Consider the following 122,207-nt stretch of genomic DNA (forward strand, 5'->3'; position numbering starts at 1 on the left):
GTGTTACACTAATCTCTTTAACTGTACATTTTGTAATCAAAAGTTGTAGTTTTAGTCTGAATAAACAGCATATTTTATGTGGACCTCCCTGTGTCTGAATATTACTGTATTTGCAAACACAACAGAATGCAGTTGCACAAAACAAAACAAATAGCAAACTGCAATTTTTAACTGTGGTATATCGGTGGTAAGCACTAGTTTCCCACCGAAGTCAAAAAAAATTATATACACAAAATAGCTTTGAATAATTGTGGTTGGTACTAGTGAACTTCTTCTATTCATCATGGACTTATGATAATGGAATCATTATTATAAGTAATTTATGGGAAAATATCACTGTTCAAAGTTCCATTTTAAATTAGTGATTTTCTTAGATCATAATCAGGTTTCTTTTGAATCCACTTATATAAAATCTTTTTGGGGGAATAATAAGTAATAATTCATCACTACTAACTAAAAACATAATAGTGACCCTGCTTTCATACTTTAATTTCCATCTCATATTCTAATTAACGGCTTTCACGCAAATTAATCCTGTTCTTTTGATTCAATCAAGACACACTGTTTAGTCTCATGCTCCACTTTTCAGTTCATCTACGCTTTTTTAAACTCAGCTGCTGACAAGGTACAAACACAAAGACTGAAGCTTCAGAGGAAATACAATATGAACAATGCCTATGTGTCTTGAGATATTTTGATGGTCTTACGGAAAGTACAGTAAAGGTTTGATGCTACACTTTTCTCAGGGTAAATTTCTCAGGGAAAATATGTTTCAGGAAAGTGGCGCCGAGTTCAGCAATACCTAGATGCCACGAGTCTGCTTTAAAATAGCCAGTTTATTTTTTTATTTTTAATTTTAAGCAGCCTGATTCCACCCAAGCCAGCGTCAAGATCAGGGACAAAGAGCGAGTCTCCTTGTGTTTTATCGACAGTCCTCAGGAAAGACGGTGTTCAGGTCCGATTTGAAACTGTCTTTTGAGTCAACCCAGCTGCTCCATTCAGTCCTTTAATCTCGACGCAGACAAAGAACATAACAATGCCCTACGGGGAACGCAGCTTTATCGAGTGCTCACATTGTGGCGGATGAGGGAGGAAAAGATGGCTCTGACACAGCAGCCACACCCAGTGGAGCACAACACACCTCTGGAAACGCGCTCTCGTGGATCTTCACGTAAATACGGCCCCGCACTCAAGTGAAGTGTATCATCAAGACGCTGCCTCCGTCCTGAGACTACTTGTAAGAGAGATGTTTTCAGGCCTTATATAAGTACATTTAATAATGCAACAGTCCCAGTACTCAGACCCCCCCCCCCCCCTTTCTCCTCTGAAGTCGGTTGCTGTCTGGCATTGCCCTTACTAAGCACTCAATTAAAGCCATTCCCAAGGAGAGGCAGTGTGTAGCAGGGTTTGAATCAGGGAAATGTTGCGGGCGCAGACAGTCTGTGAGGTCCAGCCCCAAAGGACAGCGGAAAACCAAAGGCCTGACAGAGCATTGTATAAAGGGTGGATATTATTCTATTATTCGAATACAATTGGATTACAAATAGGGCATTTATGGAACCAGCGAGACTAGATAAATAGAGCAGGAAATGGAGCTGTCTTATTGGATCTTTTCCTTTTTATTCTTCACATTAAAAGATGAACAGAGGGTTTGGAGGAGGTGAGGAACAGTGAGCAGCTCTGCTATATGATCGTCAAGTGCACTCCTTCCTGACAGTTGTGTAACCCCAATTCACACAAGTGTGCACACAACCACTTCATCTATTGTGAATAAGGGACATCTTTTTTGTGCAAATTACTCTCAGACGTGGCCGCTTTGACAGGAGTAATAGTGTGGCGGTAGGGGGGAGATTTTATACATATGTAAGCCGATGGATTAAACCCATTCTTTGCCGTGCAGAAAGAAGAAGTTTTTTTTGGGGGGGAAATTCTTTTTTTCAACGAAAAGTACCTCCGAAAAAGAAGATACAAAAAAACTAGATAAATGAGTGGATACAGTGACTTCTTTTCATTTCCTTCCACGCCGACTCAAAAGGCTACAGTCACTTTCATATAGTGAAAACCCAATTAATCTTTTCTGTGCCTGCTCGATGGCATGTGCTGGAGCGCAGCCTAATCACAAGTGTAACACCTTTTTTTCCAAGTTTGGCGAAGGAAGAAATGTCTAATTTCCCAGCACTGTGCTTGACGGGCAAGATTTCCCTCACGACTCGTATCTCAGCTCGTCAAACAACCCTCTAATGCCAGATTAATGCACGGAATGCGCTGCGTACATAAAAACCACACCACACGAGAAGCATCAGGGGCCCACAGCCTCCTTATCCTTTATGGTGCCTTCGAAAATCTCACTGCACTCCTCCCTTTCAAAATCTAGGCGGGTGAGGGGAGAGAAAAGATGCAGCAGCAGCAGCAGCAGCAGAGCCAAGTGCCTGACACCATTTGTTTTTATTTGCTGCTGGTTACTGCGTTACCAATCACTCAGGGGGGTCCTAAAAATATACACCTGTCAGATATTACATTTTCTTCTAAAGTGTTTGTATGAAAGCGATATGAGGTCAGACGTGGAGGATTGGACACTAAACATTAGTGGTTCCCAACCTGGGGTCTGGGACTTGTTTATTCTTTTACTTTTATCCATTTTTCATCATTTCCCTTATCTAAGATTATTCAAATGTTGTTTATACACTGTCCAAAACAAATACTGCCTCAAACATTCTCTGTGGGAGATTCAAATTAGATCTTCAAAGATTTGTTGATTAAACAAATGGTTGATTGACACCCAATTGAAATTAAGTTGTTTTTTTAAACATTTATTCATTATTTATATCATCTTTGAATATTTAGAAAGTTCCAGGGTCTCAAATGTGAGTATATGTTTCCTTTATTTGTCTTATACATTGAATATATTTGGGACTTTTCCGAGACATTTGAAGACCAGGCAATAAAACAGACCGGTTGATTAAATGGTTGGTTTTCTATTTATATTTATTTCATCCATTACTTTCTCCTGACATAATTTTGTCCATCTGTATTCGTAAAGTGTATGCTGGTTGTGTGTAGGAGCCTATTACTATATAGCTAATGTGCTATTAAAATAGTACGACATTAACCTCAAACAAGGTTGTTGAACTTGCTTTCTGATGCCTCGAGATAACAATGCACCTGACCACACATCATTTCAAGACCAACACACACCCCGTGGGTGAAGATGCATTTGCTGTTCAAACAAAGGGCGCTGGATTGGAAATTGATGGTTCTAAAACTAGCAAAAAATACACCATTTGTGTTTGGTGTAAGATACGGCCCAAAGAGATTCAATTCGAGCCAAGAGGAAAATACCACTTCACAATCAGAAAAGATTTGTGAAATATAGAGAAAGAACCACATTTTGTTTCAATGAAAGTTGATTTCATTAGCAAACAGGCCAAGATGGAGACAAAGGTGTGAAACAGGGGAAAGCATTCAGGGCGGAAGGCGAAGCAACAGGTTTCACGACTCCCAGCCGGCCTCTGTGCAGCTTAAGCCGCTGACAGCCTGATGACACTATCACGATTAATATAAAGAGCCCGTGCGGCTGTAACGGCAGCACTCATAGGATATCATGTTACACAACAAGTCAATGGGATTAGAGGAAGTGCAGCTATACTATGACAAGGAGGAGACGTGCAGCCCCACGCTGAAGGTTCTCCATCACATCACAACACTTTGCACAGAGCCCACACATTCTACATTTCTCCTGCTCCTTCGGCTAGTTGTCCTGGAGAGACATTAAATAAAAATGACCTCCATGACATTTCTTCAATACTTCCTGTGGGAAGCGTGCGATGGCATTTTTATGCCGCGCCTCTAAATGCACCTATCCCAGGGTATTTTTAATGTCACTTCGGAGCTCCGTCACTTCTGACAGGGTTGCTGGCTACCAGGACGCAGAGTGCCATTAAAGAACGCTGGTTTTCCTGTGAGGATGCAATCACACAGCCACGGGACACCATTGACAAAAAAAATCTACAAACAAAACAGACGCCTTCAGTAATCATCGCTGACATTTATGTGGCATGGATCTTGCAGTTAATTAAGCTTCTGTGGGTCTGCGGCATCTTGATTGGACATCTTAGCTGGAGAATAATCTGAACCCATCTGAGGTGAAGCCTGGTCTGGTATCCCCCTCGCTAAGGACAAGTCCAGCTCCTGTCAGTGTCAGATGAGGAGTGTATGAAAGAGATCACACACATACACACACACACACACACACACACAGTCACAGAGGCTGCTCCTCAGACTTAATGCTGAATGAACAATATATCATCAGACGGGTACACTGCTGCACATGGTCTGCTCTGACTGGTCTCATCATCCCGCTGACACATCCTCATCCGGCCGTACACGCCATGCAGGATTTTCAGAGCTTCACAATTCCACAGGCTTTACTTTTCAGACGTGTTGTGAGTGAGCAGGTTTAGCAGGAGTCGGCACATTAGACGTGCAGAGGCTGCACAGATGCTCATATCTATTAAACACGTAAAAAATGGGCTTATATGGCGCTTGCTGACCATCCGACCCCAGGCCTGATACAGGCTATACCACTGATAGATTACACAGTGACTGGCAGATGCACTGATTAACACCATTAGAGCAGTGATACAGTGACACACATACTGATTCATCCTGAGCTCCACTTATGGGCATCACAAGGCATCATAACTCCAATTCTACACCGGTTTGGCACTAACTTTTAAGCCCTAGATCGAGGTTGGTTCACTCTCCATCAGATTGAGGCGTGTGCACATTTGTTGTAGCGTTGGAGCTGTATTTATCCTGGACAAGACGAATCCCCGTGGCCGCGGGTGGTGGTCAGCGGCATAATCAACCAAATCCGCAGGGATTATTCAAGGGAGGGTCACTACACATCTGTCTTGATACAGGCACACACACACACACACACACACACACACACACACACACACATTCTCGGATTACTTTGCTTCCACCACGATCGTCCCACAACAAAGTAGACAAAAGCAAATGAGATCAGCAGAGGGTGAAATTCAGAGAAGGCAATCCTGGATGCAAACTTCCCCCCTGCAGCCCACAGCGTCGGGGTTCTAATGTCGTCCGCGGAAAGTTGGGACGCAAAGTGCGCTTTTCATTGTGTGTCTGCGCCGCGCTGACCGCCGCTGAAGTTATTATACGGGAAATAATTGAACACTGGTAATTACGATCTAATAGCAGTATTAACGTCTGTCTCACCTGTCCTGGCAGCGGGGACGTCTCCGAGGGGATTCGCAGCCTCAGATTAATCCGTGTCCTGTCACTGAATCTAATTGTGCACGCGCACACGCACCAGCACCACTGTGGAGCCGCCGCGACGCTCCGGGACCAAACAACAATATCCGTCTCACTTGTGCGTAAAGATGCTGCTGCTCGCTCTTTTGTGTGGCGCTACATTCAGGCATGGGCTGTGCTGTGCCGAGCTGTGCTGCACCGCCACTATTGCCTCTCCATCCCTGTCTCTCTCTCTCTTTACTCTGTCTTCACTCTCTCTCTCTTTCTCTCGCTCTCTCTCTCTCTCTGACTCCCTCTGTGTGTGAGTGTGTGTGTGTGTTAGTAGCTGACGGCGGTGCGCCTCGCAGGTTGCATATTGGAAAGCGAAGCCTCCGTGTGCTCCTCTCACTCGCTCGGATGCGTCAAGCCTCTCTCTCCCGCCTTGTCCCCCCCCCCCACCCCTCTTTCTGTTTCTCTCTCTCTCTCTCTCTCTCTCCCTTCTCGAGCCGTACAGGAGCTGAGCGGGACGCACACGCGGCCGGCGGAGGAAAGACAGGGAGATACACCGACCCACCCCTCCCTCAACAGTGCATCCTTCCTCACCGCTGGGTCCATCCAAGCGGAACAGACTCCCTCCTCCTCCTCCAAAGACTCCTTCCTCATCTCTTCCCCTTCCTGCTGGTACGGGGATCTCCAAGATTCTTAGAGGTTGATGGAACAAATATCTTTCAGCTCAGTTGGAGTAGAGAAGTGCTTTTTGTATTAGTGTTAATATAAAAACTTCAAATAGTTGATGTAAGAATAGATTTGTTTCAAACCTAAACTACAATTTGGATTACACCTCTTTTTCAACTCAAGAACATACTGGACCAAATGTACCAGTTTTCTGATGAAATAAAGAGATTAGAGGTATCTTGATTAGAGCAATCAGGCGGTGGGATATGAGCTGTGAATTCCGCTGTGGAAATCATATGTCACCAAAGAATATTTCCCAATTGACATCTTTGTCTGTGTCTTCTTCCTGTATGGCTCCTCTTTTTCCTCCTGAGATTTGTGTATTCTTTTTGTTCTTTTCAGTTGTGTGTCTGTCACATGTTTGAAATGTCATCAACATGCCAACTTGCTCGCTGTGAATTTTCTTGACATCTGCCTGGGGTTGTCTCACATTGACTCACATTTTTGGGACATTTTACTTGGCAGGAAAAAGTTCAGGAAAACAGTTCAGTGTCTGACAGCAGCTCTAAGACAGCTTTACATCGTGGTGGTAATGCTATAGCCAACTGGATCTTACACGCAGTTGCACCTTCACAGATATGAGGCCCTGTATGTGGGAGACACGGTGCCAATGAAGAAGGAGGTCTGGTCTAGAAAGGATTTCTTGTCCTTGTGGCGCCACTGTGACACAATCGGTCTTAAAATGCATCATCCAAAGGACGTGGCCCCTGAATTGAGACAGAGCTATGGTTTGTTCAGGTTTAGACACAACAACTTGATTAGGTTTAGAAAAGGTAGAGGTCTTGGATAAAAAATCTGCTTCCTTAAGGTTAAGACCTTTGGCATGATTACAATAAAAACAGGCCATAAGGTCAAAGATTAAGTAATATTATGTGTCTTACTAAGCAGCTTGGACTCCTTTTTTCTCCCCTGTAATAACTCTACAAAGCCGTATGCTGCCCAGTGTTCCCATTACAGCTAATGAAGAACCAGCTAATCAACTGTTTCTCTTCTCATGTGGATAAAGTCCGAATCACCATCATCATTCATCACCATCTCTAACTATTCACTGAGAAAAAAAGGGGCTTCCTCCAGCTCAATTAAGTCAGATTTGCCTGGAAGAATCTTTATTTCCCACTGATATTGAGCGAGGATGCTGGGGCAGGAGGTCAAACTGGTCCATCACCTCCCCGGGTCTCCACCTTAATCAATAAACTGATTTCGTTTAACACCTGTGAATCTGCCAGTCTTCACAGATTCCAGTCCACACTACATGGGCGGTCACAAATGTGTGTTTGTGAAAGCCGAACCACGGATATTTACATAATCACACAGGCTGTCAGAGCTGAGAGTGCAGCTTTACAGCACGATATGCAAGCATCGGCAAAGAGTTGCCTCAGTGAGGTTTGGTTAAAAATGTCTGAAAAGCTTTAAGGGATGATGCTCAGCACCTTTGACAGGTCGTTCTTACACTGCGTCCTTCTCTCCACAACAGTTCATATTGAACCTCTGACCACTATTCAGCATTTCTCTTTCACCATTATCAATTTGGTTCAACGATTTCATGCTGAATCAGAGCTCCCCAAGGAGAGCAGCGTGTTTCAAAACACAACTTCAGATGTCACGAAATCTATTTCTAAGAAGAGTCTTGTATTTCACAAGTAAGTTTACACACACAGGAAAGTTGACCTGTGCATTTAACAGAAGCACTCTGGGCAGTGTGAGGGGATCAGGGATTCAAACTGGCAACGTTCTTGTACCAAGCCTGCTCATTACTCTAGCTTCTTGAACATGGTAATGGTAAATGGTTTTATATTTATATAGTGTTTTTCTAGTCTTGATGACCACTCAAAGCGCTTTACAGTACAGTTTTACATTCACCCATTCACACACACATTCATACAGTGCATCTATACGCAGCACTTTGTCATTCTATGGGGGATAATTCAGGGTTCAGCATCTTGCCCAAGGACACTTCGGCTTGCAGATGGGTCAGACTGGGGATCGAACTGCCGACCTTCAGGTTTCGAGGACGACCACTCTACCCCTCAGCCACAGCCGCCCTCTAAGATAACTTCATATCTTATGAGCAAACACATGCACACACGCAGACACACACACACACACACACACACACACACACACAGATAAAACATTGTTTTGTTCATATCAGTAGAGGGTAACGCTTCATTGATTTAAAAATTAATTCCCTAAAGACTTTCCTTAACCATAATGAAGATCCAAACTTTTTAAGCCAAAGCTAAATGCAGTTGCAGAAAAAAATAATGCAGACACTTATTATGTTTCCATAGTGAGGTTATTTACAACTTTGCACTGGTTTAAAGTCCATAACTAGTCCAAAAATGTGACAAAGAACACCACATGCAAATATAAACCACACATACACACACACACACTGCCTGAACCCCATTTAGCAATGTTATCCTTATTTCAGAGGTGTGACTGTGTAGGGAAGTTGTCTCAGTCTGCCATAATTTATTCCCTAAGGAAACTGTATTTATAATGATTTCAACCCCCTCATCTGCTTGTAATAAATATATTTATGAGTCCCTGTTTTTTTGGGGGGGAGCCACATAGCACCAGCACATCTTTATAGATGTGCAGATTTTCAACAAGCAGGGAGATTATGTGTTTACATCAGATGGTTTGTACAGTTGTAAATAAATTCATTAAACACAGCTGTAAGGTGACCGGCCGTGGCAGCCTAAACCACAGGTAGGCTAACTGAGGAAAATATCCGATAAAATTTTTCATTGTTTGGCAATACCAGCAGCATTTGTACAATTAATAATATTAATTGCAAAGGAACACAATATTATCTTATTGGCTTTCTTGCAGATTTTTAGATGGTTTGATTGTGTGCAGTTAATATGTAAAGCGCTACAGCCAGCAGCTGATTAGCTTAGCTTAGCATACACACCAGAAACAAGTAAACTCCTTTCATCATTAAAACTTTCCATTAGGAAACTAATTGAAAGGTTATCCCCAGTTTAGCGTAAGTAGTCAAACACATCCTACATTCATGCTAGCTGATCTTTGAGGCTTTACTCTGCACAGTGGTGCTCTGAGCTAAATGCTATCATCATCATGCTATGTATTATCCAGATGACGTCACTAACATGATGATGTTTAGCAAACACATTTTCTGCAATGTTCACCAGCATCTTAGTCGAAGAAAATTGATTAGTTTGCAGGTATTTGGTCATAACACAAACTACTGGATGACTAAATGATAATTTTGATATCTTACAAACGAACAGCGTTCCATCCATTTCAAACCCAGTGCAGAGTCAAGAGTTTCCAACAACAAACATGGCGACAGTGAAAGACATGGCGATAATTTACCTTGTAAGAAAGTCATTCTCCCTGTGCCCAGATGAAACAAGATCACGCAGATGCCTGTGGTTTCCTACCAACTCGAATTATGCCCATGAATTCCTGTAGTAAGGCTGCAATTTATCTGCTTTGTCACTATCCATAAGCTCTCAGAAGAAACTCACAAATATGGACAAAATAAACCCAGGGATTTATACTTTACATGTTACACATGTCTGCTCAAATCTTCTGGTAGTCTATCCAGTAGTTATTAACATATTTCAGTATGGACCAGAGAGGTGCATATCAGTATTATTATTAACTTGGATAAAACATATTTTCTGCATATGTTTGTTTGTATCATGAATCCTGGGAGAGACACTCACTCTGTGGCAATGGTCCCAAGAGAGTTGCCTCTTTAACAACATACTGAGGATAAGAAAGATTAGCTAAACATTTGAATGGGTTTATTCTTGTCAGACATCTCGTGTGTAACTCATGGTTTCTTTCCTTAAGACGAGTCTTCACTCTCAGTACCTGAATTACAAGCTCGAGCCTGCAATTAATTCAACCTTTGATCCACCATTTTCCCATTATCCCAATTTAAGCCTTAATTATAGTGAGAGGGATTTAAGAAGATCTACTCCATAAAAAAATCAGTTTATATGCTAAACAAGTGGTAATTAGAGAGAATGTATGGAGGATATTCCTAGCTGACCCACAAAAGAGGAAAAAAAGAGGGCCGATGGAGATGCCGGCGTATTAACGAGGGAAATCTCCCCACATGCTGGACTTAATAACCGAACGATACTCACCGACGCTCTGGTTGGTCAGCCGGCTCAAAACTCACCTCCCACTGTGCACAGGGAGCACAACAGACCTGAAACTGACTCTCGATGTTTGCTCCATCATCTCCACTCTCATCTTTCCTGTGCGCACCATCCCTCGAAGCAGAAGAGCCATTAAGAACGCGTTTCATGACACTTCCTTGCAAGGCAGAGAGTGCATTGTGGCTCTATTGTGTCCACTTAGATCCTTAGCTGGCTAATGAGTGCTTTGCTAACCTCCACTAGATCTGTCATCTCTCTAAAGGACAGTAAAGCCTCTGAACCATGAAACAGAGCCAGATTATTTCTCAACAATTAATTTAATTTTTCTCTCGCAACGTAAAGCACCGAGAACAAAAATCAACTAATGGATTGATCAATTACAGCGTTAATTAGCGAAGCGGGTGGGATGAGCTGAATTTGAAACGCTCATGATTTTATTTTGATTTTGATTTGTATGCTTAGGGCCAATGTGAACCTCCCTCAAAAATGTATCCCAGTTCATTGCATGTGTAAAATGAATACTCCTGCAGTTCCCTTAAGAGTGCACGAGAAAGAACCAGAGGAGTGAAAATTGAATTTCTCATTACTGTCTCTGTGATATCCCAGGTTATTTTCAGTTTTTTTTCACAACCACTGTGTCTGAAAGGCAACTCACGCTGAGGTTTCATAGCCCCCACCACCACCTCTCAAACTGCCACCCCAGAACCACAGAGCAGCATATGATATAGAGCAGAGCTGTCATCCTCTGCAGCCTGTGTCTCATTACTCAGGCCGTATTTATCCCTCCATGCTCAGGAAGTCTGCGTTTATCAGGCCTTTTTATCGATGGCCGTCGGGGTCATTACTAGGGATGAACAGTATTTCCTGTGCAGTCATAATTAAGTCATAGTGCTGCAGTCATTCATCAGTAAGTTTACAGTTTGACTTAAAGCTGTAAACGCCCTTATGGCCAGCTCTTCTGAACAGTGCTATGAAGAAATTCAAAATCACAGATGCATCTTCATCTTTTTTACGAGGCCTTGTCATGGGACATTGTGTTAATTGAGTGGTCAGCCCGCACATACAGAAACACACACGTGCACACAAGTCTGCATGATTTGTGGAACCCTGGTGTGTGTGTTTAACAAAAAACCTCATCCTTCCACATATATTAACATCACGTTGTCATCTGGTAGACCTACGTCATCATGTATCCGACCCCTGAGGTTAGGATCTGAGTCACAGCAGTGCTAGCAGGTGGGAGAATTACAGCGCATGGACTCACTCGAATAATGGTGAGAGCTCAGCATTTTAAAGCTAATTTCAGCATTACTGTCAGATGGATTACTGCTGCTACGATCCGGTGTTTGGACTATTCGGGAAGAAGATGCAGAATACGCAGGACCTGGGAGGTGAAACGGTTGGAGACACAGGTTCTTGTTAAACATGACATAAATACATGAGATTGCTGTCAACGTGCAGAATGCATCGGTGCTGCACCTAATGGGTAAAAAAACACAGCAAACAAGTGACAAAGTCAACAAAGACCCTCTTCGAGCAAAGTGTAAATGTTGCTAGACGATAAACAGAAAAGACAGTTAAATCTCTATCTATCCCTTGATAAAGGAGTATAACCTTGTTTTATGGGCTGTGCCACAAAGCAGAAAATTAGTTCCTGAAAAAGTCATTAGCAACTTGGTTGTTTTATGGGGTGACATGCCCTCTTGTGACCGACACTGTGCATTTTTCCTCTCTAGAAGCCTTTCTCTGTCAGATTCTTAAACACAGGAAAGAGCTCTGAGTGGAAAATACTTACAGACACGTCCAAAGAGTAAATTAGTTTGGCACTGGTCTGTGAAAGTATTTACTGTAAACATTTGGTTGGACATAATATGCTGTTATTTGCACATAAAAGCAGGATATAGTTACTTGAAATTAATAGGCTAGATAATGATAGCCATAAATAAAGACAGTATACTATATTATATATATAGATATACATGACCAATTACACTTTTCTACTTTTTTTTACTTTTTACATTGTGTCAGTATATTAATTCATGTCTACATTTGATTGTTGAGTTGCTTCTGATATGATGTATGTTGCATTATATTCTTTCAGCCATTCTGCAGTACACGGGATGACAAAGTCAAAGTTAATCAAGGTACAAAATAATTGGAGCAATCAAATCTTCTGGCCTGTGAAAATAGGTTTGAATAAAACACTGACATATAATGAACAGTTATATTTTGACATATCCTGGAACATTAGGATTTATTTGTCGTTGTTTTACTGACCACGTCATGAGTGGGTGACTGTACATCTGTAAAGATTTAGGCTGAAGCTAACTGTAAAGTTCAGTAGAGCTGGGGCAAGAGTGGAGCTGAGCTTCCACATAGTTTACACATTTAATAAGATAATTAAATAAATGTTGTTCAGAGTGGCTTTAGATGATGGTCTGTAGACGTTTTAACTAAGGTGAGAAAATTAAAATCCAAGCACCTCTCCAACCTCCCTCCCTACCATGTGACATGTTGCTTGTTTGTATAGAGGATTTGTATAAAAGCAAATATTTGATTTTATCCAAGTATTTGTTTGTACAAATAACACTAGCTTACAAATTGAGCCTCCACTTGGAATGCATATCCTTAAGTGCAATGCCAGATTTGGTTAAATTCAGACAAACAATACATTCAGTATTAAGAAACTATGAATTAACAGGCCAGTGCTACAGGTGCTGATGTACGGTTCTGCGTACTGAGCTTGAATAAACAGATGAACAGCTCTATGTGCAGCAGCCGTGGTGCAGCTTCAGGGTTCTGTGGACTGAACCTTGCAGCTGGTCTTTCCTTCCAGTGGCTCAGGTCTCTTCTACAGTTTCAGAAAAAAAATTTCAACCAGCATCACTACAGGTGAGGCAGACAGCCCAAACAAGAACCTTTGTGGAATCTGCACTAATCTCAATTCTCAACAACAGGCAGGAGCAAGAAAAAAATATCAAAAATGACCCACCCTGAATTTACTCATTCATTTCCATCTGCCCCTTAAATCAGATGCTTTTAAGTTTCTATGTAATAGCAGGGACATTTTATCAAACTGACATGACTACTACTTGAAATATACCGAATGTCAGGATCTCTCTTCAAGATCCAGGCAGGGAGATATTTTGTCAAAATAGGAAAAACTGAATTCATTGAAGAGAATTACACATTCAGAAGTCTTGAAGCCTCTGCTTAAAGCCCATCCTGCAGTATACTGCTCAAAAACAAGCATGAAAAGTTTGTTTAATGTTTGCTGCATAAACCAAAAACTAAGAAAACTGATATTTTTCATTTCTCAGACTTTTCTGTACAATCCTTATCCACCTTCAGATACAAACTTAAACTCACATGGGAAAAACAGCACCGGTGGAATAATATGTGAATGGCCATGTCCTCATGTGTTTTTCAATTTGAAAAAGCATTTCCTTAAAAATTAGCTTTTTCCCAGTGCAAACACGTTTGAGTGGATATGACTACTTGTTAAGCTCTCACGCTATCCCGGATCATTGTTCATTAACTGTTAATGAACAGTGGCGGAATGAGCAGGGATATTACAGAAACAATTAGACAGGCACTCAATCGGAGCCTGCAGGGTCAAAGTGCAGGAGATTAATCGCCTCTGTCACGTACAAAGGAAAATTAAAATTGCAGGAGAAAGCACACTGGCAAAGCTGTCGAGTTTTATCCCAAGCCATTTGCAGGCGAAACAAGTACATGATCAAAAGATGAATGCCTCTGATGGTAGAGCAGGTGAGAACGACTGCAACACACAATACATCCTGGAAATACAATGTAGCTGCAGTAAAAGAAGACTTTTTTTATCTTTACTCCCAGACTGGAAAAAAGATCATAAACAGAGGAAGAGAGTGTAAGGAGGCAGAGGGAGAAGTGTAGTGTTTTAAGGCGTGCCACCCCATCACCCACGAGTGACGCAGTGATCTTCATTTCCCTGCTCAGTGTAGCACATCTCATCTTATCACGCCTTTCCAGGTGCCGCCTTTTGAGCAGTTCCCTGGTGTCACAGGCCCTGGAGGACATGCTAACAAGGATACGTGGAGGTTACTCTGTGCTCACGGTGCACAGCGGGGACTTGCGATAATGTGGAACATAGTTAGACTCAAGAGCAAGTTAAGCTCAGTCACATACATTCCAAGTGTTCACCCATACAGGGTTACATGACAAGATTACATGATGTGTAAAGTGTTGTTTCAGCAGGAATTGCTCTTTCAATAATCTCCCCAACGTGCAGACTCTTGGCTCTTTCTGTATTCAGGGGAGGTGTTGCATGAACATATCATATTTGCAGACCACCATTAAATTCTAGTATAAGTGTATTGTCAGAGTGTTATCGTTTTAAAGACCATGGGCAGGGCCCACCTTTTTGCCTGTTCATAAAAGGACAGAGACAAATAGCAGGGAAAAGATAATTCTGTAGTCACAAAAAAAACCATGAAGGAAAAATTATATTATTCACAAAGCTATTTAAAGTTACATCACATCCCTACAAATGTCACACGGCTCACGAAAAAGTCAACAAGAAATCTGGTTCATCCCCGGAGAAAGAAATGTCTCAATGACTGCTGCAGCGCCTCTGCTTTCATTCCTTTCATTCAGATTACAAGGTAGGTATGCATGTGTTTGAATGTTCCATGATGACGTTAAACAGAAACTTTTCCCCTTAAACCTCAAACTTCACAAACAAGCAAAAATAAATACTAAAGAAAATCAGATGGCCTTTTAAAGCTGATTAGCTTGTAGTCATCTAGTAGGTATGGACCAAAATTACCATTCATTTAAAACCTTTCTAAAGTTAAATATCCACTCTTCCTTGGCTCTGTTTTGGTCCGAAACCCGGACATATCAAGCTACTGGACAAAAAGCACCACTATGTTCACCAGCTAGCCACAAAGTTCCTGTGAGTTAAACAGTGAAGTTCCTGGCCAACATACCAAACCAATGAGCTGAAAGGTGCTAACCCTATATCATGATTCATCCCCTCTGAGGCTAAAATCATTAAGACTCCCGGGGCCGCATTGAGTGTGTGACTCATGAAATTAACACAGGTCTCAATCTCAGACCACACCGGCACGCTTTCATGTTAATTGATGTTTTTATGTAAAAAGATAGATTTTTAAATCAACGGAAAGCAGGTTGTGCCCCAACAAATGATTGTGATGTGCAATATAATGGAGCATCGAATCACTGAACACGAGTGGAGCAAGGCTGGACAAAACCAGACTCATTTAACTGAATGATGATATGCTGTGTCATAGTAAGGTTGGGAACAAATGCGCAATGACGGGTGTTGGACGTGCCCGTGTTAAGTTGAGGAGCTGTGGTAAATAGAAGTTTGTTAACATTCCAGCATTTATTTACATCACTACGCTAAAAACAATGACAAAACATAAAGCAAACGTGATTTCCTTGTTCTTCTTCTCTCTATTTTGAAGGCTCCGTCTAAAAGTTTTAAAGCCCTAAAAAAAAACCTCTCTAAATGCCTCGTCAGTTGTCAGGCAAATACGTCTCCATCATTGAGATGTTCTGTGACATGCATCACATCTGTGAATACCTAGCATATCTGCTGCGCCCCCTAAAGCAAAGTAAAGCGAAAGTTACGGCCTTAATTTTCTACCTGGGATGGAATAGCTTGAAAAATCACAACAAGGCGGGCCAACTGGCCAATCAGAGCCAACTAGGCTATATATATCGGAAGGGCGGCCCAAAAGAAACAAGCTAATATCGAGACAGAGGCTGAAATGAAGAGCTGTAGCAGTGGACCAGAAAGTGATGAGTTTTCTAAGATTAAAGCATGCAAACCTTTTCAAGTATTAACAAATTAAAGTACGAGTTTAAGTTTTCTTTATCGTCAAACACCTGCAAATGCTTATATATGTTAATATGCTAAGTGTTTTTTTTCTAAGGAAACAGATTACAGAAACAGTTTAGCTCAATAAATACATTCTTATTCATATTTGTTTCCATCAGGCATTCAATATTTCCCCTTTTTTCTCAACTACAGACCAACATGATATATAATTATGTCTATGGTGTCATGCATATTATTATTATTATTTTATAAAAAAAACTCTTACATTGACCGCAAACAGGTGACGGAGATGTCTTATTTGTTTTCAAACGATATCATGCCAACCGTGATAGCCACTTGACAAGGAAATGTCCCTCTATAATCAACTCTCATAACTTATGTGTTTTGTTTTCAGAAGTTATTTTGTTCTTATCTATATTTGAGGCTTCTCATCAGTTTTTTGGGGGGGACAAAGTTAAACAGAAGATATGAGTTCCCTTAAACATGATCTGCATGAAGAGCCAAACACAATCATTCTTTCAGCAAGAAAACATTTCACCTCATTTGTTCGATAAACCTATAAATCAGGTTTTCACAGGTGCATTATTCAGGAAACTTCTTGAGAAAGGTCAAAAGTATTTGCATGATACTGCACTGCTGTAACACAAGCAGAGTGAAGCAGGGGAAACCAGAGGGACTTAGTCTATTTGATAGGCCAACTGTATCCTACAACTTGACTTTTCTCACACCTTTCATGGTTTCCTGCTTCCTTAGTCAGCTCAGTGGCAGAGATAAGAGGCGAAAAGCCCGTTTTGAACCTCAGCACAAAAAAACCCTAATGGTCTTAGATCATGTTCCCCGTCTGACACACCATTAAGTGCTAAATGTTAGGAATTGCATTACTGCAGCTCCTAAGATTAAGAGTGATAAGGAAAAGCTGTTATTCCTATCCTCTGTACTCGCCAGCACAGGCCATAGCTTTCTGCAATGAATAATTCACACAGGCAAATCACTGGCCACAAAAGATAAAGGCCCTCCAGCCACTCCTCGAGTGTATTGATTTTTGTTCTCTTTGTATGTTGGACTGAAGAGTGTCAACTGGATAATGGAAGCACAAACTGTACAAGAAAACAATTATTTCATAAGCACTTTCAATAACTAGGGTTTTCTTTCTGACACGCCAAGGACAAAAAAAGTCGAGAGAGGTTAATTGAATGTCTAAAAGTTGTGTCTGATAAAAGCGCACCATGTCTGTACAGTTTGTTTATAGTGCAATGCTGTAATATCATATTTATAGTGTTATACACAACATTTAGGTAAAGACACATTTAGTCTCTGATCTTTTCTCATTATGAATTCTTAAAAGACAGTCTAAGTCGGATTCAAACATATCTATGACAACGTTCTGCAGGGTTTCTTTTAAAGTTAATTTAACTTAATTCCACTAAAATGAGTCTTCTCTGCAGTGGAAGGCGGCCTGACGGTGCCAGTTCACTCCCTCACAGCTGCCTAGCCCCACCAACCACCACCACCACACCATTTTGATGATCGATGGGGCAGCATTTGTTGGAACATTTCTGTAACTTTCTGACATTTACACCCTCTTTACCCACTGATTGGCTCACTGAACCGAGAGAAACCAAGCCACAACATTATGCAGCTATTTGGGGTATTTTTTGGGTTATATAACTGAGAGCCATACAATTATTTTCCTCTAGAGTCTTAAAATGATTTGAAATTGAAATGAATGCACTTGATGACAAATGATAACATGTCAGCTTCCCATCCCACATTCAAGAGTGGACGTTTGGACAGCCGGTTGATCACACAATTCTTTGTTTCTCTGTCCCCTCATTGGATTGAATTTGTGTTGTCGCTCCAGATCTCCAAAGGTCCTTGCAGCTACCTGTATGGAAGTGTGCATGTAGGACCACTTTTGTCGAAATGTATTTGTGATCAACTATTGCAGTAAGTTATGTTTGGCCGTTTGGTTCTGTTGTGGGACCTCAGGTAGGGAGAGCACAGCCCTCTTCTCTTCCATGAGTCTTCATGGAGACTGAGGCATGGAGACTGAGGCAGGGAGAGCAGCAGGTAAAAGACCCTCGCACAGAACAGAGCAGCATCAACAACAACACATGTCAGATTCAGGGTGAAATGCGGGAGCCGGGTTGGGAGCAGGGAGACGGGGCAGCCAAAGCAGCTTAGAGTGTGCTATATGAACTTTGCTAATTGAATGCATTGGAGGGGATCAGCTGAGCGATCAGCTGATGTGGGCTGACATTGATCTGCAGCTGATTTACTAGGTTTGTGGCTGAGCTTGACTTCGTAACTTGCCCGAACTAAGCTATGCTCAATGATGTTTTGGAGCACTGTGTGTGTGTCTGTGTGTGTGTGTGTGTGTGTGTGTGTGTGTGTTTGTGTGTGTGTACCTTCTTCTTTCTCTTTGGTCCTATTCTTGATTAGTGGTTGGACACTCTAAAGATAGATGAGATCTTTTATCTGTCAGAGGGTTGAAATCACGCTTTTGTAGAGCCTGTGTGTGTTTGTGTTGGTGTGTGTGTGTGTGTGTGTGTGCGTGCGTGCTTGCGTGAGAATGTGCACACATTCGTTGTCGGGTATGATTTCATTTGATAACCAATTAATTTTGTTCATCAGGAAGAGACAGGTTTGGAGATGTAGTAGCGATGTAAAAAGTTGGTTGCTGTACTAATTATCTAAAATACAAAAAGCACAGAAGGTCAATCACCACACGTGTGTCAGGAGAATGTTTTTTTTACCATCACTCTCTTCCAGCTGCGGTGCAACCTTTCAACAAAACTATCTCCTGTATCATTTGCCTATGCTGCCTGTTCCAGCAGCCGGCACTTGTCTGTAGATAAGGGAACATTAGCTTAAAAAAATAAATAAATAACCGATACAGTTCACAGCCTGTGGCTCTGTTGAGTCTGTGGTGGAGACTGCTGCCTGGCAGTCACTGTGATGATATACCAGTAGCAGAATGGAGACAGACGTCGCTTTACAAAGTTCAGTTTTAAATTAAAGGTTTTGATTAGCTATTTGCACGGAGGCTGTCTGATACATTGACAAGTAAAAAACTTTGGTAAATTTCCTAAAATCTATTTATTAGTAATATTTGGCTCAGAAAGCTGTCTGAAGGCTCAACACTATTTTAAAGATACTTTGTTCAATCTGATGTGCATCTGTGCTCAACTCAGAAAATGTCCTCCAATGCAGTTTACTGTCATCCATCGCAAAATATCAGTTGATCGAAATCTGATGCATATAAATGCAAAGTGAGATAAGCCAGTGTAATTGTTTCTGCTGTGCCTCCTAATTTTAAAAGACAATTGTAATGTGAACCTGTAAAGACCGGCTCCGAGGCCAATACTCAGCTTAATGAGACATGGATCGAATAGAAGGTTGTAAAGAGACATCGGCCCTCTCTTTACGTCAATACACCTGCTCTGCCATTTGGTTCCTTAAAGCTCAATAAATACATTGCTTATGTGACATTTCCATCACTGCACCTCCATTCAAAATGTCCCAGATGCACCCCTGCAGGCCTGGGCCACAGAAGCCCCTTTAGAAAGACGGCATTAATGAGAAATTGCATGGCATCCATCTTCGGGTCTAATGGGAACAGAGTTGGGAGGAAAAGTTTGACATTAAGAACTTTATCCGTTTTAACTTCACGGAGAGTTTGCACAAGTCTACGACGAGAGGAGACGAGTGATGCAGCGACAAACTGAAAGAAAGAGAGGAACCCTTTCTTGGCTTTGACGAGAGAGAAAAAATGTTTCATTGATGGAATAGAGGGGGTCTCGTAAATTTATTCACTTTCATGTGCAGAGGAGGAGATTATTGGAATGCACACTCGAAGTACACAGCTCGGCTAATAACCTACATACATGACATAGTGTATCAGATATTTCAGGGATAACACGGGTGTACTGCAGTATTGTGTTACATTTTTTAACTGTCAAAAACACGGAGGGTGCAGGGCGGTGCAAAAAGCATCACAACCAAAACGACATAAACTGAATAGTAACGTAAAAAAAATTGCATTTACACTCAACATCATATTATCAAACACATTAGTATGAATGTACCTGTTTTTTTACTCCATATGGGATGTGGGTTGGACTAAACCCATCAGTTCAGTGTTTGCATTACTACATCACATTTGTCCTAGGATGACAGAAAACACTCTTTTGTTTGCTTAAGGTTTTGGGACCATTAAGACCTCCATGGACCTCCGTGGTCTGATTCCCAGTATCACCTCTGAGACATGATATGTTTTTTTATCAACTTTGAGAGATAGGATAATTATTTTCCTATAAATATTGTTAAGTATGCAGCGAATGGGGTTTTGGTGTCATTGTATACAAGCTACATTTATTCACTTAATAGGTTACCAATAACCTACAAACAATGCAGTTGTTAATTCTGTTACTGTATTCAAGCATTATATCTTTGCCCAATTCATACAAGGTCATTTGTTTGGGGTACTATTTTCTCTAATGCAGTGAATGCAGGCCTAATGAATTGGTTGCACCCAGTTATAAATGCCGTTGAAAAGAAAATCTTCACATGCAATCTTCTGTCATGTATAGATATTAAAATGTGACATTTTTATGATGATGGTGAACAAGATTTGGTCCAGAGTACATTCTATAGTAAAGTGTAGGGGCTGGTCACACGTACACAAATAAACCTTTGCCTCCTGTTCACTTCCAATCTGTGAGAGTGAGGAGGGGAGTTAAATGTGAGTGATTAAAGCAAATCACAATGTGGCTTTGCATGACCCACGACATTGGCTTTGCATTCGGGTATGTGTTACCGTGCCCTCACACAGTTTGTATTGGAGAGTCCGTCCAACACCGCATGGCTGTTATCCAAGATAATCATTGAAACCATGCTGAATTTCTCACATGTCTATTAATACTGAATCACCATGTTTGTATTATATTAGAGGGTAAAATGAAAAGAACATATAGGGGGAAAAAAAGAATGCTTCCGATGTAAATTACATATTCATACAGATATAAACATACAAAACAATTATTTAAATGTCCTTAGACCATCTGCTCCACAGCAGTCCCATCAGCCTCAGTGGCATTTTGGCCTTAGTTTTAATTAGCTTATGTTAACATACCATATAGAGGGATGGCGAACATGAGAAAAATATCTGCTTAGAATCCGTACGCTATAATTGTCATTGTGAGCATTCAGTTCAAAGTTGCTGGATAACATTTCCTTTTTCCTTCCATGCAGATTACACTGCAACATCCTGAATGCTCAATCCAGTATCTGCAGGGTCCTGTGTATAGAAAGTTGCTGTGTTATCTCGACAAAATGCTTACTCAGAGGAGACACACACTCCCTAGATCACTGGATCCTCATTTTAAACATATAACAAGTGTCTGCTGAGGATGATAAGTGACTATTACCATGGTCCATTAAGCACACGCCACTGAATGTTCCATGGAGACAATTTAGAGTACAAATGGGCCAAACAGCAAGACAAAATGTCTACCACAGACTATGGTAGATATTACTGTTGTTGAAGAGCAAATGCCCTTGCCACATACAAATCATTTTATTAAAATGTTTAATATGAGAATGCCAGTACAGGAGGAGTTAAGAGGCAATAAAACAAACCTGCAAATGCTTGGATTGTTAAGGCCCGACCAACAGTGCTACCTCATTAGGCTTTGATTTGAAGAGGTCCTTGTTTACCACAACTAATCTGCAGCTCCCCTCTTTTTTTTTTAAAGAAAAGTTTATCACTAACAACAACATTTGCACATCACTGAATTTTCTCTTGCTGCGCAGTAAGAGTATCCCTGCTGTGCAGATCCAAGAAAACAATCACACTATATTAAAGAGGAGTTGGACAAGCAGGTGATGACGTGATAATGTCGGTGTTCATTTGTCGACACACTTGATTCACAATGAAGGTTCTCCCTCAAATCCGTGTGATCGTGTGATCGTGGCCAAATAATATTTCCAATTGTTAAAGATTGATGAAGGAGGGCAAAAACAGGTAAAAAGACGACTTGAGGAGGACAACAATCTTCCAAGATAGGAAGAAAAACGTTTCTCTGCCCCAAACCACTCAATAATATAGAAAACTCCAGCTCAATAACTTCTAAATCAAAAATGTATGGCTCTCTGGCAAGAGGTACACCACAGGACATTGCTCTCTAACCGAGACTGCCTTTGTGTAGTAAAGAATGCTATGTCAAAGTCATGCACAAACTAAAACTTGTATTTGAGTAAAGATTTTGCAAGTGTATGCCTGTGCCCTTTTTATTCACAGTTAACCTTTACATGGTCAAACTGAGGATTTTAATACTAACAGAGATGATCTGAGGAAGCATGAGGTGATTTTCAAACAGCCTGGCAGTCATTTATAGCTCAATATCCCCTCTACATGTGGACCAGTAAATCCCAGCAGAGAGCGAAGCTGTCCACCAGAGCATCCTCTGGTCTGGAATGACACTTGATGGACATATAAAACTGTTAGAGGTGTCAAATTGCACAGCGAGGACACTATGTGGTTTGGCTGTGAAAAAGCAAATGTGTATGGCCATTTCTGGTCTGGACTACTCATGTCAATCTGTAGTTACAGTGTGTGAAAAGAAACATTTCAAGGACTGTAAGATATATACACTCATTGTGTCGTCCTCATTCAATGATGTTTTTCACACCCAAATGGTGCACTTTACAAAATAATGACCATTTAAATAAACAGATATTCACCTTTTATGTCTTGGACAACCAAGACACCCCCAACAACAGGTAAAAGCCCCTTAGGATTTGATTAAGATGTATTCTAGCCAGATTTCGTACAATTGTATTGATTATTCTAAATACCAATGTTGCCTGGGGAAAGCAAAATGGACTACATTCAGAAGCGTTAATGTGGGAACATATAATCAGTGATTGCTATACACAATATTCTGAAAACTGCTGCAACTGGCCACAAGTGCTGATTATAGGAGAATGCTAAAACTAGGACCGAACTACGAGGCTGGGTTAGTAAAGTGTACTGATGAGTGCAAGGGAATATTTGACTTCTGATGAATTTTAAATCCTCACTTTAAAAGCACACATGGAACCTGGCACCTCTGTTGCCCCATTTTTAAGTGTTTTCAGTGCAATTATTCATCTGCTGTTATAGCTGATTGTGATTGTTAGCAAGGCACTTGATGTGTTGTGGCAGATCCAAACTGCCTCTACAGCATGAACACAAACCCACAATTCATTATGCAGAGCAGCACTGCACACAGTAGATGTGTGCTCCTGTCATGAATAGTGACTCCACGCTGCTTACAATTCTTTATCCTGCCATTTTCTTGTGTATCAGCTATGGAAGAATTTCATACACACAGTTTTTTAGAGTGGATTGTGTGGTCATTTAGAGATAAAATAAATAAACACATTTCAATGACAAGATTTGACAAGACTATCTACATGTCACTGTTCAAACCTCCTTTTGGAGAAAAATAAAATTTGCACAAGATCGTCTTGCCTCAGGAACGCCCCTAGCTCTCAGGGAAATGTGCATTTTGAGAGGTTATTTTTATAGACATTCTGCTTCATAAGATGATCCACAGTGAACATTGACAGTGTGGTGGAGGGATGGCAGCTGACAAAACACAAAGGTTTCAGACCTCTGCAGTTGGATATTACGGCATCCGGAGGTTTCTACTTGGTGGTTTGAACAATACAATCTATCTTTCACCAGTCAAGCTTTACAATGTGGGACTGACTCAATTCACTACATTATGCAACAGAGACCCACAGGATGCACGAATCAATCCTTACCTGACAATTAAAACCATTAATTGAACATTCACCAGAACTCAAGCTAATCCCGACATGAAGAGCAACCAGGATCAGCCATGGTGACTCTCTCAAGAGAGTTTATAAAAATCATTCAGCACAAATGGAAGAGCCATTATTGTCCTGGAATTTTCAAATTGAGAAGCCATCAACAAACACATTTTTAAATCAGTGTTTCTTAAGTATTAATAAAATGGCTAAACACACAAGGCTGTACTTCAGAGTTAATTACCGAAAAAATTAGTCAGATGCAACTTCGGATAAATCGTGATGAAAAGTCAAAACAAATTAGATTTTCAAAAAAGATAACAGCATATCCTACCGCTAAAAAACTCTGATGCAACAAGCTGTACTATTTCTAAAAACACACATTACCTGTCACTGTTATTTAAAATTGAAATATAAAGAGTTTTCAAATATGGGATATAGTAACGTTTACAGGTTCAAAGCCGAGGTTTCAGCACGTCTCTAGGGATATATATATATATATATATATATACAAATACAGACATTTTTCTGTCAATAAAATTCCAAGATGATTCTCCCTACCCTGTCTAGTGCCCCTGAGCAAGGCGCCTTACTCCCCCAACATCTGCTCCCCGGGCGGCGTACATGGCTGCTCACTGCTCTGTGTGTCCTGCACCAGATGGGTTAAAAGCAGAGGTTAAATTTCCCTACCTGCATGGGTGTGTCTTTGCATGTCTGTGCATGTGTTTGGGACTAATAATTGCATCTTAAAAAATATATATATATATATATATATATCAAGGAGACAACTTTTTTCTATGCCCAGCTTACCAAATATTTCATGCGCTACAAAGAAAAGCATAAAAACTTCGTATCTGAGAAGCTGGAAGACAAATAGAAAAATATATAGATTTCCATCATAACATCGTTGCTTATTAATTTTCTCTCAAATGATCCATTAATCAACTAATCTTTGCAGCTCTGGAGCTCATTATTCAGATATCCCATTATGGCTCTGTTCAAACAGAACAAGACCCTCAGAGAAGGAGCTTGCACGATATTTGCCTTCTGGTGGCAACACCACCGACAGCTGAAAGAGGGTTCGTTGATTGGACATTTACATTAGAAAATCCGTAGATTATATTAGTCCAGAGTCTGTTCTGAACAACTCAAAGTCGATGAAGAAAATTTGTTTTAGGGACCAAAGTTTACCTCTCATCAGAGACCTGCTGTAAACATCCATGTATTTATCAGACCAGCCATCTTTTACTGAACCATATTTTATAACTGAGCCTCCCCTAAACCCTTCATGTGCTACCATGTACAGATATATATATATATATATATATATATATATATATATAATTCAGGCGGCCAACTCGAGCTGCGCTGCTCCAATCATGTGCCATACATCATGTGACATAGCTCACTCTCCACAACCAGCTATAATACACACCCACCTTATCAGGTGGTCTATTTAAGCAGAGAGACATTTTCCATCAACCCCTTTGCCTGCACAGCTGCAGCGGTATCGCGGCCAGTTACTTCCGCCCCTCCACCACCCCAGCATCCAGCTGTAGGCTCCGACGGGGGTTCCAAGTATTTGCTCATCACTCCCATCATTCCTGTGTAATCATATGGGGAAGTGATTAAGTTGGAGCCTAGACGCCAAACATTAAATCTGTTCCACTGCTGCAATAAACGTTTGAATGTGAGTTGTCTGACTAAAATAAGGTAACTGACCCAGTTGTGTAGTGAGGAACCCTTGATCATTAAAAGACATGATCCGGGGTTTTTAAATCTCTAAAGAGCTAGAATTATATTCAATAAAATAAATCTCCTGAATCATTTATTGAGTACAGTGCAAATCCAGATACATCTGCAATACAGGGGAAGCAACCTTTTTAATTCAATATGTACCAGGTTACTATGGCAACTTACACTCTGAAGTGGACATAGTAATTACAAATGAAGGTTTAGAAAGTCAGTGATGATTTGTATAAACCTCCCTGGTATAATGTTTCATGGGACCCCTCACTGTTTTATTCTTTAGTAAGTTTGTGACTGAAAAGATCCAGAATATCCATAGAGTTTCAGCTTTTTGAAAAAAATAACAGAAAGCTCATTATCAGGCTTTCATCAGCCAATAAAGAAGCTTACATGAATCGTCCTTAATTACTGTGGAGGTACATTACAGGCGACTATTGTCCTTCAAAAGGTTTACAAAAGCTAATGTTCTGCAGCTAATTACCATCTCTGCACAGCGAAGATGATGTGACTCAGCCTAAATGATAATTAGTGATGAAGCCAGGTTCTTCCCCCAGCCCGTGGATTAACTGAGTTAATACTGAGCAACAGATTTGCTAATGGATAAATTCTGTATAAACATGGTCTCATTTTGAAACTAGAATGGCACTCAGTTGAGTGCATACCTCAAATCAAATCAAGCTGCACCCAATCGCACACACTCACTTAAATAGTGAGCAGGTCTACCTGCTACCAGAGGTGGGACCAAGTCATTTTTTTGCAAGTCCCAAGTAAGTCTCAAGTCTTTGCCCTCAAGTCCCGAGTCAAGTCCCAAGTCAAGACAGGCAAGTCCCGAGTCAAGTCCAAAGTCAAGACTGACAAGTCTCAAGTCAAGTCCAAGTCCTGCAGTTTCGAGTCTTTTCGAGTCCTTTTGATCACTGAGTAATAATATATTTACACAGATCATGTATGCTTTTAAAATCTGTATTTATTTATTTATTAAAACAAGTGCAATTGAAATTACAGAAAAAAATTGCGCCAACATTGCACTTCCCTATTGCACTATTAACCAGTCATTTTTAACATTTAACTCATATTTTGCAAGAATATTCTTCATTTTAAACCACTCCTACAGAATGAACACATTTGAAAAAACAAGTGCAACTGTAATTATTTGTACAAAAGTGCTAACATTGTATTTTGCATTTTAACTAGTTCCACAGCAGTTTCTGTCCTGTCCTGTGTTTATCTCACCTCATATTGTCTGTGTGTGTGTGTGTACATGTGAGAAACATATCAAATACATGAACATGAACATTTCTGTCCTGTCCTGTGTTTATCTCATCTCATTTATCTTACCTCATATTGTCTGTGTGTGTGTGTACATGTGAGAAACATAACAAATACTTGACCATAACAATGAACAGGGTTGTGCTTTTTATATGTCAGGGCCCTATGCTGCATTGCATTTGCAAAAGACCACATTGGCCAAAAGTCTGTCAGTCATTTGTGCACGATGTGGACGTAGTATGATTCCACCCAGTGCCGCTGCGAGCCATTTTGGTGCCCTAAGCATAACTCCTCTATGATTACGTTAAAGAATCATCAATACGTACAAACAAGAATAGTCAATCTTCTTTAACTTTTTTTGAGCAATTTAATATATCTCTTGTTCTGCCTTTTTTGTGATATACATGGCTAAAAGGTACCTAATATTTCTATATTAAAATAATATCGGCATTATTATTGTAAGCTAATTTATTTAATGACGTTATTGTTGAGGGTTGATTTGTATTTCCGGTTTTAAGTGGGTTGTTGTTAGTGACTCTTATTTTGAAAGGGGGGTTTAAAGGAAGTGGATGCTGTGAATAATGAAGTTGTAAAATTAACGGAGAATAAACGGGTGTGCTGTCACGAGCGCATGACCTGCTCTCGTGTCCTTTGTCGGCTGAAGCCGGACTTATGATACAACCAAACGCTCGGCTACATAATTATAATAACTATGATGATTTCTCAGTTGCCTATTTTTTGGTGCCCCCTCAGGACTTGGTGCCCAACGCACAGCGCGTAGTGCGCGTTTTGGAGCGGCGGCGCTGCACACACACACACAGACGCACACAAACACGATGAAAGATACAGAGCGCTCCTTAATAACATACTTTTTAATCTTTGTGTTTTAGGGACAGGAGCAAGTCTTATCAAGTCAAAAGGCTCAAGTCCAAGTAAAGTCACGAGTCATTGATGTTGAAGTCCAAGTCGAGTCGCAAGTCTCTTTACATTTTGTCAAGTCGAGTCTAAAGTCATCAAATTCATGACTCGAGTCTGACTCGAGTCCAAGTCATGTGACTCGAGTCCACACCTCTGCCTGCTACTGCCATCCGACCTTTGCAGCTCATCCAGAATGCAGCAGCTCGACTGTATTTTAACCAACCTAAATTCACTCACACTACTCCCCTCCTCCGCTCCCTTCACTGGTTACCAGTGGCTGCTCGCATCCGGTTCAAAACACTAGTACTTGCGTACCATGCTGTGAACGGATCCGTTCCAGTCTACATCCAGGACATGGTCAAACGTTACACCCCACCCCGTTCACTCCGCTCTGCTTCGGCTAATCGGCTCGTTACTCCCTCACTGCGAGCTAAACACTCATCAAAAACACGACTGTTTGCCGTCCTGGCTCCTAAATGGTGGAATGAGCTCCCCATTGACATACGGACATCAGAAAGTTTACACATCTTCCGCCGAAAACTAAAAACATACCTCTTCCGACTTTACCTTGAATAAAAAAAAATACTACCAACTTTTGGAAACTAACACTTTAGTAGCACTTAAATGGCCCTTACAGCACTTTGTAGTTTTGCTTTATTTTGAAGAAATTGTACTTTCTTGATTCTTGTCATCCTTGGTATGTACCCTCGGGGTTAAATGCACTTATTGTAAGTCGCTTTGGATAAAAGCGTCCGCTAAATGAAATGTAATGTAATGTAAAAATAGGTCAGTTTTAATGTCGAAGAAATTGAATTCCTTGATCAACCCCCCCGATCCTCACCATTATGTACTGGGTTCTCTAGTGATCCCGACCACACCTCACCCGTGGAGGTGGCTCAGAGAACCACCAGGTAGACCAGGGAGAGTTGATTGTCACATTGTAGAAATAGTCGGCCAATTAGCTGTACCTGGATTTAAAAGGCAGCAACAGAGCTGCCACAGGAAGAGTCACATGAAGAGAGACACAAGGAGACACCGAGCCGAGCCGAGAAGCCAAGACACCAGCAGAAATTGCTGTAAATTTAACTAAATTCATCTCTTAGGGTTGAATGCAGTAGTTGTACTTCAAGTGCAGTCTTGTTTCATCTGTCACCTGCAGCCTCATGTCGATTCCCTTTTTTAGTTTCAGAGTGGTCCTTACAAATCTCTTCTACAGGCAAGTTGAAGAACAAGAGGGAAACTTGATGAACTAATTTATTTTAACATAGCAGCTCACAATAAACAGCATCTTACATTGTTCAGTTATACTGTGTCATTGGATTAATGCACGGTCAGACGACAACAAAATGCGAGGGCTAATGTGGAACAACTACAATATCTTGAAAACTACTGATTCTGTGACCATAAGTGATGATTACAGGACGGTGGGTAAACCTCTGTTTCAAAAGCAAAGCTCTGGATCACACTAAACGTTAGTCAGCTGTCCAAGATACAGAACCATGTTTGGCTAAGGTTTGCAAAAAGTAGTTTTAGCATTAGCTACCATCAGCAACCAGGCACACACAGTAAGGTAAAGTGGTACATGTGAGACTGTACAAGAATAGCCTGTGAATGTGCTGATCAGTTCACGTGTGCATCACATTTACACTTCTACACTCATACACTCGTCACATTAAATCACACATGAGCCTAGCACCACAGCCCCCTCCCTCGGCAAAGTGGTGAGTAGATAATGAGTGAATTTAGATTTTGAGGTGAGCAGTCACACATTGGCCACAATTCATGACATCCACACTGATACTCTTCAGACCACTAAAGGGCAGTGGGTAGAAGTGGGTAGACTCAACCATGAGTCTGTTTATGCAATGGTTTAAAAAACTTCCTACATCCATTTTGAGTTATGAAATGGAGCTCAGCGTAAGTTCAGTAAGGAAGACTTAAAACCCCCTTAAGATCAGCTGACTGCGTGCGTTCCTAAATATCGGGAATGCCCAGGGGAGGGCTTAACCCGAATGCGTCAGCTGATCGTAGGTGTTCCCAATCATCTAATCAGGCCCGCGCTGGTTCCTTCAGCCAGTCACACAGCAGCTGTCAAACTTTAAAAATCCCTTCTCTTCTCTTCCTCAGCAGTGTCAATGCAGTGACTCGCACAACCCCTCCTCCACCCCAATCTCCTCCAGTCCTGAGAAGAACATTCATCACCACTTCCGGATCCCAATGACAACCGTTCACTGACTAAGGTGGCAGCTGACTGCCTGACAACAGACTGTTACTCGTGGCATCCATTGCACTTCTGTCCATCCTGGAAGAGGGATCCCTTGCATGCGGCTCTTCCTGAGGTTACTACGTTTTTTCCCTCAAGAAGGGTTTTATCGTAGTTTTTCCTTACTCTTGTGAGGGTTAAGGACAGAGGACGTCACACTTAGGAAGTCCAATAAGACAATGCTCATATATGGACCATCTAAACAAACGATTGACCAATGAACCACCACCAGTGTCTAGACCCCGGGGGGGTATTCCTGTAAGACGTTCTGCTACACCCCCTTCTAATCCTGATGACATCACACAGGGGTCTAAAATGCCAAAGACTATAAATATTCGCATTCTCTGTGCACTGTAAATAATAAATTTGTTAAAGTAAAAACCAAGTCTCTCCTGATTGAACTACAGTCAGGTGCTTTTTCAGCAACCAAATTCTCTGGGACGTTCAGGTGAGGGGTGGCCGCATGCAGCAGATATAAATTCAGCTGAGATCACATATTTTTGTTTACGGCACATTGACAAAGGCGTCGGCCCTAATCACTAAAAGTTCATGAATCTTCTCAATTATACTCACTTTTTGTTGTGATGCTGCTTTTACTGCTTTATATATTTTTCCTTTTCCCAGATGCCAAACACAATCTGTCAAAAGGTAAAAACAAAAAAAGCTACACTGAGGCCAACCCAAATCCATGCTTTTGCCGCCCCACATCGCTGCCACCAATTCTGTTAAACATGTAAGTATCAAAGTTGGCATCTGTGTAACACAAACAGCTGGTGTTGAAGGGGGACCCAGAGAGCCACTGAATGGGTTTGGTTTTCCCTTCACAGAGTTACACTCTCAGTATTTTAAAACCAACAGCAATGAGTCAGTGCTGAGTGAATGCAGATCTTAAGATCATTGTAAGGCTCTGCCCCTGAAGCCCTTCCATTCTAGTATGTACAATATACTCACATTAAAAACCCGTGGCACTGGAGAAATAAACTCCAAATGTTTCTTCAAAGAAAAAGTTTCTGGATAGCTCAGAATGTCAAACAAAGTATGATGGTCTCTAGCAGAGGTGTGGACTCGAGTCACATGACTTGGACTCGAGTCAGACTCGAGTCATGAATTTGATGACTTTAGACTCGACTTGACAAAATGTAAAGAGACTTACAACTCGACTTGGACTTCAACATCAATGACTCGTGACTTCACTTGGACTTGAGCCGTTTGACTTGATAAGACTTGCTCCTTTCCCCAAAACACAAGATTAAAAAGTATGTTATTAAGGAGCGCTCTGTATCTTTCATCGTGTTTGTGTGCGTCTGTGTGTGTGTGCAGCGCCGCCGCTCCCAAAACGCGCACTACGCGCTGTGCGTCGGGCACCAAGTCCTGAGGGGGCACCAAAAAAAAGCAACTGAAAAATTATCATAGTTATTATAATTATGTAGCCGAGCGTTTGGTTGTACCATAAGTCCGGCTTCAGCCGACAAAGGACACGAGAGCAGGTCATGCGCTCGGGACAGCACACCCGTTTATTCTCCGTTCATTTTACAACTTCACTCATCACAGCACCCACTTTCTTTAAAACCCCCTTTCAAAATAAGAGTCACTACCAACAACCCACTTAAAACCGGAAATACAAATCAACCCTCAACAATAACGTCATTAAATAAATTAGCTTACAATTATAATAGCGATATTATTTCAGTATAGAAATATTAGGTACCTTTTAGCCATGTATATCACAAAAAAGGCAGAACAAGAGATATATTAAATTGCTCAAAAAAAGTTAAAGAAGATTGACTATTCTTGTTTGTACGTATTGATGATTATTTAACGTAATCATAGAGGAGTTATGCTTAGGGCACCAAAATGGCTCGCAGCGGCACTTGGTGGAATCATACTACGTCCACATCGTGCACAAATGACTGACAGACTTTTGGCCAATGTGGTCTTTTGCAAATGCAATGCAGCATAGGGCCCTGACATATAAAAAGCACAACCCTGTTCATTGTAATGTTCAAGTATTTGTTATGTTTCTCACATGTACACACACACACAGACAATATGAGGTAAGATAAATGAGATGAGATAAACACAGGACAGGACAGAAATGTTCATGTTCATGTATTTGATATGTTTCTCACATGTACACACACACACACAGACAATATGAGGCGAGATAAACACAGGACAGGACAGAAACTGCTGTGGAACTAGTTAAAATGCAAAATACAATGTTAGCACTTTTGTACAAATAATTACAGTTGCACTTGTTTTTTTCAAATGTGTTCATTCTGTAGGAGTGGTTTAAAATGAAGAATATTCTTGCAAAATATGAGTTAAATGTTAAAAATGACTGGTTAATAGTGCAATAGGGAAGTGCAATGTTGGCGCAATTTTTTTCTGTAATTTCAATTGCACTTGTTTTAATAAATAAATAAATACAGATTTTAAAAGCATACATGATCTGTGTAAATATATTATTACTCAGTGATCAAAAGGACTCGAAAAGACTCGAAACTGCAGGACTTGGACTTGACTCGGGACTTGCCTGTCTTGACTTGGGACTTGACTCAGGACTTGAGGGCAAAGACTTGAGACTTACTTGGGACTTGCAAAAAAATGACTTGGTCCCACCTCTGGTCTCTAGTAGTGAAAGCAAATAAGGTAAATAATTCATAGAAGGAAGAAAGATCCTAGCCGCTCTTCTGGCAAAAAGTTTTTAAAAAGCCTTTATTCAGACGGTTATTTCATGGTGAAATCCATAAAAACATGACCATACATGTTAAAAATGAGCTGTGTAAAAAGACTGAAGAAGACTGTTTGTGCTGCTCCTCTATGAAATAGCGATCTGAATAAAAGATTTTTAACTTTTTGGCAGAGGGGTGCCTTGGATCTTTCTTCCTATTTCCACATTTTTCCACATTTCTCCTTCAATGATCCAGAAGCCCAGAAATCTCTCCTACTTTTTTCCTTGTAGTCTAAATAACCTGTGTGTCTGCTGTGTAGAGATAGGCTCCTATCTCATATCGAACATGTTGACAGGTCGCAGCATGGTCCGTGGGGCAGATCCAATGAGGTAACACATCTTAAAGGCTGCGGCTCTCTGCTGTGTTGAGGATTCTGAATGCAGCGCTCGCGAAAGTTTCTCTAGTTCAACTTCTGCTCGGTGCTTGTTTTTACCATGTAAGCAGTGTTGCTGGCTCAGTTGGGGCTTTGTCAGATATTGATTAGAGTCATAGAGTCTGCCTGGTGAACACAGCGACGCATGTAGCAACAAAAGAGTCAAATACCTTTGAATACTGAAACTAGATGCTAATAAAGATGGTTTAAAATGAATGTTAACGCTTCAATGTCTATTTTATGTATAGGGAGGACTGTTGCATTTTGTTTTCTAGTACAGTTTAACTACATCAGTGTCATGGTTCGAAAGATAGGGAACTACAGTCTCTGTACTTCATCATCAATAGTGTTCATCAGTTTATTTCTAAAATAATTCCTGCAAAGTGGATAAGGGGGAATGGTGAGGAGTGATATCAGCAGACAAGCAGTGGTTGGCAACATGCCTGCCACAAACCGGAGGATAGAGGATAAAAGGAAAGTCAGCCAGTGTGCAAACCAAATTGACACATCTACATCGGAGGTGGACTGGTATGTGAACCATGGTACTAATGGAGGAATGGGTTGGCAGGTGAGTGTGGGGAATCAGGTGACTGCGGAAGGTGGTTGGGTTATCACAGGCATGTTTGAGTTGACAGGTTCTAAAATTACAGGGGAGTTAGTGAAAAGGAAAGGTAGAATGACTGAATGGTGAAACAGATTTAAATGGATATAAACGATATGTGACCCAATTAGCATAAAGGCAGCACAGTTAAGTTGCTGTGATATTTAAGAATTATGTTCACACTTTGTATTTGCTGCCCCAAGTAGCAAACAAACAACATTGTTATTATCCAGGTGTTATATTACAATAACATGCAGCAATGCACCAACAAAGGAAGAGGAGGATTGTAAGCAAGGAAACCACATGTTAACAATGCAGACTGTGAAAGTTTTATGAGGATAGAACTTTTCTCAGACAATTCATTTTAATATGACCGAGTGAATTACATTTTACCTTTGGAAGTTGTAATGAATTACACTTAACAATAAATAGATTAATAATCTGCCAAAAAGTAACATTATAATGATTATGCTTTTAAAGAAAATTACCCAAGAGTAATAAAATTACAAGCGCATTTAAAGAAATGTTTTGCTCATGGATTCCTATTCCTTGTTATATCTGAACCACCCTGCCAGCTTGTAGCTTTGTCAATGCAGCCTCTTGATGTGTATAACACCCTTCTTTTTTTTTTTCTTTTTTTTTTCAAATATAATGAATGCAGCTTAAAAACAAAGACGGATCCCAGAATAAGAAATTGTGAGACAGTATTGGTATCACAATTATTCCATCCGCTTGTCCTGGATTTTCTCAGCTAGAACAGAGACAGCTGAAAATCTCTGTAATTTGAATCAATCTAGAATAATTTTTATTCTTTACCTAAGTTAAATTTAGACATGGTTAACTGTCTCATTATCACAGAGAGCACTTCAAGTGAGAATACGAACTGAATTGAATTTAGCAGTCATTAAACTACACTGACAGTGGTGTGCGCATGTTGAAACATATCAGTGTCTATTAAGTGTATCTGACATTTTTCTTTGTGTTTGGTTGTCTATTTGAATCACCATAAAAAAAAAATTGCAACCTGCATGAAAGCAGACATGGGGTAATTTTCCAAATATTTTCTTATTTCGATATTTTGGATTCCACTTGGTGTGATTCTACCCCATGATGCCAACCCTTAAATATATTCACTGAATTATTTCATCATAGTTTTCCAGCTGGGGTGTTCCCGACACTGCATACTGCCCTCACAGAACATTTACACTCGCAAAAGTTTGGTTGGATTTTAACACATCCGTGGGGAAATTGTGAGGGTGCAAGCGACGCGTTCATTAGAGCTGATCTTGACACTGCAACACAAGTTTCTCTGGTTTCACAATTGAGTTCTAAGTGTTTAAGGGAGTGCATGTTCTCGTATGGCATATATTGTACGTGTGAAAGCTAATCAGCGACAGACATGGGAGCCACCATTAGCTTTCTAACAGGCACATTTGACAACCCCATTTAATTTACAATTTAGTTCAAACAGAAATAGACGCCTTAAACTTTTTTATGAAACTAGCAGTTAGCTCGCAAACAATAGTTGTGTTTGAAAACTGCATTAAATATAATTCTAGACAATAGCAGACGTTTTCTTGTTTGCATTTCCAAAGGGTGTAGGTGTTGGCGCTGCTGTTGAGAAGATGGATCACTCTCTCCGATTTATCATCTTCCTAATCGTAACAATATGTAGTAAGTTTACCCACTGCTCATTTGAGACACAGCTCATGCCTCTCTGATGTTTCAGCATAGCGAACTCTGTGCCTGTAGTTTGAAGCTATCGAAATGGAAATTAACACCACCATCTCAATTACAGACTGGAAAAGGTTGCAATAAAGTGTTCACGTTATATATATTTTAATTAAATTCTATTATACCTGACACACAATCAGAACTGTATGATACAGTTTGTTTGTTTAGCCCTGGTAGAAAGGTTATTATGGCTCTTTGAATTGTGGATATAGACGCATTGTCCATGAAAAGCTGTAGGAGAGCAGATACGGTGACTTAGGTCTGACATGATTACATTAAATCATCTGATATGATCAAGTTTTATTCATAATTTGTCCACATCCCGCTGCAGAAGGCACTGGTGCAAATATAGTAATCTCTCACCATTGCCCACTTTTAAGTTTAGTCACATAGTTTGTTACAGAAGTGATGCTGAACATGATGCCGGTATCATAAAAGATATGATTTAAAGTTCCATGCAAGACTAATAGTAGCTCACTCTGGAAGACAGACATTTTACAATTAATACGTTTCTTCCGCAAAATCAAATTCTGCTATATAATTTTGTATTGTTGCCTTTAGATATACTTTAGAGGAGTAGAGCTTGACTTGGTCCAGATAGGTGGAGCTGGATGAGGATTAGATCCAGCCCCGTACATACAGCTCTGCAGTGAGCACCACCTACAATGTATACAGGACTGAATTACTGTCTCAGTGCGACCACGGCTGACTACTCCATTTGAATGCCCGTCTGAGGGTCATGCTTGTTTTACCTCAGTTTCTATTATTATCTCTTCTCACCCTATTTATCTTACTCCGATAACAGTGGTCTGGTTCTTTTGCTGGATAGACTTTGTAACAACCAGATAATCTGGTTGTCCCACCACCTGGAATTAATTATTTTAAAGCCTTCCCTAGTTCAAACCTTCAAGGGAACCAAGGTGTTAAGAAGCATTCACCTGTCTGTGTTTAACAAGATGGCTAATAGCCATGCTAGCCACCAATGGTTCCATGGGACGCTCTTTTAAACATCCTACCACCGGTCAGAGACACCCATAGACATTCAAGATACAAGATACAAGATACATTTATTTTTCCCAAACACATGCACAGACACACTCATGCAATTGAGGGAAATTTGTCCTCTGCTTTTAACCCATCTGGTGCAGGACACACAGAGCAGTGGGCAGCCATGTACGGCGCCCGGGGAGCAGATGTTTGGGGAGTAGGGTGCCTTGCTCAGGGGCGCTAGAAAGTGGGGTAGGGAGAATCCGCTTGGATTTTTGGACAGATCCAAGTGTTTTTTTGTTGTTACTCCGTCCAGGTACGTTTTTTGCTGTTACACCATCCAGGTACGTTTTATTGTTGTTACTCCGTGGAGTCGAACCAGAGACCTTCCAGTCTGATGACTTCCCAATTTTCTGCCCATAGTCCAAGTTTTTCTTCCACTCATCCACCGCCTCTCATCCACATCCAGCATTAGCCCCCAATTATGTCCCCAGTTTCCCTCGTTGATATATGTTTTTGATCTAAGATCTAGATTTGACATTTAGACAGCACATTCCAGCAGTGGCTGACCATCACCATTGCACTTACCCATGAGTTTTATAAGCTTTAGTCGTAGGATGCAATCTATCACCTGTGGTTGACGGAGGCTGAGCATCACTCAGCCAATCAGAGGAGCTCCAGAGAGAAAGAGGAGAGAAAAGCTGTAAAACTATTGAGATTAAAACATATTCTTATGGATGTCAACTTTGAATAATACAATTCTTTAATTTAACACAATGGCATTATGAAAATTATCTCCATGAATAAATTGTGAAATAAGAGGAATAACTTATTATTATCTCCTTATTATGAAATAAAATATAATAATTATAACTTAGATATAGTATTTCAAAAATTATTAAGTTAACATATTTGAATAATATGTTGTACACAATTTATTTGTGTAAGTGTTTCATTTAAAATTATTTATTTATTATTATATTTTCACTTAAGGTCTCAATAGTTTTTAATCACTGATCCCTGCAGTGTATTCTGTATAGTATAAATTATCCACCAGCATGATAAGATGCATGCAGGGACACCAACAGATAACTCTTCGCCTTCCTCCTTTTACAGGATACTGGTGCACTAACACTGTAGAGGTCCTACAGAGCTCTCCATGAGACATCCAGGCTATAGATCACACTGGCCCGACCTGCCATGCAACACGGGTGAGCAATGAGCAGTAAGAGACTCAGGCAGACACATGCTGCTCCTTTTTTAGCTGGAGAGAAGATGAAATAACTTCATCCCCACACAGCTTCATCCATAACACACACCAGGTCGACTTCAGCACATTTGATTCATTCCCCCAATAATACAACTTTGTGATTTTGATCAATTTTTTATTAGTCTTGTTAAAATCGTCAGGATCTGAATCAGGAAGCAGCCACATGTAATTGTGTTACTGCATTGTCTGAAAAAAATAAAAAGCTTGGGCTGTCAAGTTGTCACATTGTTAGCTGGCCTTCCCACATTCTGTATACGAGCAGAAAAAGCCATTAACAGGTCAATGCAGCAGGGTGACATGGACTAAAATGTTGAGCGGCTGGAAGATTGGCCTCAGGTGACAGGGACATATTTTTCCCAGCAACAGGGGGCTGAAATCTATAATGGAGGACTTGTCAGGGCTCTAAAGAGGATTCATAATGATATCTTTGACAATAGACTGCACTGACTGCCAATGAGCCCTTGCCTGTCAGGGGAGTGGAACCAAATCTAATATAGGTACAAAAACTTCCTCCTTCCTGGGAAACAATACAAACTTGAAATAAGCACAAAAACATTTTTACTCCACATTCTTAGCTGTGCCAAGTTAAAAGAACAGGAGGGTTGACTATTTCCTTAAAATATAGAATTTGACAATCTTGACAGTAAAAAGAGAAAGTCTTTAGTCATCTCACTCCATCATTCTTTTTTTCTTCTTCTTTTTTTTGCCCTAGAGATGTATAATAACTCTGCACTGCCTACCTTGTGATAACACACTTCAAGTTCATGGCTCTTCCTTGACATTATTATTACACAGTGCCAAATTGGAAGTGTCTCAGGAGGTAAAGATGACATTCAAGAATCCCATCCAGCTCTATTCATTATGGCCGCTGTGAGTGTTCCTCCAAATGGTGAGCCAGGTGAGCATCCTTCCTCTCAACTCTCCTCTAATCAGCTCCCCGGAGACATCAAATTCACTCGAGATACTGCTGTTGTATGGTTCGCATTCAAATCACTTAGGTCAAACACGTCAAAGAAGAAGAATGCGTTTTGACCCTAATACTTTATACAAAGCTCACAAACATTAAGTAAAATATCTGCAGGCTATTCTGAGTTTATTTTAATGCTCTTTCCATTATACTTTCTATAAAAATAGGAGCTACTGACAGCTATTCAATAAACATCCACTTATGTTTTTTTCAGGTGGTGTGATATTACCCCAAGGTGCAACAGCAGTTGTGCAAGTTATTGACTCTCTTTAACAGAAGTGCTTTCTTCCGCCGCTCATGTCCCCTAAAACCACATTATGTAAACTTCCAAACATGGATGAAATTTCATTTTTGTGGAAAGAGTACACCTCATATGTTGCTGTGTCGCGTCAATCAAATAGATGACCTCAGGTTGTGGATCCATTTTTCGGTTTTCAGTTGCCTTGAAGCAAAATCCCAAAGTGGATTCACTATCAGCTCATGTTTCCAAATTAGCGTGTCCTTTTTTGAACACAGACAGGAACACCGGGAAGTAAAGCACAAGATTCACCCGAGGAATTATTGGAGCATATCCCACTGGCTGCCGGTGTAAGTGGGCAGAGACATGTACTAACAATGGTGACAGAGGGGAGAAAAAAAGATGTGTAATTTTATAAAGAGAACTACTTTGACCTAGAAATACTGGGTCTGTAGCAGAGCAATTATCTCCACGAGGTTCACTTCAATGAACAAAATGACAATGTCGGCCCAAGTTTTATCTATAGATTTACATCTTGTGAAGCGGGAGTGTTCAAAAATGTCTGATATTGTTCCAATGCAAGAAATGTGTAAAATCATTAACATGTTCCGTTTAGCTGTGCAGAAAGGTATGTTAGCATTCGCAGTGTGTGAAGTACATAGACATATACATATTCTATGATGAAGTGTAAATCAGGTAAGCTATACATTATTAAGTTTCTCTTAAATTCAAAATTTTGCTTACATTTTGTAATATTTGTATTACATTTATATCCCTTTTCTTTTCTATTTATTGACCTATTTATTCATCTCCATTCTGATTTCATTTGAGATTTATCCTCACATGCCCCTAAGCTTTATATTATTTGATACATTTTCTTGATTTTTGAAAAAGTTGCAAACTTTCAGAGGCAATTTCAAATGTGATGATTTGCCTTAATTATATTGACATACATTTCAGCTTCTCCTACTATTGTTTTGTGTCATTTACAACATTGTAGTCAAAGGTTATTATCACAAAGGTTTATTTTTTCTGTTGTCAGAAGTCAGAAAGAACTTAACTGACAAAGACAAACTGGGGAAAAGCATTTAACATTAATACATCATTATTTTTAAGACAGTTTTGGGTTGTTTGGCCTCGTAGGAGACATTAGCTGTTTACCTGACTATTAATAAAGACAAGACTGGCACTACAAACTAAACTAAATAGTGAGCAGTCGGAGATTATGGACTCTGACTATTCCTCCTTATTTCATATTTCATGTCACTGTCAGCTGTGACATTAACACTTTTGCTGCAGTGTGTTTGAGAGATAAATAAACATTTCATATTGAAAACGCATATTTAGCTTACAAAACATGACACATTGTGAAAGATTAAGAAATCCACAAATATATATGCAATGTGTTGGAGCTTGTGTTGTCATTCAATGTGTGTTTGTTCTCAATAGACATACACCTTGGTTTGACAACGGAAAAATAACATGGTCCTTGTCACCATATGACAACCAGGATATGCAGCATGAAATATCATAAGGATTATCCCCAGGGCCCAACAGACATGCAGCTGCACATTCCCTCGACATTAACTCAATTTTCTACATGTTCATCAAACCAGCCTTTCGGAAAAAATTGGGGGGTTTTCTATGAATGTTGGAGGAGATGGATGAGGTGGACCTAGGTGCCTTAATAGGGTTGATAATTTGTTGTGTATAGGTCCTGAGGCGAGGCTGCAACAGTGTCTCAGATCTATCAATCAATCACTTATTTGTATAGCCCATATTGACCGCATTGGGTTTAACAATCGCTGAAATCCCAAACAATTTGGGATTTCATAACCATGAGTCAAGGCCTGCATGACGTGTGGGAGACAAACAGCATTCTGGGAGATGTTGGTGGAAGGTCTGCAATACATGTACAGCCCTGGACCTGAGGGAGTAGTGGACGAGCATCTGGTTTTATTAGGAGGTAATTACTAATTTCACATCAGTACTGATACTTATTTTTTATTGTATATTGTGTTCGGTTTCTCTGAACTGGCCTTGCTTTGTGTTATTTATGTGTTTACTAATTCCTGAAGGTAATATCTCTCGTCAAAAGGTCGCTGCCGGCAAACCATGGACAGATATGTAACCTGTAACCCAGAATCAGCTGCACTTGGAAGATGCAAGTCTACTGGGCTGTCAAGGGGAGACCAGAAGAAGAACCAGGGGATGTTCTTCTTGGTGTGACAGATTGACACAGGGAGAGGGCACAGGGTCATGTGTGACAGGTTCTCCACCTCTCAACGGACTCAACCAACCCTCCTACAAAATAAAATCACCATTGTTGCGATGGTTAGAGAGAAGTCTGAACTGCCCCCTACACATGCAACAATGAGGGAGAAGAACGTGTTCCTCCTGAGCACACTGCACAGAAAGACTGAGGTCAGTGATCATCAGGATAGACAGACAGCCATCATGCTGGACAACCACCACGACAAAGGAAGCGTGGCCAGCCTGGACAAGGTAATTGGAAGTTACAGCTGCAGGAGGACGACAGCCCGCTGGCCCCTGCCCATTGACCATAACACCACTGACGTGTCCTCATATGTTGCCTTCTCGATAAGGAACCAGATCAACCATTATATCGAATGCATGATGAGCAAAAGCAAGAGGAGGGTGTTCCCGGAGCAGCTGGAAAAGGCACTCGTAACCCGGCACATTCAAAGGAGCGAGCGTCTCTCCCAGCAGCGGCTGCAGCACTTTTCAAAGCTGCTCAGGGGGATGATTCTAGTCCTGATCTACCTGAGGCTGCAGGTCCGCAAGACAAGTAGAGGATGAGATGCCAATTACGCTGCCGAGAGAAGGAGTGTAAAACCAATACATGGCCTGCACATTTGAAAAATACATTTACACAGTCCGTTCACACAAACACATGCATGTACTCTCATTCATGTGCTAATTAGAGTTTATTGTACTTGTGTTCTTCATGTTTGTGCTTTATCTGTTTTCTTCTTATTTAGTATTGTTGACATTGTTGACATAATATACTCTTCAAGAAATGGGAGACGATGTGCATTGTACATCCCTCATTTTTATGAAAAGAGAAGTTAATGATTGTCATTGTTTCTCCTAAATGTTTACTCCCTCAGTATTATTTTTAACAAAATAACTATAATAATGACAATTGTAGTTATATTAAAAACAAAATAAATACAACTAAAAATAATTCAAATGATAATATTCAAAATATTTTTTAAAAGTATAATGTCATTTATGTGCCAAACATCAATAGAAGATTCATTTCAAATAAAGCCTGCATTATTGTAAAATAAAGTTTTGAATAATGAACAAAAATGATAATAATTATTTACTTTAAAACTGAATGGCAGGTCGTTTCATCCTGTATACAGATACAAAATATTAAAAAGTGTACATTTGTTTAACACATTTTGATGAAGATAATTATGCAGTTTAATAAATTCTGATTATTCCAACATTATTTCCAATGCTAATTTAAACTGTGTTATTTATAAAATATTGATTGCACGATAAATCATATGAATACTGTATATTATTTAATAATAATAACAATAAGTCATATTAATATACAATACTCTGAAATGCTAATTATTACATTATAAACACATCTGAGGCTCTGATTGTGAGCAGGAGAGGTGCATCCCTCAGGGAGGTATATCATTTCTTTGCAGATGTCCCAGCGGAGCTACACTCAAATTCAAATTGCCGGCTGACTCCTAACTGTAACATTAAAAAACCCACGGCTGTATTTCCTCTTAACATGGTCCCTGCTAACACCAACCTGGTGGCCCCAGGCATTGTTGTTGATGAAAACACGCAGCCCAATGTGTCCTCTAAACAAAACTGCTGTGTTGAAATGTGCCCCCGCAGCAGATTCACTCTGCATTTGATGAAACACACACAGAAAACATTTTATATGGGGTCTCAAGGTGATAACAGGATTTGATAAGTATTGATTTACGCAAGTAATTTGAGACCCACCTACATATTGTACATCACAAGTCTTTGACATCACCGTTATTTGTTTGAGATAAGGCCATCCATCATGACACTCTCAAAGATGAAAGCTGGAAAAAAAGACCTGAGAAAAACCTAAGTGTGTCTCTTGAGCTGGAGATTCATTACACTTTGATTCCTATGCAGTTTCCTTCTCTTTTCAGTCTTCGGAGCCTCTATACTCCGAAGTGCCTTTCTGCTGAAGCCGAGTTCTGGTCGGAGCTAAGGAAATTAATCCTAAAAATCAGCGTATCCTCAACAAAGGTGCCTGCAAATAAACACGCTCCCCTCCCCCTCGTCATCCAGCCCACCTCTGACACAAACTACAACAACACCACGTAATTCCACATAGTGCCCCTCCAAAGGGACCAGCCTATTTCATATTTATACCTAGTGAAGAGATGGTGTACTTCGCTGCACTTTTGAGCGAGAGATTTCCCTTGCCTCTCACAAAAACGCTGCCACCCTTTAAACATTCAAGTCATGGTTCAGTAAGGTGCCTGCTGTCAATTTTATTTTTAAACCTCCCTGGCCTGTTCTTTCATTCAGACAGGCTCTCCTCCGCCCCTCCATCCACCTCTCACACATTGCCACAAGAGATGCAGACACCACCTACGAGGCATCCTCAAAGGCAGAGGGTAAACAGGTTCACAGAAGTACTTAATGCAATCACTCGGAAAGAAACACATGCCTCAGCAACATTGAGCTACAAAACCCGACAAGGTGTTAAGGTGAATAAAATGCCTCGCTACAGCCCGTGGCTGGAGAAGTGTGTATTTCTTCTGAGAGCCAGATCTCAGAAATTACCCCCTGCTTCCTCTGCGCAGTGTTTGCCTCTCGTACATCAGACAGCGAGGCTGCGCGGGCGTGATGACTCCCCAGTTGTGGGTCTGACAATAGGCTGTGATGCTCACAAACCAAAGTGATGGTTCCCTGTGTGGAAAAGCAAAGAGAAATGCCCCTATAAAACAGATAGATGCCCTGGAGAACGCCAGAGGAGCACTCAAACGGTGGGGTTTTAAAGACATAATGAGGGCACTTGCATGCATTTCCTGTTAATTTGCAGTTTTGCTTTATGTAAGCCGAGTAAGTGCAGCCGTGTCGAGTGTGTGAGGCTGAAGTAAGCTGAAGTAAAGACATGCTGCTTAGAGGTGGCCATCACAGAGGATCTTGTTAGACTAATTTGCATTGTATTTTTTTCCACCAACCCCACCATTCCCAGTTGCACCTTGTTTTTTATATTCAACCATTGCTCCTGTTCCCTGTCTGCACAGTGTTTTCTATGCTGGTTGTGAATCTTGGCTGGGTGGAGGATCTCTACATTTTCTGTGAAACCCTTAAGATTTATGCTGCTGCAATGATTTTAATTAATGCATATGCAATTATGAAAATAGGCATTTCTGAACAGTTGAGACTATTCCTCTCAGAAAAGTTTGACACAGTGTGATACGTTACATACCTCTGTAGAAAGGTGTTCTTTTGTTGGTGCGCAGCCATCTACAACATTTCCACAATGAGAGAAATATTTCTGTGCAAAGAAAAGTCTTCTTCTGGGGACCATGAATGCCTACTGAGGAGTATCTAAAAGCAATGGTTTCAGATTAACAAGCAGGATTTAAAAAGCATAACTCCAGAACTCATTAGGTAAAAGGCAACAGTTCACCAGTGGATGAATTATCTGCAAAAGCACATGCAAAGGGGTAAGGGAGCCCTGGGTCTGTGTGCTAGCTGGTGTTGGCAACAGGTAAGCAAAAAGAACAAAAGGCCATGCATGCGTTGGTCAACAAGGAAGGGATGGCTGGAAAACTGGGGTGGTAGAAGAACTGTGAGGCAGCAAAGGAATTGGATAACAGTAACAGGTGGTGCAAGGAATTCAGGGAGTGGGAATGGCATTAAAGGCCAGCGCATGGTTCTGCAACTGCGTCTGCGGCTTTTCAAGCAGTTGTGTCGACGGACTTGTCGCCACTGGTGCTCCTCATAGCCTTTTTCTGGCCGAAAAAATTGTCCCTGAACTTCCTCCCAAGCTTCGTACACTCGACCTGCAAACCGACGTTAGCCTAGATCTCCTTCCAGGAATTGCAGGCCATCTGCGCGTCCTTGTATTCCGTCAATGAAGGGTTATACAAGTGGTCATACTTTCGGACCGCTTCTGTGGAACGCTTTTCTATTTGGTCCATATTCGTTCTTCTAAATCTTCCTTGGTTTCTGCTGGTATTATGGGGCATGAAACCGGAAATGTGACTCCGGAAAGGATGTAGTTAGCGGACCAATCATAGCCTTGCGGGCTGCATGAGGCTTGCATAGCTTTGTCGTATAGTAACAGAAATTGGGCGACGCACGCAAGCATGCAAGGAGCATGCAAGGGCCTCTTGCACTTACTTGTCCTTGCATGTCTCTGAAATAGCAGAAGCATGTGCCGGCCTTAAGCCAAGGCATCTAGGTAGGTGGGTCAGGTCTGTGAAGAAAATAGAGATAGTGACAGGGAAAAGAAAGACAAGCAGGAACGAATGAATGAACTGATAATAATGTTAAGTTCAGACTACACAACTTTCACAGTTTTCAGATGGCCCGGTCAGTTCACACATGACTTGTCTAGTGATCAGGAGTCTTGCAGTCGTTATGAGTTCACTCTGCATGACTGACTAGTGACAAGGGGGTCGCTAACCTCCATTTTATCCAAACAACACGAGAAGTGAATAATCATGTGTCATCCTGCTAAAGACTGACACATCAAGCTGCAGGTGAAACTTCAGAATGTTACTCTTTTCTTTGTCCAAACCCAACGCTAATGCAGTTTATGTATTGTTGTTCTTCGTGAGCACAGACATGTGCAGCGTAAAATGTTGGGGGTCATCTCACAACTTTACCACCTACACCATGACCTGTGCTTTGATTAGAGGTTGTTGTTTCAGAAATAACAGAAAGCTACACTAATGAAAAGTCTCAGAACTCCTTCCTGAGCCAAAGATTTAGTCTAGTCCAAGGCCACATGAGACAATTCATCACTACATAATATCAATTTAAATATAGCAGCACGGTGTCAACAATACAAAAAGAAGTCAAACATGTGCCAACATGCCACAACAATCAAAGGCAAAATCAAACAAAACATTTTGAAAAGACAGAGCTAAAGGGAAAATCTGAGGATGAGAGGACATGATATCACCCTTGTGTTTAGTCCGTTTGCAGCCATCATACAGTCCAATTTAATACATGTCGAGGTTTGATCCTCTGTTGACCATGATAAGTTTACATAATTCACGTCAATCATCCGACAGCTTTGATACCTCATGGTTAAGTCTGGATCGAAGTGTTAGAACGACCGGTTTGCGTCACCATAGTCTATCTGCCTGGTAGGGGAGAGCATGAGCCTCATTCACCTTAAGTGGGTCAGCAGCAGGAGAATATGTGAATAATAGTCTTGCAGGAAAAAGTAGCACAGTCACCAGGCCGATGCCTGACCTCTCCACCCACCGTACCTTCAGACCTCTTGGCTCATATACTTCAATATATTATATTGATGAAGACCGTCCACTGCATGAGCAGGTGAAGGCAATTCCACACACATGTTATAAATAACTTCTTTGATAGAGTCTGCTTGTTCCTAAGATGTGCTACTATTGAGGCCAGTGCAAAGAAACAACCCTCGTTACTGCACAATATGAATTTTATGATCAACCTCAGGGGGTAGATGTGGCTTGATTTTCCCACTTTGCATTCACATTCACTGTTAATTACATATTTATTATTTTAAATAATAATTAATTTAAAATAAATATATATTAAATGAAAGCGGCTTTAGGCACCAGAGCCGTCTAGGCTGCTAGAATAATATATACAAGGGAGTTTGAGAGAATGGACAATCAGGATGTTGTCTAGGCAAATCCTGTTTTCCTGCAGGCCACATGATAATTGGCTTTTAGCCTTGACCAGAAGTCCTGTATTTAACCTTCCCTCATTGATGTGCAGCATGTCCAGAAAATTACAGAACAGAACCCACCACAGTCAAGTGGCTCCATTTTCACCACAGTTGTTTATAACATTGGTGGATAAAAAAAAGGAAAAAAGGAAAAATGGCCTCTGAATATCGAGAATCCTTGATAGAGATATTAAAGTGGCATGAATGCCATTCAATGCAAGTTCAGGAGCCCCAGCTGGCTTTTAGAATATAACTTGTTCCTTGAATGCTCAAAAGTTTCTGCTGTGACAAGAATCATTATGAAATGTCTTCTCTGAGCTAATCTTATCGATTGCTGATGCCGAATGTGGACACTTTCATGCATAACTCTGTGGTGAAAACCTTCCCTGTCAGTGTCAGCACAAATTAGAACACTCAAGGAAATGTGATTAATAGGGAAGAGATGTCTTTCAATTACACAGCTTCAATATGTTACTTAGATTGTGTTTTTCACATAGGGAAATCTGCCAAGTACAGTTTGAAGATGGAGGAGGACTGGGTGAAACTAACGTCTGCAGGAAGCTGCATCTCCTCACATCTGTTACTGATGTCCAAACACACTGTCGGACAACAGCTGGTTTCAGACATGAACTCTGTATGATGTCCGCACAATGGTGTCTGGAGTTTCTGGGGAGTTTGCCTTTTACATATGAACAACGCAGCAGGAGAATCTCTGGTCTGACACGTTCACAACAGTCAAATCTCTGGAGCGTTAAGGTGAGGGCCGGCCCAGGATACAGGAGACAAAACCAACACCGGTGTCGACCCTTATCAACAACATCTCTCATATCTCTCTGTCTGTCTGAGTTACCATCGTCGTCTCTGTCTCTTTTTTCTTTTTCATTATTCGTTTTCTTTTCAGTTTGCTTCTGTCATGTCTTATAAACGCAGTCCACTTGTCCACTCACTTGCTGTGAATCATCCGGATAATGTCCCGCGGGCTCATATGGACATTGTCCCCAGTTATTTTCACTTGAGCGTTGGCAGAATAAACAGAAGAAAGCAGCTTAAGGAAGAGTTTGATCATGATGCCCCTGAAGTGCTGGGTTTTTATGAAAGACCTGTGACCAGCGCTGACCACTGTTTGTATACACACAAACAGAGGTTACTGGTTTGTTTCCAGTCTGTCTACATTGGAGGTTTTTCAGCAGCTGTATTTCTATTTTAACCGTCACAAACTGATTAGTGGAGGGTTGACACATGGGGGAGGGAGCACTTAAAACTTTTCTTAAAATAAATATAGTGTATTAACACTGAACTTTCAATCAATTCCCAAAGACTGAAAGTAAATATTTTAGTTTGTTTTGTTAATAAAATTATGTCAGCAGAATGACAAAAGGAACAGAGAGCAGAGAAGCACTCAGAAGATGCACAGCTGGCACTTATTAGAGTTCTACTGTAGTTCTTTTTTGGGGATTTAATAACTTGAATATAAGCTTTACGTGACAAAAAGTGTCATTTTTTGTCATAGCCTTTTTTTTTTACTTGGAATAGAGGAGGCAAGCAATGGACTCCAGCAATGAAGGAAACAAAAAGTGCTGAGTAGCTCAGCACATTGAAAGGCCTGCAGCAGTACTGTGGTTTGTATAACAATGGCTTTACTTGGTACTAACGCGGGAGCAGAGATCCTGTTCTCCACTGCTGGAAACATCATGACATCAGTAACACAGAAGAGCTCTTCACCCCACCCACTCGCTTGTTTTTGCCAAAAACTTTGAACCACAGATGCTTGACAATAAATTACACTTTACCCAAGAGACATTACTGCTTAACCCTTTAAGACCTCAAAAATTGACGCATTGTTTGATCAAATACCTCCTCAATCCTGAGGGTTTTCTGCAAAGACATGATTTCTCAGCCTCTGAAAAAGATAGACACATTAAATAAAAGACCATTTGAGGGCTTAAACCTTTGGCTTTTATTTTCAATCGCCTTTGTTTCAGAAACTGGATGTGGCAGAAAACAAAAAGCAGCTTTGGCAACATTTTCAGTCCAGTTCAGTTGCTTGATTATTACAAAATGTTGAGGACATTAGTGCAAGGAAAAAGTTATTAATAAAGTCCAAATGTTTTATTTCTCAAATAGTTTTTACTTTGTGGCTTCAGAGGCAGACAATTAAAGGTTTTATTGACCCTGTATCAGTCTTAACCTCTGGTTTGTGGTGATAGTGGCTCCTACTGGTCCAAATCTTTGCTGCTCCTTAAACATCTCTCTCAGCCTGGGCCTTGGCTCGCAGCTCAGCAGGAGCACTGAACACTATGTTGAAATCTATACTAAGCCTAGTTTACTAATATAAAACCTTTTCCTAGAAAGTTTTCTAGAAAAAATTCTACATCAGATTCATGATGCGTCCTTAAACTGCCTAACTGTTCACTTCTGTGTTCTGATGAAAGCCATGTTTTTCTGAGTTGAAAGCATGTGCCCATCGATGCCCATAAAAGGGCCTGAGACATGAGCCTAGCCGGACCAATTGACAAAATATTTGCCTAGAATAGTTCCCCGATAAGAAGAAACATTGGTGAATGTCAGAATCTTCGTAAACACTTTATAAATGGGTACTAAGGAGAATGATCTTCTTAAGAATGGTTGGTTGATGAGTCCCATTGCTCTTTCAACAGCTGGCTGCTGTCCTTGGCTTCAATGTTAACTCCAGTGGTGAGAAACAAGACCCAGTGAGCGATTCAGCACTGTGCCAGTACAGTGTTTTGGATGACAACAGCCTCACCTGGTCGTGCTGTTGTAGATGTTGTCCTCTGTGTCTGAATCATCTAAGTCAGTGGTCGCCAACCCGTCAATCTCCCAGTCTTCACTGAGGATCCCCACAAACTGTCTGTCGTCACGTGTGTGTTGGTTGTTTGTTTTTCACACGTGCTGTGTGTCCGCTACTGGCGGTGGAGTTGTAGGTTTATCTCCTGCATTTCCTTCAATAACAAGCTAGTTAATGTACTAAAGTTAATGTCAGGATGCTACTGTATGAAGATGAGCATCTTTCAGTTCCTTCGATAACAATCAAAGCCCCGTCGATAGCAATCAAAGCCCCGTATATATATTGAATTAATAAATATGTGACCGTCATAAATGGGTATTTTGGAAGAAATCAGGGTGGTAGATCTCAGCGTACGTTTGGAATTAAAAAGTCATAGATGTTGTTGTCATCCAAGTAATTGCTGTACTACTACAGGACAAACTAAACACATTTTTCAAAATGTATTTTGCATCCCCTTGCGTTAATTCATGAACTAACTCACTTCAAGTTCCTCTGTAGGCATTGATTAAAACCCCCCAAAAATCCCCCCAAAAGTTTTCATGGAATAACTTTTTCCATGAAAAAACTACTTGTGGCCTCAGAATGGTTGATGGTTGAATGAATGTAACTCTAATACCCTCAAATAATTACAATTCACAAATATCCGAATATGCAAAGGAGGTGAATCTCGATCTGCAGCATGTAGCTCTGACTTCGAGTTTGAACCTCAACCCGACTCTGAGGATGAAGATGAGTGAACTTTACAGGGGCGCTTACAAGGTAATGTTACAGAATTGTAATGTTTTTAATGTATTGGTCTCTACAATGTATGAAACATAACCTACGTTATCAAACAGCTATGTGTTGCTGATGGTATATTTGATTGACATTTCCCAATAGCTAACTAAACCTTCACCTTCCTCTGATCCCTTCATTGCAAGGGTGATGTATGATTCAGTTTTTATTTTTATGTCATTGGTGCACATACAGCACCAAGGTGGAAAGACTCAGTCATGGCATTGAATGCTAATTCAAAAACGCCAACATTTCAACAAGGTGAAAGGCTTGATTTCCATTAGGAATACTTCAATATATGTCTTGAACCCTTATTATAGAGCGTTGCCTCGGAAATCTGTCACTCTGCAGACTGCGTAGAGAGGAGGAAATGTGAAAGCCTTTTCAAGGGGCCTCGTCAACACTGAGTCAGTCTGACCAACAAAGCAATGTGATTGCTTTCTCTCTTTTTTTTGCACGATGAAATGTATTTTGTTAAAAGACAAATCAATCTTTGTAATCATCAACTTGAAATCATACACAAACAGAAATTTCACAGACGAGGTAACTGCAGAGCTACAGTTTCTGAACAAGCAGCCAGAATGGCAAGGACATAACTCACTTTGCTCTTATTTCTCTAAAGCTTTTCACAGATACACTGTGTATCAAGTTGGCTTGTCGGTGGAGCATGGACTGTATTTTCTTGAATACAATAGCCGTAGCCTGGATGTATTTGCTCAGTGATGCTTCAACAGCATTTACTACCCTCACAGATGGCTGCTCTCCTATAGCCTGGAGGAATATAGTCGTGTCTGAGCTGCTTTAACTGTAACCCAGAAAGTTGGCTTCGCTTATGTTAGTGTTACACACATCTCCAGGAGAGGAGTCTTATTTATTTCACCAACCCTGTAAAAATATAAACAAGAAAGGACTTTGAACACTTGAAGATTTTGAATTCTCATGAAAGAGTGTGAATGCATGCAAGTGATTACATAACAACCGGTGGAATTCTCTCTCCAGGCTAATAACACATGATCATTTGTTTTCAGCATTTTGCCACTCGGCCATTTCTACTGAAGTCAGGAAGCTCAGTCATGTAGCAACTCCCCTTGAGAGAGATGATGAGACTAATCCAGGACCTTTCCAACAAATGAAACTTTTCAGTCAAGCTATTTTTCAATGTCACATTTCTTTACCTCTGATCCATGAGCTCAGCTTGTCCCATTGGCATCATCTATCATCATTGAGTCAAGCTACTGGGCTCTCCTGACCACTGAGCAGTCACTCTTTGGAGACTGATTCCTCTGTGGAGCATCTGCCAATCAGAGACTCGTGGAGGCATTGCAGCATTTCCAATTTCAATCAACCACAGAGCAACTCATGAATCCTATATGCTAGAAATGTAGCAGCAGTCCTGATTCGTGTATTGGCATGCAAGTAGCGCTCTGGTATTTAGTGCATGTCAGCAAGGAAAACGGCGCATTCATGTGCACTTGCATGCTGTGCACTTTTTTGACTATGATCAGACTGAGTCTCACTTTGACATTCCAGTTATCCATATTAAGATTTTCACATGCCAGTCACAGTTGTGGTCCCAGTGCCAGCTTTGTTATGAATGCAGCTCAGAGCCAAGATTTGGAAATGAGCCTCTTGGAGGAGAGTGTCTTCAAGGCAGGAGTGTAAACATGAATTCTGCTTAGTGTTGGCACCTGTGTGTGTGTGTGTTTGCTGAGGTGCGCGCAATTCTCTACGAAATTAAATACAAACTCTATCAACCTGCATACAAAAGCTTTGGAGTTTAAAGATGAATGCAAAATATGACTTCTTCAGGCCTTCGAAGGTGCAAGGGCAGCAGTTTATTGTGTCGCTGGAGAATGATTTTTGAGTGGCTTTGAAGGCTAATCAATGGCATGTGTCATCTGAATACAAAGACCTCTGATTCAAGCAGTCGAGTTAGCAGAAAAACATGGCACCGCTGCTAGATGGACTTACTGAAGCTTTGAACTTTCAATACATTGAGCAGCTGCTGGTGAAGTGCTGACAGAAAGAGTGTCCCTGGGAAAAAATCATGTGAAAAATCTTGTGTCTTCCCCTGAAGAAAGACACAAGAGGGCAGGCAACTGATTTTTGGGATATTTGCAGTCACCAAAGGTTGAGCACTATCCATACATGGAAGATGACAACGTTAATTGGCGTCAAAGCTCTGGGACATCCTCTACTTTCATTGTTATTCTCATCGGAGGATGATTTGCCCACAGGATGAGAAAGGAAACGGCTACAAATTGGCTCATTTTCCTTCAGAGACTTTGCAGTGAAGTGGGAAAACTGGGATCATTTCATCAAATCATATCTGTGTTTACACACAATATGAAGCAATCCTCCGTTGCCAGTTGTAATAAGTACTAGTTGCCAAGTTGAGACCACCGTGTCATTAATCTGTTGTGCTCTACACTCAATTACTCCATTTCCTAAGAGGAGCCAGGAACAGACTGTGGCCTTAACTGCGGTTTCACAACATCTATAATTAGAAAAACAATTATTCCATTCCATGATAATCATGGATACAACACGGAGTAACACACAAATCACACCCTGTGTACAGCTGAGGTGTCTTCCTCACTGTTCTCTCTCACCTTCAAAGTGCATTTGGGTCTGATGAACACAGCTCATAAGCGCTGCATGCTCCCTGATGGTCGAGGAAGATATTTGACTTGTTTATGTCCACCATATGGTTAGTGGGATTTTTCACTAGGGGCTTGGGAATGGGGTTACCTTCCAAAGAAGCTTCTACAATGACCTGTTCCATGTCTGCTAATGTGTTATCATGGTGAATCTAATATTCTAAAAGCCATTTCACTGATACTCAACGCTATCACTGCATTTTTTGTAATTCAGCATGTATATGTCCTTGTTAGGAGACACTTAACATTTACAAGAAACGTCAACAAAGAATTAAAAAAAAGCAAATATTTACAGGACAAGCAGTCTATTTTGTTTTACAGTATAAAAAAAACCCTAAGCTGCTGCTGACCTAAATTGCCAAAGAGGAGCCACATAAATACAAAAATATAATTAATACAAAATCTCACTTAGATGTTAATCCTGCCCCCACAAAAATGACAGTAGTGTTCTGCACAGTACATTTTTTTCAAACCTGCAGCTGTAAACCTCCAGACACAACCCGTTACCTGCAATTATATCCAAGTCAAAGCCGATCTGATCAGTCACCTGTGAACAAACACATATGCTACATACACACTCACATCACTGGGGTTATGGCCTCCCACTGTTTTGGTGGTTGAGTTGTGTTCCTGGAAAAACATCTTTGAATTGTCGAAAGGACCTGAGCTCCTGCAACTGTCAGTGTGTTTCCTCTGTAACAACGTGCCTAGCGAGTGGCTATGAAAAGCTAATATATCGGGGCACTTTTTAAAACTCAGAGAACATATTCACCACTGGCTAGTTTTGTCTTTGTGTGAACAATTGTGTATATCCATTCTTGTTCAGTGTCAGTCATGACAGTTTCGCGCCTCAGGAGTCAAAGGTCATGATTGCCACTGGCTATTTTCACATGCTACTGCAATCATTTTAATTTCTGTTTTCTCCAGAAACAAACATACTGTGGTCCTAACCTGCTGCCCTGCATTTGGTTCATTTTGACCTGCTGGTTACCCATTGGATACCTACGATCCGATGCATGACCATACTGCAGTATCCAATCACTCACTGCTTCGAGGACAAAATGATATTCATATTTTTTCATTATCCTTAATGAAGCAGATTATCCCTCCTCTCACAACATACAGTACACTTGAATTTAGCAAGGCAACATAGCCTGTTGTCTGTCTGGCATCTCCAGTTAGCATTAGTCAGCACTGACAGCCTCCAGATGTCCACAGAGTACTCACAGTGATTGTCTGAGACAAAGTCGGCAATGATAATAAATGCCTCCTTCAGAGGAAAATCCAGATCAGATCAGATCAAGACAGAAGAACAGACTGGTGAAGTAAGAAAGGATGTTTACTGTAAAGGCAGAGTTTTTTCTGTTAGGTCCAGATCAGGGTTCACTTTTCTTTTTTGATATAAAAAGTTTTTGGTGAAGTATTTATCTTGTTTGTTCTATGTTGACTGGCTTGCATTCATTAAATCTAACCGATGTTTCACAGTTAATACTTTTCTTCATCATTAGCAAACAGAGTCGGGTGATATAACTAACAAGCTGTTTCTGCAGCATCCATGCCACTTGTTGAGGATGAAGAAATTGGTTGTCTCAGTAAATGCATCTTTGAAGACAACTGCTTCACAGAGAGCACAAATGTCAATCCTCAGATTGGTAATTAAAAGTGTGCAGTTAAAGCTGGGATGGTATGAAAATGGTAGTATTAACTCTCCAAGTTAACAGATAAGGAAATGCAAGCTGTATCAATAATAATGGAGGCACCAGAGGAGGTTAGTCACCAGTATTGGGAAGTAAATGTGCGCTTGTAACAGTGTTACGTATTTGGAATAAAAAAATCAACAAATTGGATTCAAATTCAGATAAAAAAATGTGAATACAGTTACATTTTTGAAATGAACAGATTTGAGGAAAGTTCTTTCTTAAGATTTAATTTTAGGAATTAAAAAATGTAATGACAGTGTCAACGCATTTCCCAGAAGCACTTAAGTTCAACATCGTGTCTGCATGAGGTCCCCACACCATGAAACGGGATAATGGAGTTGGCACAAAGCCAGGACAGGGTTGCATTACTGTCATAAAAATTCAAACAATTTGTCGAGCAACCTCTGCTTGCTAGGGGCTAAGCTTCTTCCCACGTCCAAATAGTTCTAATTGAAGCATCTTGAGCAGGTCCTTTCTCTGTTTGGCTGAAATTGTGCCATAACCTACTAGTTATCTTGACTATCCCAACTAGGTAACTAGATGGCTGCCTAGAGCCAAAATGTAAATAATGACAGTCTATCTAGCAACTTATATTTGCAAAGTATGGCCAATAAACATGTTGACACTATTACAGTTATTTCTCTTGGTGCTCATGCAACAGAAAAACATTCTTAAGTAGTGTTTTGGTTGCATGTGCTCATGTCCCTATAGAGATGTGTTTGGTTGTGTAGTAATTCAGAGAGCAGCACAGGCAACATTTTTCTATCCAAACTTGTCTAAGCCAAAGAGAAAACTCTGACCTAAGTTTGTGTTTCTCTGTCTCTGACATGCACGGGTATCGCTTGTTTTCCCTAACTATAGACATGTGCGGTGTAAAAATTAACAAGTAGGCTCGCTCTACCGATATGAACCAATCCGACCCAAATCTGAATCGATTGCAAATATTCCGTCCGAACCCAACCCAGGATTTGTAGTATTGATGCTGATTGACTTTGTAAGTGTAATATATGTGGGAGAAAGGACAGCTTATTATAAAGACTTGATGGAGACAGATATTTGGATGGAAAGTCTGCGGCATTGGCACGTGAAAGACTTCAAGTTTGCCACACATGATGTTTTGTGTAATATTTCCTGGGACAGTTTCATAACGATCTGAAAATCTTTTTAGACTTCTCATAACAAGATGAAAGATTGCCGTTTCTTCAGTGTGGAACTGTGTGAAGCGCTGTCTGCCCTGATGTCTCTCCCCCTCTCACAAACACATTGACCTGTCGGTCATGGTTGGGCTGGCTGTGGGCAGCGCTGGGAGAAACTCCTTTAGGTCTGTGTCCCTGTGGACGGTAAAAAAAGAATCCATTATTTTTTTACGGTACCTGGCAGAACACTCTGCACTTCTCTTTCAGTTAAAGATATGCATTTGCATCCAGATGCCGCCATCCTCAGACACAGTTTTCAGATTTAAGATTGCCTTACAATGGTTACTTGTGGCATTCATGTTAATCCTTAAATATTGCCAATTAGGAACTCTTTGATTCAACGTCAAATATTCTGCCTCCTTTCTGTCTCCTTCACACCCAAGCTTTCCTGTACATAGGGCAGAAGTATGTCGATTACACAAAATGCTGTGCACACTCAAATAGGATGTCATACTGAATAATGTTTAACATTGCATCTTCAAAGTCAGAGCCTGCCTCGTAACTCAGTTGGTAACTGCCGTAATGTGTAGTTACAATGCGAGTAAGGCGTTTCTGTCGGAATACTTCACATGTCTTAATTTGATTATTTTTTATTTAGAGTATGACCTTGTTCATGTAAAATTTTTTAAGGAAATGCTGTTTACATAGCATTCTCATTCAGACTATTGGTTTAATTTGGGTAATATCAAAATATTGGTGCTACTACTTGATTGCTGGCAAAAGTAAAACGACTACGTTTTGTTTACCTCCAAACAAAATAAAATGGATAAAAGATGGAAGACAGGGCAGGACATAGAATGCAAGGAGAGCAGGAGAAGAATAGGGAGAGGAAAGATAGGAAGACGAAACACAAATAAAAAAATCCAGAAACACGTGTGGATGGAACTAAAAATGGCCTAATATGCAAAGAGTCATGCCTTGGATAGACCCTGCTCCAAATGGTGAGTTTGAAATTCAACATTACTCTATAAAATAAATAAATCAAAATGTATAAATCTTTCATGAATCATTCCATCATGTAGCATTCCCCTGACTCACCCCACGGTCATATTGCCCCCAGGCAAACCTCTCGATCTATAGGAAACACTGCTGATTGAAGTCTGTGACCATCTAAATGTGTCCAAACTGCACCCTAGAGAGACAAAGTTCCTCAGAGAGTGCAAAGCCCTTCTGAAACACCTCGCCTAAATGATCAACTTTCCTTCGGGGAAAATAACTCTTACTAACTAACTTGAAGGCTAAGTTGTCTGGAAAGCCTCATATAATGTTTTCAGCGTCTCAGCAGGTATCATGGCTGCTGATGCTTGGTTTGGAGAGGTGTTGGTCCGCCATCCCAGAGAACAGGCTGTTGTGGCTCACTGATAAAAATATATAATATCATGGGAACGATATTGGTCCAAGAGATTTCTCTCACACTAGTCCCCCGATGATGCTAGAACCAGTGAACATGTCAACACCTTGTAGCTCCTTTCGCAAGGGAGCTCAATTCTGTCAAATTATTTTCTTTTGTGAATACATTGATGTTGAGTTCCACAGCAGAGGATGAGGTGCAGTGGTACCTGAAAGTTCCATTAGAGCAGTGGTTCCCAAACTTTTTACAGTCCCGTACCCCTTCAGACATTCAATCTCCAGCTACGTACCCCCCCCGAAATTCTGGCGAGGGAGCTAACCGCTGTGCCAATGTTTTGACTAGGGATGGCCATTCGATGAAATTGTCTTAATCGATTGTCGGGAGAATTAACAATTCGATATTTGATTAATCGTGAATATTTTTATATAAAAATCCACTCTTTATAGGCTATATTAAAATGCAGGGAAAATAGAAAAAACACAGCCTGTTTCCTCATTGAAATCTTTATTACAAGATGAACAACTCTTGTGGTAGTTAAACGGGATCCGTTCAATGGTTACACTTGAAAATATGTGCTGCTGCTCTATTAAGCCAAGCTGAGAGAGCAGCAGCTAGCCTCTGAGAGCTAGCTCTATTTGACGGTTCTCGACCTCTCAAACAGGGGGTTGTCACGCCCTCACTCCCGGAACCCCTCACCGAGACCCAGCTCTGTCCAGGTCCGAAGGGGCTAGCTTTGGAGCTCCACACGGACCCTCAGTCCACATGGAAGGGAACCCCAAACAGAACCAGGTCTGGGTGAGGGGTTCCAGGAGTGAGGACGTGACAACAACCAGACTGAGAGGTCGAGAACTGTCAAATCCAGCTAGTTCTCAGCGGCTAGCTGCTGCTTTCTCAGCAGGCTTAAGAGTATAGCTACGGGCTGCTTCCTTGAGCTGCTAGCATCCTCACTGTCCTGCATTCCAGGCAACTCGGATATTCCGTCCTCCTACTTGAAGAAGAGCAGTATACTTCTCAGGCGCTCATGGAGACGTGTAGCTTCGCAGTGTTGGCAGTGAACGCAACAGAATAACGTTGATGACAAAATAATGTCATTGACGAAATTATTTAGCTGAATATGTGTATACAAGAGTATTTTTGGCAAGCGACTTGGCTATTCAGACTATCTAATATTGCATGATTATTTATAGCTCAGTTTGAAAATATAAGGGAATAAAATGTAAGCATATAAAATGTTCTCCCTGCGTACCCCCTGAACCACTTCGCGTACCCCTGGGGGTACATGTACCCCAGTTTGGGAACCGATGCATTAGAGTGTATGCAATGATCAGAGCCCTGTTCTTGAAATACAACCCCACAATATTGAGGAAAGTGACTTTCAGTCAGGGAGGAGTTGTTCTGACTCCACAGTATAACTGTATAACAGACAAACACGTTGAGCAGGCTCTCTTGCAAGATTACAATCACCTTTACTGGACTACAGAGAGTGAATACAGAAGGTGGGTCATGCTCCAGATGAAGCAGCTTTAAGCACTAAAAGCTTCCACAGGCGATTGCAGTATTTAATAGTCACATTGTTACAGTTTATGCTGTTCTAACATGCAATGCATATTGCATGTAACACTGTACATGTATATTACAGAGACATTGATACGTCTTTTATGTTATGCCTGTTAAATGATGTTTGAAGTATTTAGGATATTTTAGATAATGTATTCTGTTACCTGAAACCATCAACCTGCACTGCATTTGCAGCAAGCTTGAACATATTGATATGGCTCATGTGTTTGAGAGAAGGTGCTTATTTGCCTCCATCAGATCTAGAGTAAATGTATTATTCATTTAGTCATGTTTTGTACCAGGTGACGAATAATTCCAATAGGCAGTCTTCTTTGTCGTTCTCTTTTGGTCTCTACCCACCGGGACAAATACTTTTGGGTCTATATTGTTGATACTTGCTATGCCTATGTTGCAGGATAACTTACATAATTATTATCTTCGCTTGCCAGTTTGTATTGGTACCACAGATTTGTTTTATCTTGAAACCACTGCTGGAGTCAAGGTGAACCTGAGCATCAAGACTGAACCAGTGAAGCTGAAACAATAAACTGAGAGATCTTTAAGTGTTCTGTAGAGGTAACTGGCAAAGTCAAGTGATAGTTATCTGTGGAGAAGTCATGCCAGACCCCTTTCACATCACACACAGTCCATTAATCCATGTTTCATACAAATATTGAAAAGTGCATCTTACCCACATATATGAAGCTCAGCGATAGTTAAAGGTTCAGTTTGTAAGATTTAGGTGAAAGGGATCTATTGACAGACATTTAACATACAATTACACTAGTATTGTTTTCACTAGTGGGTTTTCATCTAAATTATTCAAATTGTTGTTTTATTCACCCTATATATTGGAATACTTTATATTTACATCATGGGGGTCCTCTCTATGGAGGCTGCCATGTTTCTTGTAGTGAACCAGACTGGACAATCTAAAAACCCTTTGAGTTTTTATGACAACTTGAGGCCACCAGAAAGGTTCTCTATCATGTTTGGGAGGGGAGGATGAGGCGAGGGGTATTCAGCTGCAACTTGCAACTTCACTATTAGATGGCACTAAATTCTACACATTGCTACTTTAAGTACTGAAGACCCATTCATCAATCTCAATACTCTCACTCTCTCTAATGCTTATTAATCGGCTGATTGTGGGTGTTTCTAAACGACCAATCAGATTATGCCACAATCTCTCCCATCCAATCATGCGGCTGCTACTTTAAATCCCTAAAAGATTTAAAGACCTTAAGTACTTTACATTACATTTGCATGTCAATTGTTGGGACCTAGTTTTTGCGAACTATAGTTCAGCCAAAGCCTGACCCCATGTTTCCTTGTTCTGGGGACCAAGGAGAGCCTCCAGAACTCAGTCTCCCAGGGTGCTTCAACTTCACACCTAGCTGTTAAAACTGCCCCTGGACACAACTTTCAACCACTATTGGTCACTCAGGGCCCCATGATCATGAGATCACCACGCCAATATAAGCCCAGTTCCCTCTCCCCTGCCTCTCTTTCAAATCCTTTCCACTCAACCCTCATGGAAGAGAGATGTAGATCTCCAGCTCATCCTGCCAGGGAAACTTCCTCCCTACCAAAGCTCTACCAACCTTATATTTATTTTGAATATTAATATTCAATATTTGTTGATAACCAAATTTAGTATCATATGCACAACACAATTAATGTTTGTTAAATGAAGTCCCTCCTGATTGAAATAAGGAATTCCTTACGAAGTGTTCTTCACTCTTCACTGTAACTTGAGTTATACACTGCACATGTCCCGAATTAAGCATATTACAGTGAAACCTTCCATTACATCACCTTTAGCTGTTTAATTTTAATTTCAGATATGCCAATATAATATCCTTCTCCAAGCCTGATGTTATATCTCAGCCTCAAGAAAATAAAATTTTAATATAGGAATAGATGGTGAATATTCCTACGTTTAAAGGTCTTCTGCACAATTTAATTGACCCACTACCAGTAAAGGTAGGCAGGTGTTAGCCCCTTAGCATGATCAAATGTTTTGGGCTTGTAATCAATGATACAGGCTGAACTTAAGGTAAGTCTGACTGGCTACTGGCTTGTATGGCATCACTATGTAAGCCATGTGGCCGCTCAGTAGATCATATATAATAACCTCTGTCTTTTTAAACTAAACACTTTCCCATTTTAGAACATTGGACAAGGTGGAGAATATACCTAGAATGTTCGACTAAACTATGGTATCGCATGTTAGTGACCACCACTTTTAATCCCAAGACGCACTCTTCTAAGGCTGCTCCAGCACAAGTCGATTAAGCCTTGGTGCATGTCCCTAGAATCTTGGGGACCAGTTAGGATCTTTTCTGCTGATCCAGAGCTACTGGCCGCATGAATTCTTCAGTGTGTGATGTTTGTTTTATGGTCTGGCCCAAGACTTATCCATGGAACACCACGTCTTTGAGCAATCTGCTGGTGGATGTTGCAGTGAAACCCCAGCAAAGAAAATCCACAGGGAAAACTCTTGCTTTCCAGCTTCGTTTCTCTGCCTTTACTGCCATGTCTGCACACCACAGCCTTCTTCTTTAAAATTACTCCCTAAAAGCTTCATGTTGAGAATAAAAGAGCTCTTGTTACCAAGGACAAAATTTGATGCAATTATTTTTGCAGCCAAAAGTATGCAGTGAGGGATACTGAATGAGTGAATACAACTTGGGTTAAAAAACAATCTTTGAAAGAGCTGAAGAAAAGCATGACAAACAGAGACTTAATCTTTATTTTGTTTAACTTGAGGAAATTATCACAAAAAATGCAGCTGCTGTGATCAGCACAACAAATATGTTTCCACTGTTTAGTTTTCTTTGGTGTTGCAGCATTTGGTTTGTATCTGCTGCCATGAAAAAATGAAAAACTACAAACATAGGCATTGGTTTCTAGTAAAATTGGAACATTACATTTTTGAGAAACAATAATCCTTTTACAAATAAAGCATTCATCCCCTTGCTACTGGTAATTTGCTCCTGTAGCGTTTCTTGGTATTGTATGACCAGTAGCTCATGCTGGCTGATGTTGGCTGTAATGAGGTCTTTATGTGGCTATTAGCAACACCTACGCTAATTTTTTATTTCAAACAATTTTTTTATGAATGATTTGTATTTGTGACATGTTCAAACAATATGTGCACTGAAAGGCACGGCTCCTCTAATGATTGCATTAGCTAGTTTGCAAACATTAATAAAAATTATAGTGGTGGCATTCATGAGAACAAGCACAGTAAGCCGCATATACTAGTTAAAGCTCAAAATTAACATTAATCACAACACCACCTATGTTGTGCTGTGCCCCATGGAGGATCTAATATTGCTGGTTTGCATTCCTCTTGTAGTCTACCGTCCACTTGTTGTCACAGTTAGACTATTGTCTGGATGCTGAGTTTGATAACCGGCTCTGTCTGTAAAAGTCACTGTATGAATTGTAAAATGGGAATTGCTATAAAATCCTTTAATGAATAGAAATGACAATATAAAAATGTTAATGTATCTAATGCAAGTATATAGCCATTTGTGATGTAAATTGTTATCCCATGTCCTTTTTACATTAAACTACTGTCCTATAGTTTACAGTGTATTGTACCCAAATTGTTTTGTCTTTTTTCTTGTTGGAACTGTTCTTTCAAGAACACAATTCATACCTAAAAATCTTCTTAGAATAATGTAAAACATTTGAATTCTACAAAATAATCAAACCCTTCTGGTAATCAAGGTCATGTGAAATGAAGCGAAAATCTTATTGAACACTCCTCCTCAGTCACATGCACAGTTCCTGCTATCTCAAAACTCCACCAGCTCATTATCCCTTTTCATCCAATCACAGCCTGGTCCACTCGTCTTGAGCCAATCACCTGTAATATCTCAAAGTTTGAAATGTTCTCTCTCCCTCCTGTCAGTCAGCTATCAGATCAGTGCTATGATCAAGATGATAACTTGGATACTTGGTTTGAACTAGACAACTTTATACTTGGTCTTCAACCGACCACCAAAAACCTGCATCGGATATCCAAATTTAGTGCTCCATTCTTCATCACCTACACCAGTGTCTAGGCTCCAGGGTGAAGTCTTCTTCACCTCCCAAGCACCTAATTCATAGGATTCTTTCCATGCTGTTCTACGTCCTGCTGGAGTCCAAGCAGCAAAGTGTACACCTCATTTCATTCCTATTTACACACCCATATGTTTCTCTATACATCTCTACTGATTGAAATTATTGTCTTACTATTTTGTGTGTAACTCAGCTATCTCACCAGTGTCTGGTGAAACATCTGGTTTTTGACTGCAATGGGAATGGAATAAACTGGTATTCACTCCTGCGTTAATTGACGCTGCAGCACACACCATTTTGAGCATTGTAAACCATGATACCAACATGGCTTAATGAATCTGATTATTACAGAAGACAGTGCATGTGCCACTTTAGTTCAAAACTGTGCAAATCTGCTGGTTCTCAAACAATATATAAAAACCCCTTTCCACAGCTACCATCCAAATAGGACTTGGTAGAGGCAACGCATGATGGGATCTAAACTCATGATCAATAATTTATAATGCACCGATCGACACAGCAGCATTCAAATCTCAGGGGATTTCCAAGGTTAATGGCATACACTGTCAGGCTGGAGGTCGCCTGACAGTGTATAACAGATAAGAAGACATTATTGTTCGGTACTGAATGACAAGGGGAGCAGTGTGCTTACAGTGTAGTGAGGTGATGCAGGTCAAGTGAAGAGAAAAATCCCTCACGAGTACAAAAAGGAGAAATTTGCTTGAAAATAAAAAGCACTTCATGAAGGTGGATTCTGAGATGATTTCTTACTGTGACAGCCCTACAGTAGGTCATCAATAATGGAAGACTGACACACGGTGATGAATATACTTACCAGGAATTTAAGAACAGGGTAGAGAAGACATGCTGTACTTTATGACAGGAGATTAGAAATAGACAAATACATTCAGAATCATATGAGTGTTTTTAGTAGAAGTACGCAGATATATACACATATATAGGCCGCATTTCACAATGCAGACCTCTGTGCTCAGCTCTGAACTGCTGCTCATATCCGACTTTTGTGGTTTTCTTCATATCTATTCCAGGATGTAACTATGCAGCATCTGACACCAATATGAACTGACAGCCATGTGGAGAAGACTTGTGTGAAGACTGACAGAAACAAAAGATGTCACATTTCTGCAGCTTGTTTTGAACACATCCCGGTTTTGGTCTGCCCTCTATTTACTACTTGAATTGAGGCTTCTCCCCAAATATCTGTCAAGCCTTCAATTCCACTTCCTTTCACTTCCACTGTTATTTTGCTATTGTCCTTCATGAGTCATCACGACAGAGCAGATAAGCTGAACCAGGATGCTATAGGACAAAGTTAAAACAGTATTCTCAGATGAAGATTGTTAGATATCAGTTTAACTTATATCTATATCTTGCTCATGATGTAATAATTGTACGACTAAACATGACAGATAAATGAACACACTGAAATAGAAGAGCAGTCCAAAGTTCAAGTTCAAAGTTTAGTTTATTGTCACATAACAGTCAGAGAATACCTCTGCCAAGGCACAATTCCACCAGGTTCTTTGGTGGAATTGTCCTGAAGTTTGGATAATTTTACCAAGTTAGTAATTTGGTGAAGGTAATAATCTCAACCGATGCTGGATGAGTTGCCATTCATTCATGCTCACTTCAGGATGAACTCCAGTTACTTTAGCAATCTCCTTATTTTTCTTCTGGCGACGTCACCAGGTCAAAATTGTTATGCACCCAACACCATGTACTACTTGTGTTGTGTTCGGGGCTAACTAGATGCTATGCCAATGTACTAAAGTAAGATAAAAATTAAAAAATATCATTCCTCCTGTGTTTGGTCATGCCGATGTTAGCATTAATGTCAGCACGGCTGTGCTTGAGCTAGAAAAATACTCCACGGCAATTACAAACAGTTATTTTTCATCCTTTGATTTTACAAAACACAGAATTTCTGCCCTTGTGAAGCCAGTTTGCAGAGGAAAGCAACTGAAAGCTCTGATCAGCCCACTGCACCTGAGCAGCACCAGCAGCTGCATCTTGCCAACAGATATTTCCTCCAGGAGTTGATGAAGACCAAAAAATACCTAAAGGGTAATGAACTTAATTTTAATCACGTCACAAGATGCAAGTTGATTTGTGTTTGCTGGATAAAACAGTTGCTAATATGGCTACCTGCCAAAACTACGTTCTGAGCTATTTTTGTAAGATTAAGTTGCCATTCACATTAGCAATGCACAAACTCAACAGGTAATTGCTGAGAAGAAAACTATGTTCCTAAAATGTAATTAAAAGTGTCAAGCAGGACTAAACGTTTGCATCAAACCAGACGAGTGCCAGCAGTTTTTCTGTGCAGTCTGGATTACCACTGACATTTTTGCAGAACTCACTTATAATTCCTCCTCCACATGGTAAATGAGTTAGATTTTGCAAACTGTCTGAGCATCTTACTGTTTGTGCTGTTATTTTTTCACAATCACTCTCTGCTGTTGCAATGTCACCATGTACCCTGATTTCTTCGCTGCATACAATGTTATGAAAATGCGAGTGAATTAAAATAAACCAAATGCAGGCAAATGTGGTGTTCTGGTCAAATTGACCTGATTCAACATTTTTACTTTAAGAGAAATGACAAATAAGGAAACACTAATTTCAACTTGAAACTCAGTGGCCATGGGTTGTTATTTTCTTTGAAAAATAAATCAAGGAGCACACATGCTACAATACCCTCACACATTAATGCCCTTCAACCAATGTTTGGGTCAATTTGACCTGCGTGCAAACTTCGAAACACAGAAACACACAGAAACACACACTCATATATACACAATTGGGAAACTCACACTCACATACACACTACGCACAATTTTACGATCGAAACCATCTGGCCCTGTTTCTCCCTTTTCTTTACCCTCTGTGCTGTGGGAACCTGCATGTTTAAAACCATCGAACACATTTATTATTCTCCCACACTGAACACCGCTCACCTGCACATCAGGGGAGCAGCACAACAGATAAATAACTGCATCACAAATGGGCCCAGAGCCGGCCGCTGGAGGAGCCCCACAGTTATAGGAAAATATTCCTCTCAGTCAAGCTCATCTTTAAATTACTTTTCATACTTGTGTATTTCTACATCAATGTCAATATCAAGGCCCTCAGAGGATCATTTGCTCATAATGCTGGAGGATAATTGTAAGTCACCTATTTCCTCTGACCACCAGATGTATCTACTTTATAGCATTGATTTTGTTAAGATAGGTGGATATCAATTATCCATCACAGTTCAAATGAACAGGAATCAAACCTTTATTCCATTTAAAATTTTCACAGACAAGCATGGTTTTTGCAACTGTCCTTACCCATAACTCAGATTTATTCCAGAATCATGGGTCCATATCAGTGTAACTAAAACAATCTCCTAAAATACAATCTGCAACACATTTCATGCACTTACTCATTTGTTTTTCATCAAGTTCCTTTAATTATAACCTGGGGAAATGGTTCAAATGTCTCACAATATTAAAGAAATGTAAAAATAAATATTTGATCCAACATAATGATAGCATGTCTATTGTTTAACTGAGCTGGTAGGCATTTTAAATATCAAATCATATCTAATCAATATTGTTTAAAATAAAGATAAGAATTGTAAGCAGTCTTTTTTATGTGATAAGGTCAAAGGTCAATTTGATCCAAACAGTACCAAAGGGTCCAATAGGCAAAACAATACAAGGGTTAACTTTCATGTTCATGCAACAATATAGTCTCTACAAGTCATTATTTGTTACCACTCTTTATAAGCCTATTACACTGTGCTATAGACAAAACCAGCACAATGACCAATCAATGTCAAGCCAAAAAGTGAAGTTACGATCGAGAGGCAGATGCTGGCTGATGGAGTGCCTAACTGAAGTGCGTGTGTGTGTGTGTGTGTGTGTGTGTGTGTGTGTGTGTGAACAGGGGTGGCAGATGTTAGTTTGGTGAGATTAAAAGGAATAAATTAGTCCATTAAAAATTGAGATTTTGTTTTCACGAAAGTGCAATATGGGTTTATCTAACCCTCGGACAATGACACTTCACCAGTAGCGTAACTCTGCGGTATAACCACAGATCTGGCAACCCTGAATCAAAGTGATGAGTGCAGTCTTTGTCAGTCCGAGGCTTGAGCAGCGGTCTTCCACTCAGAGCCGTCTCCCTGTGAACCTGGGAGGAGAGCTCTGCGGGCTGCCTGTCAGCTGTCCCATGGTGCTTGGAGAAGGCTCATGGTCTTTTTAATTCCCAGCCAATCTTCTGTCCATCACAGCACTCTATCCCTACTTCAGAGCTCAGCTCAGGTCCACACACTGTCACTTTCCTGACATATCTCGCAGCCTACAACTCAACGATACCAGAAAGTATTGTCAGCTCCTTCACACCCCCAACTCACTTTCAATATGAACAACAAATCATATTTTCAAACTGGATGTAGGCGCAGAGCTGCCCACCTTACCTCACAGCGCCAACTCTTAGTGTGTGTGTGTGTATGAGATGGGGATGGACCCATATGTAGGATAAAATAAGAGTCCTGGGTTTAAGCTCATGACAGATCAGCCTGTGCTTTTTAGGTGACCCCAGCTGTTTTTTTTTTCATGAGGCGTCACATGTTGGTCATAATGAGCGAAGGTGGATTCTCAGTAGCGCAACACGAGCAGCCTGGCAAAGGTGGAGACGCCACTCCTCAAGCGCTGCCATTCTCCCAAGATTGCCATGAATAAAGGATTTGCTGCAAGCTGTGAGTCAAGCTCTGGTTCTCGCGGTTGCTTTATATATTTAAGGCCAAATTTTGCAGCGGCAGAATAGGCAGCTTAACGTCAAAGGAGATTGTGCAGCAGTTCTGCAGGGTGGGAATGAGTCTTGGAGGAGTACATTGACGTAAGTTGCTGACGTTTTTTGACATACTGCGCCTTACCATGTCTCCAGCCTGAATGATGTGTCAGACGAGGGAGGCTGAACATGCATATTAGGCTGTTAAATGCTATCTTTGTCCCAAACGCACATCTGTACGTCTTCACTTGAAACATTGCATAAATTACAGTTGGTATATTTCTCCTCCGTGTCGGACTGTTAAAAGGAAATCAGTTTGTTCATGACACAGAGATTGTGAGGGGAGATCAGGAAGCTCCTGGTGCGCTCTGCGGAAATTCACACTGCTGATGATGTTATCTGCCCAGACAAACGACTCAGGGATAAACTCCGTAATCCATCGTACGTTTAATTGGCTCAACCCGGATCTGAGCTGCTGATACCAACTGTATGTGTGTATTTACATAACGTGATTAAAGATTGCGCAACCAGGTGATATTACTAGATTGAAAGTCTCTGAAAATACCTTTTGGTAAGATGGAGGGTTTGTTGTCATGAATACAAATGTTTCTCTGACATCTGATTTAACCCTTAATTGGTTGCCTTTAAATAGTTTGGCTTCAATGAATGATGTGCATGCACAAAATCACACGCATATTCCCTCAGATCAATACAATGAGCAGTTTGGCCATACAGTCAGCTCAACACATCCAAAACCAGTGAGACCATTATAGCATTAAGATGCAGCCCCTCACCCAACACCCCCCCATTTCTGGTCAACTAACATCATCAATACTCAAATGGAACACAATCAAAGGCCGCATTTCCAAAAAAGCAGGTCAAACACTAAAATAAATTAAAAGTCTTCCTTATAACACATAAAACATGTACCATTCTGCCTTCAGGGCTTATTTTGTGCATTTGCTGGAATACTTTAGTTTGCTCTTGTTAATAAAACAGAGTTGAAACTGATGCTCCGGTTGAGCCATAACCTTCACGTCTGTAACTTAGAAACAAGCTAAAGCCACATTGCATTGGATGGGTTAGATGAAGCTCCACTTTCCCCTCCCTCTCTCTCTGTCTATCTCGCTGTCTCTCACTCTCTCACACCTACACACATGCACCCATCTTTCTGCACCCAGATTGTAATTTATAATGCGCTATGTCTTCCATTGAAAACATACTCAACTCACCCATAATAGTTTGGTTTGGCAGCCTCAACAGCCAATCACATGCACAAAGTACAATGGCCGTCCCCTCCCATCTGATGATGTACCATCACAAGTGCACAAAAAATAATCTGACCCCAACCATCCTCCTCGCCATCTGATTCATCTGTCACCCTCTAGGAGGCGCTGCAGATCATTATCCACTAAGGCATCCCATTTGAAAAAAAACATGTTCCCCACAGAGAGAAGGACTCTTGACTCTGCCTCAATCATAAAATAGATGCACAGTTATTTTACTGCAATTTATATTGTTATATTATTTTGTTGCATGCCATTTATCTGACACTTTTATCCAAAGTGACAAAGAGTCAAATTAGTGCATTCAACATCTATGAGGGGCCATTCATGGTTCAGGGTCTTGCCCAAGGACACCCCGGCATGGGCTGGGGCTCAACCTGCCAAACATATGGATAGAGGATGACCACTCTACCCTTCAGCCACAAGCGCCCATCGTATTGTCCATATATTGTCTAGTGTCATTAAATCACACACATGTGTGCACAGTAAAAGTCTGAATTTAAATACAAAACATAAAACTGTTTTGAACTGCTTTGAAGGTTTTGGATTTTTTTAATATTTGGTTGTCCGTCAATTTATGATCATGTGCTTTACATTAAATAATACATTTTAGAGGGGTGGTCTTTAAGATCATAGGTGGTGCCGGGACCTCATGCTCAGAAGAAGCGAGCACACAACACACTGCTACGTATTACAAAGCAGGACTCAAATGCAGGTGCAGTATGTTGATTTAGTAGAGAGTGAAAAAAAAATGCAAAAAACCTTTGATTAAACTGCAAACAATGTCAGAAATGGGTTTCATGAAATTCTATCCTGTTGCCTTTAGGTGGCTGCAGGGATTTAATGAAATTAATATTTTAATAAAGCAGCTGTGGACAATACTTTCAGAATGAATCTAATGAACCTAGTTTGGTTATCAGTTGTAGGCTACATTACCCTTTTACCAATTTAAACTATTTAATTTGACGTGGATTCAAAAACAACAGTTGTATTTGATAAAGAACATACATAATTTTTCTGTATTTTTTTGCACATAGCAGACAACAAATATTTTCTCCTGCACATCATAATACTGTGGAATAATGGTGTCAACAGAGAATGAAGCCACACTTCCTCCGTGCGTTGTTATCTCTCTGTCCTTTGTGTTGCAAGCTGGTTTAGACTTATTTATGTTAGTGAATGTGAATTCCTCCCTGACACTGTTGGACATATTAAAACAAATAATGCAGTGGCCTCTCTAAACATCCCTGTTTGACTGTGCTGTATGTTTGGCCTGTGATTTCTGGCCTGCCGTAACTGAGCCACGCCGAGTAACAGCCAGCTGAATGACTCAGTACGAAGAACCCTGAGCTGGAGAATCAGCTGTTGTTGTTTTTGTTATGAACCCGTGGTTGATGCAATTGACAACACTTATGTCAATGAGTCTTAGCCGCTGCTGTTACAGAGCCCTGGTCGCTTTATTATTAACATTTGTATGTATATGAACCTATAGTATGTCCAAATGGCTCCAATTCTACTTTGCACATCCTTGAACCTTTAACATATCACATGTGACAAGTTTGAAGCCATAAGATTAACAGTTCTTAATATATTCGAGCCACATACAGACAGAGATTTCTGGAATTAGTAGAATGTATAATAGTGCTTCCATGTGGTCACAGGGTGAGATGCACATATAAACATGACCAAGACATAGATATATATATATATATATGTGTACAGGTGTACACACTGCAGGTAAGGAGCAACACTCCTGTGTCCCTTTAAGGTTGGCCCAGGCGGTTATGGTTCTGCAGTCCTATTGTATTTATTTTTACTGTTGCAACTTCATTCCCCGTGCAGCAATATGTGCCCTCGCATTTCCACTGGCTGGACTCTGTTCCAGGTAAGATCTAGACTCCCTCAGTGGACCTCCAGCCTCCTCCATTATACCCACTGGGTCCTACCAAGAAACATGGATGCACAGCAGGGAGGAAAAAGGTGACAAACATTTCATTTCATGTTTTAAACACTTTTAAACTAAATAAAATAAATAATTATCAGGTTTGTCACCTGTTTCCTCTCTGCTGTACATCTGCTTTGCTGTGTGGACCAAGAACTGCAGAAACTGTGCTGGAAGGTACCATTGGCTCATGAACATGGGTTCCTGGGGGAAGGCACCAATTATGGAAGAGTTAAAGGGGTGTGTCATAAGACAAATGCTGTTAAATCGTTTTTGAGAACTAATATGGACCTAAAAGTGTGTTTGGTATGCTTTGCTATATAGTAGAGACAGTTATGATGCTTTGTGCACCAAGTGTAATCTCCCTTTTAGAAAATGAGATTATCAAATATTAATCCATGTTTTTTGGTAGGACCGAGTGGGTATAATGGAGGAGGCTGGAGGTCCTCTGAGGGAGTCTAGATCTTACCTGGAACAGAGTCAAGCCAGTGGAAATTGCGAGGGCACATATTGCTGCATGGGGAATGAAGTTGCAACAGTAAAAATAAATACACTTGGACTGCAGAACCATAACCGCCTGGGCCAACCTTACAGGGACACAGGAGTGTTGCTCCTTACCTGCAGTGTGTACACCTGTACACAGCACAGCATATTCTAACGACACTATGCTAACTTCGGTGCAGGATGAGAGAGCTCTCCTGCACACAGGGTAACTTTATGAAGCTTCTGGTTGTGCGTTAAGTGTTCACGTTCACTTCATTTTGCAACAACCATAGACTGTATGAGCAAATTGTTGCTGAGAACTCAGCCAGATGGGTCACAAAAAAGCATCTAGCGGTGGTGAATACTATATATATACATATAATATATATATATCTCACACCTACACACATGCACCCATCTTTCTGCGCCCAGACTGTAATTTATAATGCGCTAGGTCGGGACTAAAAAAGACAGTATAGACTTACACACATGAGAGAGAACATAAGTTCACAGGATCGACGTGTGTGTGCTCTGATGCACGACAATCTATGTTTCTGAGAGAAAAACTGAATCAGTGACACACATAGCTTCATAAATTGGATTAAATTAACATATATGCATATTTTTGTCTTTGAGCATATACACAGAATCATTTTTGCGTATCTGGCCCCTGGTGTTTCTCTTTGTTCAGAGTCTAACTGATTCATTTCTCACAGACTGTCTGCGAGTGATCAGACTGGATGTGTGTGTCCAGACATCCCCAACCTGTCGGCTTGGCCAAAATAAGGACTATGGTGATTTTTGTCCTAGTTTGATGCTGTAGTCCACATCTCACTCTTTGTCTTGCTTTCCATTACAAGTACAACTAGGGACTTTTTTGTTTGTCTGGTCATGATACCGTGTGAATCGATTTTTGTGAAGATCGGTCATTGTGTACACGTTCCGGGGGTCTGGGGGGGCACTATTGAGCCTTTTGCTACGCCCATTGAAAATTCCTCCAGAATACGTAAATTTTCACCACTTTCCAACTTTCCGCAAATTTTGGTAAAGATTTGAGCATGTTAAAGCCCTCAAAAAGCTAATTAATTTGCCTTAATAATAATAATAATAATAATAATAATAATAATCATTACAATTTCAATAGGGCCTCCCACTGTGAATGCTTGGGCCCTAAAAAAATCAGGTTGTGTAAATAACTTAGATCCAACTTTGTTAGTGTATCAATGATTTAGGCATTCTGAGTTCAAATTCTGAGGGAGCTGCCACCAATCTCTCACATTCTGTTGTTGCAGAAAAGCAAGAATCTGTATTTAAGACCTAATATCTAAAACGATCATCTGGTATCAATCCAGTGACGTGACGCTGTCGGCTCATCCCACCAGAGCTCATGAACAAATACAAAATGTCTGATGTTTTTTACACGTAGTCGAGGGGTCACACAAGTTTTGGTTGATGCCCTCCTCTGCTTTCATATTCTATTCTCTCTCTATTCATTCACGGTCTTTCTTCTCACGCTGCCACTTTCAGCTGAACCTCAATTGCGTGCTTGTGTCAGTGCAACAATGTAACTGCTGTTCTTGTGTCCCGGTTCAGCAGATGATTGGCTGTTGTCGTGGAGGTCTGAGACATGTGTCATACATCCGCCATCTTTGATGTTCCGGATTATTAGATTTGGAATTCCTCGAGTGGATGGTCTTCTCCCTTGCAACGTCTCTGCTTTAGTCTTATCTAATGTGGGGCAGTGAAATAACCCATATAAGTTGTGAAAAGTCTGTGTTTAACTTTATTTTATGTTGTGAGAAATGGATCTTAGGGTTCATCAATCAGCAGCATGAACCGTATGTTTGTTTTTAGGTCATCGGTTTTATCCATTAGTGTGACTGCTTCTAATTTATTTTTTGTCGGTTGTATAAACTCTGTATTTCCTCATATCCCAGAAGAGAGAAACTGTCTTACATGTATGAAGTCTCTTCTAAAAGAACATAAATCAAGTCTTTGCTAAAACAACCACAGGAAACTAATCTCTTGCTAATTTTACCTCAGCCCTCAGGGAATATCTCTCGCCACCTTTTTTTTTTATTGCTGCTACAACCTGTTCAGACGACTATCACCATATTTCCTGTGATTCACCATTGCACACTCCAGAGAGCAGCGGAAATCCCCGGGGACCAGTTTTAATACTGACACTACCACCAATAAAGAAGCAGGCATAATAATAATTAAATGAATAGAAAACCATTAAAGGGTTTCAATATGAAGATTTTATTAAGTCCTCGTCATCTCACAGAGATATCTTATTAATACAATGGTATTACATTACATAAGTAACAAGTTGCAGATTCAGATAAAGAAAGCATGATAATATTAAAATGAGAACTTTCATAGATACACATTTCCGACATCATAATTAGAGATTGCAACAGGAAATAAAAACATTAATTACGCGAATGTAGAGGGTGAAAGGAACGGCACAAAATAAACTCTTCAATGAAATAATTAAGGATGCTTGGACTGATATAGATTTCACATAGGCTGTAGCTTTTTAGTAGAACAATAGATGTACATAGAAAAATATACACTTAAGTCTTTCAAAATAAAGAATAAAGCTCACGGCTACATGAAGGACAAACTGTGCTGCTCTCTGGACGAGATCATTTCAACACCTGCATCTCTTCATTTCACTCGTCTGCTCAATACAAATTATTTAATTTATGACAGTTGTGTTAATATGTCTGGTGATTGATCATATTAATAACTGTGACAGTGCATGTGTTGAAATGACACATCCTGAGTGAAGGGAAAAATCAAACCATCTGAAATAAAAGTTATGCAAAGCAAACAGAGCTCAAACATTTACAGAAGCTTTTCTTTACGTTTCATAACTGAACATCACTGTAATCGTGTGAAGGCGACAAATCACTAAAAACCAACGTCCTACGAAATATATTCCTCTACATTGTATGTTCATCTGTTCTGCACAAGGGAAATGGTCTTGGAGGAGGTGTAATAATGTACTGATGCAGATATTCTTCATCATATTAAACAACACAAAGTGATTTTCTGTAAAATAGCCATTGGTTTACTGTGGTATCCTGTCATATATTTAAGTAAACCTTTGCTAAATTGCAATATAAAAAGGCTGTTATTCTGAAAGGTCCATATCCAAGTCGGAAAGTCCAAAGAGAAATGCTATTTGTACTGTATTGGATTATTTTTACATGTGCAGCTAGTTTGAGTATTGTGATGTGTATTTACTTAGCTTAGATGCTTCTGCTTGCTGTTAACAAAAAGCAAACAGAACACCTCTTACTCATCTGTTGATGTTGGATGTACAGTAACGGTAATAATGGCTAAATTGATTTAGTTGGACCTCTTGTCACTACAATCACTTTGTGCGTCCCTCGCAGATATATCATAAAATATAATTGTACAAACAAAATAAATACAGTTAATAACATTTTACATTCAATGTGTGATTAGTTTGCCCTTCAGTATAATTGAGACAGCTTGACAAGAGGTTTGAAGAATATACACACAGCAAGGCAAAGCGGCTTTGTTAAACACTTGAAGATCAGCCAGAGTGCTCTTGCATAAAATCAACAGGGAAAACATTGACGGCTAATCTAACTGTGTGGATGACTGACAGCCCGGTGTTAAAGTGTTAACCCTGAAGATTGTCTGTTTTGATGGATTTACTGATCAGATATAGAAAACTGATGAAACACAACATTATCAACAATTACCTGCTCAGTTGGTTTTAATGTTGTTCCTTTTGTTATCTGGGGATTAAACCATTGTTAGTTGCCAGTCGGTTTTCACGAACGTTCACAGGTAAGTGGGTGTATGCATTATTTATGAATACTTGTACAACCTCTATGTGCAATGCATCTGGAAATATATTTGCTTTACTTCATAAGGAAATCAATATTGTATCTTGAAGCTAGAGCCATCAGTCGATTGGTCATTTCATTTTCTAGCCTATATTGAATCAGTTTACAATACACTCAAAATATCAAGGATCAACACTTTAATACCAAATGAACAGAACTAAGAACTTTTACCTCTGGGTCTATAACATTCATTGGAGTCACATCGAGCCAAGAAAGATCCTGGAGGTTGAGGCAGAAAAGGTGGAAACAGACATGAAACCGTGCTCATGTTCATTTCACAAATAAAGATAAGAAATTCATCTTTCCATGTTTATCAGTGCATCCTGGAGGATGGCAGTGGTCCTGAAAATAGCCAGATGAAAATGCGTTGTAACTGTACTGTTGCCAACGAGTAACAGTCCAACCACGGATTAGTGGGCATTTGACAACCTGTCAGAATGATTCCCATCATTCAGTTTGGGTTGATAAAACTCTCCATTCCACAAACCTGACATGTAGAAGAGGAAAATCAAAGACCGTAGTCACTCTAATGTCCAACGCTAAATATGAAGGCATCAGAAGCTACAACACAAACATAGAGAATATAAACATCATGAAACAGCAGGTCTTCATTGAAACTGGGCACACACATCCCTTGGAGTTAAGACCTGAGAAAAAAAGACAAATATGAATATAAGAAGTCATAAACATGTTGTTTACCAGTTTTGTGATGAATAAAACATATTTATAGCTTTTGAGAAGGATAAACTGGATACAATAAAAAAAAGGTCTGGTTCATCATTACTGATCAAAGGAGGTCGCACAATGTGGTGGCTCCTAAAGTCAAATCGTCCTTAAAGATTTGATGTTGTTTTGTTTGAATGGCTGATGTAACTGTATTCGTAATATATTTATATTTTAAAAATAAATGGTAATCATTATCATTATATAATTATTTGAAAATGAAAAACTAAACAAAACAATTTGACAAGAAAGTTCGTACAAAAAAATTGCTAAGAAATTCAGGAAAAAAAGGAGCAATAAGTTGAAAAAAGTTACTTTTTTGTAAAGACCTACAAGGTGGTGCTACCTTCATGATAACCTAATGAGAGCTTCCTAAGCGAGAACAAAACAAAAACATCTTTAGCCAAGTTTCATCACACGGAAGAGACCAGTATTTTAGAAAATTACTACTACATTACTTTTTGTATGTGGTTGTATAGTAAATCTAGAATTAGCTCGGGAATATAACTTGTGAATATTTTGTTGCTTCAGGTGAGCTGACAGGGATGAATGTTTGAACACTGACTACAACTAAACTCTGTTCCTGAACTGCTTTAAGTCTGTCTGCTAAACCGGAATAACTACATTCTTATTCCAGCTGCACACAAGCCTGATCTTCGTCTTCTCATCTTTTCTGAGGGAGAAAGTTTTTAAACGTGTTTCCCAAAATCTTGAGCTTGTTTCTGAGACACCCTGCTCGCTGACAGACTGACACACATCTTTCTATTAAAATAACGTTTTCTGCCCTCAGTGCAGTCTCATTATATGTGAACTGTGAAGGCTTTGTTCAAGCTACAGTAATGGTACTAGTGATAAACAGCATCAATCTCACTGGGGATTAGTCACAGCCAGTGCTCCCATCTCACTGCTGCTCTGCTCAATCCCAGCTCTGATCATCTGCATGCTGCAGAGTGCTGGAAACTTACTGGACATTTTTGGTATGCGGATGGGGCCGGTGCTGGTGCCGTCCCCCCCTTTGGTCAGAGCTTTGATCTCAATGAGGTAGTCCTCGCCGGAAGGGATCTGCAGCTCCACACTGGTCTTATTGGTTTCCAGGACAGTGGTCCTGCCCTGCCAGTTCTGACGATACACAACCTGGAGGCGGACAAAATGAATCTGAGGGTGAACACCTCGTTTCTCGGTGAGAAATGAAACCTTTATGACTGTTCAGCAGAGGAATGTACCACTTCATTCAATATATTAATTCCCCGTGTGAAAAAAAAACAAATCCTGAAGGCAGGGAAAATGTGTGCAGTCAAAATTTGGTTATATCTCTCTGTCTTGTGCGGCGCAGGTTTGGCCTGGTGACTCAGCCTGGAGGAACGCAGGCATTTCAAAACAATACATCAGACATTGTTTTATTGTTTTTACTCATTTAGCCATGTTATTTTATATTCTTTAATATGTAGAAACATGTTTTATTGTGTCGTTCAAAAGAAACTCTTTCTCAGAGGAAAGAGAGCTGCACTTCTTATTTAATTTTTTGGAACACAGAAAGGGTTAAAAAATCTTTCAATTCATATTTCACAATTACCGTCTACATGCGAAACACACGCTCCCTTACAGCAAGAGCTCAACAAAAGACTCATTAAATCAGATCATTAAATGAGCAGAGGTTCATATCTACAGAGAACACACACATGTTTGTACATCTGTCTGAGTGGGGACACTCATCGGCATAATAAATTCCCTAGCCCCTCACCATAACCTTAACCATCACAACTGAATGCCTAATCCTTACATTAACCTGGACCTAATTCTAAGACTAACCCTAAAACCAAGTCTTAACCCTGAAGCAGCTTATTAAAAGTGGGTCAGAAAGTGAGGAACACCCAAAATGTCCTCACTCAGTTGGTTGTGAGCTCAAAATTGTCCTCACAAAGATATCTGAACAAACACAGACACACAACCACACACAACACACCCACACAAGCAGCATTATCAAAACAGTGTTTTTATTACACATATATGCAAAGAGGATCCAACGTGATGCATTGTTGTAGCGGGTGCTAGAAGCTAAATTGCCTCTGAGGCGCGACACCTTTCATTTTATCACCTGGAACAGATCTTTTAATTTTGAAAGGCCAGACAGGGCCAATCCATAATGTAACACTGGAGTGTCGAGGTCTATCTTTCCACTGCAATGAGAAAGCCATTTCTTAGGATGACAGCAGCTGGAGCTCTATTTGTTTCCCCAGTTGTGGAGTTTCTGTTATTACTCTGACAAACTCACCTTGTATCCTGTCACCTCAGACTCATTTTCCATCGCCTTGACATGTTCCCAGTTTAGAAAGATCTTCGAGTTGGTCAGACTCCACTCGATATTCCCCGGGGGCTGACTGGGAGCTGCCAGAGGTGTAGACACGCGTTTCAGAAAAAAGAAAGTAGCACAAACGAATGAATGAACCAGTGTCACAGTCTCTAAGGTAACTTTGCATTCAGCCTGGATTTAATCTTGTGGTGCTGCAGCATAATGCTTTTCATTCAACACACACTTCAACCTTGAGGAAAAAAACCTGGAGAAAAACAGAGGTCAACAAAAAGCTGCAAAACTCACGCTCTTTGATTAAAATTTCATTCTGTGAGTGAAAACTCGGCTAATAAGGATGAAATGAAAATTTCACCCTGCGGCAGCGTGAGAGTCTTTACTGCAACGTGATTCAATGAAATGCTTCAGGTCGAGAGGGCTTCTCATTTAGGTGCCACAGCTGCTTCGGCACTTTTTTAAAATGCAAAACAACAAAACAACATTTGCGATATGAAACATTAGAATGGCAGTCATGAATATAGTCATGACATGGTAACGGAGGCAGTCTGAGCCGGAGAAAGAGATTGAATAAGTGAATATATTGAACGAGGGAAAAAAACAAATGAAAAAAGTAAAAGAATAATGACTTTTGAGAGTTTTGTTTTGAGGAAGTGGACTCAGTTGTGTAATTAAACTGACGACCACACAACTACTACAACTGCGGCCTTATACTACTTCTAGTAATACTACGACAAAATTCACAGTCAATATGTTTTGTACATAAATATATTCCAAAATATTGCATCTACTACAACCAGTTATTTAGTTTGTAGAATCACATTCTCTATCCAGACTGTTTCCATGTTGAGCCACAGACCAGAGATACAAACAAAAGGATTTTTATGATATCTTGATTTGTTTTTATCAAATGGCTGTGCACACTTTGTATCTCCAGACAAACGGACTATTGAGTGTTCTGCTTCATTTCATATTATCACACGACTGGACCAAGGAAGGAGAAGGTTTGCAGAGTTTAACACAAAACACCTAGAGGAGATTTCACAATGTTTCCCGAATGAAGAGAAATGGGATCCTGCTGTGTAGACTCAGCTTCTGTGTGAAAACATACACGTATAAGAGGAAAATTCAAAAACAGCTGTGATATACGAGAGGTGTGGAAATATAATGTGGGAAAACTGTGGAGAGCTGCCCTTTCAGTCTACAGCAGTGCAGCCAGGAGCAAACAAATACAAGGACAAACCATTATTCCCTTATTAATGTGATTAATACAATAGGGGGAATAAGAAATGTCCATGTAAACCGCATTTTCTGATGATCATAATCCAAATAAGTACTCATACTCTGAATGACCAATGATCACATTGAGACATGTGGACTATTCTGAGCTTAGTGTCATAATGTAGACATGTGTAAGTCTTAATCTCATCATAACATCCTGTTGTAGCAGTAGTCTACATACAGCAGTGACCAACTGCTACTACATATGACCTGGCTTCAAGTGTAATGTGAGGTGCATGACGCAGTGGACATCATTTTGACGTGAATCATGTAAACTTCATTATAATTTTGATACTATCCACAATAAGGTCAAGAGTCTGAATATCGCTATCCATGTAAATGTGTCTTATTTATTTCTCAGAATTGAATCTTTCTGGCGCAGGTCACACCAGCAGCAGGTCACACTCACTGAACCCTGTGACGATGTGTACACCACACCGTGTGAGATGCGGATGTAGAACTTTTATAAGATATGGAGCCGTAAACAGACTCTCTGAATATTTTGCCATTTTAAGTGTATCACCATGAAGAGACTGCAGGTGCATGCTTTTGATTTAATGCAGTGGTCCCCAACTCCTGGGCCGTGGACCTGAACCGGGCCGCGGGTCATTTGGTACCGGGCCGTAGAGAAAGAATAAACAACTGACATTTTGTCTGTTTTATTTATTATCTGATTCTGAATAGTGTTTTATTTTGAAAAATGACCGGATCCTCTCCATTATGACTCATGCTTTAGCGTTGTCAAGACGCTTGTCTCGGTCACATGACTTTTTTGCTGAACACAAACCCAGGAGGTATTTGTCGGACCCCTTTGTCAACAAACCAGGTGAATCCAGCATGTCTGTGCAAGAAGAAGATCAGCTGCTGGAGATCGCAAATGATGGCGGCCTTAAAAGTATGTTCGAGAAAACAGCTCTGCCGGTGTTCCGGATTAAAGTCACGGCAGAATACCCTGAGATCCCGTGAACACCGCTATAAACTCTGTTGCCATTTCCGACATCATATCTGTAGTGACATCGGTGGAATTTTTTTTAATTAACGAATACATTTTTTAAATAACAAAAAAAAATCTCCAAAGCGCAGAGAAGTGCAGCGCATGCCTGATGGAGCTTTGGTATCCCTCCGTCTCTGTCTTGCTGGTAACTTACCACGCAATAATTAATTTGAGGGCGCATATTAACAATTCGGTAATCTCGTTAAAAAAATTTACCGATGTTACCGAGGCCGTACCAGAGTGCCTCCGTAGTGAGGCTCTGTAGCCACACCCTAAAGGCCGATCCGTGAAGATATTGTCTGACATCCAACCGGTCCGTAGCGCCAAAAAAGTTGGGGACCGCTGATTTGGGGAACGAGACGAATGAGAAAATGTACACTTTATTTGACTTTGAGCTGAAACCCAGAGACAAAGGGAAAGTATGTGCATTGTTCTCCACTCAGGTGTCAGCAAGCAGGAGTGTGTGGGAATTCAATGGCAGCCATTAAAATGTCAGGGGAAGTTATTGACCTGTCGCTTGGAGAGTTCAAATTAGTGGAGCGGTCGGTTTGAAGCTCGGTTCAAATGTTGCTTGTCGTGTTCGTTGACACCCTCAGTTATTACTACCTGAGTGTCATGTGCTGCTGGCTTCACAGGCAGTTTAGACAGACAGATGACGAGAGCCAGCGATACGTTTCTAGCATGTGGGTGTTGTAAAAAAATTCTCTAAGAAAGACCACAGTGTCAACAATTCTTTTTTCAAATGTAGGTTGTGTTAATATTGTGATTTGTGTTGTTGGGAACCCTCATTCTGCCTTATGAATGTGTGTCACTCACTTTTATATTTATTTCAATAAAAAAAGACAGTGGTGAATGTCACGCCACCTTTGGACATTTGTGTTTTTCTGGGATATACCACTATAAGTTCCTACAGTTTCTCCTGCCAGCCAACTGGTAAAAAACTTAAAAAAAGCCATTGACATTTTCCACAGGATTCACAGTGATGATGACATTTCTAAGCTGTGTCAGGATGAGGAAGAGGAGCCACACACGTAGAAGACATCAACAAAGATTGAGATAGACCTTTTGCTGATGAGAGCAGACACCAGTGTCAATGTGCTGTAATAAAAAAAACATGTGATCTTCGCAGCGGCTTTATAGGTTACATTCTGTCTTTGCATGCCCCCCCCCCCCCCAACCGGAACACTCTGGAGGCAGACCCAATTCGTCAGTAATCCTCCAGAGTTCATGTTTGAAAAGGGCTACATGGACTTATTTGTGCCTACCAGCCACGATATTAACAGATATTGACATTCTTATACTTTACAATTTATAGTAGATAAAATATCTTTAGCACAGAGCACAACTCAACCTCTCTCAAATACATTAAGGGTTGGAAAATCTCCCACGACTAACTGGCTACTTTTTGTGGATAGTTGACACGTGCTAAAATGCAGCAGCTGAGAATCTGTGCGGACTCACGTGGTTTCTTTGTGGTGACGTTAAGCGCAGGGCTGCTGGGTCCGAGTCCAGCGCTGTTCTGGGCTCTGACTGAGATCAGATAGACCGTGCTGCCCTTCAAGCCAGAGAGCTGTGCTGTGGTGTTGATAACCTTCACTCTGTCGGCATCGCTCTGCCCAGATCCATCCTCCCAGAACAGAACCTAGACCAAAGAAACACAGATTACCAGAGAGCTCCAGCCGCACAGCCTCCCTTTGACCCACCCCCCCTTCTTAAAAAGCTTTCAAATGTGTTAAGTGGTGACAACTGAGTCAAGTAAAACTTTATTTATTTGCCAATTTCCCACTGAGAGTGTCACAATATGCTTAAAAAAACCAAGCATCTTGCACAGTAGAGCCAGCTGACGTGCACAATGTGGCAGCAGCACATGAAATAAAAGCACTCACTTATGGAGATGCAGATATTTTTAAATGAAGCTCGTTCTGGGGCATTTCTCCCCGACTTCATTAAGATTTAAACCCATTTTGAGGTCATGTTGGTTCATCTCTTTAATACATTAAAACAGTGCTTCAGTGGGACATAACTTAAAAGAGTTATCAGCTCGGCCACTGTAGGTCCTGAGGCGGTCCAACCCACATTTCTTAAATACTGTATCTGACAATCAGCAATAGCTGGAGCAGAACTGGGGAGAAGGGGTGCACGGTTAAGGAGCTTGTTGGGATCTGTATTCATGGCGAAATCGTTTACGACCCGGGACCACGAGACAGAAGAAGCAGACAGGAAAATGTCAAACAGATGGTTTGAGAGTAGCCCGGGTACTTATTCAATTGGCAGCGCACAGGTTTGCAGGGATCTTGCTTAGGAGAAGGCGGAGTAAAGCGACAGGGCCTGGTGTTGCTGATAACAGATGCATCTCCGATTTTTTTTCAGCCCACTAGCAGTTTAATTATGGCAGTTACAGCTGCACTTGGGAAAATACCTGAAATACCTCAGCAGAAGAGGTTTATAGTTTTTTTGCTGTACCGCAACCACTTCTAATCTAAACACAAAGAGGGATGAAGAGAGGAATCTGAGGAGACTTAAGCTGTCGTGCTGCATCTTTAAGTCTTATGGTCTCAGGCAAGTGTGTGGTATCAGCAGTTTGTGTGTGTGATGTACAAAAACGACCCTGTACCTGATATGTCTGAATGTGTGTAATTCCTCTATTATGAAATCTGAAATGCCCATGTCCTGACAGTAGTGTTACAAAAACAAGTATTTGTTCAGAATTTGTATCTTCTCAGCATTTAGGAAGCACATTATATGAACAAGCAAAAAAGTCTAAATACATTTAAAGACATGTGGCTCAGAGATATAGAGCCAACAGTAAACAAAGGATGACTTAAATCTGCACCTTCCTGAATCAGAAATAGAGCAGGGGACTCCGCCACTGTGTATTATGTGGATGGTTGATTCAGGCTTCAATCAGTGTCAGACATTTATGTGCATTGTCTGCAATCTCAGGTCAAAGCCCTGTTTATTGATGCCTCAGGGGCGCTGACTCAGCCAGCTTATTATGTACTCCATGCTAATGCAGTCTCAAGTCCTACTGACGTTCAAAGCATCGACGCTGCAGGTGCAAGTCAGGTTCCTTCTGCAAGGAACAAATCGAGAGTCCAAAGGGCTGACCACAGAGAGTCAAGATGTTTTAAAAAATGTTCTTCAGTGGGAACAAACCATATTACACCTCTGGTGCTTTTACCTGATCAGTGTGGTCTGTGTAGGAGGTACTGATGGTACTCATATCAAATCATGATTATATTACATATATACATTTAAATGGAATTAAACGTATATATTAAAAGACATACGTGCGACATTAGTTTAATAGAAATTAAGGGACTGGCTCAGATTTGTCTTAAATCTGCATCCCTACATGGAAGCAGCCTTCAAATTCTAATGTGAAGGAGAAATGTTGATTTCATTAAAGACAGAGAAGTTGATAATCTTGCAGTTGTGTTGTTTTTTCTAGAGCTTTGTAAACAGTACATTAACACACACATACACACACCACAGAGATTTTTTTAATGTATATATTCAGCAAGTGAACTATGAATAAAATACATCTGACCTCGGAGATAGACACAATGTGTTTTGATGATCAACACTGACTTGTAGACATCACTTTTGTTTGTTTCCAAGAAAGCTCCTTATGGTACCATTGTATTAATGGAGGACTATTTCACTAACATCTGAACCACTACTGTGTGGCTAATCAAATCTGTGTCAGAGACGGTATCACACTGTCCCAGGTCCATAGTTCTCCACAGGCTCCTCTGTGTTGTCAGTTTTAACTTCATTATTTTATCTTACTTTGTTCTAACATGGGGCACATTCCGAAATAAAGTTGCGTAAAATCAAATTACATAGATAAAGTGAGGTACAGAGATCCTGAAGCCTGGTAGTGATGTAGCATCGTATAAATGCATGATGTCTGGCTGTGTCAGCACATTAAAAAGCTGCTGAGTGTTGTGATCAGATCTTTTTCACAGTAGGAAAAGCACAGGTTCTTCTAATGACATAAATAATAGCTCTGGTCTATACAGCTACCCAAAAGAAGTTCTGAATACTGTGAGGTGTTTCTGTCTGTGCCCAGGCTTTTATTTAACCTGCCGTGCAAAGATTCAGGAACAAGATGTGCAGGTAGATAGTGAAGATCAAAATGGCAGCTCTGCCAAAGACGTGTGTCTGCTCCAACCAATGACTGTTATGCCCAATCAGCAGGAGGTGCATCCGCAGTGTGTGACTGCTGCGTCGCTCCTTGTTCACACAGGGAGCGTGTCTGCTGCAGAGCTCCGACATGAGGTTTCTGGTTTGACTGTGTGATCAACAAAAACCTGGCTAAAACAAATGTCTGGATTTAAGTTGACAGAAACGCTGGGGCACTTTAACTTTGAATTTTGCAACCATATGGAACAGAGAGACATTCAAACTGTCGTGAAAGATCATTTTCACTTTCTATTTTGCTGTGAGCCACACAGGAGCAGTGGGGCTCACACGTGGCTGCTCTGACCTGATAACATGGACGACGAAATGAAATGCAAGATGTTCTGCGACCCACACGCCGCTCACACATCCAGTGTGGCCCGGGCGTATAGAGGCTGATGGGATGGGATGCCTGTAATATTCCGACCCGTGTGTACTCAGTGGTCATTACCACATGGGTCACACCACATGCACTGAAACCAATCTTCATTTTTATCACAGCTGCACACCTGTAAAGTGTTGTGACTGAATTGTGTGTGGTTGTGACATTTTCTTAATGTGACACAACCTGTCCACAGAGACACAAACACCTGCCAAGTACTGATGCCTCGAGGACAACTGCGTGCCATAATGGTACACATACCAACAATAGTACGACAACTACAACTAAATACTAGTGAGTCAGAATATCAAGGTGTTGATGGATGTAGCAGCAGTTGTGATTCATTTGTATTATCAAATCATATATTATTATCATTTGAATTATTTAAAGTGCTAATGTTACATGTCAAAATGTCTTTAACAGGATCCTCACAGCAAACATGATGAAGACTTCTGAATCTGATGGTGTGGTGCTGCAGACCGTCTCAAACGTTTTCGGTTCAAACTGCAGAGAGGTACTTTTTCCTTCTGTTAAAAACTACAGTTGTATTTACCTCTCTGCACTCAGTCTGTGGTGAGGGCTGGCCAAAGTGCTCCGGCTATTTTCATTCGTGCGTGTGAAGTGAAAGATTTGGTGAAGTGGGAGATGAATTGAAGGCTGTGGTGATGACACATGATCCTCTCAGTCAGTCACATTACTTCTCTCTCGGCTTTCGAGCCGCGGTTCCATTCTCATGACCCAAGTGCCACTGAGGAGAGACAAGTTCCTGAAGAAGGAAGGAGTACTGTTGTTGCGGCCGAGCAGTTTGATAAAATGTGACGCTGTTTTTAATCCTCTGCTGATCAGTTCTAATGTAAATGGTACTATATTGATGGTAAATAGCGATAGCGTTGGTGAACAACAAAAACATATTTTACTAAAGCGAGTGCATAATTACGAGTATTATGGTCAAATTAGGGGAAGAAATTGGACACTTAGAGGACAACATTGTAATAATGATAGATACATTTACCCTGGAGACTTTACTCCCAGATTTTATGGGAAAAAGTGAAAATGTTATGAGAATAAAATTGTAAATTGACCTGAATTAAGTCACAATATTTGATGTTATGGTCTCCATCTATAAAGCACTTTTCTAGTCTTGATGACCACTGAGCAATGCCATTCACATTCATACAGTGCATCTATGTGCAACCCTTTCTCTATCACACGTCATTCATACACTGCCGGAACAACCGTCAGGGGCAATAAGGGGTTCAGTATTTTGCCCAAGGACACTTTGGCACGCGGAGTGATGGACCCTGGGATCGACCCCGACCCTCTGATTAGTGATGACCCGATCCACCCCCTGAGCCACAGACACACAAAAGCACCCTAAAGCATATCTTGACGCAAGTCGAGTGTGTAAACACTCTCAGTGAGCACACATGCAAGATAGCATGCTTCATAAAGTTAAATCCCTGCAATATACATCAGAAAACATTTGACAACCGGTCCTAAACAGGTCTGAGTCTTGAGTCCCATCACTACAAGCCTCTTATAAAATGAGTTTGGCACAGTGCTGTGCTCCAGGCAGAGTGTATGGACAGCACATTATGAATAGTAAAACTTCAGTTTCAATGTCTCCCTCTGTCTTTGCCTGAAGGGCAGGACTTGCAATGGGAAGCTCTGGTCAAAAGTAACTAAAGGATGAGGTTATTTATGAACCTCTACCAAAAGCTACGAATTCTACAGCAGTAAGATTTTAAGACTCACAAAGAGCAGGTAGGTCATATCCAATGCACCCCCTCAGTTCTATCAGTTGTACAGAGTTGTTTCTATGTGTTTTCTATCGCCCTTTATCTCTTTTAAACGTGCAACGAATGGACATTAAAGCCACTGCTGCCTTCTTCTAACTAGATGTTCTCTTTCTAACAATGCAGCCCAGGGAGTTTTTAGCTGAGGCGTTTCCTGCTGCCATTACAGTTTACAATCATCTACAAGAATAGGACTCCCGATAGACAGAAAAGAGTAATATAACTGTACAGTATGTCTACACCGGCTGCGTAGCTACAGCAGCATATTAGTAGAAAGGCCTATCAAATTCCAAGTGACCATTAGTCAATTGGCCGCTCCTGATAATTTTTCAGAATCTGCACATATGTAGCTCCATTACGCTGCTTCATCAGCTCACTGGTGTACCCCCACTTAATTTCCCTTCTCCTCTAACTGCAGTGGAACCAGCCAAATTTTCAATGTTGGCAATAGCCACTTCTGAGGCTTTTTATATCTGTTCATAACGTGTTTTATTTCATTTGTCTTTCAATTTGAATGTTTTAGCTTGTCATTGTGATATCGAGCGATTTAGTGGCATCCTAAATCATCTATATAAAGCAGTCTATTACAAATATAGGCACAATATTTTACTGATCACTAACTTTCAGTCCTGGACAAGGCTCCCCTTGCACCCTGAAAAATACTGATTACAATTCTCATCTCCTGTCTGGAATGGATCTCATTTTTAGTTAATTATCGATTATAACATTATTACTATTCACATATTGCATGTCTTTTTTGGCCAACCATCATGAAGGACACTAATTGGGTCAATACTATGAAATCCCCTCCTTTAAATTGTACCCACCTTTGTTATTCATGTTAATTACACCAGTAACTCAAGTTAAAGAGCAATCACCTCAAATTCTTATCCCACCTCCTATTACAAGCCCACCACAGGAGCTACTGCAGTGCCATTGATGAAGTGCAGGAGATGTTGCGGGAGTCTTATCCTGCTGCTTTCTTCGTCAGAGCCAGATGGCACCGGTTCAACAAGCCCAAAGATCAGGGCATAACGGGGGGGTGCATTCCCTTCCAGGAACTTGCAGCCAGCAGCTGCTTCAAAGAAACCTAGAGGCAACATTGAAAACTATGACTTCCCCACCCACTGCCACACATCTGGAGTGACTGACCTGTTGGAAAACTGCAAGTCAAAACCCTCCTGTATAAAAAAAATTAAATCCAATAATAAACCATAGCAGGTCACAGTAACGAGTGACAGCTCACATCTAATTTAGAGTTGTAAAGAAGGAGTGAACACCATCAGGTCTACAACAGCTTTACTTTTCAAAACCAATCAAACCTTCATGCATTCTTTTCACCCTAATCTTGAGGACGTCTGGATGCCTCTACGTGAAGGATATCCAGACATACCCAACTAGGAGATGACACACAGGCAGAGCCAGGACAAGCTGGGGAGGTTAATTATCTAATTTAACCTGGAAACACCTCTGGGTCTCCCAGGAGGAGCTGGAGGATGTGGGTGAGAGGAAGGATGTGTGTCTGCTGCCATCATGACCCTGATCATGATAGATGGATGATAAGCTGCATGTTTGTAGAAAGAGAGAGGAAAGTGATTTGAACAAAATATTAATATGATCACTTCTTTTCTTATAAAATAATTATTTTAGGAAGGGGATGAATAAGCTTACCTCTGTTATGATTGTGTATCTTTGTAAATTATATTTCAGTTAAGTAATAAGGAGAAACACTACTTCATCACCAGCACCAGAGACAGCTTTAATATTAATTTGCCTCCGCTCTGACAAATTCATACATTATAGAACAAGTACAACAATTACACCATTTGAGCATGCTGGAAGAATTCAAATGTGTTAAGTTATTATTATTATTTATGCTGGGTTGGCATGTTGGAAGTAATTGAGGTTCAAGTGTTTTTCTTCCCTCGTTGCGTACTTGCTGTGAACAATGAAATGTACCAAATATTTTGAGTTATGTCCTGAACCTTGTACAAGGTTGGAGGCCACTATATCATGAAGTCAGTAGAAGCTAAACATCATGCTTCATTAAATGCTAAAAATATGAGGCTTTAGACTACGTTAATGTCATGATAATTTACGTGATTGAGAAGAGTATTTATGTCTTACTGTGATATTTTTGGGGTATTTGTACAATGAATGTAAAATAGAGAGAAGCCACTGCACAACAAATCAATCCGCTAGTTCAGCACCATGGACAGCGCCATGGATTCATCAATACACAGCACAGTGAGGTTACTGATATCACACAGAGCAAAACAAACAGGGCTGTCTCCATTAAACAGATGCATTTTATATCTCTCTTTCACAATTCAGCTCACTGTTTAACCACATCCCCTTTTAACTTCCTTACAGGCAGGAATACAACATGATATGTCGGAAAATACACCACATCAAAATTAACATATTTCTTGATATTAAAGTTTCTCAAGTTCACATAAAAATTTGAATGTCGGGGGTTATGGACACTTGGATGACACCACAGTCTACTTTCTGCAGACAATATGCCAGGGGGCTGGACGGAGGAAGTCTGCAGAAGGCTGTGAAAAAGCTGTGCCAGACGCGTAGACGACAGCAACAAAGATGTCAGGAGAGTAGACACGCCGTTGTTGATGCGCTGTAAACAAAAACATGTAATCTCCGCAGTGGACGTACTACTTTAGGTCCTGCCTCCCGCATGCTGTTCTACACCTCACATCTGAGATGTGTCTGTTGTTAACATTACTTTACATTTGTTACATTACATATCATTTTAGCTGACGCTTTTGCCCAAAATTACTTACAACTAATACACATTTTAGGAGGTTTTCATGGGTTCAGTATCTTGCCAAGGACACTTCGTCATGCTGATGGGAGAGAGTTGGGTTTGAACCGGCAACCTTCCTGTTGGAGAACCACCACTCTAAACACTAGGCCACACTGCCCCACAAACGCGTCTGTGCCGAAAATCTCCTGCTGCATTGTTCATGTGTGAAAGCCACACTCCAGAAAATGTCAGGACCCAATTCGTCTCTGGGGTATTTTTCTGAAAATGGCTGATGAGTAGTATCTGGCCAGTTAGTAGAAGCATCCTACATTAAAACACGTGATAAACATTGGTCTTAGTTCAAGTAGGACAAGCTTCAAATTTTAAATCAAACAAAATGAAAAAGTTTCCAAAATACAATCTATTTTTTATATAAAATCAATCAAATTTAGCAAAAAAAAATTATGTGTGTTTACAATGAACACTCTCAGCACAGCTCCCTTGCTCTGTCTCCCTCTCTCTGTCATGAGGCGTCCCTATGGTGCTACAATCCCCTGTTCTATAACCATGTGTGGACCAAACACTGCCATTGACCTCAAAGCTTCAGCCCACCTGGGGAGACCCGACCATATATCTGGGGTCTAGGAGAGAGAGTCTTTATCTATGTTTTTCCACAGCCAAATCCCAGGAGTGTTTTTGTTGTAGGGGATAGTGATGTATGATGTTCACACTTTTATTTATTTATTTATTTTATATTTTTTTAATAGCAGCTGTCAGACAGCCTTGGGTATTGAGCTCTTTTCAAAGTCTAGAGGAGCTGCCAACAGACCTCTTCATCCCTGAGATTAGCCCCTGAAAGACCTGCCGCTCCAACACATACACTACATTAATGTCAGAACATTTCAACTTTGTCATTATTGGCAGTCAGACTCAGCTCAACGCCAGCGAACTGTACTGTCAGTCATTCTGGGATTTATTTTGTATTCCTTGTTTTGAAGCTCCATGTAACGCTAATATTACACCTTGTTTTTTCACATACCTCATAAGCAATGATCTTCTTCCTGCTGGTCCTCGAGGGAACTGGTTCCCAGTACACCTCTATCTCGGTGGCTGACAAAGCGCGGCCCCGCACTCTTGCTGGTGCCTCCGAGGGCTCTAAAGGGGATAGATCATGAATTATACATGTTTGCCATTAAGAGTGAAAGCATTCATTTTCAGGAATGAACACAATCAGCTTTGCAGCGTATGCAGGTGAATCAACTCACCCTCCTCCGCAGAAAAAACTCGAACAACATGGCTGAACTGGCCCTCCCCAAGGCTGTTGTACACGCCCACCTTCACTTCAAACAGGGTCAGGGGTGCGATGCTGTCGTTTCTGCAAATATATCTGGATGCATCGGGCGATGCCAGCACCGTCTGGATCCAGGTGCTGCTGCCGAGTGGGCGGAAAGCCACCACATAGCCAAAGTCCTCTCCACTCTGCTGTTCCTCTGGAACTGGCTGAGATAAGAACATAAAAGTTACGTCTTAACATAAACAAGTGTGCATAGAAATTAAATGAGGGATAAAACGGGTTTTGGGGAAAATACAGATTTAAAATCTTGCTCACTTTGAATCACACCCAAATGATGGAATTCCAGATGTTAACATACGAAATTTGCTCCTGCTAGCAAATCTTGGTAAAGGTTTGGACAACAAGGGAAAACTGCAGGCAGTAAATCAGAAAAGCTACGCCTTTAATTAAAAGCCACTGCGCTGGAGCCAGAAACCCTCAGCCACACTAACCCTGCCAGAAGTCCATTCTTGTCCAAAGATTCAGAGAATGCTCTCCCACAATCAACGCCCACTCAAATACCCATGATCCTCTTACCTCCCAAATGATGACAAGTTCTCCTCGGGCTCCTCCGCCGCCGCTCACATTAACTGGTGCAACCTTGGGAACTAAAGAGGCACAAAAGAAACGTAATCACCCCTCAGGTTTGGACTTTTGTGTGTAAGGCAGGTGCAGAGGATTCTGTTAATTCACGGCTTTAAACGAGGTGATCACAGCCACTCATCACAAGCTTCTTATTTACACAAACGGGTTAATCACACAGCAGAGGAATTAGGCCTTTGTGTTGACAGAGGCATTACCACTCATGTACGGTGCAGTTATTAGACCAGCGGCGTATGTCGGCACCGTGTGTGAGACACAATTGGACATTTGTTCAATCTAAGTCAACCAGCAGGATGGAATTACTCCAGCTCAAAATAGACACTTGTTCATGTTGATGTCTAATGGCATGTGTGGGGAATGTGTCACATTATCAATGAATGTAACAATCAATTAATTGTGGCGTTATGTAACACTCACACACACACATGCACACACACACACACACAGTACTGATTCTTAAATGTTTAAAAGTGTAATTAAATTTCCACTTATTTAGCATGAGCCTCAGTAATCAAAGTACTGGCATGAAAAGGAACAACACAGAGCACTGAGGGAGAGGGAAACTCATCAAAAAGTTAAATTACATTTTCAAAGTGGGATGATTAATTTGTTATGAAGAGAAACAACAAATTGAGAGGATACCTGCGGCTTTGGTTCGGATCTGTTTTGATGGCGTGCTGGGTTCTCCTACACCAACACTGTTGATTGCCACCACCCTGAATTCATAATCCACCCAGGGGTTCAGATCCTTCACTGTGGCATGCATCATCTGTCCAGGCACAGAATCAGGAACTAGGATTAAAGAATTTAGAATTGAGATGTGTTTTTTTTTTTTTTATTATTATTATTATTATATACTGAGGCACATTTCACATTTAGTCTCCAACACATTTAGAAAACATTTAGAACAATTAGATGCTGACATTTGTAAACCTTATAATACTGTTTGAAATACAGTACATTCAAGGGCAACACCATGTCCGACAACTCTTCATGTTATGATGATACAACTTTACACCTAAATGCGATGAAAAAATGTAAACAGGTAAAACTACCAATAACTAGACAACAATATACTTAACAAAGTAAAGCTACGACATTACCTTTTCTACGTGAAAGTAAGCACTTGCTTATAAATATACTTAAAGTATTGAAAGTAATAGTACTTGCAGAGTGTATCCTTTTCCCAGATACAATAGCCAACTATGTCCAAACTGTGCCTACTGTATGTATTGTTTAATACAGGAATAATACAGATTCTTACATATTGATAAAGACTGCTGCAGATGATGCTACTGAAAAAACTTTGTTATAATAATCAATGGCCGAGTCTCAGTGGCCCATTCTGAATCCTGATCAGATGTTTCACCAGTGATGCAGCTGCTGCAGTGTGATCATGTAATGCAACTAATTTTAAAAAAAAGGAAGTGGAGCAGAAAGTACAGATGTTTTCTGATAGGTCGTGGAGGTAATGTGAAATGTACCTTAAAACAAGTCTACTGAAGTAAAGTATCAATGGACTTAATCACAGCAACACATTAAATTAGCTTTGTTACATCCCAATACTAGTTTCTGCACCAAGACCTCTTGAATATACTCTAAATCTAGTTTTTCATCAATGTGGAAGTCACTTATACAGAATCCAGTCTAAAGGAGCTACTGTGCTTTTAACTTGTGCAGCAGACAAACAGCAGATTTTTCCTGCATGCTAACATTACTTGTATTTTCTACTGTATATGCTAATGTAATCAAGAGGCTGCAACAGATACAACTGTTCTTCAGCTGTATTGGTTTTCAGGCCTGTTGCCTTATCTCTTTTCAGCTTTTGTTAGACTTATTTTCTACATTCCCTAACAACTATGCACAGGAAAATAAATAGCTGTTCAAACATGTTGCATGATCACTGGACTTTTTCCAGAACTACATCATGACTTCTATTTAGCATCTACTATACACAACATTATACTCGACAATTTAAATTAGGGTTTGGGAAAATATTGAAAAGTACAACCAATGTCTGTTTTCTTATGGGATAATTAAGTAGCAAAGAGATCAACATATGATATCACAACCCCCAACTACATTGTTAACTGTTTACTGTGCACTAAAAGGAATGCAGCTGTCTAAACAGCTTACAAACTCTCTAAGAACATTATGAACGATCATAGCCTCACAGATGACACAGTCTGTCCTCAGTACTGACTAGTTTAATAAAAGAGTTGGATGGTGTTGCAGATGTTACCTGTTCTCACAGTCTGCCAGCCTATAGAGAAAGAGGTCCGGGCCTGCACCATGTACATGGTAACAGGGCTGTGGTTGTCAGGTCCAGAGCCCCAGGAAAGTTGCACAGTGGTGTTAGTGATGTCCATCACCACCAGGCCCTCCGGGGCACCCGGGGGTCCTGCAATATCCAGAAACAAGGAGATGTTCCTACATCAGCCTCAATGGACAGCCACAGCCAAAACAAATGAAATCCTGGCAGGTGAATAACGTCAGACTGAGATCCCAACATAGTTGTTAATTGATTCATAACGCAGGGAGCAACCCCAAATTCAGGGCTACTGGAGATAGGGTGGGCCAGTGTTATCAATCCACAGAATCACAACGGTTAAATTGTCAAACGAGAAAGACATTTAAAAATGTAGACGTGTGAGTCTCAACCAGCAAACTGAGATGAGAGAAATCAGTATTTATAATGAGACAACTTTAATGACCAGGGATTTGGGGAAAACAAGGCTGGATTTTCAACAGTGATGTAATTGAAATTAGTTTAAGCAGCAACATGAGATCAAACAAACAAGCCGGGACTTGGCTAACCGTGATGTGATTTCCGGCTAAGCTCCGCAAATCTCTGCAAAAAGTAGCAGTGAAGCCTCAGCGGGGCGACCTGCTGCTTGGAAGAAGATCACTGGGTATCAACAATGCTCTGTCTCAGATTAGTCAGACAAAAAACATACAGTACAATCTGCGTGTCAAAGCCGCAGCATCTGACTTTGGCTGCAGTCTCTTGCCGCCAGGATTTGCCAGTACAACACTTCTAATGCCCAGCTTGAGGTCAGCCTACACTTCTCTTGCGTTTTCTGTATTAACGAATTGTATATATATGACATAAGTATGAAATATGAATGTACAAAATATAAGTGAACCGGTTTACTGAGAAAAAAATATTCTTAATATATTGAAACACTAAAATAAAAATTATACAATAAAAACTGAATGAAAAAACTTAATAAATTCAGAGAAACATAAGGAAAGATCCATTAATTTGACTTCAGGAGGCTTCATCACAATTTTTCTATGTAATGACTGTTAACGACACCGGAGCTTTTGCCTAATTACAGACCTCTGATTTATACTCGGCAACTTTTTTGGAGCACTGTACATTTATTACTAATGCAAGTTTTAGAAGTAAAGTTCTCAAATCCCTTAATTCCCAGAACAAATAGAGGAAGAAGACACTGGTGATGGCTACAAGCTGTTGTAGTGCTATAATAGAAAAAACCATCCTAAGAAATGAGTCGTCCATTTTTATTAGAAAATTCTAAAAACCAATAATTAAAAAGAATAATTTTATTCCATCTGTACCGATCAATTTCTAATTGGAATTGGATTCTATAAGTGCAACAGGCTTCGGTTTGTACCCTATAGGGAGGTGTTCAGAAACTGATTTGTTCAACCTGCAAAAGAGACCCTGGGCAAGGACCCAAAATGACCCAGACTCTCAGGCAGAGATGAAGAGTTCAGAGCTATGATAAAAACAAACAAGGCTTATGGTTGGTGCAGACTGGCAAAGGTCGGAACCAGGGAGAGAAGGCTGACAGCAAACCAAACAAATGCAAAAGGGAGAGAGCAGTAAAACAAATAGACAACAAAACAACAGCAAATAATTGAACCAGCGTTGAACAGCACGAATACACTGTGGCAGCTCAGAGGTGGAATCGAGATGTTATAAATACACTGACACTGACACAGCTAAATCCACAACACCAATGAAATAAAATTCATGTTTGGTAACTATACTCATGTCTCCATATAAATAAATCTCTAATTTAAAACATATCCTGAGAAAGGCAAAAAAGAAAAGGAAAGCAGAATGCAGACTTAATTTAAAAAGCACTTTAAGATTGATTAACTTTTCAATTACACTTTACTTAAGTACTTTTTGTACTTATCGATAAACCAAAGTTACTTGCCATTATAAAAAGAAAAAGTTGTGATATAGTCTTTTTTATATTCTTTAACTTCCAGCAAATATAATTGAAATTTAAAAAAGTGAGTACAAAACAGCGATGAAAACCAATTTTTCAGTATAGGAAATGCATTTGTTTTACAGTAACAGTAAATAGTCACCCACATCTCAGGGCAAAGCGACAGCTCTTCCTCTTAAGTAAAACAAGTAATATATAATGACAGCTTAACCCCTTAAAGGGATAGCTCACCCAAAAATGAAAATTACTCGCCATTGGGGTGGTTGGTGAAATTAAGTTTTTTCTAACTTTGAAGAAGTGGTCACCAGTCACTTCAATTGTATTGGATTTGGATGCACTGCTGTTTACTCCTGACAACCATCCCTCCATCGACATAGTGGTGAGTAGATAATGAGGGAATTTTCATGCTTTGGTGAACTATCCCTTTAAAGGAGGAGACACATATGTCCATATACATGTAAACACAAATATATCATATATGTTTAAAATATTAAAGACAGTTCAAGTTTTTCAGAGATGCAATGCACAAAATATATGGTGCTGTTAAGATTTTTTGGTGAAGTATGTTCAAGCTGGGTTCTGATATTTATTACAGCCCTGAAGCGTTGGAGGTAATTTACCTGTATCTGAGAAAGCGCCGTGATCACTGAGCCCACGGGTTAAAGAGTGAACAACCCTTTAATTTCAAAAAGTTCACGGCTGTCAATCTGACAGTCTCTTAAAGCTGTTCATATCTGAAACCTGACATCGAGGTGACTCATCTCTTCCCTGACAGCAGTGGGATTCCGCTTGTGTGTTGAAATCTAAAGAAACACACACATACTACCCCACAAAACAAGAAACAGACCACCTCTGGAGAGACTGCTGCAAAATGACAAGCGGTGTAAGTGAGGGGGAACAGGCGTACCTCTGACAATTAGGTCTGCTGCTGCTGAAACGGTGTCGACTTCTGTGTGTACCATACACACATACTTCCCAGAGTGCTTCAGCTGAATGTTCCTCACCATCAGGTCACCTGAAAATCCCTGATGACACAGACACATACGTATCAGAGAGACTCAGGAAGACAGAAAAAACTCCAAAAGGGGCAAAGTCATGAGAATATGGAAAATCCTGAACATCCCACATTAAAGGCCTGTGTCATATTGTATAAAACCTCACAAGAGAAGCTTGGATTCACAACAAGTGAATCAACAAAATGACACGGCAGTGTGGTTACACACATGAATTCACGTTTATATTGTTATGAAAGCTGCACACATTTCTTTTCCTTCAGATCAGTGTTTGCTGTTTTCACACGTTATTGTTACCGCTCAGATGAAGAGCTCATCACGAGTTTTAGGGATTCAAAATTCAGTGGTTTATATTAAAATCAATGGCAAGTAAAACAGAGGGTTTCCTTATGCACAGTGTGAACATGTCAGAGCTGTACAGGGCCTGCGGTGGGCCTGGCGCTCTCAGCCAGGGAGCATCAATCTTGTAATCACAGAAATACAGTCTCCTGTTTTTTTCCAGGAGAAGTTGATTGATTTTCTCATTCAGTGAGATCACCTCTGGGCAACAGAAAATGTCATCCAGGTTACAGGCTCTCCCTTAAGACACAGCACTCAGTAACTTCTGCTGGTATCTCTGAATTAGACGGGCACGACTGTGACACAAGGGCTCAAAGGGGAGCTACAGTACGGAGTAACGTAGGCTTTACTTCGTACTGAGCACAATGACACAGCACGTCAGAAGGAATAAAGTGTAACAGCTGGTCTCTCACAGTAACGTGCACGGACCCATTATCTTCCTTGCATCCCTCCAACGCTGCAGTGTTTCTTCGGTGGTGTTTGTTGTGGTTAGCCTGTGGTAGCTAACAAGCTGCTAGCTCAGCAACATGTCTGTTTGGTATCATGTTCGGGTGCGGAGGGGTGTTGGGTTCGGAGGCTGGACTGGTACCGGCTGGGTGGGGCTGAGAGACGTGTGCGAACCCATATGACTCATACTGGGTAGGAATTAACGTGACGATTCAATAACATACAGTATCTCTTCGAATGGACTGAGCGAAAAAGTCAGCCAAGTGACTGTTTTCATACTTTGAGGGTCCCTACTAACTCCCTTCAAGTAATTATGGATAGTAAAAGCCTAGAACATGTATTTTACACAATATGGGCCCTTTAAAGCTAATCTCACTAAATGCCTTTAAAACCAGTATAAAATAATTAAAGGCAGACTGTATAAGATGTTGCTGTTTTTAACATACTCTGTTGTGTTTCTAGAATCTTATTTGGTTCTTCGGATCTTGTTTTTAAGTTGTGTTTATTTTTTTGGGTCGTAACTGCGTGTATTTTGCCTGTGCTGTGTTTTCTCAAGTGCTGCTGCCGATCTTGGCCAGGTCTCCCTTGATAAGAGATTCTTAATCTCAATGAGGCTTGAGAGCTGCTCGATCAACGGTAGTGGCAGGACAAGATGCTGATAGAAATAAGAAATCTACAATAGACCAGAACGTCTCATGTCGGCTCGGCCTCCACAGACTACTCGGTCATCAGTGGTCACATCTTCGTAGCCCCTGAATTAAGAAAGAGTGACATCTTCTTTTATCCAAACAGAAAGCTCTAAATTCATATATATTGCCATTTTACCAGGCTAACTGCCCTCTGCCTGTGATTCTTTATTTAACAGATAGACATTAGTGTGAGTGGTTTCTATGAGGGGCTCATGCGTGTCAGTTGTTGGACAGAGGACATTGGCTGCACCTCAATCCACAGAGCACCACAGCTGTGTGAGCTTACCCACATTCCCCCCAAAACCGTCACAGACTCAGCTGAGGTCAGTGACCTGCTAGAGATTAAACATATATTTGTTTGAAAATGACGGCATGATATCTACACTGATCGACACAAATTTTTTCAATTAGTCAAATCTTTCTTCATAGCTGCCCTACTGGCAAAGCCTGGCGGCAAGAGACTGCAGCCATATCTCTCTTCCTCTCTATCACACACATAGACATGCACACACACACTCAAACGCACAAACAGTGTGATCAGACATTTACGACTGGGTAAAAGTAACAGAATTTGTAAACTAAGACCATGTATGGAGAGCCGGAGGAGACGGGGGGGGGGGGGGGGTGTTCAATTCATTCGGCAGAGAAAGAGACACAGAGAAACTGTTAATTACTGACAGACCCAGTACAGTCGAGACATGTATGAAAAGACCCACAATGAACACTGTAAGTGGACCTACTGATCACTATAAACATAATATTTATACGGCTGTTGAATAGAAGTGTTTCTGCCCCAAGCTTTTTGATCCAGTTGATCGCTATATCAGTGTAGATTGTCAGATTATCTGCTTCCTCCATGCTTTCAGAGTAAATGCTAAGCTATAGGCTAACAACCGTCTGGCCCCATACATGACATCATCATACTTTTTGGCAACAACTATATTGACCAAAATGTCAAACCATTCCGTTAAGATTAGATGTATTTCTGTTTTACTGCCACACTTCGCGGAAGACATACAGTCAATATCATTCAGATGCAGTGGGTCTTTTTCATATAAACGCCTGTTATCATCCCATTCCATATTTTTTATCCCGGGTTTGATGAAGAATCATAAGGTTTAGAAACACTCGTTATTAGAAATGACTGCACACTGAAATGTTGTCTCATCTCAGCCCCGTTATACACTATCACAGAAATCACCTGGCAGAACAAAACAGCTCGGGCGCTTCAATACCAGGTCTGGCTTTTAGAAAATTATGTCGGTCAAATCCTTGGCCCGATATCAAATAATGTGTTCAACCGCATTATACATACCCCTCCAATCATTTCAAAGTGCTCCTGTCTGATGAAATCAATGGCTTTGCCGTTGAAAAACCACTTGAAGACGGGGACCAGGGATGAATCGCTGGACACCTCGCAGGGCAACACGAGGCTCTGTCCCACGGTAGCGTCCAAGCTCAAAGGTGGAACTACGATTCTGGTGGGTTCTACATTATCATGGGAAAAGGCAGGAAATAAAGGAGAATATTTTGTTACTTTATGTCCATAAAATCCTGCCAAATGAAGAAGGTAATAAAGCTTAATTCATCCAGAATAGTCCCGATTCTGCTCCATCAGTATAAATGACCTAAAATACTTCACTTAGGAAGCAAATGCCCCCCATAACCCTCTAATGAATAATTAAACACACTGCAATCATGGTGTCAACTAGAAAGAGAGAGAAGGAATTGCTCACTATAATCATAATTATTTTTAAAAACCCAAATCTGAAATTGCTTCTCCAGCTCCTTTTAAATTAAATGTTGAGAAAATATTCTTCACTCGCAGCCGTGTGGATGACGGTGCTTTGCCCCACTCTGCTACATGAACAATAACTCACAGCTGACAAAACCATAGATGACTTATACGTCTGTCAAACCGCCGGGAACATAAAACGGCTATATATTTCATTATCAATTTCATGCTTGAGCTGGTATTTTTTTCCCCCTTAACAAAAGTTTACACCCTCGGCTCGGAAGGTACAGTAGTGGAAACTAGGAGAGAGAAAAAAAGAAAAAAGACAAATACCTTTCACCATCAGAGTTCCTGTGCTACTGGAGGTTCCAAACTGGTTTCTGGCCACGCATGTGTACCTGCCGCCATCAGATCTGGAGATGTTGGTGATGCGCAGGGTTCCGTCCTCCAAGATAGTCTGTCTGAGGAGAGTGGCAAAACTGAAACAGTTCATCATGGGCTCAGATCTCTCATTTCCTTATCAATCAATAACTTATTTGAATGTTATTTGAAGGAAAATTGACGATAAAGATCACTGGGACGACTTCCTGCCTGAGAGATGAGACCTCATCTCTCAGGCCATTTTGTTCCCTCCCCTCTTGATTTGGTTTTGAATGAAGGTTTCAGAATCTATTCCTAAAGTCTATTTGCACGCTTCAGAAGATAACAATTATCTTAGCTGAGGCAGAACAGCTTTGTTGTGGGGTCAGCACAGTATTGATGGCATATATTCATCAGCTAAAACGCACATATTAATTGGACACACAGCAGGCCAGCAGTGTGGGGCTGGCTGGTGATAAGAGGAGGCGGAGGAGGATGAGGAGGAAGAGAAGGAGGACGGGAGCAGCACAGATTTGACTGGGATCTTTACCTGCAGCCTTATCGCTCTACAGCACGTGGCAGATTGTATCAACGTGCTACAAGCCTCTCTGAGAGGCAGTAGCATGGGAGATATGCATGTAGAAGCATCACACTTGGGGAAAAAACATCAGGCGGGTCTCACAGGAGGAATAAAACTGGGAGTCTGATGAGAAGCACTTGAAACTCAGATTTTGATTACTCAGGATTTTTATGATATTTTTATATCTTATATAGTATTTATTCTTTTAGTTTTTACTGTATTTATTCAACCATATTACATTTATTCAACAATATTAAGAACAACCTGGATTTATCCATAAATCTGTCACTCTGTGCCAATGTTATGCCTTTTTCTTTATTGTCATTGTCTTGGAGCAAAACCAATTGCCCTTCAGGGAGAAATAAAGTTGAAATTGAAGTAGAGGTTGCATATGGCTACAACAAGGGCATTCTCGACTATTGGATTTTAGTAGTTGTCGGTTTACATAAATGGCTAGTCAATTAATCAAGAGATAAAACCCTTTTTATGACCCTTGTCAACATGTGTGATTGATATTTTATTTGTAGAGCTTAAAATCATGATAAACATTAGGTGGTCAGTGATAAGACGTTTAGATTCCTTCTGTTTGCACCTTTTTTTTGCTGTTGCTATAGAATGAGCTGTAAGCGATTGTAAGTTTATGCGGTAACATGTAGCTCTTGTATTGTTGTCAATCACACATGACAGCTAACACGTGTTGATTACATCAGCGCCCCCTGCTGCACCCTGCTAAACCCACAGCTGAAATAGTCTACAGCAATGCAAGTGTAAATGGTAGATGGTTTTATATTTATATAGTGTTTTTCTAGTCTTGATGACCATTCAAAGTGCTTTACAGAACAGTTTTACATTCACCCATTCACACGCACATTCATACAGTGCATCTATTCGCAAAAACTGTACTGTAAAGCGCTTTGAGTGGTCATCAAGACTAGAAAAGTGCTCTATAAATACAAGGCCATTTACCAAAAACCATTTAACATGTATGAGCCCCGAGAGGCAAATCAGGAAAAAAAAAAGTAATTATCCCTGAGTACACTTTAGTCATTGAAGACGACTCAACGTGAAAACTGCGTCAAAACTGTTTCAACTCAGCTCTTATGTAAGAAAATCAACCAGAAACTGAGAGCGAAAAAAAGTGAGAGTAGAATACCCCCCCCACATCTCCACTGGATATCACGCCCTCTTTCATAAAACTTCACATTTAAGCCTGGAGTACTGCTACTGGCGCCTGAGCTCTGAACAGACAAGCGGGAGAGCATGTAAACATATGCATAAACGAGGCAGATAATGCTCTCCTGTTGTGACCTTTGGCTTCAATAAATCAAACAGAAATACTGTGAGCAGCAAGCTCCGAAAAAAAACACCACAACACACAAACAATTTCATACCGGTTCCCGAGAATAAATATGTATTCACTTGGGCTGAGCTGAGACCCAGAGAGCATGTCTGACACGGGGGTGCTTTGCAGTGATTTATTGACAAACATATCAAACGCTGAGTGATGGAGGCGCACTGAGAACATGACCTGAGGGGCAATGAGCTGCAAAACAAATAGAAAGGTAAAGAACTATCTGCTTCGTAGACAAACTCTGTTCCATGCTGTGAATTTCTATTCTCGCCCAAATGCGCTGCCTGGGAAATGCATGGGTAATTCTTTTTTCTCCCTTTACTCATGACCACTCAATGGAAAACATGAAAACGAATCAATCCCTCCGGTCGCATGTTGACGCAGGTCCTGTGAGTTACGAAGCGTCCATGGAAAGCTGCCTGTACATACTGATCCCAGCATGAGCACAAATGGAAATTAGAAATAAATATAAAAAAGGAGAGAAAGCATCTATGGACTTCAATTCACATAGTAGCAGTTTGCAAAGTGAAACTAGAAGTCGGCATACAGTATTCTGTAAGTTATGTGCAAAAAATGTAACATTTAAATAAGCTTTAATTTTATAGCACCTTTCATATGCAACAGAATGCACTCAAGTTGTTCTTATTATCAAGTGGTTTTAATAATGTGTAAAACCACTTGATAATAAGAACAACTTGAGTGTTTTTTCCCTTGACTACCTTAGCAACTGTAGCCACTCAAATGTAGCTTTGAACCAGAGTCAGTATAGAGTCAAATTACAGTAAACGAAAGCAGATCAGTAACCATGGGATAACCGTTAGGACAGCTCAAAGTGCTTATCAATCAAAACATGGCATAAGAAATTAGAGCATTTAAAAAAAAGTACAGTGCAATGCTATGTAAACGCTCGGCTGTTGAGATATGTTTTATGCTTTCTTTTGAAAATATCTACCGAGCTTGCTTTCCTTATATCTATCGGTAGTGTGCTCTATATTTTGGGGGCATAATTGACAACGGCTGCTCCACCGATCTTCGTCTTGCTACTGCGGGGCATAAAAAAGGTATTTTAAAAAAAGCCACTCTGGATTTTCTTCCTCAATTTCCGGTTAACCTTAAAGATGCACCAAAAACATCTGAACTCAGGAAACTAACTCAAATTGAAATATCAAGGGACAAAATGTGTCATTTGTCGTTTTTTCTTGTGAAGCTAATTCTCAGCCATTCAGCAGAAACGTTCAGACTCAACAGTTCTCCTTACTGAAGAGTTTAAAAACTCGAGTCGAGAGTTCAGTTACCACGGCAATTCCTGTGTTGAGACAAATATAGCAGCAGCTGGGGCAAAACCTTGCATCTTACCAACATAACCGTGGACTGAGGACGAACAAGGGGTTTTGAAGTTGCATGAGCCTGTACCTTTAGGGGGATGGATTAGGTGTAAGAAACAGAGTGTGGTCAGTGGAAGACGTGGACAGCCAGCCACTAGGGGTGACCACAGCGCTTTGGCTTTACTTTAGTGAAGAGATGTCATCCTTACTTGCATACAGTTATAGCTTCCGGTTATAACCTTGGATGATATGGTGAAAAGATGTACCCACGTCCTCATGTTCTGTTGTAACTGACGGGAGGTTAAAGCATCAGCCGCCTCACAAATTGAGGATCCATGTAGACAATGAAGAGATGAAATAATACAAAAAATAAACAGCATTCTTCTTGTACAGCAGTCTACAGCCTGTAAGCCGTATTTTATGATTGGGATAAGGAAAAAAGTCATTCTGACACTTCCATGATATTTGACTGCTTGGATATATACAAAAAAAACAGATGAAACTTAAGATAATATTTCTTTTGGTTATTTGTTTGTTTTAACACAGCAACACTTGAGTCTTGATTTAAAAGAAATGCTATTTGCAGCAGGTCTGCAGTTCTCTGGGAGTTTGTTCCGCACATGTCGAGCAAAAAAACTAGATGCAGCTTTCACATGTTCAGGTTTGACTCTGGGGGACAGAAAAACAGACTTGTCCCAGGCAGTCTGCAGATCAGAAATGCATTTACAGTCCTAAAACCTTCCAGTGCTTTGGAAAATCAACAGCAGGATTTTGAAAATAAATCCTCTGACAGACAGGAGGCCTGTGAAAAGATCTAAGAAATGGATCCAGAGAAAAAAACTTCTCACTCCTCTGCTCTTTGACTCAATGTTCACTTTGAGCTAAAGCCAATTCCACCCAGAAAACTGAGGCGGGTGGTTGTAACTCTGTACTAAAGTGCAAGTTGCTGCTGCTCAACATGGGCATTCTAGCAACCATTTATTTACCGATGCACATGACTGTGCTTTTGAAGGCAGAACCATTTGAATGTATTCCTTGTATTTCTGAGGCATGTTCTCAGAATTTTTTGATTTTATACACGGTGGACACAATGTTAACACATACACCAAACACACACACACGCACACAAAAGACAAGAGAGAGAAAAAAGACTGCTGTTGAAATCAGTATTGGAGAGAAAATAAAATCAACAAGTTTCAGAAGCAACAGTGTACTTGAGACAGACTGACTGAAATCAGACCTCTCTGTTTTCCCCGCCCTCGCTCTTTGTTAGAAAATCTCTCCTATGGAACGTTTTGTAACTCACTTAAGTTGCCGCCCGAACGGGAACAAAGAGCCAAGGCTCTCTCAGAAAATTGGCGCAATTAAGTCCATTATACGTTTCGAGACTGACGAGGCCTCCTGATGGTGTTTCACACAAAAGACAAGCTTTCATTTGCATGTCTCATAATGTGCTGAACAACAGCTTTAAGGGGGGGAAATGCCAGGTTGCCAATAATGTCCTTCCTTCCCTCAACAAACATGATGAATGATCCAGTATCGTGTCAATACGCTTAAACCAGCATGTCAGTACAGGGAGTAACATTTGCACCCACATTCATTAATATTAATGGTTATAATGTTTTAACCCATAGACGGTAAATTCCACCTCATCTTACTAACCAGGAATGAAGCTAAAATATCCTGGATATGTACACTGCCATCTTTCGCCTATATTGCTATCATAAGATGCATATTTGCCAATGAAAATGCAAATATGATCCCAGTGGACTGTGAATGTATATTTATTCTCAACTTATTGAAACATAGCCCTGTAAATAGAGGAATATGTGTGTTTAAATGTATTTTGACTGATAGCACCTCATTGTATTTCTGATTCTGACTCTCCATCTCCTTGATGATGTGCCTAAAGTTAATATGATCGAGAGCCTTAGCTCGTGGCCTGTCCAACACTCCAGCAAGAGAGACAAGATGGGTCATCAGCAGCTCTACTGGAGTCAACCTAGAAATGTAGAATCGCTGGAGACATTGGCTTCTTCAAGCTGGACTAGATCCTTTGTGCTGACACGTCCTAAAATGGGTTAAATGATTTTGATTTGGAACACAGATCAAGAAGATGGGATAACCTCAAATAAATGTTAAAAGCAAAGCCTTGGCTAGTGGCATCTAGGTGCTGCTGGAAAATTTCGGGCAATTATTTTTTGCTTGTTGGTTCTTTTTCAAAGTAGCCCAGGCCAGCCCTTGTTTCACTGAACTTATACAATAACATTTGCCTTCCTTTCATTTCCACCCAACACCTTATAGAAGCAGCTCTCATACTGTGCTCCAACCGGCTGTTATTGTTTGCATTAGCTTTTGCGTAGGCGTAGTGCAACAACAAGCTGTTCCTTTGTAGTTCGGAGGTGTTGCCTCAGACCTTGAATCATGACACGGTGTGGCCTGTCATGTAGTCAGAGGAAGACTTTCACTGAAAGTCTGTAGACGATTGTTTTTCCTCTGTGGCTTGCACAAAAATGGCATCTTTACATGGTGTCTTCCCTTCATCCAGCACTTTGACTGCCCTCAAGAGCTCAGAAACTGTGGGAAGCCTTAAACAACTAAATCATATATTGCTCTTGATATAGAGAACTGATAGACTCGGGATCCTGACCTCGCTCTTACGTCCACTCAAAAAGACATCACTCAAAGCCGCACACTGACATATAAATCCATGTAAAGAATAAGGTGTCCATCTGAAGAAAAGAAAAAAACTTTCTTGAACCAAAACGAAGCTGTTTCATGCGACCCTGACTTCTAGGGTCCCCTTAAGCAGAAGTAATACATAATAATGAGTCCCAGAAAGGAACATGACCACAAGAATAAAGACTTTTACATGGGCCACCAGTGGCACGAGCGGTGGTGCATAGAGCAAAATAGCCTACCTCCTGCCGTCCTTCAGCAGCTCGCCCCCTCTCCACCAAGAGATCGTGGCCCTCGGGGATGCGTGGGGGCGACACTCGTAGACAACCTCGCCCCCCCTCTGGATCACCGTGGACTTCTTCACGGGGCGCCGGGTGAAGTCAGGCGGGGAGGCTGAGGAGCAGAGCCCACGTTGAGGCCATTTAAGGTTACAGCTGAGCATCAGCCAAAAATGTGAAGTGCATCGGCGGCAATTACAGAAATTATATTTCAACAGCAGACCGGCTTATTCTATGAGATAATTATGGAAATGAAAGAGCAAGGCCACGGCTCACTGAGGAACCGCCTAAGCCTGTTTTCATTCATTCATTTAGTTTGAGATTGGGTTGAGCTTTTCTTCTACTCACAACAATGTACACAGACTGTACCTCTGCCTCGCCTCTGGTACAGCTCGTTGTAAATGATACGAGGCAAACACAGTGCTTACCTACAACCTTGAGCTCGGCGCTGGCGTAGACGGCTCCATGCTCGTTCTCTGACACACACTGATACATGCCAGAGTCCGACAGGCTGATCCTGGATATGGTCAGTCTCCCAGCTTCCACATGGATCCTCCCCTGTACATCAGGCCACATGCATATTATTGTCTAAATAGTAGATTTATTGGGTTGAAAATTACCATTGTTGTCTATAAAATTTTTTAACATAAATATCATATGTTAGTGTTTCTTCCTGCGTTTTCACCTCTGCTGTTAGAGGCTGACCATTCTTTAACCATCTGTATGCAGGCTTAGGTTTACCAATGGCTTTACATTCCCATTGCAGATTAGCATCGATGGCCATATGAGCATCTTTCAGAGTCTGGACCCAGTGCAGATGTTCAACATCTGTGGAGAAGAGGAAATGCACATGAATAATTATCAAGGAAAAAAATCAGATTACAGATTTATTGCATCTCCTGTGGTTTAAATCCAAATCCCTTTTTTGTGAGCACGCATTTTGCGATAACATGGGTGTTAACTTGAAACATGCAATGTCAGTCCTGTTTCGACAGATGGACTCTGGGTCAGATTAACATACATGAAAGGCCAAGGCAAATTTGCACCACTTGTTCCATTCAATTTGCATCCCCGTGCTGCATGTAATTAGCTCCTGAATTAGCCGGGCAGCAGCTCATTACACAGTCAGTGCCTGGGACTGACCTCCAGCCGCATTGTGCAATCGGCACACTTCAGTGGGATTTGAGATGAACAGGTTCACAGATAACAAAGGAAAGAAAAGTGCTCATTAATTTGCAATACAGTATGATCTGCAGAGCTCCTTGGGTTGTGACGGCAACAAGGATAAGTGAACTGTGAGTCAAAAGAAAAATGCAACTTCACAAAACAAAACTGTTAATACAATCAGCGGGGAGAGGAGTGAGAAGCAAGTCAGGAAGAATGTAGGAGGGGGGGAGGGTATGTGTGGTCTGGGTGTTGATACATCCCACCAGTACATGCTGCCAAATTTAAACTGTAAATATCCTAAAAAAAAAACTGTTGCTTCCTGCAGGGATTTCACAGATTACTGATCGTCAAGTTAAGTTTAATGAGAGCAAAACCATTAAAAACCTTGTGCCCCCTCCTTATTTTGTTCTTCTTGTTAATTTGTTTGTGTCATATTACTGAACTGTTTCCTTTCTGTTTAGCTTATATTAATTAATTTATTTGTGGCTAACCAATTCATTGGAGTCTTTATGGCATCATGTCTGTGGGCACTACATTTGCACAGTGCAGTCAAGTGGGGCTCACATAGAAACAGAGCTGGCTTGTAAAGACTTAATTGTCACTTTATCAGGGGGTGTGTCACAGGCTGGCGATAATCAAAGCCAATAACACGGGGCTTCCCTTATGTTCTCTAACAGCGTGAGATATGATGTCATTAGAACAAATAATAAACTTAAAAAAAAAAAAAGAATAATACAGAAGGAAGACGCTAGAACAAGCTTTAGCAATAATGCTATATTTACATAGTGACTTTGCACATGCTTGCATTAGGCAAAATCATGCTAAACGGGAAAGAAAATAAATGTTGAACAGCGCTCCTCTTTAGCTAAACAACAAAAAAAGTTGAATAATATAAATCAAATTGAGTTCTTATTTATAACACAATTATGAGATTCTAATAAAATGACAAACAACCTATTACCTGTTGATTCACAAAAATGTCTCCATCGAGAGTTATCATATCGACAAAATGATATCTACCTCAGGGAATATCTACTTTTGGAAGCTGTCATTTGTGTCATTTACACCTGGCACTAAATTGCATTTTCAATTCAGATGAAACCTGATAACATACATTACTCTTGGTTTCTTAGCATCTCTAGTGTTCACATTGAAGTCTGATTGTGATCCGACTGCTCTGTCCATCTTAAAGAATAGAAGATGATGTGCTGCTGCGTTAATGGGTTTACTTCCTTTGCAAATGGTCTGGTCTTTAAAAAATCAACAGGTGCCATGAGATTGACTTTATGCAGTCACTGGCTTGTGAATGTGAGCTGCTGCTACCCTGCTGGTTTGGTAAATTTGCGAGCAATCATTATTGTTGATGTAATTACCTGCACCAAGAAAGTTTACTTTTCATCTTCGTTTGCTAGTTTTGCAGAAACTACAAAGTTCCATTGATTTTGTGAAGGGCTGGAGCGAAACCCAAAGAAGAAACAATTGCATTAGTTGCTAATCTGGGTCAGAGGACAACCCAAGATTTTTCTTTCAATTTATTTCTTTAACATTGTGAGTGTTTTTCAAACATTTTTGTTGATTTCTCAGAGAATCATTGTTCATCACACATGTTTAAGGGACTGATATTAATGAGTGTGCACAATTTGGTGCAAATACAAATAGAAATGCAGATCTATTGAATTTGAATGTGATTTCATATGAATACTTTTGGGCCTTCGTAGAGGAAAGTCCAGTTTGATGATTTGAAAACCTCTGAACAGATAACCACAAAACTTGGTGAAAGGATGGGTCAGGGAATAAATCATTGATCTAGATGAAAAATTCAGGATGAGTTAGAGGAGTAATATGTATCAGTGTTTGTAATTTGACACGTCTTGATTGAGTTTAAGGAGTCTGTTGCGCCCTGGTGGAAGTATGCGTTCTAATAAGTGCTATTCAAGTCATATATGGATTGTTATCAAATTTGCATTTACAATTACAAATGCGCCCTCAGTGCATCTTGGGGTTTGAGGTGTTTTCAAGACCATTAATCACAGCGAGCAATGTTTATTTCAGACACAATCGACAATGATTCTCAGTAGAGGCACTTGAATAGTGCTGAGTCAATGTTTGTTCTCAGCATGTATTTAAGAAGAGATCAACACAGGCAAACATGTGCAGAGTTTAAACAGCTCTCTGAGGTAACACAACCAACAAATGAGACATCGCTTGTGAGGCACTATCAACTTATCTCATTTCTTACGCCTACATAGAACACGAGGAGAGGGTTCAGCCTCTAAGCAGGAGAATCCCGGGCTTCACATGTGACCATGGCCTGTCTTGACATGAACCATTAAATCATCTTCCATAGGGACCAAAATGTCACTCAGGACACATACAACCATGGAGAATGATGTATGTTGAACGTATGGACACGAGCAACAGCTGAAAGTGTGCAAGGGAAATCTAAATAACACCTTTGACATGTGACAGCTCCTCCACCCTGAGCTGACAGAGAACTGCCCTGTACAGCCACACAGTAATTCCAGATGGGTCACAGATTCATTTGGAGCCATTCTGACTCATACAGCTCATATACACCAGTAGTTTATGACAAGAATGTACAGATTACGTTGCTGTATAAGCGAGCATTACACCTTGTTGTATTTGATTTATAAATATCTATGTATCAATGTTGTTTTCTTTGAATACATTTTTTTAAGAAAGTAAGTATGGGATCTTTTTTCAATAGAGCCCAAGAAGCACTGATGCTAAAGGAGAGCAGATTAGAGGTGAACTTTGAAACCTTTGACACATCAAACTAATACGAGTTTATTCACGTACTGAATTAGTCTTGTGTTTTCTTTAAGTATGTAAATTGTCATCCTTAGTTACGTCAGCATATTTATGTTTTGTGTTTTATACTATTATACTAAATTAAACTTCATTAAGATGCTCTGTCGCCATCAAATGAACAATAAATGGATAAAATAATGGAATGTATATAGAAAAGAACACTGAAGTGTATTTTTGCATGAGACTTGCTTCAGAGACAAACTATTCAGCAACAACAATTTACAGTTTAATTTTAACACCACATGAATCAGACCTTGTGACCTTTTTTAGTATTTTTAGTTCTCTATCAACACGTACGCCACAGAAGACAGGAACAGTCTCGCTCATATCTGCCAACGGAAGAATGTTCACTGACGTGGACAGTCTTTTCTGGCTTTATGACAACTTACAAATACAACTCATTTCAAAGCTCTCAGCTTGACATCCGCTTCCTTCTGATTCTCCAGATGTGTTAGACCAATGCTGACGTGTGAGCAATCTCATTTTCTACAAAAAGATAGGATACTAAGTATGCCAGGGGAGTTCCTCAATGTCACAGCCACTAGAAGCAGAGCTAAGAGGCTCCAATAAAGCCCCAATTATCTTGACATTGTAATGCTATTTCATACTGAGAAAATAACCCAATCACTTTGAATAGAACAAATAATAAAATACACAAAAAACCCTTAACAACAAATGCCAAACTCTGAAATACTGAGGTGCAGGATATAAGATAGTATTTTAGAGACACAGAAAGTAAATGTTTACATGGCTCTTACTGTGGAATATCAGTTGCCCTCTGGCAACATTTCGTCCTCTGCTGTTTTCGGCCTCGCACTCATACACACCGGCATCCTCCGGGCGAAAATATGGAATTTCCAGAACCCCACTGGCGTGATTGATTTTAATCTTGCCAGGGAGTGGATTTCCATCAGCTCTTCTCCATGAGATGGAAGGCACAGGGCTGCAGAGGTCACACACACACACACAAAAAGGTCAGGCTGGCCACATGCTCCCACTTACGCTGACCAGAAGGACCGCTGCCATGTTTGTCAGCTTGTTTGTTGTAATAGGGGATGTCTGGCCTCTTCACAAGTTTCACAAAGCATTTTGAGTGGTAAAGCTGCAGCATGCTAATGTTTCTGACACTTACTTTCCTAAGGCAAAGCACTCCAGCTTCACAGAGGATCCTTTGGAGACACGTAAGTCGTCAGGAAACTGAACCTCCATCTTTGGCTCGTATTCACCCATCACTGCTGCATGACGGATTACAGCAAATCAAATCAGTCAAAACACAAAACAAGGGCATGCTGTTTCCTGTAATTCATATAAGATCTAAGAGCCAAGGTGCAGATGACACTGGCAGAGAGCGGGCGGCCGTGTTGACGCCGTATACAACAGCACTGGGCTTAGCGGATGGATGAGTTTGGATTACATATCTGTCTCAGCTGAAATGTGAAGTGGTACACATAAACGGTCCTGATGAGGTTTAGTGTGGCAATCTCTTTGCTTTGTGTATATGTGTCTGTGCCTGCATGTATTTTTGTCAGTTTCACTACATTTCTGGTTATGTAAATATGTGCCTTCATGCAGACAGACAGGGTTTCTCGCATGCATAGCCCTCTATAGTTCAGAGGCTCTGGGACGGTGCAAAAGCCTTGCTCGTAAGCAAAAGCAAAAACAGTGTCACGCTCAAGACAAGCGATTTATCTCCCAGGCTCGCCCTCCCTCCGACAGCGTGTGTCAGTTCAGTGCGCAAGATAACCAGGAGGCAGCAGAGGCGAACTGAGGATGCTTACCGTCCCTCCTCACCACCACGGGGGTTGGGGAGCTGAGCACTGTCGCATTGGTCATCATGTTTCTCACCGCGCACGTGTAGTTCCCGGCGTCCGAGGCTTCGACTTTGGCTATGTACAAGTTGCCCGTCCTCTGAGAGACAAAGCGGCGAGCGTCTTGCTGCAGGAAGCTGCGTTGTCCGTTGAAAATCCATGAATATTTGATCTCTGAACAAAAGAATAAAGAATAGGCCATGAATTGTGGATATTGAGATATAAACAGAGATATAAAAGTGTACTTCCAGTACAGCAAGACCTGTAACATATGTAGAGGAAATATATTATTAGATATTGAAATCCTTTTTCCCTGCCAGAAATAAAGATATAAGATGACTTTAAAGGATGAGGCTGGTGATATTCTATATTTTCCTTGTGTCAATAAATCCCATGAAAAAACAAAACAACTGTTTAATTGAGCCAATAAAATACTGCCACTGTTGCCAAGTCTGGCTAATGTAAGGCTCAGCAAAAGAGGATTCTGACCTATACCAAGCAATAAAAATTGCCACAAGGACAAAGGATCAGTTAATGAAATAAAAAAACACTTATGAGCCAAAACGTTATGACCACCCCTGCCTCATAAGTCGCTGGTACTTGCCACTGAAACATCTCCGACCTGCTTAGGCATGGACTCTACGAGACCTCTGAAAGTGCAGCAAGGCATCAAGGTGTTACCAGCACATCCTTTTAAGTCCTCTAAGTCATGAGCTGGAGCTGCAATGGCTCAGGCGTGTTCCACATCATCCCTCAACATCCTGTCACCAGTACGCAGCTTGTCACTCCTCAGACGACAAGGCTTGCCATTTTGGAGATGCTCAAACGAAGATGTCTGGCCATAATGATTCAGTCTTTAAATCTGACCATTTCTATCACAGCCAACCCACTGACTGCTGTTCACTTAGTGACAAATAAGAGGAAAAACATGGCTCGAGGCTTTACACACTTAATGTCCATTTAATCTCATTCACCCTGTCTGTGCATTATGAACAGAAGATTCGAGGAGTCCTTCACATGGGCCAAGTAGTTAATGAGAAGGTTCTAGAGATCATCTGGGTTGTTTAAAAGATGTAGGTGGCCAATAGAGAGATTCTTTAGATAGTTTTTTGTGGTTTGGTTTTCCAAGGAGAAGTTTTTACTGCTCCTTCAGGAGGTTAAAGAGGTCTTGAAGAAGAAGAGGAGGAGTTTCATGGCTAATCTGGGAGTTTATAGCGGCTCTTTGGAGGTAGTAAAGGTCATTGGAAATGTTCTACATGTAGTATTGGAAGTTTCAGTGGTTAATGACATGATTCAGAGGGGCGTTAGACGGTTGTAGTGGCCAATAAGGAATTTCTATGAGTCCTCTAGGATTTGCTAAGGGTCTTCTAGAGAGTTTGGTGGTCCTGTTAAAGGCTCTTGGTCAATGTCTAGGGGTCCTATGTGGGTACACAAGTGGGGATGTGGTAGATAGCCTTCTCAACACCACCAACAATACACCAGATAATGGATTATCTTTGCAATTATGCTGTTAATCCCCCTCAATTATTGTGTCGAATAACCTAAAAGAATTACGAACAAAAAGCAACCAACAAATTTGTGATCTGTTTTTTCAAGGTTCCATCTTCAACCGGACTGAGCTGGTTGGAGCCTGAGTGCCACAGGCAGGGTATTGAAGTCTATTTAAGTCTGGAGGTATTGAGAGATGGGCTGAGGTCAAGTTCAGACAGACAGCAGCGCAGTGAGGTAGAATGCAGTCAGCTCACTCTTTTGAATTGGAACGCTGTGTGTGCAGACACAGGGGGCGCGGGCAAAAGAATGCAGGGCCGTCATGTCTAGAAGTCGAGCCTGTCTCAACTACTGCAGCATGACAATGCAACATGTTCTTCAAGCAATCGTATACTGTATGTGCAATAGAGTTCTGGATAATGTAGACAAAATAATTGTGTTATTTTTCGTCATCAGAAAGCGAAAGAATGATCGTCTTGGTGATAGCTCTCCAGTACTGTTAAATCCTTTCTATCCTGAGTATAACAAATTCTCCTGTAGTGATTTGATTTATAAGGAGCCAAGTATTCTACATTATAGAGTTCTGTATTTCATGTTTCAAAGGTAACTGAAACAACTTGTCCTGCTTTTGAATGAAGGTCTTTTCATCGTTGCTTTTCTTTTAATAAGGGGGCAAAGAGGAAATTCACAAAGGATACTAGCTAACAAGGTCAAATGGCTGCTTATTAGTCCGTAATTTGCATGCATTACTGTTGTAATGGAAAATATCACTGACCAGTGTCTAAGGTATTGAAATCCCCTTACTAAGTGTCTCACTGCTGTGATACTGTCTACCTGACAGGATGGAACCCTTATTTGACACAGCAGATAAGATAGAGGATGATCTCATGTCTTTCATGTCTTCTTTTTTTTTCATATCATGTCTTATGAAACGCGTCTTTGTATAAGTTCTGGCTTCTGTGAACTTGCAGCCAGTTGTTCCATTTTGAGCACCCGTGCTTGTTGTGTAAACTCTGCAGAGCTTATTATTATAAAGACTCAAAAGCAACTCCGGTCTGAGAATTTCATTATTTCAAATCTCAAGATGAATTTCCATCACACTGTCATTTATCATTCTCTTTTGGTATTTTTAGAGGAAACATTTGTTTCATAGTGGATCTCAAACTCTTCTCATAGTAACAAGAAGGATTTGTGTCAGAGTACAAGTGTAAAACACACACACACACACACAGACAGAGAAAGAGAGAGAGAGAGATGTCTGCAGGGATTGTAGAATGAACTTGACTGTTAGTGCAGCCCTCTGGTATCAGACACGACAATCGGCAGTCGGCCCCTTTGACTGGGCGGACGTCAAAAAGTCACACTCACTTCCTTGAGGGAAAACACTGAATTAAAATCATTACAGGGAAAGTCGAGGCAGCTACTGACAGACCTTTCATGATTAGGGCCTATCAGAGACTGGTTGTGTTAAAGAGCTCCGGTCTCACAGCAGCAGAGGACTTGCAGGCACATAATCTTGTGTCCTCTGACAGTTTTGCTCTCAGCTCGGCTCCTTTTAGACTACTTACCTATTGATTGCTCAAAGATGCGTCCGATTATTCCTCTTTTAATAAGGTGCATCACTGTATTACCTAAGCAATGCATTGACAAGCATTAAAGAAGATTTGACATAATTCTAACCTTAAAAAAAATTCCCTCACCGCTTTTCAATTTTTAACCTCAAGCTACCATTGACATCTCGGGCAAATCCCATCAAACGTGTTTCTATGCTCTGTTTAAAGAGGGGAAAATAAAGAGATGGCGGCTTTAAGAGGGGGATGGAGGGAAGGCTTGAGGGCAAATTGCTAAAGTGTGGAATCCCACGTGGCCACGGGATTCGGCTGGAAACAGAGAGCGGAGAAAAGGCTGGTGTGCTGGCGTGAAATTGTGCTGGTAGGCACCGAATGGCTGCAGGAGTGCGGACCACTTTGAGGGCCTGCTAATCAGCAGCGCACAGACACATGAGCCGACTCACAGCTGTGCCACGGGATAAATGCTCTCCCAGTCACAGCAGCCACCAGCAGCCTTTATTACCCACAGATAACCTGCACACATCCAGGAGGGGGAAAAAAAGAAAAAAAACGACAGTCGGGGAAGTGGAGCACTGGAGAGTTTATAGATGGCAGCGTGGTCACAGATCATACGGTGGAGAAAAGTGAGCCCAAGGTTAAGAAGTGTGAGGCAATGAACTATAGATGTGAAGGAATGGGTCTGAGCAGGTATGGAGCGGTGGATGGTCCTAAAAAGTTCCCTGCCTGACAGATAAAGAGGAGTGGAGTGGAAAACTGGGTGTCAGAGTTGCAGAAAGAAAAAGCGGCAGGAATGGAAGGCAGGAAGGCAGAAAAACAAAAGAGACACAGCAGTGGTACATGGATATAATAAGCAGAGGAGTGAGTAAGTGTAGAGATTGCTGAGGTAAGCAGGAGCATGAAACTCCAGCAGACAGTGCAGAAGAGTTAGGACAGAGTGCTGTACCTCCGTAATGGGGTGGAGGGCCGCAGAGCAGAACCACAGCTTGACCCTCTCTCACTGACACCGTGTTCCTCAGCTTCCTGCTGAAGTTCTGCAGAACTGTTGAGTATGAAATAAAAAGAAATGTAACTTGGATACAGAAAAAAAAAAAAATTGCAACTTTTCAGGGTTTGACAGCTGTAATAACTTTTACCTAGAGGTGACATCCAGGGAAGGACATTTCATTCTGCAGGATAATTCCTGTCTGTTCACATCACTTGCATGTGAAAGCCAAGATTCCCCCTGTTAATATCACAACGTGCGCAGGAGATCAGGCGGAGGGTGCTCCAATTGAGCTTAAGCAATAACGTCCACCTTTAATTAAATGCTGCTGTACTGGGTGTGAGGAACGGAAAAGCAGTTGAGGGAGATTTCAGTCAAATGTCTTTGAAATACCAGCCAAGTCCCAGGAGGGATCAGGCAAATATCAGCAGTGGTCAAAGCGAAACTCACTTTGATGAAGACTGCCCTCAAAATCAACACACACAGTGCAATCCTCATTCCTGCAGCGTTCGACTGGTGCCTCTAATGGGAATAAAGACGTTACATCTCTCAGAGATATTGGCTCATTGTGGGAACTGTAGGGTTTCTGAACTGTTTGTTAGGTCTCAACCTTACAATGGAAAGTGCCTTGAGATAATGTATGTTGTAATTTGGGGGCCATACAAATAAAAGTGAATCAAGATGATACGGCTGGAAAATTTGCAGGAAAGGGAGCCATGGAAATCTCTGTGAGGCAACTTGTGGGTGTTTTATTATTCTCATTAGCACTAAAATGTGTCAAGTGTGGTTCAAATAGGACGAAAAAGCAAACGTAAGGTGTTTTCAATTTGATAAATGATGCTTTTAAAGTAATAATGAATTTCAAAATGTAAAACTTATTTCAACAAGAAGATTAAAAATAGTGATTCACAATGTATCCTGCCATGAACTAATATACACAAAGACAGCAATCTTAGCTGGTTGTGGAGCTACATGAAAAGACAGGGCAGCACCAAACTCCCCAGCACACTTCCTCTGGAGATAATCATTAGTGCTGCAAATTTTGTGATAATCAAACAGTCCTGGAGATACTTCAGTTCCTGGCTACTATACCATACCTAGCATGTATTCAGTAGTTTGTGTGGAGTATCTGAGATATGGTGCGTTCACACCAAATGCACAGCACATTTTTCAGGCAGTAAGATTACATAAAAATAACTCAAGTTCAGTTTGGCACAATGTTGCAAAAACCGTAGTGCTGGGAGTGAACCTCGCTGGAGACAGGTACTGAAATGAGCAGCACTAATCAAACTGGCCACTGATCAGGTAGTGCTGGAACCTGACGCATCCAGATGCAGCTCCTTTAGAAGACGGTGAAATTCCCATAGCTTATTTTTTCTCCAATATTTTTAATATTTTACCGACCATTTCATCCGAATGTCTAATATGTCTGTCACAATATACAACAAATTCTGAAAATAGTGACTCACAAGCAAACTGGACTTTTGCCTCCCTGCTGACAACGGTCCCAAATGGGTTGGTGGCGATGCACTGATACACGCCTCCATGGTTGATCACATGAGGGTTATTGATCAGCAGGTTTCCCTCTACTAGGCTGAAGTTTGGATCGGATCGATCTGTGCTTATTTCTCTGCCGTCCACCTTCCACCTGTGGATCCAGAAAAGTCAAAATCATTGTTTGGAAGAGAAACAGAAAAAAGATCCCACAAGAACACAAGGTTAAACAGTTAACCTCCTTATGAGTTAGGAATGACTCACACGGCAAATACAGTCACACAACTCGTGAACGGAAACAGCTCAGTATTGCACTGCAGCACACATTTGAAGATGCTCCACTCCGGCTCACCATAGACAGTCAGTACAAGTACCTGTAATGAGGAGGTGGGTTTCCTTTTGCTTTGCAGTTAATAAACACCTGCTTATCATCAGTGCTCAGTGGGAAAACACTGTCACTGGGCTCCTGGGTGAAGACCGGACCGTGGCGTGTATTCTCTGGGTTTGAAAAAAAAACAGAAACACATCAGCTGTACGATGGCGCAGAGACAGTGTCGATGAATTAATGCAAAAAACAAATGAAGGAGCGCTCGGGAAAACTGTATATAAACTCTACAACCATATAATTAGCTGCCAACGGGGCTGTTTGAGTGGATTCTGCATTTAATCAACCCTCTCGTGCACATGTCACACGGCAGATACTGCAACGGTGATGAGAGAGCAATTAACTCAAGATAACCCTGTGGTATATCTGCCAACTGGTGTATTCCATACGCAGTCTGCGGCATATGAGTCATGAGGTTGTCTTTTATTTTGCTGGCCTCATTAAGTCAGAGCTCTTAATTGTACAGTCACTTTTAAAGTGCAGCTATCCAGGTGAGTACACAGTTTGCAATAACTCCAGTTATTGTTACACTGGAAGTGCAGTCACAGGGGGGAAATGAAGTCGTCATTGATGCACTGTTGAATAAACCCTTTTCTGAATGATGTCAGGGTTATGAAAGCATATTGGTACATGAGCTGGTTAATTGATTTACGCTTAATTTCATTAGGATCTTAACAAAAGTCGGATAACTTGGTTAGGGTGTTTACATGAGCGTTGAAATACTCAGAGCATGGCCTTACTCTGGTTATAATGTCATTCTTAGAGGAGCCAGTGAAGTTGTTGTCTATATGCAGGTTGGGGCGTGTGTGTGTGTGTGTGTGTGTGTGTGTGTGTGTGTGTGTGTGTGTGTGTGTGTGTGTCTGCTCCATGGGGCCTGTTGTTCCAGTTAGCTCCAGCCACACTATCAATACACAGGAGTAATTAAACAGTGTTGCACTAATTACTCCTGTGAAATCTAGCATTTTTTCGATAGAAAGCGCACACATCCACACACACACACACACACTGGTGTCTTGCCTCCCTTTCCTCTGGCACCACGTGTCACCCATCCGGCTGCACACCAGCGGTACTCTTAAAAATTGCTCATTTCTCTTTTTGTGCACTTGAGAGGATGGAACGCTCTCTTTTTTATCATAAACGTCTCTAACCTTGACTAGGACAAAGACTGCTTGCCTCCCTTATCATCATCATCATCCTAATGAGAGTGGGAGTCTTTGCCTCAGGTAAGGGCCTTGCTTTCCCAGCCTCTGAGGGAAGGGAGGGCGCTTCATTTTTACCTCGGTTGCGGTGTCCTTTAAATTAAACAAATTAATGTACCTTTAATAGCCGGGCTATTTCACCTGGGAAATGATCCGGTGGTTTGTGCATATACGAGCCTATAAACACACCAACTGGACTGATCACTGACACACACACACACACACACACACAAATTACACTTAATTAGGTTTCATGGGATCGCATACAAAAGTGAGCTCAATAGCGGGTATATGTACGTACAAGACAGCGTGCAATGCCATGCACGTTACCCTTCATCGTCTTCTCTGTGTTAGTAGACTGCAGAGATATACCTCAGTGAAACTGCTAAATCAATGGCAATGAAATCATAAATAACCATACAATAGACCCCACTCCATATGCTAACAGACACAAACATTTACATGAATTTTTTTTTTAACGTTACTTCCAATGTTAATCTCACTCAGTTTTCATTGAGGCACAAGTCCCAAATCCAGGCATAAAGCACAAGCACTTAGCAAGGTTTTAACTCCTTAGCTGTAGCTCATACAGGTATTAACGGACTGAAGTTAAATACTATTCTGCTTTCCTCTCATTCTGTGGATCTGTGTTTCTAAGAGCGGAGTACAGCATAAATTAGGGTTGAGAAAAGAGTTACATTTCAAGTAGGGGGCAGCAGTTGGACATAAAGCAAGGAAATCACATAATAAAACGGGGAGGCATAAAAAAGAGCAGAGAGAGGGTGAATTCTTTCCCACACAATAGCTTTTCTTTATATGTAAATCCAACAGTGAGTCAGTGAGAGAACTTATACTCTGGTTTGACAAGTGAGCTCTAAATTAAACCGTTCATCTTATGACACCAGGCAGTGTCACTTTACCTTGTGACCACTTCCTCCTGTTCAGTAACAAAAACTAAATTCTGACTCTACTGTGACTCTTATTATGAAGCTACTGCTTTAATTAGACTACGATGACTGAGACGTCTCACACAGGCGTGTTAACGGAAAACAACTGCAAAAGCCACACAACAGAAACACAACCAAATTGGATCTGAGTGACAATGCAACAAGCAGAGTAATGTTATGTGGACAAGTCATGGATGTATTTTGTGAATATATATTTAGTACGGGTGCTTCAGGCCTCCAAAATGAACGAACGTTTGAATAGAGCTTGACTGGGTTCTTGCAAACGAGACACAGAAAGTTACTCTGCTCCTTTTATTGACAACATCTGCTTTCACTCACTTCCATTGTGATTGTGTTGCATTGTGTGGCTTTTTGTGGTTCTGTTGTTGCTCTTTCGTTTGTATTTTTTTTTATATGCTTGTGTAAATCTTCACCGTATTAGATGACCACGATTGCAATAATAATATTGCCATTATCATGTAATATGGCATCGTATCACAGACATGCATGAGAAGGAAGCGACCCAGCCCCCCTGAGAGACGTATGCATATCAGGTGTTTCCTGAAAGGCGACTCGACTCGTCTTCTTACCAGTCAGGCACTCTTTGAGTGACAGAAGGATTAACAGTTCCCCATGGCAACGACATCTTCATTTTCCAAGGTCAAAGATTCTCCTTCTTCCCATCCAGTTGCCAGAGAGTGGAGATTATTTTCCTGTTTTCTTCCTCCGTTTGGCTGTGGGGAAAAAAGGAGGGAAATTGAGCGCAGTGGAGATGAGGAGATGCTAAATAAAAAAAAACAGGCTGAAAGTTGTGGAAAATCGTTGAACCATCAATAATTCATTCAACCGAAATAAGCGGAGCCAAGATACAATGCCGAAGAGCCAGCTAGCGGTGATACTGAGGAGCTGATATTTAGTGTATACATACTGCTGCCACACCATCTCCCAGGAGCAAGTCAGGAAAAAGAGAGCAGAGGCTCAGAGCAGCAGCAGCAACAGATGAGCAGAACATCCTGCCAACGGTGAAGCTAAGCTTCCTGAAAACTGTTGGTTCAACTATTTACTCTATTCAAAAATGTGTGCCCTATGTTAAGTGCCAGCTCTATAGCCACAGCATCACAGTGATGCCAATGAATAAACACACATTGAACTGAATTCCTTCGTTCAAAGCCCTGCAGTCAGCACATTGTTCACGGGTCGTGATGCTTAGATTTACTGATATTGATTCCGAAAGTGTACTGTGTGCAGGTTTACTCTGCTTTACCTCATCTGAAGACCGTGACCCTACCTGGGAGGTAGTTAAGGAGTTTGAATGAATTCCAAGTGCTGTGCAGACATTTCTTGTCTAGTGATTCATGGCTTTACGTAGATTAAGAGAAGAAGTAACACAATACACTTAATGGTGTTTCGGTGCAGTCTATATTTCAACACATCTGGACCCCTGAGTTGAAAGCTTCCATAGTATAATGACAAAAAAATGTGAAAAGAGTTTGCTCACTTAATGGACGGATTGAGAATTCTTCCCCTCTTCTCTGCTCTTGACCCTGATCGCAGTGAATTTTTAATAAGAAATTCTTGACTCCTCTTAGACCTGGTTTTA

The 122,207-nt window shown here is 40.7% G+C and overlaps 1 protein-coding gene across 1 annotated transcript; it reads right to left on the reverse strand.

Annotated features, from left to right (window-relative positions):
* Positions 1 to 73,754: 73,754 nt before the first annotated feature.
* Positions 73,755 to 121,259, reverse strand: LOC133960402 (contactin-4). The gene is given in 23 exon segments (XM_062394974.1): positions 73,755 to 76,011; positions 77,053 to 77,221; positions 78,360 to 78,472; positions 82,129 to 82,309; positions 90,834 to 90,949; positions 91,060 to 91,294; positions 91,665 to 91,735; positions 92,373 to 92,522; positions 93,973 to 94,131; positions 96,846 to 96,963; positions 99,742 to 99,914; positions 100,495 to 100,622; positions 106,699 to 106,849; positions 107,163 to 107,292; positions 107,420 to 107,562; positions 111,492 to 111,676; positions 111,866 to 111,968; positions 112,512 to 112,715; positions 116,544 to 116,639; positions 118,052 to 118,230; positions 118,451 to 118,574; positions 121,198 to 121,237; positions 121,239 to 121,259. Coding segments are annotated over 23 exon segments (3,075 nt in total). The 3' UTR covers positions 73,755 to 75,925.
* Positions 121,260 to 122,207: the final 948 nt, after the last annotated feature.

The sequence above is a fragment of the Platichthys flesus genome, chromosome 2 (genome assembly GCF_949316205.1).
Source record: "Platichthys flesus chromosome 2, fPlaFle2.1, whole genome shotgun sequence".
Taxonomy (NCBI): domain Eukaryota; kingdom Metazoa; phylum Chordata; class Actinopteri; order Pleuronectiformes; family Pleuronectidae; genus Platichthys; species Platichthys flesus.